Source organism: Mytilus trossulus, chromosome 1, assembly GCF_036588685.1.
Source record: "Mytilus trossulus isolate FHL-02 chromosome 1, PNRI_Mtr1.1.1.hap1, whole genome shotgun sequence".
Classification (NCBI taxonomy): Eukaryota; Metazoa; Mollusca; class Bivalvia; order Mytilida; family Mytilidae; genus Mytilus; species Mytilus trossulus.
Genome location: NC_086373.1, coordinates 89,064,539 through 89,169,851, shown reverse-complemented (window position 1 = coordinate 89,169,851; position 105,313 = coordinate 89,064,539). Strand labels below are relative to the sequence as shown.

The following is a 105,313-nucleotide window of genomic DNA, read 5'->3' as shown; positions in this document are numbered from 1 at the left end:
TTCGAAATTTGTGTTATACAATTAATTGAACATCAGAATATCTGTTAAAATTTAATGAATGGGCGAAGTCATGTGTATCAATATTTTTGATACATTAATCATGAAGTTATATCACGGTAGATCTTTTGTTGAATAAGTTGCTAGGGTGGGGTTATTTACTATTTACAGATTTTTGTTCCACTTCGCTAACTACAGACTTTAAATCGTGGTAACACGTTTTAAACCTTTCTATTAATGTAATGGTTTTTTTTTACGAAGTTTGAATTGTAAGCCGATAGTATGATATCAGGCCATATGTTCTATATATGGCTCGTTTTTTCAATTCCTTTTGTGAACTTTAAAAAGTCACGCACACAATTAATAGATTTCAGCTTTTTACTGTAAGGGCTCCTGAATGTGCAAACTTTCACTGTATTGTTATTTTGTATATATTGTTTGATGAATATAAAAAAACGATCTAGAAAAAAAGTGATCTTAAGTTGGATTTAATATCAAAGAAGTTCTTTTTTATTTCGAGTTAGACTTAAAAAGGTTCACTGGGGTAAAGCTGATGACCGTAACTGCATTCACGGTCATCCCAAGATGTCGGATGAAAAATTAGGTCAGTATTTTTATTGTCTGTTAAGGTGTTTCTACATCATTTTCCTTACAAAGCATACTTTGATACGATGTAAATTTATAAAAGATTCACACGGAAGTCACAAATCTCTACCGTGGAACGTGTATAAAACGGGAATTTGGGTTTGAAAAAATCGCTAGGATGACCGTAAATCGTAATCGAGATGACCGTAACAGGATTAGCGATTCATAACAAGGCTGACCGTAATTGGTTAAAAGATGACCGTAAATTGTTAAGGATGACCGTCAATTCTAAGAAATATTCATATTTGTATTCATAACTGTTAGTCGAGTTTGTCTCAATAGGGGTTCGTTAAGCGGTTATAATTATGTTTTATCAATTTCTTTTCAACTATTTGCCGTATTTAGAGTTTATGACAATGATAGTAAATTGCATATTTCTCGTAAATAATTAAATATTTAAGGAATGACTGTAATATTTTTTCTGTCTATGAAGAAATAAGATAAAAAAAAAAAAGTTGGTGCACACTGAATAACGCGCGTAGCGGGTAATTTAACAGTGTGCATCACATTTTTTATGTTATTTGGAATAGACAGACAAAATATTACAGTCATTTCTTATAATTTAATTTTAAATTCCATTTTAAACCATGAAAAAACGTTGATAGCGTCACGGTAACATGATTAAATTATGTCTATGGGCTCATATCAAAATAACGTCAGCCAATCAGAAGACGCGTTATATCTAAAATTTAATTATTTATTGATAACAATGTTAAAATTTGAATACAAATCAAATATTTTATTTTTCCAATCAGGGTCCCAAAGCGGGCATTTATACAATTACCAATAATGAAAGTACATGTATATGCAACAAACATTGAAAATTATATAACGTGACAGATATTATAATAGACAAATGACAATAAATTTGTTCATCTGTATAGGAGACACAAATTCAAGGGACGGTGCTGTAGGATATACTGTTGATTGCGATAGGCAATAACAGCAATCCTCCTCGTGACAGAAGCAGATGAACAAAAATAAATAGAGAAACTGAATCCTGTCACTTAACAAATATTTTTTTTAAATAACAACAATAACAAATTTTGCGAAACATGGAATATAAATCTGCTATTTGCAGTGTTTAACCAGGCATATACACAACTCTTTTCATACAGTTGAGTTCTCACAAGACAGCAACCGTAGCAATTTCTCTTGAGAATTTAGGTTAATGAAATTGAAACTCCAAATTTCACTTCCATATAGAGGAATAAGCTTAATAGCATGCTCAAAAACATGCATACAGTTCTAGTTTTTAAGGATTTAGAGATAATATGCCTATTAATATTTACATGGTCTAGAGATTTTTCCAAATAGTTGGGAAGGTCATTGATGAAAATCTTAAACAGGTTAGGACTTATGTTATCTCCTTGTATAACTCCAAACTGTGTAGGGAAAAATATAATACAAATTGACAGCGATGCGACGAAAAGTTGAAGTAAAAACATTGATTAAGCATAAGATTATCCAGCGGAATCAGATTAAAATCTTAACATCTGCCTTGAAATATACAAACAGTCCATTGACAACACCGGATCGATCCGATGGAACTGCAAAATTTATTCGGCATTCAGATGGTTTGACTGAGATTAAACATTCCGTAACAAATGAAAAGCAATAGTTCATAAATATAAAAAAAGATGTGGTATAATTGCCAATTAGACAACTCTGCAAAAGACAATTCTCCACTGGAGACCAAAATGACACAGAAATCAATAGCTATAGGTCACCGGACGGTCTTCAACAATGAGCAAAGTACATACCGCATAGTCAGTATAAAAGGCCCCCTAAATAACAATGTAAAATAAATTCAAACGAGAAAACTAACGACCTAATAAATTTCTTTTTTAATTCCGTTGGACACTCTTCTTGGACATAATCGCCACTGACTTTAAAATTGGAGGAGCATCTTTTGAATGCTATAGTTAGTTCTTCTAAATTTATAATTTGGTTTTCACTTGTATAATTTAGATTTTTACAGTACTATATACATTGTACATCAGATAGATTTAGAAATGTAAAAAATGTTGAACAATCCAACCCCCTTGTATATTTAAAAGGTGCCCTCCAATAATATCTATGCAACACTATAGTGCAAAGCAGGTGCAACATATATACACCTGTTTCCTTTGGTTATAAGTTACAGGCAGGTTAACATGTTTACATAGTAAGCACATTGTCTACAAAATAGCTCATGTTCAAAGCTAGCAAGATTCCTCTTTCATTCGGTTACGATTTAATACAGTTGGTGAACAATGTATTTGAAGCAAGTCTTATTTTCTTCTACCTATAGGATAATGCAGTCTTATAAATACGTTTTATACCAACACAATTAATTATTTGATACAAAAAAGGTAATACAAATACGGATATCTGTTAGAATCGATGGTCATCCTTTATAAATTACGGTCATCCTTTACAAATTACGGTCATCTTTTTACCAATCACGGTCATCCTGGTTTTATGTTACGGTCATCTTGAAAATATTTTACCTACGATTTACGGTCATCTTAGCGATTTTTTCAAATCCAATTTACTGTTTCATACACATTTCTCGGTAGTAATATGTGATTTCCGTGTGATTCTTTTATACATTTACATCTTACCAATGTATGCTTTGTAAAGAAAATGCTTTAGAAACACTTAAACAGACAATACAAATACTGACCTAATTTTTCATCCGACATCTTGGGATGACCGTGAATGCAGTTACGGTCATCAGCTTTACCCCAGTGAAGGTTTACACAATGCGTCTTATATGATTTTATTGGTTGAACAAAGGCATGAAAATTCGAAATTATAAATATCAGTTACACTATTTGAAATATACGTGCAGTATGTTTGGTATTATATTTTTTTGTTTTAAAGATGTTTAAGTGACTAAGCACTAACATATCATTCAGCCATACATAAAAAGTGAGTATCTGATAATACAATTAAGCATTAGCATTTCCTTAACATTTATTTTTAACAGCTAAGTGATGTATTTATTGTCCACTGTATATTATTCTGAAAAACTTTGATGCTAGAAATGTACACAGAAACACAGAGAATCACATCATAATAATAAAATACACGTGATATATTTTATGAGGAATCAGCCGAATAAATCAGAGAAGAAAATGATGTCACAGATCGAAGATATTACTGTGTGTTTTGATTTCATAACATATTGTCTGGATATACAAATATAGAGATCCATGTGCAACGCCACGTTATCTAGAATGTTCAACTCAACTAGAATCGATATGTCTTATCCAAGTACGCTGATCTGGACACGGTCTAAACTGGTTCCCGATCGCAATATTCAGTATATTACACATATACCAATATATGAGAGAGTATGGCTATTAGCTTATACCTGGAACGTAGTACCGGGAACCAGGATAGACACGGTCCTGTTCGTTGTTTTAGATTTGTCTATGTTCGTCTATTTTTGTCTAGTTTGCTTAGTTTTCACATATTAGTTTTTGATTAGGTCGGTTCATGGGGAACCACAAGTGGTAGGTCAACGATATTTGGTATGCAGTTGTATAAGAATTGGCACATCTCATTACTATGGAGATTATTTGGCCCCGCCCCCTCAGTTATTGTCTATTGACTTTGAGACTTTTGCTTAATATTCATTTATTAGTTTTTGATTAGGTCAGTTTATGGGGAACCACTAGTGGTGAGTAAATTATAATTGACATGTGGTTGAATACGCATTGCATATCTCATTTCCATGGATATTATTTTGCGCTGTCCCCTCAGTCATGGTCTATATTGACTATGACACTGTTGCTTAGTTTTCATGTAAAAGTTTGTGATTAGGTCGGTTTATGGGGAACCAATAGTGGTATATCATGATATTTGGTATGCAGTTGTATTAGCATTGGCAAATTTCATTACCATAGAGATTATTTACCCCCTACCTCCAGCTATGGTTTATTGCCTTTTAAATTTTGCTAGGTTGCTGTTGTCTGATCTATGGTCGGGTTGTTGTCGCTTTGACACATTCACCATTTCCTTTCTCAATTTTATTACATGTATTTATTTGTGTTTCGGTTTGTTTAAAGGGAACTACTTATGATAAGTCAATGGTATTTGTTACCGTTGTATTAGCATTGGCAAATTTCATTACCATAGAGATTATTTGCCCCCTACCTCCAGCTATGGTTTATTGAATTTGAAATTTTGCTAGGTTTACATGTATTAATTTTTGTTTCGGTTTGTATACATGTAACTACTTATGATAAGTCAATGGTATTTGGTACCGTTGTATTGGCATTGGCACATCTCATTTTCATGAAGGTTGTTTCATGACATATCTCTGTGAAAACAGTTTATTACTACTGAGTCAGATGCTGCTTGTTTTTGTTGCCTGTTGTACAGAACTCCCCCAAACTGTAATACAGTACAAAATAACTTTATGTGTTCCATAACTTGCTATTTTAATTTTTCATTCATATTTTCTTTTGCGACATTTTCGTGAGACTTAAACGTTTTATTCAATTTTAAAACCATCGTCTTTATATATGATTTTCTTGAATAAAAATAACATGAACAAAGCAATTTGATATACTAGTATATAGTTTGACAATTCGCTTCTTGATAAGAAAACATGGTAACCGTTATATTTACGTTAACTACATTTAATAGCTAGTTGTCAGTTTGGTTGACAAGACACAACAATAAAGAACCAAATTAAATTTGTGTGTCATTTTGGGGATTTTTCTTTAAAGAAACGAATTAGTAAAACAAAGAAAACCTAATGTTTGTAAGCACGTTGGCAACACAACAGTTGCCATTAGATTCTAATTTACAATGAATTACTATTTCCGAAATTTATAATTTTTACAAGGCCATCTTTAGTCAATAAGGCGTTTTTCAAGTAGAGTAAGTATGACATACATGTATATATTTTCCTGGTGGTTGTGTCTGTTATACAGTTTTTGCATGAAGAGATATGTTAACATTGTACGAAATCAATTACATGTGATTATAAAAAAATCGTCAATTTGTATTTGCCTAGCATGCAATGCAATATCAAATGTTGATTCATTCGTTCAGTGTCGACTAGCACATATTTCAATAGACGAAACCGAATTTACAATTAAAATCAAATGTGATCAATTTATATATTATGTCAGACATGAACGGAATAGATTAACTAATTAATACTCATCTTTATTATATTAAATTAACCATTACTTTTAATCAAATTATTTTAAAATGAAGTTGTCTTCGTTCTTACATCGAGCTTCTGTCATACGTTTTGGCTTTGTATTTGCGTTGAATTATTTTATACAAATTCATTTTCTTATACGTTTGAGACACGTGTGTGAATATTTAACTATCCCCAATTAAAAGCAAACTAGCTCCACTTTTTCAACTTGTAATTAGATCTTTTTAAATGGATTTTAATCTGAATGGTGTGTATTTTAAACCTTTATACACTGGTCTTTCAAGGTACATAGACTGTGTGTATTTTAAAACCTTCCACGCACTGGTCTTTCAAAGTACCTAGACAATGTCATTATACTAGGTAGTCAATCAATATTTCCATTATAATTTAATGACAACTATTGATTCAAAGAAACTTGTTGGCATTATTTTAAGCTCTATTTCACGATTTCAATTATTATTCTACCTTTAAGATGGATTTAAACAAACGATTTTCTATTTGTCTGAACATGCTAGGCCTGTTTAAAGACACGTTCATGCGTTAAACAATAGGTTATATCTACAATTCTGAAAAAAAATAACTGTAAAATCCAGAGAAATTAATATATAGAGTAAATCTACTTCCCTTTAAAATCATGCTTAAATTGTTGTTAAATCTTCTTTTGTAGACAAAATTCATGAAGGAATTAAAGTGAAGCTTGAATGCAGGAAGATGTGGGCTACTAAATGTGAAAGATTGAGCTTGTTTCAAAACCGTCTTATTATTTTAATAGTTATTGCCTTCATAATAATGCATTTGATGTTTTATCTAACCGATGAAAAGCTCAAAACTCCAGAAAGAAAAAGCTGGGAAAAAGTACAATACGACAAAAAGTTTGTCTTGGTTACTGGCGGTGCAGGGTTCGTTGGACATCACGTGATAATGCGGTTGAAACAAGACAATATTAATGTCATTGGAACAGACAATTTCAATGACTACTACAACGTTTCTCTTAAATATTTACGCTCAAATATATCCGGTGTTGTCCAGCATGTCGATGTCTGTGACTTGAAAAAGATGACAGAAATTATTTCTGATAAAAAGATAACTCATGTGATACATTTAGCAGCTCAAGCTGGAGTGCGTTACTCATTAACAAATCCACAAGCTTATGTCAAGTCAAACGTAGAATGTTTTGTGCAGTTACTAGAAACATTGAAAAACACTGGTATCCCGCTTATATATGCATCTTCGTCTTCGGTTTATGGAAAAAACACTAACATACCATTTTCAGAGGACCATCCCGTTGTACAGCCAGCGTCGTTGTACGCAGCCACCAAACGCGAGAACGAGCTACTTGCCCATGTTTATTGGAATTTGTACAAACAACGCTCAGTTGGATTACGTTTCTTTACGGTTTATGGACCATTAGGAAGGCCAGATATGGCATATTTCTCATTCGCAAAGAATATTTTAAAGGGTCTACCCATTCCAGTTTTTAACTTTGGAAAGTTATCCCGAGATTTCACTTATATTGATGACATTGTTAACGGTATTATAAAGTGTATAGATGTAAAATATGATTATGAAATTCTGAATTTGGGAAGAGGAGAACCCCAGAGTTTAATGCAGTTTATAAAAACTATTGAAGACATTGCTGGGAAAAAGGCCGTTTTAGATTTTAAAGAAATGGTGAAAGGAGATGTGTTAGTTACTTACGCAGACGTTTCTAAAGCCAAAACTTCTATAGGATATAACCCGAATGTATCATTAAAAGATGGTTTGACACGCTTTATTTCATGGTATAAGTTGTATTCGAACCAACCCAAATGACGATTACAATAGGAAAATTGTAAATTCAAGTAAAATTTCATGGGAAAGAAATTGTAATATCATATAAATATGTATGAAACTACTTTACGTGGTTCTGTTACATTAAAATAAACAAATAAAACAAGCTTTTCGTTGAAGTATGTTTTGTCGAGACTGCGATTTTTATTTTGCAGAAAGCTCTACTGGTATTCCAGCAGCGAAATCGGTGGCACCAGCTAACTCCTCTAAAGCTTAATACTTCAGAAAGAAGACCGTGTGATCCTTCCTACTTTGTATTATAGATGCCTTATGTTACAAGTTTCCCTCTGTCATATGTTTATTGTCCTTAACCTCATTTTCATAATTGACTATTTAAAAAAAAAGAGTTCAAATTCATAGTATTCTTAGTTCTCTCTAAAAAGAGTAAAAGCTATATTTGGTATGTGCGTGCCTTGGAAAATCTTCATGTCCATCAGCCAGATTTTACTTGACCTCGACCTTATTTCATGGATCGGTAATTGATGTTAAGTTTTCGTGGTCAAGTCCATTTCTCGTATACTATAAGCAATATGTTTACTTTATTTGGCGTATGGAATGATTGTGAGGTGTATATATGTCCAACTGGCAGGTATCACCAAACCTTGACCTCATTATCATGGTTCACCTGTTATATATAGTTACGTTTTTGTTGGTTTGTCAGTAATACTGTATTTGGTGTATGGATTTTTTGTAAGGTGCACATATCCAACTGGTAGGTGTCAACTAACATTGACCTCAATTTCATGGATTAATGGTTATAGCTAAGTATTTGTGTTTTGGTCTGGGTTTTTTTATTACTGTATGCAATGTCTTTACTTCAATCGGTGTATGGGGGTTAAGGTCATCTGACCTTAACCTCATTTTTGTCGAGTCTCCGATTTTTGTCTCAAAAGCGAGACATGGAGTTCCTATATTTCGTCGTCGTCGTCATCGGTGTCCACAAATATTTACTCTGTGGTTAAAGTTTTTGAAACTACCAAACTTAGACAGAAGCTTGTTTATGATCTAAGATTAAATTTTATGAAAAAGATTCCTGATAATCCATATTTTACTTGCAAATGGACTTTTTCTGCCAATTAACATAGCATTCACTATGTGGATAAAGTTTTTAAAGAAATTATATTTTAAAAGTAGCCTGAATTTGTACCATAATTAAAGAGAAACTTGCTTATAATAAAGTTAATATCTAGAAGGAAGTTTGAAAAATGTATTTCCTATTTTTTTTCGAATACATTTATAACTTATAAATGGACTTAGTTTTCTCTCAGTTAACATTACATACAGTCTGCAGTTATAGTTAAAGTTGAAGTAAAGCATATTTAAAACTATCATCATAAAATCATTGGTTAGTATAGAAGGCATTCTAGTGCGATATTAATAAATACCTTAACATAATTATACCAGTGTGGTCTTTTGGGGCATTGTATCGATTTGTTTATCACACTCAAGACATATTAAATAATTGATCCACGCCGTTGCACCCATTTTTTTTTGTATTCGAACGAAACCAAATATCAATTTAAACAGGAAAATTGTAATTTGAAGTTAAATTTCATGGGAAAGAAAGTATAATTTAAAATTGTTACACTCTAAAGACTTGATTTTCTACGTCTACAAAAAACAATAATCCCTACATTTCAAACACCCACAATACAGACTTATTATTTTTACTTATTGAAAAATTGTGATGAGGACGCTTCAGAATCGTGTTAAATTAAACTCAAAATATGGTTGTTTAATTTTATGATTTCTTGATGATTTTCCTTCAAGATAATGCCCTTTTTGTCGAGCCTGTGACTTTTGTCGCAGAAAGCTCAACATAGGGATAGTCATCCGACGGCGGGGGCGGCGTCGTTAGCTAACTTCATAAGAACTGTATATTAATTTAGAGGGTTGGAGAACTGGATGCTTCATACTATGTATATAGATGCCTCATGTTACGAAGTTTCCGTCAGTCACATGTCCAATATCCTTGACCTCATTTTCATGGTTTATTGACTACTTGAAAAAAAGTTAAGATTGTAAAGTTAAATTCTCTCTTAGCAATAGGATAACTATATTTGGTGCGTACTTTGCAAGGTCCTCATGCCCGTCAGACAGTTGACTTTGACCTCATTTCATGGATCAATGAATAAGGTTAAGTTTTGGTAGTCAAGTCCTTATTTCAGATACTATAAGCAACAGGTCTAGTATATTCGGTGTATGTAAGGACTGTAAGGTGTACATGTCCAACTAGCAGGTGTCTTTATATAAGTCATTGTCAACCTTGGCTTCGCCGCGGTTGACAATGTTTTCTCGGGGTACCAATCTGCTCTATCACCCTCTCAGCTATGCGTTGTTTAATTTATTATACTGAATGTCCTATCATTATTGGCTTTTACAGATTATTATTTTAAAAGTATTTTCTATGACGTCACGTTCATAACAACGTTACGGGTATTAGAAGAAGAAAAAAGTCAAGCAAGATGTTTTATTTTATCTATTTTAACAGTCGATAATTAAATCTGAGCCAAAACGTAGAACTTTAGCATTGTATTTAATTCCTTGGTGTAAATTCAATTCATTGTTCTTTGAATTATCGATTTCTGATTGGTCCAGATGAGAGGGTAACATTAAAAAAAAATGTCACCGTTCAGCCATGTAATAGAGTAAATTGACACCCTCGTCTTAGCCAATCAAAATATAGCATTTTAACGTGAAGTTTAATAAATGACCTTGACCTCATTTTCATGGTTCAGTTGTTATACTAGTAGTATAGTTTTTGTGTTTTGGTCTATTTTTCTTATACTGTATGCAATAGGTCTACTATATTTAGTGTATGGTATGATCATTTTCATGGTTCAGTTGTCAAAGTTAAGTTTTTGAGGTTGTTGTTTTTCTCTCTAATACTATATGCAATAGGTGAACTATATTTGGTGTATGGAAATATTTTATAATCTATATGTTAGTCGCGCAGGTTTTGACCTTGACCTCATTTTCTCGTTACATTTTTCAGTGTTAAATTTACGTTTATTGGTCTGTTTGTCTTTAACTATAATCAATATGTCAACTATTATATTTGGTGTATGGTAGAATTGTTAGCTGCACATGTCTGCCTGGCATGGTTCATCTGACCTTGACCTCATTTTCATGGTTCATTAGTTAATTTTTAGTTTTTTTTGTTAATGTTTATGTGACAGTTGTAATACCATTAACGGAAAAAAAAATTCTGCACCAGATGTGCATTTCGATAATACATGTCTATAAAGCTTTATATGTAGGACTATCAACATAATATGAACGATTAATTATTAAATAAGGCGAGACATTTTAGCGTGTGCACTCTTGTTTGATTTTTGAAATCGTATACCCTTCATGTCACACCGTGATTTATTTTTTTGACACAGAACCAATGAAAATGCATATTTCAAAGTTCTCGTCTGGACTTCTTACGAAAACCACAATTTATACAGGGATAAAATGTCTTATGGTTTATTTATTGTTTGAAAATAGAGTTTCATAGTTGCGAACACTCTTCAGTGCTTTGAGTTTTTACAGTAGTATTGTTTTTTTTATTATTGGGTTTCGTTTATTTCCGACGGCTTTTTTATTTTTTTATTTTAGCTACACCACTGTTTCAGACAAGTAGAGGGTTGAGCACTCACACACGTGTTATCTTACCACATTCTTTACTCAGGAGCTCTTTCAATTCAGTGGTTGTTGTTAGTTGCTGTCTTTCATAACATTGTCAACTAGATTTCACTTCAAAGACATAGAATGGTTAAATTGAGCTGTTTTCATGTTTAATGTGGGTTTTATCTTCATATGCAGAAATATAACCAAGGATTGATATAGCACCATATATAACATAAATAATATTTATACACACATTTGTACAAATAATGAAGAAGAAAAATTATCCAACAATTCCAAAGGTATCTTTTTTAACTGAGTGTAAGCACCAACAATAAAATGTGGTAATATTTCATTAAGTTCATATGATAATAACGTTATTATGATTCATAAAGGTTTAGTATTACAATGTACACGCTTAAAACGAAACAGCCGCTTATAAATACTCATTATATATACTATAATTCTCATTCATTTGTTCATTTAAAAACGGGTATTAGGTTACCATTTAAATCTTTTAAATAACCATATAACTATTTTAAGTGTGGCAATAATGGACGAGTGTAGTCAAAGAGTGTTAAATTATATTGAATCGGTTACACATAAATGCACACAGACCGATGTGTAGTCGACTATAGCTGTATAGGTGCCACAGGTGTATTTACCCGTATGTCGTGGTATGTCTCGTATAAATCTCTTTTTAAAACTGGTTTTAATTTTGAAAACGTGATTTATTTAAATCTAGTCATTAAGTGTGTAACAGGTAATCTCAAGTACTATGTCACTAAAAAAAAAGAGTCTACATGTCAATTTAGTCGGTGTACAACAGTTTTATGATTGAAAATTGATAGATTTCAATCATTTAGGAAGAGTATATCAGAAATTTGATTTAATCTCAAATCTAATTACAAGTTATGACACCATGCACTGGTGGTAAGCGGATGGTCGTAACTAAAAAGTTACGACCATCCAGAGATGGGAGACAACTCTAGGGATAAATGTTGCTTTTCCAATTCTCGTGCAGTAAAAGGTTCATTTGGGCCAAACCGCTTGTCTCATACATACTATTAGGCAGTTCGGTGATATTGAAACTAATTTTGATGCAATGAAACATTCCAATTTTCGTAAAATAGTCATTCAAAAATTCGAGCATGATGGTCGTAACTATAAAAACAAAAATATTGAGGATGGTCGTAACTTAAGTTAATGATGGTCGTAACTCTGATTTGAATAAGACCGAATAAGGCAAGTAAAGAGTTGTAAACGTGTCTTGTATTATCATCTTCGCTAGCCAAGGGTTACGATCCACTCCCGCTCTCTAAGGTTACGATCCACTCCCGCTCTCTTCACCCTTGGCAGATTGAGCGAACATTTGTGATAAAAATGTTGCGCCATCTATCGGAAGATAAAAATCACGCCCATTTCGAATACATTATTCCTGACCAATGGTAGCACTTGAACTCTTCAATTTGGAGGTAAAAACACGGTAGCGTCTAGATTCTACACACTTGGTAAGGCCGGAAATGAAAATATACGTCAACATTCGTGCATTTGTGCATGAAACATACACCGGAACTTCTGTTGGTTGATTAAAAACATTCAAATTGTCACTAAATATAGTCGTATGTTTAGGGATGTAAAGACTTGTTGGACAATAAACACGTGGTAATTGTTTACAAACACTTTATACATTTTCACGTGATCTTGTTAAAGGCGCTTTTTGATTGGATGCAGCGAGTTTTGACTGCAACCAATAAAAATCCTTACCTTGTGTCTCCGAAATTTTATCTCAATCCGCCAAGGGTGAAGAGAGCGGGAGTGGATCGTAACCCTTGGCTAGCGAAGATGTGTATTATATGCATATATAATTTGATGTATTTCTGAAGATTTTTTTTTTTTTAATTTTTACATATAACGTAAATAAAGCAATTTCAATCCGTGTAACGCTTGTTATGATATTGTAATGCTTATGAGCTAGTACCAGAAGCATATAAACAGAAATTTAGATCATATAAAATGTTTGATTCACAAACCTATGTGGAATTTGCTCGAGAAAAAGAAGATCTATTTGATAAATGTCTTACGTCAAAGAAAACAGATAACAATTTTGATAACCTAAGGCAATTGATGTTATCAAAAGAGTTCAAACAATGTGTTCATTTGGACTTAAAAAAACATTTAGACGACAAAACTGTTGAGTCAATACATGATGCAGCTGTTATTTCAGATAATTATACTCTTTCACATAAAAGAAGTTTCAAGGGTCAAAATGTTAATACTTCCAGTGGAAATTACAAAAATCAAAGCACTGAACGTACTGATAGTAAGCCTGTTGCACAGAATAAGAGTCAGTCCAGTTATAATATGTCTGGTCCAAAATTTGATACTTTTGAGAAGAAGTCACTGATTTGTGCTTATTGTAAGAAGAATGGTCACCTGATGGCTGATTGTTTTAGACTCCAAAAGAAGAATGAACGAGATAATAAGCCGAAGACCAGTGCATGTACGACACCTTACATTTCCAGTGCGTTGGAATGTCCTGCGAGTCAGGCTTTTAAGTCCAGTTTTTGTGATAACATGGAGGAATATAAACCCCTCATGTCTGATGGGTTTGTTTCTATTGTTGATGATACCACTCTTCAGCCTATTAAGATTTTACGGGACACTGGAGCTTCTCAGTCTTTATTGTTAGAAGGTGTGTTGCCTTTGTCCGAGAAGACTTCTGTTGGTGCCTCCGTTTTGTTACAAGGTGTAGAGTTGGGTTGTATAGATGTTCCTCTCCATCGTATTTATCTGAAGTCAGATTTGATAACTGGACCAGTGGTTGTAGGTGTTCGTCCTAATCTCCCTGTTGAGGGTGTTACATTATTGCTAGGAAATGATCTAGCTAGGAACAAAGTGGTTGCTGAACCAATTGTTACCAGTGAACCGGTGGGGGATGTTAAATCACCTGAAGATGATGCTGAATTGTATCCAGCTTGTGTTGTTACTAGGGCGATGGTTAGAAAACAACAAAATGAGAATTTGCAAGAAGACAAATTTGATTACATGGACCTTTCTGACACTTTTATAGCTGACATTGAAGGTCCTGGTAGCTCAGAAAAGGCCATTACAAAACCACCTAGTGTTTACAAGAATGTTATTATGCCATGGCCAGACGTTAACAGCCATTCATTAGACCGAGAAAATTTATCTGAAGAACAACATAAAGACCCTGAGGTTCTTCAGCTCAGCCAGAGAGCTCAACCACAGGAGGAAGCAGACAAAGTGGCCGAATGCTATTACCATCAGGACGGCATTTTAATGAGAAAGTGGAGGCCTCCTGATGCTACCCCAGAGGAGGAATGGAGAGTGGTGTACCAAGTGGTGGTGCCTAAAGTTTATAGGCAAGAAATTATTGGTCTTGGCCATGACACCCCCTTGGCTGGACACTTAGGTATAAGGAAGACTTGCCTAAAAATATTTCAACATTTCTACTGGCCCAGACTTAGAAACGATGTTGCAGAATACTGCAAATCATGCCATATATGCCAGGTTGTTGGTAAGCCTAACCAGAAAATACCACCAGCACCTTTTCTGCCTATTCCAGCCTTTGACGAAACTTTCAGCAGAGTTCTAATTGACTGCGTTGGACCTTTACCAAAGACTAAGACTGGAAATGCGTATTTATTGACGATCGTGTGTACATCTGCTCGTTTTCCTGAAGCTATTCCGCTCAGAAATATCAAGACACTGACTATCGTCAAAGCTTTGATCAAATTTTTCACATTAGTAGGACTTCCTAAGTCTATACAGTCCGACCAGGGATCAAATTTCATGTCAGGTTTATTTCAACAAGTCGTGTACCAGTTAGAGATTGCTCAATACAGATCAAGTGCTTATCATCCAGAATCTCAAGGTGCCTTAGAACGTTTTCATCAAACATTGAAGAACATGATTAGAACTTTTTGTCTTCAATTTGACAGAGACTTGGATGATGGAGTTCACTTGCTTGACAATGATATTATTGAGCCGAGTAACAGTGAATGGAGCTCTCCTTGTCTCCTTGTGCCAAAACCAGATAAAACCTTTCGTTTCGTGACTGATTTCAGAAAAGTAAATTCAGTCTCAAAATCTGATTCCTATCCGATTCCAAGGATAGACGATTGTATTGACAATATTGGTCAACCAAAATTTGTGAGCAAATTTGATTTATTGAAAGGTTATCGGCAAGTTCCATTGACACAGAGAGCTCGTGAAATATCAGCTTTTGTTACACCAGATGGCTTATTTCAATATACTGTAATGCCGTTTGGCATCAAAAGTGCTCCAGCTACATTTCAAAGAATGATCAATAATGTTATTAAAGATTTAGAGTGTTGTTATGCTTATATTGATGATCTAATTGTATGTAGTGATAGCTGGGAACAGCATTTAACACATTTGAATGATACTTTTGATAGATTGTCAAAATCAAATTTGACTGTTAATCTTGGTAAAAGTGAATTTTGTCAGGCCACTGTTGATTATTTAGGGCATACAGTTGGCCAAGGTCAAGTAAAACCTATAATGGCTAAAGTGGAAGCTATTTCCAAATTTCCTCCTCCTACAAATAGAAAACAACTTATGAGATATTTAGGCATGATTGGATTTTACAGGAAATTTTGTTCAAATTTTGCTACTGTTGTTCAACCATTGACTCATCTTTTACGAAAAGACTCTTAATTTATCTGGAGTGAAAATTGTCAAAACGCTTTTGAAAATAGCAAATCACTTTTAATTAATAGTCCAGTTCTGATTACTCCAGACTTTGAAAAACAATTTAAACTTGCCGTTGATGCAAGCGATGTAGGAATAGGAGCTGTTTTATATCAAGAGACAGATTATTATGTTGAAAAACCTATATCATGTTTTTCTAAGAAATTAGATAAACATCAGAAAAATTATTCAACTATTGAAAAAGAGTGTTTTGCAATGTTGTCAGCACTTCAACATTTTGATGTATATTTGAATCCCACTGTATATCCTATTCTTGTTTATACTGATCATAATCCTCTCACCTTCATGCATAAAATGAGAAACAAGAATCAGAGGTTGACTAGGTGGAGTTTATTGTTACAGGAATATGATGTAATTGTAAAACATATTAAGGGTAAAGATAATGTAATAGCTGATGCTTTATCTAGAGCTTATTAAATCACTTTGTATATATTATGTATTTTTGTTCATATTATTCATGATAAGTTTTTGTTACACTAAAACTTCTTTTAAGGGGGGAGGTGTTATGATATTGTAATGATTATGTTTATTTATGTTGGCCTAATATGTGTTGAATGACCTGATAGTTGTTTACCAAATAATCTTATAACTGTGCAGTTTAGGAATCACTGGAACAATCACAGAATGATTGGAACTTTCTAGAATGATCCTTATAAAAGATGCGTAATTTAAACTTCTACGTTTTTCCAGAAACTTCCGTTGTAACTTTCTAGGATTTTCCACAATGTTCCATTATAGAGTGTTCTAGAATTTTCCATGACAACACTATATATATATACAGACACTAAAGTTAAACTCTCATAATTAAACTTGGACATAGACATTAATAGACATTAGTATTCATAGCATTTGGATTGACACTTTTATTCTACAAACAACATCATACTGGATTGTGACCTTAATAGTGAACATAATATTCAGATTGGATTCCGAAAGATTTCCGGATACAGATACAGATAAAAGAGTGGACTCATATTTTGACAGTTAAGTTAACAGTAATATTTGTAAAATACTTCTTGTAAACTTTTGTATAATAAATATTGTTAAATTTTAGTATTGATTTGTGTCTTTTGTTGGCTACAATTTAAAGGCGATTTCTGGCCGTAACACGCTTATCAATTAAAACTTTTAAAAAGTTATCAAATATTAATTTTGGGGGAAGTTTGATTAAAGTTTGATCTAAAATTCTTTTTTAAATGTTTTTGGCCGAACAAGGCAAGTCAAGAGCTTTTAACGTGTCTCTTATGTATTTGTGAGGTTGTTTACACCAAACTAATAAAAACTAAAAGGGATGAAGAGAGGGGACCTGTAAAGTGCGAAACGGAAGAAAATTGGAACGAATCGAACGACACAACACAAAATGAAATGAGCAGTCATATATACTGAAAATATAATGTATAAAATCAACCAAGAGGCAAATAGTTGAATTAATGTAAGCGGTTAAGTTCATGAACAATGTAAGTTCTCAAAAGTGGAGAGAATTCATTTTAAAAAAAGAAACACAACTCTGATTATGATAATTCTTAGAAATCAAAAGCACGAAATGCATCAAATCATTTTTTATTTACAAAATGAATGATTTTAAGGAAAGGCATTTTTAATAAATTGGACACCACTGAAATAACAGTATCATGTTTGTCTTCTTCTTTAGATCTTGCATCTATTGAACAGATAAACGTTTTAAAACTTTTTGAGGATGTACCTACTAGTTATTTTTTTTTGAATCTACAATTTAAGATAGATACATTAAGTCGAAAGAGCATTTATTTAGTAAGGAGTCAAAATAAACTAACAATATTGAAAGGATATGAAGGTCGTTATCAAGACTAAACCATACCCGAGAATTCGCAGGTCCGTACCTCAGATAAAGAACATGCGCGTTATTTTTAGCCTGGATTTTTATAAGTCATATTGTTGTTTGGTGAAATCAAGCTGATAATAAGGTGCACAGTTATGTCCAATGACGAAGTCCATGAGTAGCTTGTAGCCATTCATACAATATACACATATAACATACACATATAATTTTTAACCTGCATACCGGGGTTTGTATGTGATAGTTGCCGCAGTGCATAAAGTTCTTCCTAAGTCCTTGTAATATTATCCTCGCTACAAGCTAAAACCTGGCCTCAAACTAGTATCTTATTTTACCCTTAGATTCGGCGCGTGTAGCAGTGTAAAATATATATCAACAATATTCCTATTTTTGAGGTTTATACAATTTTCAATGCGACACCATGGATTGAATTTTCATTCCGTACCAGTACATAGAACTAACATGAATGATATAGCGCAATATATAATCGTCATGTAATCGATAAAAAATAAAGACAACACGTTAAAAAATCTTGGGTTCAGTTTATTATCGTAGTAGTAACGAAACGGCTACGTATCTGCTATCAATATCTATGTAGCAACTAGTCTATAACTACGCATTCAATAGTGAACATCTACGTAGCACTAAGTAACTGCTACGATATTGAACTCAACCCAGGACTCCGAAGTGGATTTAATTTCCTCATGAACTACCAAAAGCCGAATACTTGAAGGCCAATAGTTTATATATATAAGAACTGCAAAAGCTGATTAAAAATCAAAGATTATTGTTCAGAATTGTACGTTTAATAACTTCATCTGCCGACATGATTGCAGAAAAAAAGTCGTAAATAAAAACAACAACACGTGCATTTAATAATGTTATGCCTTAACGTACAGTAAAAATACATTAATACTCAACCCTAACATACTTTATGTCTTAATGCGAGTTTATTAGTTTTCACTGTAGCTCCTAAATGACGAGCGTTTGAAATACATCAGAACTGTGTATGCTTGATAATTACTAGTATCTAGCTTAATTTCTGCGTACCATTATCAGAGTAACAAATAAAATTGTTTGAAGCAAATCATATATGACATCTGTTTATTACTTTTACTTTCAAAATACATTAATAAAAGTTTGTCTAAATACTCGAGTTACGGTCATCTTTCAAAGTTACGACCATCATCCAAAATACTATAGTTGAATTTACGACCATCACACATTTAAAGTTACGACCATCATGCTCAAATTTTTTAATGACTATTTTACGAAATTTGGAATGATTTTATCAATCAAATTTGGTTGCAATATCAACGCACTCATGATAAATGTATATGGGACAAGCGGTGACCATGGTGTCAATACCAATACTAAAACAAGTTGCTTTTAAAAAAAAAAAAAAAAGAAAAAAAGGAAAGCAATCGTGATCCGTTCAATATTTGAACAATCAATTTGCCTTACAGTTATGATACTAAACATTTTGATTATTGCTGTTTATACATATTTCAAAGTCGATCAAAGTTATGGTACATACAGAGGAAAGTATGACATGAACACGCTTACTTTGGTATTTTTTTAGTTGTTATTTCTCATATTTGAACATTTCTTTGACTTACTATCTATGTTATCTACGGTATGTCATTGTAAAGTGTTGCAGCAGTTGCAACCAAAAATAGAGATTTCCCCCTCACTTCAGAATTGTATTCTAGTACATACAATAGACTCTGATGCATGGTTTTTCATTGTTAATTGTGTTTGGTTGTAAACTGGATTTCAGTAACTTAGAGTTCTTCTCTCAAATCGTACTTTCGTGTTGATTTAACCAGTTGACCTGTTGACACAATTTGTAATGCATTAATATTATATATTGTTTACTTATTTTCTCAGTTATATCCCACCTCACTATTTTTAATATGTACCACCTTTGATAAGTACTTAGTATGGAGATACATTTTCACTTCTATACTCGTTCTCTGAACAACACACTTGTTAACTTTGTAAAATATTTACCCGTGTTCGTTGTTATTTTCGACGCCATTTTGTCTTATTGACACTCTTCCTACACCTTTTTTTATTATTTCAAAAGAGGGAAGAAAGATACTAAAGGGACAGTCAAACTCATAAATTCAAAATAAACTGACAACGCCATGGCTAAAAATGAAAAAGACAAACAGACAAACAGACAAACAGACTTACAAAAGTACACATGACACAACATAGAAAACTAAAGAATAAACAACACGAACCCTACCAAAAACTAGGGGTGATATCAGGTGCAACCTGTAACGTCTTCATTACATAGACATAGTAAAATTGAGAATGGAAATGGGGAATGTGTCAAAGAGACAACAAACCGACCATAAAAAAAACAACAGCAGAAGGTCACCAACAGGTCTTCAATGTAGCGAGAAATTTTCGCACCCGGATGCGTCCTTCAGCTGGCCCCTAAACAAACATATACTAGTTCAATGAAAATGAACGCCATACTAGTTTCCAAATTGTACACAAGAAACTAAAATTAACAAATACAAGACTAACAAAGTCCAGAGGCTCCGAACTTGGGACAGGCGCAAAAATGCGGCGGGGTTAAACATGTTTATGAGATCTCAATTACCCCCTATACCTCTAGCCAATGTAGAAAAGTAAATGCATAACAATACGCACATTTAAAATTCAATTCAAGAGAAGTCCGAGTCTGATGACAGAAGATGTAACCAAAGAAAATAAACAAAAAGACAATAATGCATAAATAACAACAGACTACTAGCAGTAACTGACATGCCAGCTCCAGACTTCAATTAAACTGATTGAAAGATTATGATTTCATCATATGAATATCAGGCACAATCCTTCCCGTTAGGGGTTTAGTATCATACCATCATAACATATATGAGAAGAACATAACCCGTGTCATGAATGAATGCCAACAACTGGTTTTTGAATAAATGTGTTTAGTTCCGATGCAAAGACCCTATAAGTGAATCAATATTAACGCCAAAATAAGCAATCTTTAATGACCTGACAACAGTATCGTAACTATATCCCTTCTTGATAAGTCTATTTAAAGGTTTTGTTAGTTTCTGAAGTGAATACTGACATTTTTGTGCTTTATAAAGAATATTTCCATAAAAAAATGGATGTGAAATACCTGAACGTATAAGAAGTCTGCATGTTGAGCTATAATTACGAATGATGTCCTTATACCGATGATAAAATTTAGTAAATGTTTTGACTAGTTTGTAATATCGAAAACCCTGGTGTAATAATTTTTCAGTAATACATAAATTTCTCTCGTTAAAATCTAAAACATTGTTACATACACGAGCGAATCGTACAAGTTGAGATATATTAACACCGTAAGATGGTGACAATGGAACGTCCGTTTCGCGTTGGAATTCCGATAACCTGACCATATACGGAATCTCCAAAGCGAACACAAATGTTATCTAGTAAAAAAATCAAGGGCATATATAAGCATGTTTAATTGACATATTTTTTTTGTTTATAGCTACTAAAAATGACCTAAAAGAGTTTGAACATATATATTCACATTCTGACTTTTTAAATGCCCATTTAATTAGGTGTGTGATTTTTTTCTTAATGAGAATGTGAGGCAATGTGGTATACAGGGTAGAAAAATCAAAACTTTGAACTGATTCAAAACCACCAATATAAACGAGTTCTTGACACTCCAAAATTAATTAATTCCACTATTTTCGAAAGCCTTATTTGACCAATTTATAATTAGGTTTTTGATTGTACCAAGTGTACTGGTAAGAAGAATAGATAATTTAGTAGTGGAACAATGACTTGAAGACGGCCTCTATATTTTAATATTGTATTTAGATAAAGGCGAAGATCAAACTTTTTCGTTCAGTGTATGTTTACTTGTTTTTGTTTTTTTGTTGTTGTTTTTTTTTACCTCAGGAATAGATTGCCTTAGCTGACTTTGGTAAAACTTTTAGGAATTTATGTTCGTACTTTATTTGGCCTTTTTTTTTTTTTTTTAGATTCGAGCGTTACTGATGAGTCTGTTAAAGACGAAACGCGCATCTAGCGTAATTAAAAAAAATAATCCTGGTATCTTTCATGAAATTATTTAAACCCGTTGCATGTTTATGCCCCTGTCCTAAGTGATGAGCCTATTGTTCAGTGGCTTTCACTTGTTGGTGTGGTTTGTATGTGTTCATTTCTTCTCGGTTTTTTTTTTTTATAGATTATACCGTTGTTTTTTCCTGTTTTCCAAATTATTCGATACAAGTTATTTGTAAGCCCTTGAAAGCTTACTATTCGGTGTGAGCCAAGGCTTCGTGTTGAAGACCCTACTTTGACGAATGGTTGTTAACTTTCTATCCTTTGAGATGGAGAGTTGTCTCATTTGTCACTCGTACCACATCTTATTCAAAATGACATGTCAGTGAATTCACACTATTTAACGTTATTATGAATTTGTTCTACAGAGGAAATAACTTACAAAAAATGTAAAAAGACAAGAAGACTAAACGTAAAAAAAGACGTCTATTCAGGATTAACATGCACAATTAAAACATACCAGATATGATAACATATTGCATTGAGTATAAAGTAAAATCACAAAAATACTGAACTCAGAGGAAAATCAATTTGGAAAGTCCATAATCACATGGCAAAATCAAAAAACAAAACGCTTCAAAAACGAATGGACAAGAACTGTCATATTCCTGACTTGGTACAGGCATTTTCAAATGTAGAAAATGGTGGATTAAACCTGGTTCTATAGCGCTAACCCTCTCACTTTAATAACAGTCTCATCAAATTCCGTTACATTTACATGATGCGTTAAATAAACAGTCTTATCGACTTTTAATGACAAGCTTCTATGAATTGTAATTCTAGCTATTGTTTTTAAAACGGCAATCAATATAACGTTTCCCGTATGAAATATTAATATCCTCTAAAATATCATGAAAGTCGATAAAATCAGATAAACAGCATTGCTATATACATCTTGTGTGACCCCACTCCCCCTCTGTGTCATCGAACACAACATATTTTAAGTACTTGCCCGTTCAATATTTACGATGGTTGCAATTGAAATAAAATGCAGAGCATGGGTGTGTTCTAAATCATGTAAACATTTTTGAGAAGAATGTTATTACCAAAAAGTAGTCGGTAATCTTTCAAATGACAAATAAAGGCAACAGTAGTATACCGTTGTTCGAAGTAATAAATCGTGTGAGAGAAAACAAATACGGGTTACAAACTAAAACTAAAGTAAACACTTCAACCGTAAAAGGAAAACAACGAAATAACAGAAACAAGACACCATTTGTAATGCATTACTGTAATTCATTATTTAATTATTTTCTGTTATATCCCACTTCGCTATTTTTAATATGTATAAGTATTTAGTATGGAGATACATTTTCACTTTTATACTCGTTCTCTGAACAACACACTTGTTATCTTTGTAAAATATTTTCCTGTGTTCGTTGTTGTTTTCAGCGCCATTTTGTCTTATTGACACTCTTCTTACACTTTTTTTTTTATTACTTCAACCTGTAGCGTCTTTATTACACAAGCCCCTATGTTTTATTATTATATTTAGATTGTGTCGAAGATCAAACTTATTCGTTCAGTGTATGTTTACTTGTTTTTGTTTTGTTTTGTTTTGTTTTGTTTTTGTTTTTTACCTCAGGAATAGATTGCCTATCTGAGTTTTGCAAAAATTTTAGGAATTTTGGTTCCCAATGCTCTTCAACTTCGTACTTTATTTGGCCCTTTTTCGGATTTGAGTGTCACTAATGAGTTTTTTGTAGACGAAATGCGCATCTTGCGAAAATACAAAATTTAATCCAGGTATCTATGATGAGATTATTTAACCCGCTGCATGTTTATGTCCCTGTCCTACGTGATGAGTCTATTTTTTAGTGGCTTTCGCTTGTTGTTGTGGTTTGTAAATGCCCATTGCTTCTCGTTTTTAAACGCGCGTCTGACGTATACTAGTATATAAAATTTAGTCCTGGTATCTATGATGAGTTTATTTATTTAGATTAGAATTATGCTTTTTTCTGCTTTCCATATTGTTTGATACTAGTCATTTGTTAGCCCTTTATAGCTTACTGTTCGGTTTGAGCCAAAGGCTCCGTGTTGAATACCATACTTTGACCAATGATTGTTAACATTTCATCTTTTGAGATGGTTAGTTGTCTCATTGTCACTCATACCACATCTGTTTATTCAAAATAACATGTCAGTAAATTCACAATATTTCACTTAATTATGAAATCGCTGTACAGAGGGAATTTCTCACAAAACGTAAAAAGAAAAGAAGACTAAACTTAAAGAGACGTCTTTTCGGGATAAACATGCAAAATTAAAACATACCAGATATAAAAACATATTTCATTGTGTATACTATAGACTTTTAATGATAAGCTGATATGACTTGAAATTCTAGCTATTGTTTTTAAAACGGCAATCAATATAACGTTTCCCGTATGAAATTTTAATATCCTCTAAAATATCATGAAAGTCCATAAAACCAGATAAACAACATTGCTATATAAATCTTAAGTGACACATTCCCGTGTCATCTAACGCAACAGATGTTTAGTACGTGACCATTAGATAATTACGGTGGTTGCAATAGCATAAATGCAGAGCATAGGTGTGTTCCTAAATCATGTAAACATTTTTTTGAGAAGAATGTTATTACCAAAAAAAAGTCGGTAATCTTTCCAATGACAAATAAAGGCAACTGTAGTATACCGTTGTTCGAAGCCATAAATCGTGTGAGAGAAAACAAATACGGGTTACAAACTAAAACTAACACATCAACCGTAAGAGGAAAACAACGTAATAACAGAAACAAGACGTGTAACAACAAAAAGACGACAATGCATCACACACAGAAAAGAACTAAAAGATAACAACTGCCATTTTCTGACTTAGAATAGGACATTTTAAGAAAGAAAAAACGGTGGAATGAACTTGGTTTTGCGGCTAGCCAAACCTCTCGCTTTTATGAAAATGTTCAAAATAACACTAAAATGACAACATTACATTACATGACTACAGTACAAATGAATGCAAGAACATTCAGGACAGACAAACACACAACAAACATTGCAATATGACATTGCGACATGCTAATAGTTATCAAAGGTATACCAGGCTTAAAATTTTATACAACATACGTGCGTTTTGTCTGCATAAGCTCAACAGTGACGCCCATATCACAATAGTAAAAAAAGCCAAACACACCAAGTTGAAGAGCATTGATGACCCAATATTTTAAAAAAAAGTGGTGCCAAATACGGATAAGGGATTTTTTGCCTGGGATAAGAAAACAATCCTTAGAAATAAGAATAATTCTTACTTTTGCAAACAGTAATTTTTTAAAAATGACCATATAATTGATGTTCATGTAAACACCGAAGTGGTGACTTACAACAAAATAAAAACAAACTCGGAAAACAAAAATGGAAAAAGTGAAGGTGACCTCGCAGCAGAAGATAACAAATCTGTCAATTTTCCTCCGCCACACAGTTTATCTATAGCAGAAAAAAGGCTGCAAACATGGACGCAGTTGCACATATATTGCAAGAACATAGAATCGAATGTATGATTTGGCAATCAGAAAAAAGATGAAATAACACAAATCAACAAATAAAGAAAATCAAAACCAAATAGAGCACTTGGCATTTCTAGCTCAAACTCTGAATAACAAAATGATAAAGTTACATAATTTATATTTTCTGCCTCTGGTGGGCCCAACCAAGATTTATGTGGTTGATCATTCAATATGTTTTGACATTTTGATACGGTTCTTTTATTTTTCAGTCAGTATAGGTGTCGGTGTCGTTTTAAAAGAGCGACGAAATAAAGACACTAGAGGGATATTTAAATAACTAGAGAGACGGTCAAACTAATAAATCAAAAATAAACTGACAGCTCCATGGCTAAATAAGAAAAAGATCAGCAGACAAACAATAATACACAAAACACAACATAGAAACCTAAAATTTAAACAACACAAACCTTTCCAAACCTGATGGTACTCCAGAAGGATAAGCATATCCTGCTTAATTTGTGGTACCCGTCGTATTGCTTGTATTAGTACAAACCTTGTTATAAGTCTTAATAGGTTTGTCACATTTGTTGGAGGGGTGGGATTTTATGAACAACATAAGTTACATTTCCGCTATCATCTGTGAAACAGATATTCCATAACGGTAATTAAACTCCTGATGGCGTCCGTCAAATGTTCGAAAGATGATGATTTCAGCTTCACCTTTAAGAACTCTTATGGAATCTTAATAGGAAATACAAGCCTAGGAATATTCCATTGATTGGGAGATAAGTACTTCGTATGCAGGCGATGCTGGAATGTTGCTACATAGAAATGAAACGTTACATGTTTGGAAGCTAAAATTATCTCTTTTGTCGTTAAATTTTGTTTTCAACCGACACTCATTGTTAATTTCTAGATATAAGTCAAGTTAAGAGGCATATTCAAATGTATCTGTTGTATCCTTTATCTCAAGTTCGATGGCAAAGATGTGTTCAACATCTTTACATTATTTAGTGGGACACATCATTATATAGTGGAACGAAAAGTTTAAGGATACTGCTATCTTTTTTTTTCTTTCCTCTTAAGACGTTCCTGTATGAAGTAAGCCTCATAAGAATTAAGGAACAAGTATGCAAGAAGAGGTGCACAATTTATTCCAATTGTTTGATAAACAACACGTTCTCAACTGTGTTTAATGACTTTTATACTTGGATCAAAAGTCTGCAATATATATATGTAGACTCTATTTGTTCACCACTGTTTACTCTAAGATATGCATGAATGATTTGACATGGTTAACCCTATACATTATTTCATATATTCATCATCAATATCGACTATCATTAAACAGTAGGGTATTTATGAAATGGTTTAGGTTTCATTGATTATTTACCTTGAATATTATATTTTAGATAAAAAATTCAAAATTTTGAAATGATTTTAAAAACTTAACACAAGCTAATAGTGTTCTGAGTTTTACCTACATACAGAAAATTTATGAACATTTTACTTTCGTCTGTGTCGTTTAATCTTGTATAATTGAAAAGATAAAGCGTTCAAATCCCAGATTTATCGTGTATTTTCAACTATGTGTGTCTTTTTAGTTTTGTTTATTTGTTCTTTTGTTATCTTGTTGGTATTTTTTTCATTATATATGTCATCTTTGTTCCTTATCTTAAAAAATAGAAAAAGGAGTTAACATACACCACAGTTCATGCTTTTTATCATGACATATAGAAACAAGATATTTTAAAAGCGGTTTAAAAATTACTGAAGGTTCATTGTTATAAATATCCTACAAATCAGAATCTAAATAACAATCGCGAAAATTTTATGATGTAGCAGTCTTATATTCTCTTTTCAATGCTCTTAACCCATCATTGTGTTGTTAATTTTCTTTTTCTTTTTTTTTTCTTTACAAACAATGATCAAAACCCGATTGTCAATGTCATGTGAAGACTATAATAGTTGAGCAAACATCTACATATTTTACCAATTCAACTCTGTTTAACACCTGTATTAAATATAATTCATGACGTTTGAACAATTGCTGTATGATATATTTGTTTGTAAAGTGTTTTAAAAGATAGTGTGTATTATTTTTCCTTTGATCATTTTGTTTGCTCTCCTTTCATTTATGTTTTTATTAATCTCCCGTCGCGATATCACGATTTTTTGCTTGCCAAATGTATACATACAGACACTAATATTATCTTTTAAAACACTTCAGTCAACATCGACAATCGTTATGGATTTTATCCTAAAAGACACTTTAAATGAAAGAGAGACTTAAGAACTCAAATAATGTTTCCTTGTGTTTTCTAATTCTAATCAACATTTTAAATTTTTGAACACATTTTTTCTATAAATAATAGATTGAACAAACTGACTATCAATTTGCATATGCTATATGAATATAAAAAGAACTAAATATTTTTTTAATATGGACTTTGCCTTAAAAGCTAAGGTTGTATGTCCAACTTGTTTTTAATATAGCTATGAATGTTTCAAAGAAATGAAAACTACGCCCATTTAATCGCTTTCTTCAGAATCGTTTTTCCTATATTATATGGAAAACATTTGGTTACCTTGCGCTGCTGGAAGTTCACAATTGGGAAGTTAAAATCATTTTTTGCCGTTAAGCTTTGTTTTTAACCGACTCTTTTTGTCGAGTTCTAGATATAAGTCAATATTTGAAGCATATTAAACTATATCTGTTGTATCCTTTATCTCAAACTCGATGACATTGATGCGTTCTACATGGTTACAAAATTTCAAATTATTCAATGAGAGTAAATCATCTATATAGAGAAAATAAAAGTTTAAGGATACTGCAAACTTTTTTCTTCCTTTCTAAGACGTTCCCGTATGAATCAGCCTCAATAGAATAAAAGAATGAAGTCGGCAAGAAGAGATGACAGTTTATCCCAATGGGAATACCGATTGTTTGATAAAAAAAAAACTCGTTATCCAAATGTAACATATATGTTTGCAGTTTTAGAGATTTTTTTGTTAGAAGCAGAGTTTGTTTAAACGACTTTTCAAAAATGTCTTGTAGTGATTAACGAATTTTATACTTGCAATATTTGTGTGTCTTTTTAGTTTTGTTCACTTGACGTTGTTCTGTTGCTTTGTCATGGTATGTTTCTATTATATATCTAATCTTTGTTCTTTATCTTAAAAACAAAAAGTTAACATATATATCACAGATCATGCCTTTTATCATTACATTTAGAAACGAAATATTTTAAAAGCGGATAAAACACTAATGAATGTTTATCGTGATAAATATCGTAAACATAATAACCTAAATAGTAATCGTAAAACGTTTCCATTTCAACAATGCAGCATTAAAAAATTAATTACGAATATAACAATGTTTGACACAATAGAGATTTAAGCATTAATTTTTATGAAGTAGCAGCCCTATTATCTTTTCAACATTCGTCAAAAACTCATTTCTTGATTAAACTCCACCAGAAACGACCATAGCCGAATATTTAATTTATAGATGCATTACAAGCGAAACAGTTATAGAGTTATTTGAAAAAAAGGACCTAAAAAAAAATACCATTATCTTTTTAACTTAAAGTCATCTTTACATGAGGAAGTTTACACCTTTGTTTTTTTGTAATTTCTTATTTTATAAACAGACGTGGTCTCTTATAAAACTGTTTCGTTTCGACAACTACCTAAATATTAACATTATTTTCAGATGAGGAGCGCCATATCTTCTCGTTGGTATTGGTACATTGTATAGCATAAATACTACTTAAAGGGCATATGCTTTGAAATTGTTATTCTACCTTCAATCTCTGAATTCTATTTACTAAAATATTCCTCATTTTATCTGTTTCAACGGATAACATCAATATAAATAATCTGTGGTAGTTTTCCTATCTGAATTAAAAGTTTATGATAAACCAGGTATGTATTCGCCATGTATTCAAATCTGTTTACTCGACGTTACGCTTAGATGATTTTACTTGATTCCGTATAAAGTATCATTAGTCGTTATTTAACAGGAAACTGCCAAAGCAAATGTTTTGGTGTGCATGATTACATTTGACTAGAATGTGTTATACTGTAGAGGCGTATCAAATCCATGCTTTGTCGGAGATTATTTATTTATCTCTACTGCATGATTTTGTTATGTGAACAATGCTATTTCGGAATATTTGTTTTTAGATTCGAGCGTCACTGATGAGTCTGCTGAAGACGAAACGCGAGTCTGGCGTAAATTTTATCGTGGTATCTATGATGAATTTATTTCAAAATGTAAAAGCTAGAAATAATTAAGCAACAAACGGTGTTCAGTCTTTTACTAAACTAAACAGAAATTATTAATCATCATTTTCTTTTCTGTCGTTTTAGCACATATGATTGAAAATAAGCAGACGAAGTCCCGATTTCAACACTGAATAATTCTAAGTAAGTTTCATATAAACTTAACGTATTGTGTTTGTTCAGTTGTTGTGTTGTTAACTCATTAGTGATTTGCCAGTACAATATAGTCAAAAAGTTTAAGTATACAAAACAAGGTAAGTTTGATATTCATAATAACTTTTAAAAAATCATATTTGAACAATATTTGCCTGATTAACAACATTCTGGAAAACGTTTGAATCTCATTATTGCGCCTTTTAAAAAGGACGCCCTATACAGTTACCGGGGAGGTTACGACGTCGCTAACGAATAATGTTACTTTTTTGCGATCACAAACTGTAAACGAGGGACAAAAGATGCTAGAGAGAGAGAGTCAAACTAATAAATAGAACATAAACTGACACCGCCATGGCTAAACATTAAAAGACAAAAATACAAATAATAGTACAGAAGACACAATATAGAAAACTAAAGACTAGGCAACACGAACCCTACAAAAAAACTGGGGTTTATCGCAGGTGCTCCGGAAGGGTTAGCAGATCCTGCTCCAAATTCAAAGTATTGGGAGATAATGCATTTTTTTGATTGATTGATTCAATACCTAGAAAAAGAGTCATTGGGATTTCTCTGTAAAATTTTGCATGATTATGTATGAAAATTATTTGTACCAATTTTAATGAACACACCACAAATATAGATTTTTAAATATCATAAATATGCAGCAAAAAGTTAAGTCTCCTTTTCCAAATCATAAACATGTAATAAACATTATTATTATTTCTAAAGACCAAAGCGTTAAACAAGTTTAAGGCATACCTATGTAAAGACGATATTCAAAATGTTTTTACAAAAATCCGTGATCTTCTTTTGAAACAAACAAAGTATGTTCTTAGGAAAGAAATGTCCAAAAATCCGAAACGTTGAGTAAATGTTTAGCGTTTCGGTCTCATTTATAATTACAAGAAGCACATAAAGGTGAATTTTTAAATCTAACGGTTGACCGTTTTGTTATGCCTGCTGATTTTGATTAAATTTTTAGTAATTTAGAGTATAAAGATATTTAACAAATCTAGTTTACAGATCGTAAGCTGGGGTTTGGTACATTTGTGAGAAATGATAAGTTTGTGTTCAGATTCCGTAAGCTGACTTCATGCGAAAAGCTATAGATGGTTGTATTTGTGTTGTTACAACACATCTACTTTTTATTTTACTTGATACCCTATTCAATGATAGACACCAATTGTCCAGTTCTTTTTACTCTGTGGTGCGGTTGAACGATTTTACGTGATGCCCTATACAATGATATACACATATTGTCCACTACTGTTTACTCTGTGATACGGTTGACCGATTTTACGTGATGCCCTATACAATGATATACACATATTGTCCAAGACTGTTTACTCTGTGATACGGTTTGACGATTTTACGTGATACCCTATACAATGATATACACCAATTGTCCACTACTGTTTACTCTGTGATACGGTTGAACGATTTTACGTGATGCCTTATATGATATTCGTTATGTTCATTATTAATATTGGTAATTATTATACAGAAAAGAAGACAACTAATAATTACCATGTTTTGGTTTTGTTGATAGTATTTACGTGATGTTAGTGATCAAGGCGTATTCAACCCAAGCAATGTCGTAGATTGTGCCCCTTCCGGATATCACCCCAAGATTTTGGTTCGTGTTGATTAGTCTTATGTTTTCTTTGTTGTGTTTTGCGTACTATTATTTGTCAATGCAATTAATCTTGAAAATTTTCAACCAATGATGTTTAATGGACCTATACATTTTATATTCTTCTGACGGAACAAATATATGTTGACACTCTCACTAAACAACTTACATTTGGTAACAATGATAAAAGATACCACAGATACACAGATTAATTTCAATACAAATGCATTTATGGATCTAGCTCAGTTGCATTGTCTATGCATCCATATGTTGTGTTTGGTATGCTGTTATATTTGAAGTCATTATTTATCCTTTGAATATTCATTTAGATAATAATATTGTCATTTCGAATTAATAAATAAACACGCATTTAAGTGAATGCAACATAAGGAGCAATTGATAAAGAGTTGTAAGCAAACAATTAACATATCTTGAAGACAATTACATAAAAAAAAAACACACACACTAACCAAAGCTTTTTGATTTAATATAAAACACTCAAAATACTCGTCCAAAACGTTTGTTTTTTTTGTCGTTTACGCGAGAATCTCTGAAATATAAAAACTGGCATATTTGTATCAAATAAATAACAGTTTTTTAATTCTTCTTTTCTCTATAGTACCATGTATTTTTTTCAATATGAGAAAGGATATTATCAGCCTTCTCTATTTATTTTAGAAAACATTTAAATGCAAAACATCTGCTATCAGTCAAAAGACTGCAGCGAAATAAAAAATGATATGAAGACAAAAATGAGTCTGAATAAACAAATCCGATTACGTTTGTATAGCCATACCACCTATATATAACAAATAGTTTTAACTTTAATGCTAATTTGAACATTCTTATATATACCAAATATTTGAATAAAAAAACAAAAACAAAATTTCTTAACGGACACGTTAAAAATTTGATGATCACTAAAGTAAGGCATATTTTAACAAGAAAACCATTTGCAGTGGAATGATTGCTGATATGTCAAATCAAATGTTTTTCATACATGTCAGTTTCTTTTTGATACATCAACCTTCATCATATGAATCTCGTAGCAAACAGAGTGTTGAGTTAGATTGTGGTCAAACAAATTTCTCCAAAAAGGATTTCTATGGTACCAATAAATCCGAAATCCTATATCATATAATGATTTTAATTGCAATAGAAAGGACACAGCAGGAGTCGCATGAAATTCAATAAGTAGCATTGTTACATCTTCAAAATATCCTTGCTTGATCATAACTGGCATACTGACCCATTCAGAGCCTTCAATATCCATTTTAATAATATGCATTATACTCTGAAATAGATAACAAAAGATGTTAAAAAGCGACAAATGCCAAAACAAATTATCCAGAAAAATGTAAATGCAAATATTGGGACTTCAACAATAGAAAATAGTCCATGTTATGTCAAGCGTTTAATTGCATGTGAATCAATTCAACTGAGCTATCAAAGATAGCCATTAATGCCAAATCATCCTATATGAGAATCATACCGTATGATAACGGCGAGCCATTGAGAAAGTTCCTGACAATTGGACAGGCATTTCAACATGTGGTAAGAGTTTGCTTTTTTAGCTCACCTGGCCCCTTTGGGCCAGGTGAGCTTTTCTCATCACTTGGCGTCCGGCGTCCGTCGTCCGGCGTCCGTCGTCGTCCGGCGTTAGCTTTTACAAAAATCTTCTCCTCTGAAACTACTGGGCCAAATCAAACCAAACTTGGCCACAATCATCATTGGGGTATCTAGTTTAGAAAATGTGTGGCGTGACCCGGTCATCCAACCAAGATGGCCGCCACGGCTAAAAATAGAACATAGGGGTAAAATGCAGTTTTTGGCTTATAACTCAAAAACCAAAGCATTTAGAGGAAATCTGACAGGATAAAAATGTTTATCAGGTCAAGATCTATCTGCCCTGAAATTTTCAGATGAATCGGTTAACCTGTTGTTGGGTTGCTGCCCCTGAATTGGTAATTTTGAGGAAATTTTGCTGTTTTTGGTTATTATCTTGAATATTATTATAGATAGAGATAAACTGTAAACAGTAATAATGTTCAGCAAAGTTAGATTTACAAATAAGTCAACATCACCGAAATGGTCAGTTGACCCCTTTAGGAGTTATTGCCCTTTATAGTCAATGTTTAACCATTTTTCATAAATCTAAGTAATCTTTTACAAAAATCTTCTCCTCTGAAACTACTGAGCCAAATTAATCCAAACTTGGCCACAATCATCTTTGGGGTATTTAGTTTAAAAAATGTGTGGCGTGACCCAGTCAACCAACCAAGATGGCCGCCACGGCTAAAAATAGAACATAGGGGTAAAATGCAGTTTTTGGCTTATAACTCAAAAACCAAAGCATTTTGAGAAAATTTGACATGGGATAAAAATGTTTATCAGGTCAATATCTATCTGTCCTGAAATTTTCAGATGAATTGGACAATCGGTTGTTGGCTTGCTGCCCTCCAATTGGTAATTTTTAAAGAAATTTTGCCGTTTTTGGTTATTATCTTGAATACTATTATAGATAGAGATAAACTGTAAACAGCAATAATGTTCAGCAAAGTAAGATCTACAAATAAGTCAACATGACCTAAATGGTCAATTGACCCCTTAAGGAGTTATTGCCCTTTATAGTCAATTTTTAACAATTTTCATTAATTCGGTAAATTTATGTAAATTTTTACCAAATATTTTTCTCTGTTACTAATGGGCAAGGTTCATTATAGATATAATTGTAAGAAGCAAGAACGTTCAGTAAAGTAAGAACTTCAAACACATCACCATCACCAAAATACAATTTTGTCATGAATCCATTTGTGTCCTTTGTTTAATATGCACATAGACCAAGGTGAGCGACACAGGCTCTTTAGAGCCTCTAGTTTAATAATTCTATAATACGCAGAACGGGTTGTCGGATTCAACTGAAAAACTCAGGGCAGATAGATCTTCACCTGATAAACAATTTTACCCCGGTCATATTTGCTCTTAATGCTTTGGTTTTTGAGTTATAAGCCAAAAACTGCATATTACCCCTATGTTCTATTTTTAGTCATGGCGGCCATCTTGGTTGGTTGGCCGGGTCACGCCACACATTTTTTAAATTAGATAACCCAATGATGATTGTGGCCAAGTTTGGTTTAGTTTGGCCCTGTAGTTTCAGAAGAGAAGATTTTTGTAAAAGTTAACGACGACGGACGACGGATGCCAAGTGATGGGAAAAGCTCACTTGGCCCTTTGGGCCGGGTGAGCTAAAAATGAAATATGATGAAAAAAAAATGAAAAAAAACCCATCGCTGATGAATTATTCACTTGCAAGTAAATAATTAGTGTTCTTTGAATCCATATTCATGTGACCTTTAATCAAACCTGTCTCAAATCAGGAGCCTGTAATTCAGTGATTGTCGTTTGTTGATGTGTTACATATTTGTTTTCTATCATATTTTATTTTTAATACATAAGCAGTTAGTTTTCTCTTTTGAATTGTTTTACATTTGTCATTTTGGGGCCTTTTATAGCTGATTATACGATATATGCTTTGCTCATTGTTGACGGCAAACGTTGACCTACCATTGTTAATTTCCGTGTCATTTGATCTATTGTGGAGAGGTGTCTCATTAGTAATCATACAATAATTTTTTTTTATATATAGATCAGTGAAAATGGAAATACTAAACTCTGAAACTAATATGAATTAAAATTTATATTCATATAAGGCTGAAAGAGGGACGAAAGATACTAAAGGGACAGTCAAACTTATAAATCGAAATTAACCGACAATGCCTGGCTAAAAATGAAAAAGATAATTAGACAAACATAAGAACACATGACACAATATGACACAACATAAAAATCATACAAAGCTATTAAAGGCCAGAGGCTTCTGACAGGCGCCAAATTTATGCGGAGTTCAAATGTTTTGTGAGTTTTAAACCCCCATACTTCTAGGCAATGTAGATAGCTAATGTAAAACCTTTTCCGATAAAGATAATTTGAGCAGTCTATATATCGGGAAACTTTGATCATCCATTCCTCGACTTTATGTAACAAATGTCAGTTAAAATATGCCATTTATCTGCAAAATATGCTGTTTGACATTTTATTAATACACATGTGCTACCAGAATATGTATAAAATTATCGCAACTTTCTTATTGTTAAGGAGGTACCGAAACACGCAGCCATCACATTTATGTGCCTCCAAATCAATCTTTGTAATCATGTTTTATAACCAGATAAAATAAGCAGTGTCTATGTGCACAAATATAGTACAGAAGAAAAATGTCTTTTAATTCCAGTATATTTGTGAACCATTTAATACCAGGATATTTGTGAATCATTCAGTTTCAAATGTTAAGAACTTTAAAAAAGAAAACGAAGGTCCGAGACATGTTCGATAATTTTATTGTAAAAATGTAAATATAACTTTCTTCTCAATTCCTTCGCAAAGTACTATTTTGATAAAAAAAATAAAAAATAAAAATGTATTCATCATAATCTGTTCCTATTAGTATGACACAAGTCTTTAGGTAAGTCGAGTAGACTTTTTTTTCAATGTTTTTCATGAATTAAATTAAACAAAACAATTGTAATGAAACAAAAAAGAAGTCAAATTGCATGTATGTGTTGGTAAAACAATATTTAGAACCTTTTGTTTACCAATTAGCATTTTGTTATCACTTTACAAAACTCAGAATTTTTGCTTCATTAAGAGATGAAAATGACACAATGTCTATTCAGTAAAAGGGAATGTATAAATTCTTCGTGAGCTGTATGACAAACAGAGACTCCGAAATTATGGTGTGCTGTCGGATCTGTTACTTCTAAATGAGAATCGTGGTGACGATTGAATAAGGCAACAGTAGTAAACCGCTGTTAAAAAGACATAAATCGACTAAGAGAAAATAAATTCGGACAGCATCTAAACCCAAGAGAATCACATCTACTTAAAGAGGAATACAACGGAACAACAGGAACACTGAAGTAAAACAAAAAACACAAATGAAAGTACATATAAACTAATTATTTCTGGCTAGCAAAACCTCCAGCTTATACAGCTATGTTTAGATACTGTGTAATTGACTACTTTACGTGACAGGAATACAGTACAAATGAATTTAAGATGTTCCATGACAAAAAAAGACATTCATAAATAACATAATAGTCGATTTCGACATGTAAACCACAGAATAACAAGAAATAATTTCATCTATATTATCAGGTACCAATGTTGAATGATTATATAAATATATACGGTAAATGTCGAACTTTTTTTAACTTCATAACAATAACATTTGATGATCAACAAAATATAGAGATAGAATATTTTCTTATTATATAAGTTACTATTAATATAATAGAAAATTTATGAAAAAAAGAAAACTTGAGATGCAGAAAAAAAAAATTATCAACAAAAAATGGATTACCATATTGATCGCTTTATTTTGTTTTAGAATACTAAATACTTTTCTAACCCAGTTTATCTCTTATCTGTTTATTTTAAAACCTTGGGGATTTGCTTGTACTTAATGCTCTAAACGTTTAATTTTACGCTTCTTACTTATTGTTCGAGCGTACCTGAAGAGCCATCTGCAGACGACTCGTCCAGCGTACACAATTTTTAGCCTGGTATCTTTTATGAATTGATATAAGACTAGAGTTCCTCGACATTTTCCGTGTTAATATATAAAAAGGAGGAATCAGGAGTATAAGACTAGCATTCTGGCTTTCGCTAGGTTTTTCTAAAAATAAAAACGATAATAATTGTACAGGACCCTTTTTTTTACATCGCATGATTTACCAAATAGATTTTTTTATAAAAAAAATATATATATTACCATGAAAAATGTTATTTAAAATTAAAAAGAATAACATTAATAAAAACATTTCAGCTACATGCCAGTCTATTCATTTGAATTCGACTCATGCATTCCTGTTGTTTAGATGTGCTGTAGAACACCTTACATATTGGAATGATTCTTTTTATGTCAATCAAATATTCGTTATCCATGCCAGTATGATTTTACACATCAACTTTCATCATATGAACTTCGTAGCAAGCAGAATGTTGAGTATGATTGTGAACAAACAAATTTTTCCAAAATGGATTTCTGTGGTACCAAAAAATCCTAAATCCTATATCATATAATGCTTTCAATTGCGAAAGATAGGACACAGCAGGATACGCATGGAATTCAATAAGAAACTGTTTTACATCTTTGAAATATCCTTGCTTGATCATAACTGGCATACTGACCCATTCAGATTTTTCAATGTCCATTTTAATAATATTCATTTTTCTCTGAAATAGACATAGTTATTACTAAAATAGATAAAGTTACACGTAAATGAAAAAAACAATCAAAGGACAATCAAATATTTATCAGAAACTTCTAATAAAAATCTACACCAATTTTTCGTATATGGAAACACGTAAATGATAAAATTAGCCACTGGTGATCTTCCCGAATAAGGGACTGGCAGTTGAACTTCTGTATGGATAAGAAGCTGAAGTACAAATAAAATTGTTTAAAAAGGAATCCACCGAAATGACAAGGTCAGTATGACAATTATGCAGTGAGTACAAGCAAATTGTTTGCTGAAACTTATATTGCGACAATCTTGGAGGCCAATAATATCAAATGTTTTAGAGCATATAATCCACCATGGAATGAATAACTATTTTAAACGGTAGTTAATAATTTTCATATAAGAAAGATGCAATGTTTAGTCAAAGAACAAAAACAAACAGCCATTTAACTGACTCCGTATTATGAATCGCTTTACTAGCTGGATTACTGGTTTTATTGCCAAAACTTGAAATGTTTGCAAACAAACAATCACACTTTGAAGAGCACAATTCCTAGTAAATGATCTTCGGAATTTTGTGAGACATAAAAGTATATATGAAATTGGCAATTGGTTAAATCAAATATCTTTCACCACAAAATTAGTTTTAAGTATTCCTTAGTAAGATTATGCCTATCAGTACAAAACTTATACTTACATTTTCATGACCAAGAGCTTTACTTATATTTTGGAATGTAGACATCTTAAATTTGTTACGTCTTGTATATTCAACTTCTCCAATACCAACATCGTGGAACCAAGCTTTTTCAGATCTTCTCCTTGATTTCATTTTCATGCTTAAATACAAACGAAGTGCGATGCATATGAAAAAAGGAATATATAAAAAAATCAAATTGTATTGAAAGCTTTCGTCTCTTACTTGTTTACAAGTGGACTGATTTATTGGAACACTGGACTGGGTAATTTTCATTTTAAAATTTCTTACTTAAAAAGTTGAAAATTTGCCGTCTTATATATGACTATGCTTATTCTACCATGACCAATCCATATACACTTAAAACTGAAAATGTATTATGGAAATGAGGTCATTTTAATAGTTCTAAACATACAGTTTTTCTACAACTATCAACTTTCAGGATCTCATAACCCCTCGAGATCAGGTCAAAAATACCTAATAGGAAGGTACGAACCTTCCAAATATAGTTATCATATTACTCATAATAAGAGAGACATTAATAAGACAATAATCTTATCTTTTTACAATAGTCACTGAACCATGAAAAGGGAGTAACGGACAATGGACAGAAACTTCACAACATAAGACATTCCTTCGTATTTTTTATGGACGCCATCACGAGTTGGTTGACCGTTATGGAATAACCGTTTCACAAATGATATCGGATATGCTCCTTACGTCGTAACTACAAACCCCTTCCCTTTTATGAATGTGACCTACCGAATAAGACTATTTACCGGATTTGTTATTATATTAGCAACACGACGGGGACCACATGTGGAGCAGGATCTGCCTATCTTTCCAGAGCATTCTCCCTAGTTTTTGGTGAGGTTCGTGTTGTTTTTCTTTAGTTTTCTGTGTTTTTTAGTCATGGCGTTGTTAGTTTATTTTCGATTAATGAGTTTGACTGTCTCGCATCTTTCGTCTGTCTTTTATATACAAAGCATGAAGCATCCAAATCTTATACCTTTTGAAAAAATTAGAATTCAAACAATGAATTGCATGTAACATATTTTTCTCCGTATGTCTACCTTATGTAACCGATCCTGGTTGTCAAGTCACTATTATATCTATGTTGATCTTCAATTGATTTCGTCTAAGAAATCGCATAATTCTATAACTATTTAACTAAGTCGCAACAGGTTTCAAAAATAATTAACATTAAATCGTTAATATACATACGTTGGATCGAAACCATGAACTTCACAACCATATATCTTCGTCATGTCATCATCAAAAACGAAATCATTTCCAATCCTAAAATAGTAAGAAATTATTTCCAATCCTGAAATAGTAAGAAATCATTTCCAATCCTGAAATAGTAAGGAAGAAATCACTTCCAATTCTAAAATAGTAAGAAATGCATTATTGTGTATCATACCTGCCATATATTTCATTTTTTTAGTCGTTGATTTTTCTACATAATTTGATTGTTTTAGATATTAGACTTCTTAAATGATTATGTCCGTGTCTGTACTTGAAGCACAAACTTGAGTGCCATACGAGCTAGGGCATGATTATAGTTATCAAAGGTACCAGGATTATAATTTAGTACGCCAGACGCGCGTTTCGTCTATATAAGACTTTCAGTGACGTTCATATCAAAATAGTTATAAACCAAACAAATACAAAGTTGAAGAGCACTGGGGATCCAAAATTCCAAAATGTTGTGCCAAATACGGCTTAGGTAATCGATGCATGGGATTAGAAAATCCTTAGTTTTTCGAAAAATTCAAAGTTTTGTAAACAGGAAATTTATAAATATGACCACATAATTGATATGCATGTCAACACCGAAGTGCTGACTACTGGGCTGCTGATACCCTCGAGGAAGAAACGTCCACCAGCAGAGGCATCGACCCAGTGAAAGTGAAAGCTATTAGACCAGATGCATGCAAACACCTTAAATTTGTGAAATATTTAGAAGCATTGTATTGCGTTAATTTATACAAGATAAATGTCAGAAATAGTTTTCGGTACCTTAAAACGTAATAGTTGAAATACCTAATACAAAACAAGTTTGCTATCATTTCTTGGTCATGTATACAAAAGCTCTGCTGTGTTTCGGTCCTGTCCCAAGTCAGGAATATAGCCATTATTATATTATAGTTTGTTTCTGTGTGCGGTTCATTTGAACGTTGTGCTGATGTTGTGTCGTTTTTCTCTTATATTTGAGTGTGAATTCACATTACTATAAGACGTGTCACGGTACTTTTCTGTCCCAAAGTAATGTATTTTCTAATGCTTAGTTCATTTCTGTGTGTGCTACATTTTATTATTGTGTCGTTGTTCTCCTCTTATATTTGATACGTTTCCCTCAGTTTGTTACCGGATATTTTTTTTATCGATTTATGAGTTTCGAACAGCGGTATACTACTGTTGCCTTTATTTAATGAAAATTATCAAATTAAACACACCTACTCAAAGACATATAGCTCTACTGTGTTGCCTCGGTTTATATAAAAACCAAATTAAACATACTCACCCAAAGTCATATACAAGACAATTTACAGGTGGTCTATATTTAGCATCATGACAAACGTTCCATCCACCATCTTTAAGTATTCCAGGTCGTATTACTTGGGTACAGTGAATCTGGAGTGATGTTAAGTATCTAATACACAAAATAAATTGGATTATATATCAGATGAAAATTTAAAAAGGAAGAAAAATATTTAATTTCAGTTTAATTAAACATTAAAATAATTATTGATAAGAATGTATTTAAGGCAATGTTGCTTTAATGAAATAGTTCTTTAATGTTGATTAACAAAATTTAATCTTATATCAGAAAATGAATCATGATTTTTTAACACGGAGTGTTCGAGAGCTAACATTTGCTCAGTTCAACTAAAAAAATCCTTACAGGGCATAAATAGACCAGCATGCAAACCTACGCCTGATGTCAATTACGTAGGTTCAGGAGCAAGTGATATCATCAATGTGCTAGTGTAAAGTTATGTACGGCTTGAAATTAGGTCTGTGAATCAGTAATATACAAAAAAGAAGGGAAAATATGCTTTACTCATAGTGCCATTTCCCCATTCTGAAAAGCTCTGTCCCAGATTTGCAAAACCTCGCGGCGACAAAGGTTTGACAAAGTTATTAAAGTTTTATTATCAATAACACAGACTATACCTACATGTTGATATGAAATGCGTCAACCACGAGGTGATAATTCCTTGGTACCAATGTAAGAATCTATATACTTATATTACCAGAACTGGTATCATCAAAACTATCGTGCCATTTATTAGAAACAATAAGGAGAACATGTGAAGAAATACGAAATTTGTATTACCTTGTGTATAAGTCCGTTATTGTAGCATTATCATATGTATTTAGTGTAGACTCATCTGGAATTGTTAAATGTGTATCATCCATCTGCAAACATTCCATCAAAATAAAAAAATATCAATTATTTAATAACCAAATTATTGCATTACTGGATTAATGATAATTGTAACAATAGATTTCAAATAAGCAAACAGCAACTACTTTAGACCAGAAATAAACTCTGCAAGTCCAGACTGACTTCATTCATTGCTTGTATAAGAAATTAAAACGAAAATGCACAATGGTATAATTGTCAGCATCATATTTAACTGATCATTCTCGGGTCATTAAATGTTTTCCTAAGAGAGTTGCAGTCGTATATTTTACAATATGGAAACTAAATGTTGAAATGCATTGAGGATTTTAAATTTCTAGAAGTTTTTCCATATACACTTAAAGTAATATGCTAGTATTCCTGAGGTAGAAAGTCCTTATCATTTCGAAAACTAAAATTTTAAGTTATAAACTGTAAAAGTGTTTTGAAATACGTTGTAATGTTAAGAAGGATTTATTATTAAATGCTACTTGTATATTGTTGTTGTCAATTATTTACTTGTATGCTACATTTTTGTGGTTCGATAATATTGTAAGGTTGCTGCCCTATCGATGTATATTCCAGTTCTTGTGTCACTCAAACATATTAGAGATTTTGTAATGCAACCAAAGGGTCTTATTCGATTTATTTCTGTCAGCGATAGAGCACTGCCTTGATTTTATTTTCATCTTATTAAAAATCTATAATCAAATCTTATTCACCTCATTCTAAAGGTAGTATTATTTTGAAACGAACCTTTTTCGAGGAATCTCTGCAGTCCTTGTGCATCTAAAACATATAAATGAGCAATCTGAAGAGACAATTCAGCTCACATTATAATCAATGAAACTTAACTTTTTTACGATCTTGAAAATTTTTGTTTATTCGTATTTACATTTGTGTGTGTATCTAACCACCTAAATATATAACTAAACAAAAAGATGTAAAAACTAAAGATATTCCTTCTTTAAAATATCTTTATGACTGACTGCATAATTTATTTGCACCGATTGGTTTCTGATTATGAAGTTTGTTTTCAACAGTTGAAATTACAGAAATGGAACACCTTGAATTTCTGATTAAATGAATTGACAAGAGTTACTCTCCTCCACAAATAAAACTTTATTTTCAAAATTGTTTCACTTGTCTCGATTTGTTGTGTTTGTCATTTATTTCTTCAATAAAGATATCATTTAAACATGGTCGGTTATACTTCCAGATATCTTTTTTTAATTTTGTCGGTTATTATTTAATTCAAATGTCTTATTAACAAAAAATGTCGGTAATACGTTTGGATATCATGCTGCTATTGTCGGTTATATTTTAGAAATCTTTTTAATTAATTACATTGTTGGTGATAGTTTCAGATTTCCTTTGGACTTTTACAGTTGTTATCTTGACGTTACAAGTTCCTTAAAAACAAATTAAAGAATGTAAACGTTAATTTCTGCACACGATTTTTTTTATTTCGAATCAAACGTAACGTATTAAGTACTGTGGTAAATGTTTTATTGAACGGTAAATGGTTATATAATCGTACTATTCTCGGATTTTCATTAATTTGATATCTGTGAAATAAAATCTTACAAAATGTAAATAAAGACATCCAGTTAGAAGTCCCCGGGCACAACCCCATTCTTCTCTTGACCAAAATAATCTAAATCCTTCTTCGTAAATTGACCTGTAATGGCGTAAGGCGGATTTATAGTCTATGCTCCCTCCTGACATGTAGTTCGTCCGTATTAACACTTGTTGAAATTTTTCTAAAACAGCGGACTTTAAAACTGTATCCATGATTTGTTTCGTTATACCACCAGCATCGATAATAAGTACATCTTCTGTTCCCTAAAAGAAGTAAAATATCAACATAAACGATCATAATCAATACTTCAAAGATCATGATAAAGTTCCAAATGACGAAATATGGTAAATTTTAACATGAAGAACCACCGTTATGATAAAAGGAAGGAAGAGGATATTTTTAACATCAAAACCCATTATTATAATTAACATTAAAATTCTGATAATGTTCAAATGAATTCATGTGAAAATTATCAACATTATATATTCTGATATTTTTTAAAGGAAGGAATATGATAATGATTAATTTTAACAGTACTGGATTTTCATATTATCCAGCGCTGGACTTTGAAACCCACAATTGTATGAGATCAACAGCATAGACCGTGCAAGACAAACCATAAGAGAGTGAATAACACTTACTGTACGAGACTGCAAGAAACAAAATTGTGGAAGACTTTATGAGAATGAGACCAATTATATGAGAAAGCATGCGTCCAAATGTATGATAATGTTTGCGACTTATGAGATAACCTGTGTAAGGCTTTTCATACCGCTTTATCAGATCAACTATATGAGACTGTATCGAATTATATATGACTGAAAGAGACTAACTATATGAAACTGTAAAGATTAAATGCATAGCACTGTTTGAGACCAACTGTATGATGCATTGTGAGACGTCCTTAGACCTAATAAGACCAATAGCGCTCTGTAGATTTACACTTAACCGATTGTCTTTTATTGATATGAAATATATATTTTTGGGCGGATGCTAATTTTTCCTAAGAACTATCTAAGTATAGCTATCAAATCCAACCCTTAAAATAACAACACTTTTATTGCCTTACTTTTAATTTGGCACAAAATTCTTGAATATTGAAAGAAAGTAATAATACAGATTAGTTTATTAGTGTTCTCTTTATTAAAAGGTTTAAAGTTGCATTTGAACCTAGAATTTCTAACTGCGATAACATCCTTTCATATTCAGGAAAACTTACATCACAATAAGATTTCATGTAAAATTCTTACCGTTTTAGTTTTGATTTTATCGAGAAGTTTAGTCAAATCTGTCTCGGTCTGTGTGTTTTGTCCTGTTGATCCATTGACTTTTTTTGAAACTACTAACTGTTTACTAAGAGACCAACCGGTCTTTTGTCTGAAAACAAACCATATAAATTTTGGAAAATGATCACAACCAAACTCGTTCAATCAGTAACATAATTCAAGAAAAAAAAACTTTTAATTTTCAAATTAACAATCAAGAAAATAGAGACATTTTCTCCGCAAGAAACCTCTAATTGTAAACAATTTTACTTCGTTTTTTTTTGTTTTTTTTATGTTGCCTTTTAACTGTTATGATTTGAATGCCATATAAAACCATTACTATGTTTTAAAAAAAAGTGTGAATTACTTTTTGACTATTTGATAAATCATGCATTACTAAATTGATAAATGTCTGTACATACTTTATACTGAAGCGTTCTACATTGGAATTAAGCTTCAGTTTCACACTCTTCTCATTTACCGCATCGTTGACTGAACTGCAACAAAAAGGTTTTTTTTAAAAGCTATTCACAACAGTAGCGATCAAATTTTGAAACATAAGATAATACTTTGGCAAATCCATTTTGGTCGAGCTTTCGACTTTAGTCATAAAAGCGAGACAAAGCGCTTCTACATTCCGTCGTCGGCGTCGTCGTAGTTGGCGGTGGCCACAAATATTCACTCTGTGGTTAAAGTTTTAAAATTTGAATAACTTCCATAAAATTATCCTGGATTTATAACAAACTTAGACATAAACTTCTTTATGATCATAAGATAGTATCCAGAAGATATTTTTTTTGTTAAAAAAGAAATCCATTTTTTTCATTATTTTACCTAAAAAGTACTTAGTTATTGTGCCATGAAAAAAAATATTCACTCTGTGTTTAAAGTTTTTAAAATTTAAATAACTTTCTTTAACTATCCTGGATATTTACCAAGCTGGGACAGAGGCTTTTTTAATAATCAAAAGCTATTATCTAGAATATATAGTTATCAAAGGTACCAGGATTATAATTTAGTACGCCAGACGCGCGTTTGTCTACATTAGACTCATCAGTGACGCTCATATCAAAATATTTATAAAGCCAAACACGTACAAAGTTGAAGAGCATTGAGGATCCAAAATTCCAAAAAGTTGTGCCAAATACGGCTAAGGTAATCTATGCCTGGGATAAGAAAATCCTTAGTTTTTCGAAAAATTCAATGTTTTCTAACAGGAAATTTATTTAAATGCCCACATTGTTAATATTCATGTCAAAACCGAAGTGCTGCAATTAACAGCTAAAGTAGGCGAAACACCGGATTCCAAAGAACCCTAACGAATTTTTATGAACATAGTTTTATAACCTACATTCTTTAACCTGCAGCATATGACATATAAGTTCAGAGTATTTAAAAAAAACTGATTTAACAGCAAGCTGATAATCATACCATTACTTTAAATTGCATCAGGTACAAACATTAGCTCAGAAATGATAAGTTTCAATCCCCTGCATGTCGGATCGTAGATATTCAGATCTTTATAGCCTCATATTTTACCCCTTTAACTAACATTCTTGTGTTGGTTGGGTTTTTTATACAAAAGATTGATTATGAGTGACATTAATAGCATAACAGATTATTTCTGTTGGTAATTTAACGTATTTTGAGGGTGTTTTAAAAAGAGGCATAAATTGAGGTTAAATCTCTTCACTTGGCCTGCTTGGTTTGGCTTAAAAAAAGCTATTCTGTGCATATACTTCTGTTGCCCTGTTGATTTCCTGAATAAGGAGAGATATAAGAAGGTGGCTATGAGTACCAGTGAGACAATTCTCCATCCAAGTCAAACTTGGTTAAAGTTAACCAATATAGGTCAAAGTAAGGTCTTCAACACGGAGCCTTGGTTCACACCGAACAGCAAGCTATAAAGGGCCCAAAAAATACTAGGATAAAACTATTCAACAGGAAAACCAACGGTCTAATCTATATAAAAAATCAAGAAAACGATAAACACTGAACACCAGGTTACTAACTTAGGACAGATGCAAACAAATGCAGCGGGTTCAAATGTTTCAATAGGTATCAACCTTCACCCTTACCTGAAACAATAGTGTAACATCACAACATAGAAAGACACAATATAAAATAGCAATTGAAATGGCTTACTCAATCAAGAGACATATTAATACAAACAACTTAACTACAGTAAACAAAAAATTTGATCTAAGACACAATGCAAATACAAAATCTATAAAATTATGGGTAGGATGTTAAACAATATCAGAAACACAATTATAATCTTGGACAAAACGCATCCAAATGAAATAAAGTACACAAGTAAATTAATACAATTCTGCTGTAAGGTATACAGTAAAGGAATACTGAAATATTTAAAAAAAAAAACATAATTAGGTTGTTCATCACAAGAAACCAAGGGGAAACTTTATAGTCTTACCAAACACAAAGCTGGTACACGTATATATTGAAAATAGATAGCCGAGATATAACCCACAATAAGTAAACATTAAATAAGAAAAAAGTATTACACACTGTATTAACAGGTCAAATTAACACGAAAGTAATATTTGAGGGAACCCTGAAAGCTGAATCCGATTAATAATGAAAAAATCATGCATCTGAGACTAAAATTAACTGATAAACATCATACGGATTTAGTTTATTAACGTCATGGACAGTCAAAGAAGACATATAAACAGAGCGGAATTGTAGGATTGTCATTCAGACAAATACCCGCTGAAGACCAAAGTACAAGGATGTAAACAACTACAGAACACCGTACATGGATTATTTTATAAGTTTATAGTATAAAGTTTTTTATTTATTTTCCTATTCCTTTCCTTACCTGATAGCATATATCATTGTATTTGCATTGGGTGTGTAGCATCCACTTTGACAAAAAGTCCATCCATCCTTAACACTTCCGTGACGGCTGTGCATTGGACAGTATGTCTGCAGTGTGCTCCCATATCTATAATTGAACAATAACGCAAATGAAGATCATGAAAATATGGTTAAAATATAAGTTGAAAGTAGTTGAACTTATTTTTGGAAACACTTAACATAATAACATGTATTGTCCAAAAAATGAATTCATGGTCATATTTTTATAAGCAGTTGAAAATTCTGTATACAAATTAAGGTTTTTCATGTTGATACACTTTTTGAAAAGCTGACCAAATCATTCTGATCTAATTTGATTCAAATAAATATGATATACATGTTGGGAGACAATACGCATTTGTAGTCTCTGCAAACGGCAGTATCCTATATAACAAATATCCTTGATAACCATTCCTTGTTGCATGGTAACCAATTTAAATCGGTACAGTCCGACTCTGTTAGGAATCATCAACATATGTTATTTACCTATACACATCAACAACATACTGAATTGATGGAAAGGTTTCTAAACAGTATTGAATGTTACTGCAATATAACTGTCTGAACAGTACCGGAATTAAAGTGGGTAAGATTGAAAATTAACCAGAAGATTGAAAATTAACTAGAAGATTGAACATGACTGATTTTTTTTTCAGACTTTATAGATGATGTGAAGATCAAAATGACCGTTTATAACAAATTAATCTACATCTATGGAGTATCAGTGTCGTTTGCATTTTAACAACATCCTGTAATAAAGACAAATGAGACTAAACTTAGTTGGTTGATTGATCGGTGTTTTATGCAACTTTCAGCACCGTGGTTGTTTCGCAGCAGAACATTTGTATTGGTGGATGATGCCGGAGTGTCCGTAGAGAACCACCGACCTTCGTTACGAAAACGGACAATTCTGGTCATTTCAGATTTGACGATGCAACATGCGGAACTCGAACTCACAACTTCATCGTTCACAAGCTATCGATACAGTAGCTGAGCTATGTTTTTCTATTAGCTGAACTACTTAGACCATTTGTTTATTGAGGCACGAATTATTTATATTTGATTTGATGATAATGTTGCATTTCTTAGTAGGGTATAGGACCATAAACCGCTATAGAGTTTACTCTTATTGAGTTTTACGAACAAGGTTTTGAACGTAATACATTGTCTACTACTTAAATTTATATTAACCTTATTTACATAATTGCTTAACGGAATGTATATTTTTAAGAGCATAAGTTTAATCATTATAATGTTATGCTAATATAATTTGGTTAAATTCTTTCACAAACCTTTTATATAAACATGCGATAACATTGTTTGGTAGTGTAGAAAACAGTTCCTCTGATGGGATAATGAATTGTCCTTTGTTGTCTAGATATGATTCTACCTATAAGAAAAAACAATTTATTCTTACAAATAGTCTTTCTGACTAGCACAATATGCCATTAATTCACGGCATGCTGACTAAAGTTGATTCAATCATCTATTGTCGATGAATTAAGTAAGTTTTAACGGAGACGTTAGTAAAATATATAAAGTGATCTCATTTAAACACATTTTATTTGCTATTACATGTATAAAAAAAGTATCAGACACTTTTTATCACAATCTAGGTCTTAGTTAGTCATTTATTATCACGTTTGCAATTTGCCCTTTTTCTGATTTAAAAACCCTTCCTCTATTTTATCACAAGGAGACTGGTACTGGTTGCCGAGAGGGAATGTTATTTCATCTGAAAAACTAAACTTCACCTCAATTGTTTAAATAAAGCTGATTCAGAGTGCTCGTTCTTTCTTTTGTTTTTGTAGTTTCTATGTTTCAAAGCATTTTTTCTATCCTGAGTTTCTACAAATTCATTGCCTCTTTTTTTTGTATAGTAACCTATTGGCGAAAGCTTAACGAATTCAAAGACCAAAACCACTATTGCCATTTTTTTAAAATTGCATTTAATCATTTGTATAGTGTGTGATCAGTATGTTCTATGTATATTTTTATTATCAAACTGAGCTTTATCTCGAACAATAAAAGGGTGCGAGAACATAAAATTTGCAATGTTTCTTCTGGATCAAATCTTATGCTTATAGTCGCTAGTTTGTGCAGCAGCGGATCTTTAATAGACCAAGTTGTCAAAACAAAAACAAAACAAAAAAACAGTTTGACAAATTCGGAATATCTGTTAGATAAGTGAGGGTTATACATCAAATAACAAAGTAATACCCTATGTACGAAAAAATAAGTGAATATCTTCGTCTCCATTGTTTTTTCTCTGACAGAATAAATGTGAGGGTTGTGATTTCCAAGATTTAAAAACGTGTTGTTTAATTCAGACACATTTTCATATTATTGTCTCAAGTTAAGGACCTCTTCAGCGGTTGTTATTTTTAGTATGCTTGGGTTTTTTTGTTGGTTTTTGTTGGTATTTTTTTTGTTGTTTATGGTGTAGTTACTTTGAGAATTTTTAAATGGTATTTTTTTGTGTTTTGTGTTGCTATTTGATTAGCATACACTCTCAATGTTTCTTCAGTCCTTGATATTAACTGAGTATCTCTTTTTAAATTGATGACAATATACTAATTAATAGTGCTCTTACTGTAGCTAGACAATGTTTATCTCCTTTTAATGGATATGTACGAACTTCATTCAGCTTTGCTCCTGGTACATCGTTTTTTATAACAAATAAGTTGGATGTCTACAATACAAGAATATAACAAAATATTATATCATTTTATTTAAATGATAAATGAAGAAAAGCTAAGAAAGTAAACGTTTTCTGTTTACTTTCTATAATTTAACGAAAAGTTTTTTATGACATGACGATAACGACCAAAACATAAATCTTGAGATCTTGAACAGGAAAATAAGGTTAGAGCTAAATGGGCAATTTCAGATTGACAAATATCTCTCAAATTAACTATCCAATCGTGTTGACATTATTAGCATGTGTCATTACTGTGGAACATATTCTAAAACTAAAGACTTGACCTATCCACTGTATGATGTCAAGGTCATGTATCCAGCATTTCAGAGGAACAATTACAACTAACTAACAATCAATTCACTTTACAAGTATATGAAGACTACCATGTGAAATTATCGTGTAATATACTTTATCATAAAACACATAACAAGTGATGTGTGAGGATGGGATAACGACGATTTCTTAACTAAGTTTCTTAAAAACAGCAACCATATGATTATTTTCCAATTTGGTGTAACATTCAAGGAAGATATTTTATTTTGTGATCGATGGGGCTAACGAAAAGAAATACATAATGTTTGCATGCCTCCACTTTAGTACAGACTTAAACAATAAAAAAAAAATACTTTACATTTCCTGTAAAAGTAATTGTGATCTTGTATTTTAAGAACTAATATAATTTCTTTAAAATATACATACACTAGCTGTTTCGTCTTTCTTGTTGCCAAAATCGATTGGGAAATATATGGCAGCTAGAAGTGCAGCAGATACAACGCAAAAAAGGGTGAATAAGGAAAGGCACGGCCGTCTTGCCATTTCTCTACAAAGTATAAGCATTGAAATATAATTAATAAGTAGTATTGCAACATCTCTAAAAGTATAATCAGATCTAATTATTTGGAACTGCTTAAGCTACGGACAGAAATAGAAATAGCTTAATAATGATATACATTTTATATCATCAAGTATCTCAAGAAAGAAGCTATTGTAGTAGAATGCACTGGAGGAAAACCAATAAAACATATATCTAGAATAATTTTTATAACGGCGTCGTCAACCGCAATACTTATGTTGGTAATAATGCTGAATCATTTACCTTTAACTTGTTTGTCATTGGCTATCGATAACAGTGATTCAGACGTTTAGCCCCACAGTTTTTAATATCTTAAACAGGAACGATATGGCAAGTGATATAACAGACGATCGTTAATATGACCAGGTCAATTGAAAACCTTAGCGCGCCAAGAAATGGTCTTGTCCACGCTGTTTTGAAAATGATTCCATATCCTCACTTAAAAGAATTGTTTTTAATAAGGATGCATATCCATATCCTTGTTTAAGGGAGATAAGATAAGGTTACATTTATCTATACATTTCCTTGCTTAAACGATTTAAGAAATATATGATGTCTCATATCTTCGTTTGAATAAGAAAAGAACAATATTATGTTTTATCATCGCATAAACAGAAGAATGAATAAAAGGATGTCTATCAATCATATCCTTGCTAATGCAGAAAAATAAAAATAGTAGAAATCCATAAGGGAGGTATGATTACCATTGCGACAACTATCCAGCAAAGTTCAAATAAATTGGATGTGAAGAATTATAGGTAACCTTGCTTTAACGGGAGAAGAAACATATGATGTCTATCCATATCTTTGCCTAAACGGAAAAATTTAACAGAATCATATTCAAAAGAGTGTAGCTCTGGCCATAGATTTACGATCTTAAATATTCTGGGGCAGATTCTGTGAACGTATGTCTGTAACGACCGATGCTCACTATGTACTTGTTAAAGACACTTACACTGTGGGGTAACAAAAGGTTCTCACCACCTACATAAAGTAATTAGAAAAAAACTAATCAGGAATAACACGATGCTTTGTTTTATATCAGTAATATAAATCAAAACATAAAGTTATTCCTGATAAATTTTTCGATTTATTTTCATGTTAAATGTGTTAAGAACCTTTGGTGACCGACCCCACAGTTTGAATACTATAATAAGTAAGTAGTGAGCAGTTGTCGTTACAAACACACGTTCACCTAATCTTTCCCAGTCAATGGGATAATCTAATTTCGTCAACCAATGACCACAGGTACACTGTCTTTAATATGACTCTATGATGTCAAACCATATCCCCGCTTTAATTTTCATTTGAAATAATAAGATCGTCGATGATGCACAAACTGCTACAAAACCAACTAGCTCTGTCAAGTTTACGAGCTTGACATGGACTAACTTCATGCCATTCCGCATCACTTCTAGTATGAGCCTTCCTCCAAATTGAATTGAAGACTTTCCATGACGTTAAAACACTAAATCCCTTGGATAAGTTTTGGTTGATTGGTTATCGTTTGTTGATGTGGTTCATAAGTGTTATCGTTTCTGGTTTTTATATAGATTAGACCTTTCCCTTTTGAATTGTTTTACACAGTAATTTTTGGGCCCTTTATATGTTTCTGTTTGGTATGAGCCAAATATCCGTGTTTATGTTTATGTAAATATCCAAATTTTATACCGTATAGAGGGTAATTGTTCGAGGGTGTAAAAATTGAATAAGGTATACGAAATATTTTGGCGGTTATTATTTTGGCAGATTCAAAACTTTTATCAATACCTTTGCAAGTGCCGTTTTGAATTGGCGGAATTTAGTTTGACGATTTTTTACTGTATCCGCGAAAATAGCGAAAATGTGTACCCCGTGAACATAACCCCCTATACGCTAGTAGTAAAATTTGTTGATGAGACAGTAGGTAAACAGAACACAATATAAATGAATATCAAATAACTAACCAAAAAAGATTAAGGTTTGTGAACCAAGTGCTACCTATACTGATTTGGTCTTACAGTATGAAAACTACCTTGAATAAAACAGTGGCCATCTTAATGGTGTGAAAATTGCTTGACGCCTATTTTGATGCAAAACCCCTAAGACATGGTCCAATGACTTTAAATAAATTAGCAATTTTCAATGCTAAGTTTTATGATTAAGATAAGAATTGATAGGAACTACTTACAATATAGAACGATAGTTTCTATAAAGTTAAATTGTTGTCTGTATATCTCGGTTTGTCGACCATTTTAGGGCCATGTTCACTAGATTATGGTCCAGCGACTTTGACTTAATTGTCTCTTTTTCATAATTGTATGCAGACAGGTGAGAAATTCTTTTGTGTCAATCTTTTTTTTTTTGGTCATTGTATGGTGCTCATTTTTTTAATTTTCTGTATAGTGCCTGGTGGACTGATATTTGTGTTTTTGTTAATATTCTTCTGTCGATATTGGTTATTTTATCGACCTGACTTTTTTTAGGCCCGAGTGCATAAATGTATATACATCAAATAAACCAAATAAACTCATCATGGAAACCAGGATTGTTGTTTGTTTTGTTTACGCTAGACGCGCTTTTTATCTACAGTGACGTTCGAATCAAAAGAATATTATAAAGACCAAATAAAGTACGAAGTTGAAGACCATTGTGGATAAAAAAAAAATCACAATGGTTTTTAAAAAAAAGTTTTGCTAAATACAGCAGAGGTAATCTATTCCTGAGGTAGAAAAGCCTTCTTATTTATTTTTTTTTTAAGTTTTGTTTAAAGTTAATTGACAATTAGGACTATATCAATGATAAGTCATATCAACAAAAAAGTGCTGACAACTTGGCTGGTGATACACTCGGGGTATTAAAACTCCACCAGCTGTTGCATCGACCGAGTGGTTGTAAATAAAGTAAAACTCATCAAAGATACCAGGATCTAAACATCGAGTTAAACGCCACATGAGGGGTTTGGACATGTTTTACAAGGATGTGGCAGTTTTGAAAAATAACGATCAAGGTAAGAAAACGTGTGACATTTCTTTTTTGAGAATTGTACGCATCAAATAATATATTGCACAGAGGACCCGAACCATAATCTATTTTACAGAATCAGACATGATCAGTGCTTCGCGTTTTCAGACACCTCCTCACAGATTTTCATGTTGACGATTGAAATTCCATATGAAAGTTTAAGGTCTGAAGATAAAAGAAACTACTTTTGTTCCCGTAGGATTTATGTAGATGAATACCTATTACAGCTTTTCAACAAAATGTCAGTTTCTTAGTGAAAATCTATTATTTGTAAACTATATTTTCATCGAAATGGTATGTGTTGCTCGTGAATTTTTGTCTCGAGCCAGTGGAGGGTGTGAGGCATTTATTAATAAAACAAGGGTAGATTTGCCTATAGTTCAAACAATACCTCATTTATGGGGATTCATTACAAAGATTTTATTAGCTAATATTTTATTGTTTTTAAGATATGTGCAAGAATATGTTAGGAATCGAGAAAAGCTCTTAAGGTATTTTGTATTTTATCTGAACATAATTTGTTTTCCTTTTCAGTTACTATCATGATAAGGAAGAAGTAACGACTATGTCTTAATGCACCAATAAATGAAGCAAATTCACCTGGCAGACCTCCGTGAAAGATTTGCCTGGAACCACCAACACCTTAACCTCGTCGTACTGTCACCTCAACAGTTTCTTCTATAAACCACACGTGCACACCACTAAAATGACTTGCATTGTACTCCAAAACAATGAAAAGAAAGTTAATTTTCTTACGTTGGTCGCCTTTTATCCGCTTCAAATCCGCCACCTTGTGTCAAACATATCCATCACCTCGTATGTTGCGTTCTATATCAGTTAATTTGTATAAATTTATGTACTCATGCATATATATTAATAAACTAAATGTATCTCCAAACCAAAAATTCTGAAGTACAAGTTGGAAAGCTTTATTTATGAACGAATATTTGTATACAGAAAAAATAAGCTCTTTTCAGCTCTAAATCGTCTTATAACAAACACAACATTGTTGATTAGCATATTAAAAACAAGGCAAACACACAACACACACAATGGCTACATAATCAAAGCAAATAATTACATTAAGCATACATAATAAATTATATGATATAAATGACATGAAAGGTTCGTTATGTCATACTACAGTTATCAAAACAGACACTAGTATCCAATTAAAGCACAATAAGCAGCAAAGCACTCTAAACAAAAGCATTAATTATTTGTAGGCATTGCATTGGCATGAACAACCATTATCGGTAACAGTAAGTTTAGCAAATTAGTTTAAATAGTTTTCTGCTCTATGGTAGTTCATTCCGCACTGATGCAAATGTAGCGAAAAAAATTATGTTCTTACCTGAGTCTGTTCAACTGTATTCATATATCTGTAGGAATATTTGTGATTATTAATATCATTTAAATCATGTTAACATGATGGAGTCTTTTTGTGTTTAATCCCCAGTTTTTGGTATGGTTTGTGTTGTCTAGTTTTCCGTTTTCTATGTTGTGTCTTGTATACCATCAACTTTTTATTTGTCTTTCTTCTTTTTAACCATGGCATTGTCAGTTTATTTTCGATCTATGAGCTTGACTGTCCCTTTGGTATCCATCACTCTCTTTTCTTAGAGTTTCTATACCTATTGCTCGTAAATTTTTGACATTAAGAGATGGAAGGTGTGTTTTGTGTAAATAATCTTCATATTAGCTAGCATAATCCTTATCAACAAATATCAAGGCTTTCTCTAGGAATTTTTATATAACCTGTGTGTTTTTCACTTCAAAATGTCAGGTGAAATAATTAAGATTGGACAAAATCAAAGAACCATTAATGTTAAACGACCATGTCTATTCAGGAACATTCAGCTAACAAGAGGCTTTCTTCCAAATCTCAGATATGTTTTTATCAAAATTTAAAATATTTTATTCTGTTTCCTTTAAGGTTTAAAACAATGTCATTAATACAATGGTTTTCATCGATTGCCATTGCTTCCTGTAAAAGCTTTCATGAAAAGGTCTTAAAACCAGTCCATCATTGTGATACTGTCACTTTCTTAATTTGTTTTATAAGATTCTGCATATTAAAATCAGCATATGATAACGTGTTGTATTTTTAATACAAATTTACCACTAATTATAAACAAAAATTAAAATGTGTTTGTATATATGTTTAAAAAAAAACTCTTGACTAACGAGACCATCATACTGATTCACCTTATACCAATCCTCTACAGAAATTTATCCACATAAATATCTAGAGGTACATGCATATACATATACATGTCTTGTGTTTGTGTGTTCCACATCATATACATAAAATAAATAAATGAATGAATGTATCAATACAGTACATACATCATATATGGTTAATGCATCAGTCATCATTTATTATTAAAACTAAGAAATCTTGTGTTATTATTCTAAATGGGCACTTGTTGTCAAAAACAATTCACCTATTTGACAAAATTCTCATATTTGATTTATAACACACTAAAACGTATTTTCAAAATATATATAGTCAACCAGAAACAGTTTTCGCTACCTCGACTTGGTAATATGTATCTGCATTTCGTGTATGTTTTAGTCTATTGATGCCATTTAGTTTTAACCTTAATAAAAATGAGTGTTTGTGGATCAAATCATTAATGGTTGACCCTATAGTTTCACACTCACTGTTTCTTTTCGGGTTCATACTTGAAAAACCTAAATACATGCATAATACATATCTATCGAAAGGTTTAAATTAACAATCAAATGAATACGGATTCAATGAAGTGGAATTATTCACTTGATAGTGAATAATTCATCAGCGATTTTCTAGCTTATTTTGTCAAAATTGAACCTAATTTGCTGATAAAAGCGAATTAGTATTACACTTTTGCATTTGCATTAGGTATTAAAAAAAGTGAAATAATATTTCGTGTTTTTTTTTCTCTAATTTCTGGAAGCTCCTAAATAATCCCCCTTTTAGTGTCAGTTTTAATGTTCATGTTGACCCTTTACCAAAAACGGCTGCATTTTCAGCGCAAACTGTACTATGAGTACAGAAAAACCTGTTTATCTTGAAAAGTTTTCGGGCATAGCATGCTCTCGGTAAACGAAATTGATATACATTTAATGATGAAGAAATTTAATTAAAAACTTAACTATATTTTGCTGTGAACTTGGCACAAGAGGATAAAATTAACAAACAGTTGGGTTTCATTTGATATGGTCTACCTAGTAACACAGTTTAAAATTAAGATAAAGTTTGCCTTCAGGTATTTGTTGTTCCTCTTTTGTCTATGTTAATCAATACAGTTCACTTCAATTATTACCTGTTTTAAAGTTCTTAAACCTCTTTCCCCACTTTTTTTTTATTTTGGTACCTTTGTAGTGACAAAAAGTACTGCACAGCAGTCTGTTACATTCAGTCAAGTTATTAAACTTTTAAAACATAAAAATGCATTTGAATGTTATTAATGTAGATCATGCTTTGCCTTAAAAAAAGGCATTTCAGATGCATAGGATTGGCAGTACTCAGATTTCATTTTTTAGATGAAAGCCATTTTAGCATAAGGGGCAACACAAACTTTAATATAACTGTATTTGGATAACACCTATATGCTCGTCTCAATAAAGTATTGAATTGAGAGACTGATTATAATTGATACTGGTCAAAAGAGAATGTGAATTTTACCAGGACATTGTAATTGCTCTTTTCTTGGAAGATTGTGTCACACACTTGCAAAAAATTACCTTTTTTACCACACAAAAGCCATTGACAAATTAAGTAGTTTTTGAAACCATGCTATTTATTCAGAAAACAGACAAACATGTGCAAATGGAAAAGTTTTGCACATGGAATAAACTAAATAGGTAAGATTTTGATACACTCTATTTTTTTTAAAAATTATAAGTTTTCTTTGTGTGTTTAGTGTCATTCTTTTTGATCCCACAGAACATTGTGTCAATAATACATTGAGAAGGACTAATGAGATGTTTCCCTCTTCTATAAACTGCAAAGAATTGTATTGCCCAATCTGGACAATAGAGGAAAAAATAAACTATATAGTGGAACATATAAAATCAGGTGGTTTCATTTACAATCTACTACAGACTTGAAAAAATCATCTCAAACTGAAATTATTTTTTTGAAAAATAAAATAAATTTAAATCGTATTGATCTATTTGCAGTCATGCCTTAATCTTTGTAGGTGCAACATTTTTCTATACCCAAGGGTTAATTTTGTGGTATAAACATTACCGTTTTTATCAATGTCTTCCGATGAACCTAAAATGCTATATAATAAAATAATAAATCTGGAAAAAAAAATGTATTCACACACACATTTTGATATAAACCTACTCTTTTTTAAGTGTTGTTGAGTGAATAGATTGGAATATCATACTTATTTTGTCACTTTAGCCTCTACATTAAAATGTTAAAGGTTATACAGTTCATCATGTTTATGTTTGTAATGCATGAACTGTTTTGATTTGTAAATAGAAGTATTAGACCGTAGACGCTTTTAAGAGTCCTTTTAATAAATATCTTGAAATTTAATACAAATCATTAATTTTGTCAACGCCCAAGACACATCACGACGGTCTATCTTACCCTATATATATACTAACGCCATATCGTTATTGTACAAAATCGATAAAACTGTCACCTAACCTTAGGGTGAGACTGTTTCTGAATTAGATGTAGTATGCATGTTTCTATTATTGGTCGAGGTTCAGCACAAAACGAAAAGGTTTATAAAAAATGTATATAACTGTTTCTATGAAGCCCCTGATTAAGGTAGGACGAAAGCGGTGCTTACTCGACGTTTGATATTGTCTATGATAGATGTTATTGATTCAATGGTAGCATGGCAGCCAACACCACGAACCAAGTTGTACTCTGTCTGATAGATACCAAAGTATAAAGACATGTGTCATTGCTGTGTATTACTAATGTTTCACAATCATGGTGTTCAATGTGTGTATTACTCACTTTTAAGTTTTAGTTTAATCCGCGTTTTCTGTGTTGAATAAACACACAAATATCACAGTATTTGTTGAAAAATCAACCACTCGTAAAATATATGTATCATGAACGTAAATCAGGTAGATTCTTGTTAAATCCTGTCGGCCAATGAAATAATTCGATTTTGTACTGAAAACTAAAGATCAAGTTCTTATGAAAGGATTATCCATTGACTATGCTATACTGTGTGCACACAAGTTAATTGTTTTAAGAGTAAGAAATTATATATGTATATGTAAAATTAGATATAAAATCTCTAATATATTATATTGACAAACTGCATCATTAATTATTTTCTTATTTTATCTATAGTTGAAATAAAAGTATTTGTTGAACGTCTAGCTTTATATAGTTTAAACCACAAGCAAAAATGGACAAGATTTTTCAACTGATTTTTATAGTACGTTCTTATGTTGTACTGTTATACCACTGTCCCAGGTTAGGGGGGAGGGTTTGGATCCCGCTAACATCTTTAACCCCGACACATTATTTATGTATGTGCCTGTCCCAAGTCAGGAGCCTGCAATTCAGTGGTTGTCGTTTGTTTATGTGTTACATATTTGTTTTTCGTTCATTTTTTTACACAAATAAGGTCGTCAGTTTTCTCGTTTGAATTGTTTTACATTGTCTCATCGGGGCCTTTTATATCTGACTAGCGGTATGGGCTTTGCTCATTGTTGAAGGCCGTATTGTGACCTATTGTTGTTAATGTTTGTGTCATTTTAGTCTTTTGTGGATAGTTGTCTCACTGGCAATCGTACCACATCTTCTTTTTTATAAGACTAATTATTTTGGTTTTATTGGTATTAGTTCATAAATATTGTATACAATACATTTTATTAAAGAGAGGCGTTTACAAGAGATATAAGAAGAATAAACGAATGGAAAACAACTATCCTATTCCTGGCATTTCCTTATGTAAAAAACCGTTGATTAAACATAGTTGTATAGCTACCGAAACCTCTCACTTGTATGACAGTCGCATACAGTTCCATTATATTTAAATGTCAACATTGAAAGTGAAACACGGATGAACCATTTGATTGACTGGTTCGATCCACACAGCATACTTAAATGAAAAAGAGGGATAAATGATGAAACATTTATTCATCCATTACATCGCATCACAAATTAGCAGCCACTTGTGGATTTATATCAATGCTTTCGATTTTCCATGTTCGCATATGGTTACTGGACGAGTTTAACGGCTATAGACTAACACATCACAACGAACGACAGTGCTCTTAAATTTGAAATAAGATTGGACTGAAGGCTAACCGACAATAAGGCACTTTAACATTTGTACTTGAAAATAAACTGGTCTACCAAAAACTAAGTTGTGTTACTACTTTTATCATTTGTAATTTTTAAAGTCCTTTAAACACGCAAAGCAATGAATGTGTTTTTTGTGCTTTTTTTGTAAATGTTTGTTTGTTTTGAGAATGTAACGCAGTGTTGACTGCTGTACCCATATTGTGACTTTTTTCCTATTATATGTCTGTTTTGTTCACGCATCGTTTTAAATATAACGGAATTTGATTCGACTGTTATTTATGTGAGAGGTTTAGCGCGATAAAACTAGGTTCAATCCAGTTTATGTATTTGAAAATGCATGTACCATGTCAGGAATGTGACAGTTGTTGTCCATTCTGATTTTGCCATTTGATTAGGGACTTTGCGTTTTTAATTTTCCTCGTAGTTCAGCATTTTTGTGAATTTTTTTTCATAATACAGCTTTTTAAACACAGATATTTAAGCAAGTAATGAATTATGCCAGCTGAAGAATAAAGTTAAAGTTTTTCAAACACCGAATGTGTCTTTTTTGTTCCTAGAGGAACTGTTTAATAATCAGAAACAACTTAGTGTACTACCAGTTCTCGAGTTCATTTTGATCCATCATTATATTTCTTTGTCGGGTTTATAGTTTTTACTTGTCCTGTCGCTCATTTGTCATGTTGTTTTCTGATTTCCTAGAATTCTGTTTCTGGTTACAAGTTGTATCTTCATCTATCTTCGAAAAAAAACTTAGATTTACACGGATGTTTTCACACTGAAAAATACGTTAAACTATACAACGCTGTTTTTTTTAATTCTAAAATAAATCATCGGATTTTGAAAGGATTAATGTTGCTCAACTGTAATATTGTTCACTACAGTTTGTCTTTTCGTTATCTATCTTTTGGAATGATTCCCAAGTTTTTATTCAACCAATGGTTTTTGATTTTATGGAGTTTAAAAAGAGAGTAGATAATAAGGAGGGAATCCCAAAATCATAAATTGCATTATAGTAATAAACTATAAATTCTTTCGACTATGTTTTAGGTTTTAATATTCGATTTGTTGAGATATACACGAGATGTTGGACCAAAAGGGACTTAAAATGATGGCCAAATCTATCTTTGTTCATTTTATATTGTCTGGTGTTTCTAGGTTTCCGCAACATCATGAATGAAGTACAATGACTAAGAGGCATAAGCGATTTACATTTCAAAATAAACAGCCTTTTTCTATTTATGTAATATATAATTCATGTGTCAAGTGTTATTAAAATAGCTTTAGGGACATTTTGTTTTCATCATTTCATTGATATGAATTACAACCATGTTGGATTTTCTCACAATTTCACATATACACGTTTTGAAATCAATTTTATGGTTTAATTGACTACTATGGAATATTTGTATCCCGAATGAAGATGGACGTTTTCACATTGTCGTACTCACTATCCTGTCTTCATATCTTTGATGCTATTACATCACTATAAGCGAGATCGAATTGTCTGTTACAATGAGCGATACTACCAGCATTGAAAGTGAAACCATCAGCCCATTTTGTTAGTAATGGAATCGGTTTACCAAAATAATGGCAAAAGAAACGACTTGTGTTAAAAGTGTATCGAATTGGTAATGTTTTAAAAACTACGATTTTTCTTATCACAGGCATAGATTACCCTAGCCGTATTTGGCACAACTTTTTAAATTTTGGATCCTCAATGCTCTTCATCTTTGTACTTGTTTGGCTTTATAAATATTTTGATATGATCGTCACTGATGAGTCTTGTGTAGACGAAATGAGCGACTGGCGTACTAAATTATAATCCTGGTACCTTTGATCACTATTGCAAATAGACTATTAGACATAGTTTTCATTTGACATAACAGAACATTTCGACTGTCATTTAAAGTGTTAAAAGAGTTTCAAATAAGATATTGAAAGGTATCGTTCAGTAGATTCATACAACATACCAAAATATTAACTTTGTAAAAAATGGGCGGAGAAACAATAGTACATATTCATTAAGAACTATCTATAAAACATGTCTTTAACAAATAAACAAATATTGAAGAGATTGGTAAACATTTCCAGGGGGATATTCAGACATTATAACATTTTCTTTAAATGAGTCAACCCATAAGACATGTTTATTAAACATGATACATCGTTCTGAATAACAACAAACACGGTTCCAATATTACATCGGAGTGGGGAAGACTAGTTGCAGTAACAGCCGATGCCACTATAAAGTCTATAGTTCATATATACAATAATCATTTCATTAGTCGAGTCAATCATGCTTACATGAGACCAAAATACTGTTCATGTATTTGATTTTGGTGGTCATATAGATTAAGTCGATAACAAATGATATAATTCATTTCGCATCACACATGTTTCTCTAACAACATACACAGAATGCGCATGACTAAAACGTTGGGAAAGTCAGAAAATAAAACCACAGATTACGTAAAAGCACCAAGGTAAAATCCTTTTTTTTTTATTTTAATAATTTTTGAAATTATTAACGAAAGCACATTCTATGGTATTTTGTAAGTTTAAGTTTATGATAGACTGGCAGGGCAAATGAAATTTCACTTAACATACTAAATTGTCCTCTTCAAATATTGCCTTTGAAACATGTAAACCTTTTCCCTTTGATAAAGTGATATTGAATTCTGCTACGTCCACACATAACTTTTTGCGATTACACACACGCTTTGGTTTTATGATCAAATCTTTTCTATGTGAAGAACAGCCATAACATGAATCAACCTCTCCAAGATGCTTATCACCTGCAAAATACATCTGAGTTACGAGACTTTTATGTCCATTCTTGCCGTTTATTTTAAAATGGAGATGAGCTGGTCTAAAATCATTTGCATTTGCACTTGTTGTATATTTTCCAGGATAAATTGTTTTAAGTTTATATATTCCATATTTGTTTGTTCTAACAAATCCTCTACAATTTGTTTCATTTTTATATTTCCCCTCGTGGTTTGCTTGCCACATTTCGACTTTCACTCTACGTAAAGGAGTTTTGCAGTCCTGTGCAAAAATTATTCCGACCACATGAAGAGGTACATTTTTCTTGGCGCCGGTTTCTTTTTTGTATTGACATAATAGTCTCTGTCTTGGTGGATCTGGATAATAGAATGGCCCTAGAATATCAGAACTTGTTGGTTTACATTTCTTTTCTGAGGACTCATTCATGAAAAAGAGTAATAAAGTTAAAAGCAAAAAACACTTCTCCATACCTGAATTCTATCTGAACTGAAAAGTTGATATTTGATTTAAATGCATCCATGTAATATGATTTACATATGGGAATTTTCATCTGTAAGGCCACACAATTATAAATGATTATGAACGTGTGGGCTGATATATACATGTATTTATATTAAAAAAGTGCAATTTGTGCGATGTTTTTTCCGCAATACTTGTCATTAATAGTCAGTAGTTGTTGTTAAATCTATATTTAACATTTAATTGCTTCTCTGTTGTTTTATTCAACGTAAGAAGTAAAAAAGCACATGGCGATAAAAGATAATTGTTTGATAGTCTATGAAATTTACTTCAACATTAAGAACGTGATTTTAACATGTTATTTGGTATATCAATTGAATTAGCTTTTTATTTTCTTGCTTTACTAGCTTTTTATTTTCTTTCTTTACTATTATAGAAAAGGCATTTGATTTATTTTTCACAAGGAATGTTGAGATATCTTCAGCGATTTTGTTTCATTTAAATAGTTGCTCTGAAAATAATATATATATGAATATTTTGAAAAGTAATAATAGTATCGGACAGGTGCAGATTGTATGTCATTTGTCAAAGAGAACGCTAAACTTCAAAAAGTAATGATATCAAGTATATATACAGGTTAGATATTAAAAATTTAAACCCCATTTAATCCTACAATAACAACTTCTTATACTAGCCCATGTCAAGTATATACCACAATTTTGATATTGAAAGTAACAAAACAACTAATGCCAAATCTCACTATTAAAATACCTAAGAAAGAATTCCTGACTTGATAATAACAAATTTTCTTGAACACTCTACTAAAGACATTTTATGACGCATGTTTTAATTAAAGGCAACAGTAATATACCGCTGTTCAAAAGTCATAAATCGATTGAGTGAAAACACATTAGCTATAAGAAAAAACAACGAAACAACAGAAACACAAAAACAACAAACGACAACTCATACAGAAACGAACTATAAGATAACAACTGCCATTTTCCTGACTTGGTACTGAACATTTTTTTTAAAAGATGTGTTAAACCTGGTTTTGTGGCTAGCCAAACCTCGTTCGTTTATGTCAATATAAAATATAACACTAAAATGACTTCATTACATGACAGGAATACAATACAAATAAAGAACGTACAGGACAGATAAATACACTAAAAACATCAGTTACAAAAAAAAGAAAAACCAATGCAACACTGACTTGGCCTTGTTTAATTCCATTTACAAAGCGGAAAAATGTGTTTCGTAGTGTGTAACAATTATGCATGTTAAAGTAAATATGAATGAGCAACAATAACAGAATTAAAAAAACACGTGTTTGCCATTTATTCAGATAAAACACTATTATAATTATAAAATACTTTTAAAGCTATTGCGCTCGGGATTGATTCTTAAGTCTCAAGTTATTACATTCAAATTATGTGCATTTTCCCAAAACATCTGATACATCAGATGTTAATATATTTATGTAAAGTCTCAGAGTTGAACAAAAACAATTTTCTATGCGTTATTATAAGATTTATAAGCAAAAATGTATCTTAACACAATGTGTCTAATGCTGGACCTGATAGCCATCCCACCGTACCCGAGTTTTGTGAATTTCAGGTTGCTACGGTTTGTTTTTCTGCGTAGAATTGTTGACTATTCTTCTTTCTTTTTTTCTTTGCTTGGTTTTGTTTGTATTACTCTTTTGTTAAACATGGCTTTATTAATTCACCTTTGACTTTGTTATATTATAGTTCGTTATTATCGATTTATGAATTTCGATACTGTTGCCTTTATTGAATAATCTCTTTGTATTGCGTCTCTTTTTGACATATCCAAATACAACTTTTTGTATCTACATAAACATTCTTATCTATAATGATTTCTGAAAGCAAGTGTTTGTATTTCTTCGAACAAGTATAAATTTAAGTATGTCGACTTTTTGTATTTATTGGATGATCAAATTATGTTCTTATTGATCGTGGGAAAAGAGAGACTTGGCCTTGCAGTAGTGCAATTTCATACCGTTTTGATCGTGTAAAATATCCTGACCCACAAAATGTTTTAAATACTCATTAAGGTATGCACAAATTGAGGTAAAAGAACGACCATTTAGCTTCCAAGTGAGGGAGTTATAGGGTTTTTTTTCCTTAAAAATATTCTGATACTAAGTACTCAAATTGATGACAAAAATAATCTGTTCAAGCAGAGGAAAACAACAAATATTTCTGAATCCAAATGTTCCTCATTCCTTATAGTGTTAAATTAATGCCTCAAAATAGTTTGATTGATAGCGTTGAAAAAATAAATAAAATTGTTTTGACTGAGACAAAAAACTATAATCCCCTCCTTTAGACAGTAAATGGTTGCTCCCTAAATGAAAGAATTTTTTTAGAGTGTGAAGGAATATACTTTTGTTCTCCCAAATATGGAAATGAGTACAAGTACCGCAGCGGTGAATAATTTCTTTGACTCCTCTTTCACCAAAAACACCCCAATTACTGACTCTTTTCATCAGATAAAGTTGACAGTTATGGTGTATCACAGATGACAACAAATCTATGACGATTATCGTAGCAACATTACATATATGTTTTCCTTGATTGTGATATCACCAAATGAGACTTCTGCTTACCCTTTCGGAGAACCTGTGTTCACCACCAGTTTTTGGTAGGGTTCGTGTTGCTCAGTTTACAGTTTTCTATGTTTTGTCTTGTGTAATATTTTTTGTCTGTTTGTATTTTTTTTTATTTTTAGACACGGCGTTGTCAGTTTGTTTTATATCTGAGTTAGACAATCTCATTTGGTATCTTTCGCCTCTCTTTTATTAACGAATGTGTACTTACCATGAGTAAAACGACGGAACCACGTGTTAAACAGGATATGATAACTGTTCCATTGCACCTTAGATTTTGTTGTTCAGTCTTAAGTTTTGTATAATCATTTGTATACTATTGTTCTTTGGTCGTTTTTCGTTTTTGCCATCGTTTTGTTATAAGTTTAATGTATTACCTCGATGAATTATTTGTTCGCTAATGAACATCTACGAAAGGCTTTCGCAAATCGAATAAGATCACTTTACAATTAATTGAGTACCACACTAAGGCTGATAGCAAGACTATATTTTTTGTTCATAATATTTTCCTGCATCATAGACCAATACCTGGACAGTTGTCTTATGTATCATTATCCTAAAACAATAAACACAAGTCATGATTGCAGTTTCGAAATGGATTCGTATTCAATTCATAGCATATGCAAACAAAGGTATTTTAATCTACCAGTATATCAGCAACATTATGTTTGTTTTAGGTTTGTCAATAATAAAACATGATCTGACAATATAATTTGTAATTGTGTCTATAATTGTATATACTCCTTCACTTATGTTAAAGGGAATGGCAGTAGATTCAACGTGCACACACTTAAAATCGCATTATATTTAGATTGATACGAAGCACATAGCATGTGACCACACACAATAAGTATTAGATTCAGAACAAAGGTAACAAAAAACCAGGCTTGTAACAACCGATACTGTAAAGTTTTCTCTATGAGTTGTCAGTCCAATTTCTCAGACCATAGTGATAGTTTCATATAAGAAACAAATATTTCCTTTCATTTCTCCAGTTAAAATGCAAATAAAGTTAAAAGACAATATTAAAAAAACCGGTATATTTTGGTGTTGTTATGTTAGTTTCATTACCTGAAGAATTAAGAACTGTTCCCATCTTTGTCATTTAGTCAAAGTAGTGTCGCCTCTTTGGCAATTCTACCACTCATTATACTACATTTAAAAAAAAATGTTTATACAATTTAAAGATTGAATAAAAATTTCATTATGAAGGAGTAAATAAAAAGAACCAGAAAAAAACGCGTACTTTGTTTCTTTGATGTGCCGTTCATGTCATTCCAGAGCTACAACGAGTTGGTTAACCATTTTGGAATATCACAGATGATATCGGCTTTGACCTACCAAATAAGTCTTATTAGAGGGTTTGTATTAACATGAGCAACACGGCGGGTGCCAGGATCTACTTATCATTCTGGAGCACCTGCGGTTCGGATTGCTTACACTTTATTTTTCTATCTTGTTTTTTTGTGTACTATTGTTTGTCTGCTCGTCATTTGCTTTTTTAGCCACGACAGTTTATTTTCGATTTTTGAGTTTACAACGAATATAGAGTAAACAACTGATCCGTTACATAGACACACCAAATGATTGACAACGGCGACCTTATTTGATGATATTTATCTGATATTCTAAAATGATCATTATTTATCAATTTTCGTCCAATAAACTGTATTGTTGGTAAACGTGTGAAGTTGAAAAAGAACCATTTTAACGACTTTTCAGACATATTGCTATGACAATAATTAGAAAAGATCATGATAATGCATTGTGATTTAAAATATTATCATTTATGGAAACTGACCTGTATTCAATTTTTACAAATATATCCAATGGTCAAGTGTCATATACTCTAAGTCATAGAGATGGTTTTCGTTTCTGTTTACTGAAGTATACGCTTGATCGACTAAACGTTAACTGCTATTTATTATATGCATTATGTAATGAATGGTTAATCCTATCGATTTTGTCAGACGTTAGGCGAACACGTTTTGAAGAAAAATGATTCAAATATATTCCATAGTTATATAGTTAATGAATTTTAAATTTACAAATTGAACAAAACATTGCAATTTTTAGTTTACTAGTGAACCATATTTATAAAAAAAAGTTATTTTCATATGTCATTTCTTAATTTATATTATAACGTATTTTTTTAATTAACAGATGACTATTTACTTTTTATCTGTTTATACAAAATGTTCGTTTGCACGACCTAAGTACACACTCCAATAAACGTTCTTTTCATATACATGTAATAAAAATATATCTAACATCACTTAAAATAAATGATGTTTCGTTATAAAACAAAATGACAATAACAATCAAAACCAAGGAGTAAACAAAGACTCATAAAACCAAAAGACATTTACATCAACCGTTATAAATAATAAATAAGAAACAACACGAACTCAACTAAAAACCGGGATTGAAATCAGATGCTTCGCTATTTTGACGATTTCTTGAAATATGCATTGAAAGCGAAATTTGTGCATTCCGACAGTAGTTTTTTATAACAATTGCTACACAATAATTACTTTTTGTATAGTAATGGTATTACAACGACGAACTAGTTTAGTAAACGAAAAAAATAATGTGCACGTTGTGATAGATATTTCATTATCTGGTTCGACACTTTTTAAACCAATGTTATGTGTAAGTTCTGTTTTGAAAACCGTACGGTGTCTTTATCGTTAACAAAAGAGGGCGAAAAATACAAGAGGGACATTTAATCGCATATATCGAAAACAAACTGACATCGCCATGGCTAAAAAAAAAAAGGCAAACAATCAAATAATAGTACACACGACACAACAAAGAAAACTAAAGACTAAGAAACACGAACCCAACATAACACTGGGGGTGAATTCTGGTGCTCCGGAAGGCTAAGCAGATCCTACATGCTCTACATGTTGCACTTCGGTACTGGCATGAAATACGGATTTTTTGTGTTATTTAAAATTTGCTGTTACAAAGTATTAGAAATTATTATAAATTAAGGACTGTATCTCCCTCGTGCAAAGCTCTCATTCCTTTCAAGAATTTGGCTATATTTTTTGGACCTTTTGGATTATAGCTCTTCATCTTTTATATAAGCTTTGGATTTCAAATATTTTGGCCACGAGCATCACTGAAGAGACATATATTGTCGAAATGCGCATCTGGTGCAAGAAAATTGGTACCGTTAATTTTATTACTACCACTGGGTCGATGCCTCTGCTGGTGGACTATTAGTCCCCGAGGGTATCACCAGCCCAGTAGCCAGTACTTCGGTACTGGCATGAAATACGGATGTTTTGTGTTATTTAATATTTGCTGTTACAAAGTATTAGAAATTATTATAAATTAAGGAATGTATCTCCCTCGCGCAAAGCTCTCATTCCTTTCAAGAATTTGGCTATATTTTTTTGGACCTTTTGGATTATAGCTCTTCATCTTTTATATAAGCTTTGGATTTCAAATATTTTGGCCACGAGCATCACTAAAGAGACATATATTGTCGAAATGCGCATCTGGTGCAAGAAAATTGGTACCGTTAATTTTATTGCACCCGTCGTGTTGCTCATGTTATTGTAAACAGTCGTATTCGGTAGGGCACAGTCATGACCAGGGAATGGGATTGTAGTAACGACATAGGGAACATATCCGATATCATATGAATACCGAACTCCAAGGAAATGGAATGGACCAATGGATCCTTTTTGTTTCAAGACAAAACCAAAAGCTCAAACACATCAAACGAATGGAAACCAATGTCATAAACCTCGTTATTCTCTTTCTCTCTCTTATATTTTTTTAAATATGATATAGGGCATGTTTTGGAAACATCTTTTTCATTCATCCGTTGTTGTTCTTTCCATTCATATAAAGAAAAAATAACTCTGTAATAAGCAATATTTCTCCTACCTTGCTTTGAGGATTTTGATGAAGTTCAAATTATAAAAGTTTAAAGATTGATCATGAATGATTTCTTTCTTCATAAAACACATATTAAAATATGTTTAAAATTAGTAAGCAATTAAACTTTACCATAAAATACCTGCTTTTACTATTGTTAAGAGATATTCGTATCATTAGAAACCCTGCGAAAAATATGAAAATAAAAGTGAGAAAATCGCCAAAAGTCACTATCTGATCAACACCAGAGAGCTTAGTGCACACTAAATATCTAAGTTTTGATGACATATAATCATTTAAACAAAAGGGATAAATTCAACCACAATTTTCATTTTCACAATCATTTAAATATTTTAGAATGAAAATAACTTCATTTTAACCATATATTTATTATCAATGTGCATGTACTATCTGTAATATGCAACTGCTTGACAGATGATCAACTCTAAGTAACGCTCTGTTGTTCTGAATGACTTGAATTAAAATATTATGTGGCACATTTACATTGAAATTTTAATGCAAAACCATGGCCACTTAAATTTCAAACAAGAGTGGTTCATATGCCTTAATATTTCAGTTTCAAATAAGCAAATTTATATCTAACATGCAGCTGAAGTGAACATTAATATAAAATCTGATGCGTTTGGTAAAATGTTTCCTACTTTTAAAACGGTTGTTGGTGTTGATGGTTGACTTTTTGTTGTGACACCTACACAATAATTCCATTCTCGATACATATAAATATAACTAATTTATACATTGTTGAAGGGCTTTGCTAGTTTTCCTGCCGAAGGTCGGTGGTACCATGTTCACTCCGTGGGCAACCATTACTATAAAATGATCGCCGCAAATTACGTGTGAAGCAATAGTGTTGACAATTATGGTAAACGCCAAGAATCAATTAATCATCTTTATATTTCAATGTACTAATATGTTTACTATTCAGGAAGTGTAAGTATTGTTATTGCAAATTGCCACAATTTCTAAATCAAATATTAATGTAAGTAAATATAATGGCAAGATGTCTCACTTCAATAACAAGGAATTACGTTGTTTTATAGGATTGAATACTTCAGATAGTTTTTTAAGTAGCTTTTCGGATATATTGTTTGCATAGCAAATAATCAAATAATCAAGAACTAAAGTTTAATTTAACAGATCTGCAGAATAATTTTTTAACAATATCCGCTGGTAATTTTTTATACTATTTGCCATACAGCTATTTTTCGATATTGTTTACTGTACGTTACGATTGAATCACTTTATACTATAGGTTTACTATAGAGCATGCATATTAAGTACTCTGCTTTATAATTTGAAATGCAAACATGCGAAATTCTTTATTTTGCTGGGAAAAAAATGCATCTTAAAATAAATATATTATATTATATTATAGTTTTTGAAAATTTCTAGTGTCTTTTAGTTTTTAATTATCAGTTTAAGATATGAAATATCTTGGTTACAATTATTATCATAGTTATTACCTCTATTGTTATTGTTCTTCATAGAACTACATTTATGATCCATCAAGCCACATTTCTATATATATTTTAAAATAAATTTCACTTTTTATATGTTGAAGTAATGTTGACTCTTTACACATACCCTATTGTTAAATATCATAAAATTATCTCTTCACTTTTTATGTCAAAACACAAATGTTTCACAATAGTAGTATATATCGTTCAGTTTTGGCCCCTGCCTCCACCAAAACCCCAGTACCACCGACCTTCGCACCCATATATGGACATGACCCGCCCACAATATTATATATAGCCCTAATGACGTAACTGGAAGAAAGGAAAATGAATCACGACAAATGCATGTTTACCATATTTAAATATACCAATATGACTTAGAATTATGCCATTTTCATGAGTTTACCCAAATGCCCGCCCACAGCCTCATGACGTGTTCGCATTATAGGAACGTTCATTAAGCAAGAGCGTATCCCTCATTGTAGATTATTCAATTCAAAAAATCCAAAAATTTAAAAATTCAAATAAAAAAATGTGCAAAACTGTGACATATCGGGATAAGATGCATTTTCGACTGTTTATTTTTATTATTATTTAAAATGAATTACATTGATTTTCCAGCTAAATAAAAACCGATAATTTCACAGGTGAAATAAACGTGGTTATTTCACTCTCTGACGTCATACAACAATAGGCGTTATCAAGGGATCAAACAATTGTGAATGCGTAGAAAAAAAGATATAGTTCCTTATATGTTTTCTATTAATTTCTTTTAAAAAAATTTGCCAATGAAATAAAAGGAGTAACTAATTAAAGAAATCAAATATCGAAACATATTCAACTCGTGACCAAACAACACTTGATAATTAACTCATGTGCGAGAATTAACAAGTTTTTCGGTCACTCCTTGAATATGTTTCTTTGTTAAATTCTTCGATTATTTATTCTATAATTAATTTTAATGAAAAGTCAAAGACGATTGGGTTTTTAATTTGATTGATATACCGCAATAAATGCTGCTTTTCCTAAAATCCAGAAACTTTGTTTGATAAATAATTATTTTCAAATAATTGTTATACATAATAACTATGTTTACTTTTTATCGTAGATTTTATATTTCGTTTCTGTTAACTGTACGTTTCGCTTGGATAATTATACATCAAATTAAATGTAATACCATAGATTGTCTTGCATTTGACAAACTATATGAGAGCGATTTTTATTGTACGTTACGCTTGAACAATAACATATTATTTTGAATAAGTAAAGGTAACAGCAGTATACCGCGATGTTTATTGTACGTTACGCTTGAACAATAACATATAAGTTTGAATAAGTAAAGGCAACAGCAGTATACCGCGATGTTTATTGTACGTTACGCTTGAACAATAACATATTAGTTTGAATAAGTAAAGGCAACAGCAGTATACCGCTATTCGAAATTCGTCATCTAAGATGATCCCGGGGACACCTGATAAAATCGGTGTTGTTGTGTCCTTCACAACATCCGATTGACACTTGTTTATCCTGGGCGGAATGTCATCAAGTATAATATTGTTTATTCTGCTAGTTTTCATGCTGTCAGGCTACCGGACTGATGGAATCCTGTTATTCCATTTATCGTATGCTCATTCTTTAGCACTTTCAGGATTTTGAAATTCAATATGAGATGCAAACAAGAAAAATTCTTCATTCTGTGCTGATACCATATCCTTAAAAGCAATCGAAATATAAATGCTAAGAATTTTTTCAAGTTTATAAGTTAAGCGAAATCACTGCAGTAGCGAATCAACGATTTCGTTGTTATTATTTTTCAAGATGCAAAATATCTTGTTTTTAAATAGTTTTAATTATCTAGTTTTTTTATGATAAAATTTATAATAATGGTAAAATTAAATTATATATGCATAGAAACTAAATATTCATTTGTACATACATCCATAAATGATCTTTTTCAATAAAACAAAATATTTTGAAGGTGAAATGATTGTTGTTTCCTTATAAAAACACGCACTGGGGATTCATTATTATTCGTTGGATACCAATTTCGTGGGTTTCGTGGTTACAGATGAACCGAGAACTCAAATATTCAACGAATAACATATTTTCAATAGGCTCAGTATACAAATTGGAAAAACCACGAAATCATATGTCAACGAATATGCAAGCTTTCGCCAATCCACGAAAATTGATACCCACGAAAATAAACGAATCCACAGTACATCGTATTAAACAAAAATGGGCATAGAAAGTACAATATTGCGTGACAGCTGGCTGTAGCATTTCATAAGGTGTATTTGACTTTTCGTAGAGAAATTACCATTCCTACGAATGGTGACTTATTTTTAGAAAACATTACAATATGTGTGTGATGTCATGTCAGTTTAATAATGTGTCTCCAAAACTTAAACATTCGTACTGACATAATATAATATGAGTATTGCTCAATTTGAAGGCCGTGTGATGTTTTATAATTGTTCACATCTTTGGAAGATGGACAGTCGTCTAAATGGCAACCATATGTCATTATTTATATATTGAGAATTGATTTGTATAATCTTAACAGAATAAAATTCATAATTTTACACACAAAAATTTAATAAGGGTTTCAATCATGAGAAGAAGTATTTAAAACTATGTACTGCAGTGTGGTGATAAGTCGTCAATGTCATACAGCAGCATAATTATTATCGAAGGTACCAGGATTATAATTTAATACGACTATATATAATTTGACACGCGTTTCGTCTACATATGACTTATCAGTGACGCTCAGATCAAAATAGTTATAAAACAAAACAAATGCAAAGTTGAAGATCATTAATCACCCAAAGTTCCAAAAAGTTGTGCTAAATGCGGCTAAGGTAATTTATGCCTGGCATAGGAAAATCCTTAGTTTTTAGAAAAATACAAAGTTTTGTAAACAGGAAATGTATAAAATAAAGGCAACAGTATACCGCTGTTCGAAATTCATAAATCGATCTAGAAATAATCAGGGTTACAAACAAAAACTGAAGTAATCACATTAAATATAATAGGAAAACTACGACACAACAGAAACACAACACTAAAAGTGTAACAAACACAGAAACGAACTATAATATAGCAATGGCCATTTTCCTGACGTGGTACATGACATTTTAAGAAAATAATGATGGGTTGAAAAAGCCAAACCTCCCGCTTTTGTGTCAATGTTAAATATAATATTAAGATGACAACATAACATGACAGGACTACAATATAAATAAATTGGAGAACTAATAGGACAGAGAAACACACAAACAACAGCTATCAAACGGTACTATAGGTTTCCAACTTATTACGCCAGACGCGCGTTTCGTCTACACAAGACTTATTAGTGACGCTCAGATAAAAAGTTCGAAAGCCAAATCAAGTACAATGTTGAAAATTGAAGACCAAAAGTTCCAAAAAGTAGTGTCTAATACGGCAAGGTTATCTGCCTGGGATAAGATCATCCTTAACATTTAAAATAATTATACTTTTGCAAACAATAAATTTATAAAAATTACCATATAACTGATATTCATGTCAGCCCCGAAATGCTGACTACTGACTACTGGGGTGGTGATATTCTCGGGGAAGAAACGTCCCCCAGCAGTAACATTGACCCAGTGTTGTTTATAGTTACCAAAGGTAACAGGATTATAATTTAATACGACTCGCGTTTCGTCTACACTAAACTCATCAGTGACACTCAGATCAAACTAGTTATAAAGCCATACAAATACAAAGTTGAAGATCATTAATGACCCAAAATTCCAAAAAATTGTGCCAAATACGTCTACGGTAATCAATACTTGAGACAAACTCAAATTTCGGCTCTCCCTTGACACCATTCGCAAGTACGGTCTTAAAGAAACGATGATAGTCCGTCGGAAGGGGACGATAAATGGCTGACCCGTGTTAAGAGAGAGCCATATCTCTTGCACGTTAAAGACATCCTTGTAGATTTCGAAAAAGAGTAGGCTAAGGACGCTACAAGGCAGCACTCGCACCCGCAAAGTGGAAAGGGATTTGTATAAGTTGCAAAACTTGTTTCCCAATCCACTATAAATAAATATGTTTAAACTAATACTTGAGACAAGAACATCCTTAGTTTTGGAAAAATACAAAGTTTTGTAAACAGGATTTTTTTTTAAATTACTACATGTATATAACATAACTGGCGAAAAAATTGTTTCAAGTAGTTATTTATGGCGTTCATTGTCAATGAACTAGTATATATTAGTTTAGGGGCCAGCTGAAGGACGACTCCGGGTGCGGGAATTCTCGTTACATTGAAGATCTGTTGGTGACCTTCTGCTGTTGTTTTTTCTATGGTCGGGTTGTCGTCTCTTTGATACATTCCCCATTTTCATTCTCAATTTTATTTAAAAAATATAAAACAACATGTTTAAAAATTGCTTGCGCCCGAAGTGCTTTTCTGAATTTAACTTCATCAGGAACGCTCAAAGCCAAAACCTTTGAAATCTGAAGATGTATAAGTACCGAAACCGTTGAAGAGCTTCTTGTCAAAAATACCTAACATAAATAGCCAAATTAATCTAAAGCCAATATAAAAAAGAAGATGTGGTTAGATTGCCAATGAGACAACTATCCACAAAAGACCAAAATGACAGACATTAACAACAATATAGGTCACCGTACGGCCTTCAACAATGAGCAAAGCTCATACCGCATAGCCAGCTATAAAAGGCCCCGATAAGACAATGTAAAACAATTCAAACGAACGGCCGTATTTATGTACTAAAAAAAATGAACGAAAAACAAATATGTAACACATAAACAAACGACAACCACTGAGTTACTGGCTCCTGACTTGGGACAGGCACATACATAAATAATGTGGCGGGGTTAAGAGTAAAAACACAAAAATACTGAACTCCGAGGAAAATTCAAAAATGAAAGTCCAAAATCAAAAGTCCAAACACATCAAACGAATGAATTACAACTGTCATTTTCCTGACTTGGTACAGGCATTTTCTTATGTAGAAAATGGGGTTAAGTTTGTCTGAGGGAGTTGAAACATTAGTTACTTAATAATTTCAAACTTTGTAAACGGACAACTTAAGTAAAGTTTTTTAAATCATGTCAGCACCGAAGTATTGACTACTGAGCTGATGATACCCTCGCGGACTGATAGTCCATCAACCATTTGCATGTTCAAATTTCTTAATTCAAATCAAAAGATAAAAATTAAGGTAAAAAACGTATAACATCGTCCAGCACTGTGGGATACCCGATGTGACTGGTTTTTTTTAAGATCACATCATTTTTAGTTCTGTTTGAAAGAAAGGATTCGATCCAATAAATGCTTTGATCTGATTTGCCAAAGAATTTTATTTCATATAGTAATCTTTTGTGTGGTACCTTTTCAACAGCTTTAACAAAATCTATGATTATGAGATCTGGTCATTGTGTTTTGATAATTCATGAATCAGTGAGGTGACTCACATGATCGTTTTATCCTAAATCCATGTTGTAATTCATATCATTTGTTATTGATTTCAAGATGGTGCATAATGCAGCTTGAAAAGATGTGTTCGAGTAATTTGTAAGCTAGGCATTTTAAGGTAATATGCCTGTAGTAACATCGGTTATGTTTATCTCCTTTTTTTCGAATACAGGTGTGACGTTTGTCCGATTCCAGTCAAATGGTACTGTTCATGCTTCTAATGATCTGGTGAATATTAAGATGGGGATGTTTGTACATATTTCATTGTTTTCGTTTCGTTTCGTTTCGTTTGAGTACTCCGCTTGCGATGATATCAGGACCAATAGCTTTATTAGGTTTTATGTTTTTATTAAGTTTATAAACACCATCCCTAGATATTGTTATGGTTGTTATGGTTGTCATTTTGGAATGAATACTATGACCTTTGTCTGGAATGTTAAGACTTGTTTCAGATGTAAAATTTGACTGAAATTGTTTGTTCGCTTTCTCCGCTGGATTTGAGTGCAGTGTACCTTCACTTCTTTGAGGCGCTATACCGGTGTCAGAGTTTAATCTATTTGGCTTTTAATGCAGCTTTTGATGTGTATTTTTAAAGCATGTTTTCTATCCATTGCCAGTAAGAGTTTCTCGGTTTTTTTAAGAACTTGGTTTTAATTTCTTGACATTGGTTTTTTGTATTTCGGATTTCCTTTTACTTTTTAGTAAAGTTTGTTTCTCTTGTTGATCAGCTTTTTTAGTTGGTTATTTACCCAAGGTAGTTTTGATTTAGTACTAATGCTTTTTGTTGGAATATTCTTAACAATCTACTTTTTTATTTTTGTCTTGAAAGTATTTCAAAGTTCAGCGACACTCATTTTATTTTGCCTTTTATTTTTATCTTGTTTTTAGCTGTTTGTATTTTTCAGTGAGGTCTCTTTCTATTCGGTCCTAATTTGCCTGTTTGTAGTTTCTCGGCAAAAATTCGATTTCATTTGCTTGTCCTTTATCTGTTTTGAATGGTGAAACCTAAGTATTTGGCTACCTGTTTTTTTTCCCAATTTGTGACAATGGAGATGATAGGATGTTTGAAATGGTGCAAACAGGCGAACTATAGCATTTAAAAAATCTTCTTGCAAGACATTGATGTCTGTTTTGAATTTGATGCATTGAATTTATGCTTTTATGAAATGATATGAGCAAATAAGCCCTAATACGGATAAATCAGCATGTGCAATACTAAAAACGTTCCACTGTCGATATACATCAAGATTTATATTATAGTATTAATGTATGGACTTTTTCATATTGGCCCTGTAACATCCCCGAGGTGTTAATAGTGGCCAAGGATGGTTGTAATGGCCCTGAGGCAACGCCGAGGGCCATTACAACTGTCCGAGGCCATTATTAATATCAAGGGCATGTTACAGGGCCAATATGAAAAAGTCCATATATTGATACTTTTATTAACCAACTATAAAGGCAACTTCATTCAAGAACAGTCTTCGAGTCTCGGATCCAAAATTATACAGCTATCCACAAACTACAACAGGACCAATACAGAAAAGCCCGTTTCATAACATTTTTATTAAATGGTTTTAATTCTTCCATTAAGGATGTATTCTTCTGACTTTTCAGTCTCGTTCAGTCTCTTTGAAATCTCGTTCTTGAATTATTTCCAAAACATGTGATACAAGTGAAAAATATCAATGAATTTTAAAAATATTATAATCAAACATGAATCTGTGAAACAATTGTGTATGTACAATGGATGGTTTTTGAGTAATCCAGTTTCAAATTTTACGACCAATCAAGTCAGTATTTTTAACCAAAATTTTGAGAAAATGGGTGAGGGATACAAAAAATGATTTTACAAGAATCATGTACATCCCATATAATTTTGGTCTTTGTAATTTCTTAGACATATATTTTTTCAATCGTTTATAAAAAAAAAAGTTGAAATAATATGCATTTTGTTCTTAAAATTGAGAAAAATTATAAAAATACAAAATTGACAGCATGTAAATTTTACACAAAAAAACATCAAAATATGATAAAACTTTCTTATATTAACACCTACCTATAGTTTTTGTAAGTAAAAATTATTCAGATTAGACCACTTCATCTTTATAGAAAGTATGAAAAAAAGTTTAATTGTGGAACTGTGATTTTTTTCACAGAAATAGCCGAAAAATAGGTAAAAATCGATGAAAAATGAGAAAATTATCAAAATTCGGCATTTTCAAAGGGCCGTAGCAAAATAAGAAGTGCACCACCATATGATTTTCTCTTCATCAATTATTTTGTTACAGTCTTATAAACCCAAAAATCAGGTTAGAAAAAAAAGTTTAATTCTAGAAATTTTTGGCTCCTCAGAGGTGTACATCCTTAAACAAAGAGTAAGAAACTTACCGTGAAGAAGATACATGTACAGGAAATTATTTCATAGCTGAACTTCAACTTGTCTTTTCGCATTCAATTTCCCATAGAATTTTGGTCAACATTGTGACGCTCAGATGTAATTTCTGATTTCTCATCCAAGTACTTAATCTTATGCTATTAAAATTCATTTCATCTAGCAAATAAAAAGTAGCTGGGAAGAATAAATCAGACAGTTTAACTATTCTAAAGTCTGCATTGGAACGGAAATGAAACAGCGATAATGATCGAAAGTCGTACTCGAAAAAATATTTCCGTTTCAAGTCGTTACAAAACAATGTCAGTGAACATCATTTAAACTTGTTTTTATGATATTAAGTTTAAAAAAAAATAAAAAAACGTCACACTTTTTTAAAGAAATAAACGACATTTTGATTTAATCGATGTCCCGTTTCATCTGTTCGTAATGCATGACTGTGATTTCGTAATGCACGGGTGTGATTTCGTAATGCATGACCCGGATTTCGTAATGCATGACTGATATTTCGTAATGACTGGCTGTAGCAATTTCTCCGTTCATAATGACCAGCTGTCGAAATTGTCCTTTTATAAAGCATGGGCATTTCTATACATATTGTAGTAAGTTGGTTAATAACACTATAGAACAAAGGGGTTGTAAATAACTTTCGTTGTGGTATATTACCAGACAACTTGTAAGTTGGTTATAGGTCATTATGGTTTGATTCTACCAAAGAACAATCAGACGATGTACAAAATAGTCTTAATCTTACAATTGCTTAAAAATTAGAGGTATTTTCACTTTTAATTAAAATATTTTTTGACATTGAATATTTTTTTTTGAGCAACAAGGGTTTGCAAAATATTATTATATATCTACATACTCACAGGCAATCGCATGACAGATTCATATTGAAGAGTAAGTAGAGACAGATGGTGTGAATCACCGTCCTCCGAACGTCATGAACAGAGACATATAATATACAAGTCTGTCCTGACCTTGCAAAATTTATACATGATTTATACACAGGCAGTCTTCACGCTGAGTGGCAGCCCAGGCTAGTAGAATTGTTCTCGGGCCTGTAAAAATCATATCTACAGGCCAACAGAATCTAACTAAAAAAAATTAAAAATTGAGCTCTGGGCCTGTAGATTTAATACCTCATCGTGAAGACTGCACAGGGGTTTGTTAAGTCCAACTAATTATGACATCTGGGGGTTTGTTAAGTCCAAATAATTATGACATCTGGCAAGTCTATTTTCTGGGACGCCTTCCTACCTAATTATTTGGACTAGGGTTTATTACAATTGCCGATAACTATCCATACGTACCCCTGAAAAAACAGTTAGGGGTTCGTATGGATAGTAAACACTGCAATTGTAACAAACCCCTGTGATTTATATGAATTTTAGTCAATTTTGCACCCTGTTTAAAAGTCGGCACCTGGTATAGTCCAACCCGCACTTGGTTAATTTGGCACTTGAAATGGTCGATTCGCCACCCATGTTACTGTTAGATTTGTTTAATCTACATTTTTTAACAGTAGCCTAATTTTAGCAAAAACAGTAAAAATAAGGAATGGGTTAATTGTCCCGAAATTTTTCAGTATTTACACAAAAACAGTTAAATAAGGAAGGGGTTGTCCAAAAATATATTCACTTAGGCCACGGTTTTTTAATTTGTTGGTTTACAGTTTTTTTCCCATAAATAAGTCGGGTCGGTTGGTCAGGAAAAAAATAAAAATCTTTCTAAACAGGAAATTTATGCAAAATAAATATATAATTACACCTTACTAACAAAATGTTTGTCTTATTTGCTGTTTTGTCATCATTTCTTATCATTTAGTTCAATGATATATTATTAATCAGTGATCATGAACATTGCATGACATCATTTTTGCATTTTATAAAAAAAGAAAATTTTGATTATTTTTCAGGGTTATTGCATTGATAAGGGTCGGCGGGAATGAAAAAGCATGAAAAGACAATTTTATTTTTATTCTAAAAATCGGCAAAATCAGGTCGGCGGATCCCTAAACCAACAAATAAAAAAAACGTGGCCTTAATTCTATTCACATTTTTTGGAGTTGATATATATATTTTGTTCTCTCAACCAAATGTGTATTTTTAATTATATATGTGTCAGAGGTATCAGATATTTTTTTATGCAGTTTTTAACAGTTGAGCATTGAGCAGGATTATTGGTTTAATTTAATGCTGTTTAAACTTTACTGTAAAAAACATCTTAAATTGCTAATTAATTTGCATGAAAGTTCAAATTATTGAAAGCAGAGGCGGATTTAGGAGGGGCCAGGGATCCCCCCCCCCTTTTTGGGAAAAAATTTGTTTGCTTATATAAGGAATCACTGAAACGTGACTGGAGCCAGCCCCCTCTTAGGTCAGTCAGTGGTCCCCCTCTTATGAACATTTCTGGATCCGCCACTGGAAAAGGACTCTTAGTTTTCATTTTATTGCTTCTAATTGTCTCATTGTTACATTTTTTTGTAAATAACAGCTTGTGTAAGGGCTTCATTGTTTCTTATGAAGTTTTTGAAGAATAAAAAATCAATAACTTCCTGTAGGGGAAATTCCCCCCAACAAGTTTGAAACCTGGGAAATTTTTAAAAAGATCTTAAGTCATCATGTCAGAGTCTATACAGAGTTATTCATGTAAGTATGGTAATTTATGTGTTGAAAAGAAATAGGCATTACGTATTATATTTAAGGGCATATTTTTGTTTACTATTTTTAGCTCACCTGGCCCGAAGGGCCAAGTGAGCTTTTCTCATCACTTGGCTTCCGTGTTTCGTCAGTCATCCAGCGTCGTTAACTTTTACAAAAAACTTCTTCTCTGAAACTGCTGGGCCAAATTTAACCAAACATTGCCATAATCATTATTAGGGTATCTAGTTTAAAAATTGTGTCCGGTGACCCGCCCGACCAACCAAGATGGCCGCCATGGCTAAAAAAAGAACATAGGGGTAAAATGCAGTGTTTGGTTTATAACTCAAAAACCAAAGCATTTAGAGCAAATCTGACAGTTATTAAATTGTTCATCAGGTCAAGATCTATCTGCCCTGTAATTTTAAGATGAATCGGACAACCCGTTGTTGGGTTGCTGCCCCTGAATTGGTAATTTTAAGGAAATTTTGCTGTTTTTGGTTATTATCTTGAATATTATTATAGATAGAGATAAACTGTAAACTGCAATAATGTTCAGCAAAGTAAGATTTACAAATAAGTCAACATGACCGAAATGGTCATTTGACCACTTTAGGAGTTATTGCCCTTTATAGTAAATTTTTAACCATTTTTCGTAAATCTTAGTAATCTTTTACAAAAATCTTCTCCTCTGAAACAGCTGGGCCAAATTAAACCAAACTTGGCCACAACTATCATTTAAATCTAGTTTAAAAAATGTGTGGTGTGACCAGGCCAACCAACCAAGATGGCCGCCACAGCTAAAAATAGAACATAGTTGTAAAATGCAGTTTTTGGCTTATAACTCAAAAACCAAAGCATGTAGAGCAAATCTGACAGTTATTAAATTGTTCTCATCAGGTCAACATCTATCTTCCCTGAATTTTTCAGATGAATCGGACAACCTGTTGTTGGGTTGCTGCCCCTGAATTGGTAATTTTAAGGAAATTTTGCTGTTTTTGGTTATTATCTTGAATATTATTATAGAAAAAGATAAACTGTAAACAGCAATAATGTCCAGCAAAGTAGGATTTAAAAATAAGTCAACACACCCGAAATGGTCAGTTGACCCCTTTAGGAGTTATTGCCCTTTATAGTAAATTTTTTACAATTTTTCGTAAATCTTAGTAATGTTTTACAAAAATCTTCTTCTCTGATACTACGTGGCCAAATTGAACCAAACTTGGCCACAATCATCATGTGGTATCTAGTTTAGAAAATGTGTGGCGTGACCCGGCCAACCAATTAAGATAGCCGCCACAGCTAAAAATAGAACATAGGGGTAAAATTCAGTTTTTGGCTTATAACTCAAAAACCAAAGCATTTAAAGCAAATCAGACATGAAAGTAAAATTGTTTATCAGGTCAAAATTTATCTGCCCTGAAATTTTCAGATTAATTGGACAACCCGTTGTTGGGTTGCTGCCCCTGAATTTGTAATTTTATGGAAATTTTGCTGCTTTTAGTTATTATCTTGAATATAATTATAGATAGAGATAAACTTTTAATTACAATAAATGTTGGCAAAGTAAGATCTATAAATAAGTCAACATGACCGAAATTGTCAGTTGACCCCTTAAGGAGTTATTGCCCTTTATAGTCAAGTTTTAACCATTTTTTCGTAAATCTTGGTAATCTTTTACAAAAATCTTCTCTGAAACTACTGGGCCAAGTTAATTTATAGATAGAGATAATTGTAAGCAGCTAGAATGTTCAGTAAATTAAGATGTACAAACACATCACCATCAGCAAAACACAATTTTGTCATGAATCCATCTGCGTCCTTTGTTTAATATTCACATAGACCAAGGTGAGTGACACAGGCTCTTTAGAGCCTTTAGTTACTGATTTGTCTAAATATAATTACAAAATATGAAAAAAAGCAAGTGTCCCCATTAACACTACTGAAAATATTATGATAGCTGAAATGCGTACACATAATATTTTGGACACATACCACGTGTAGTGGTGCAATGTCAATTACCATGATGTGGAACATAGGCAAAATTCTCTAAGTATATAGGGTGCTATAAACAGTCTGGTATAAAGAAAAAACCAGGGGTAATATTCCCCGACTAAAAATAACCATGGAGGGATTCACCCCTGTTTCTTTACTTAATTTGTGAAAGAGTATCATGTTTTTTGTATTTGATTGTACAAAATAGTTAATTAGCTTTTGAATTAAAACAGGTTGAATGATTGAAATAATTTTAAAAAATAATTTTAAATATACATGTTTTGAGGGGAGACAACACTGAAGGCATTGAAAACTTATTTGCAGCCACTGTAGCTCTTTTCGGAGCAGGAGACCATACCCTAAAACAAGATTTTTTTTGAAAGGCCAGGTAAAAACCTATAAACTTCATACAGTTTTGATATTGAAAAATGTGCACTTGTCATGTCTTTATGGGTATGAACATGACCTGATTTCAGGTTTTTTATGTTCAAATTAAGCATTTTTTTCCCTTTGTTCTTTGGATGGCAGTTTTTAAATAAGATAAAAGTACACTTTATATTTTTTTCATTATTAACTAGAGAATATTTTGCTTTCAGTGATATCTAGTTTTATACAAGTATCTTTATTAACCCATCCACCACTAAGGGTCACTTATGCATGGTCCCTCAAATTATGACATCATAGAAAAAAACTGTTGATTGCACCCATATAAACAGTAATAATGTGAATCCAATATATATCAATACAGTGTTGATTTTTATTTATTTCATTCTGCATATTACGAATATTATGTGTTTACCCGTCTTATTTTCACTCCAGTTGCACCCATCTTTACTAGGTCAAAAACTGAAAAACTACCTCCTCGAAGCCTGGTTTTGAAGTCAATCTATTTCTCTCTCTATTTACAGAATGCATACATGTTTAGGACTTTTTGCAAGAGCAAATGGAATGAAATCAAAACTACCTAAAATCATTACCAAAATGAAATTGCAACAATGTCTCGTAGACCAGTCGCTATTTAACAATGAAACTGTTTGCTGTTTATTCAAGAAATTATTATGTTTACCAAAACATGTACAATGTATATGTATCAATACTATGAAAACAATTTTAAATTAATTTGGTGGACATAAAAGCGAAATTAATACATTGCAATGTATTAAAAAAAAATATCCCTGTGTTGACTGTTTGATAAATTTTGGGTTTAATCAATTTAAGGTTCTTCTATGGTCAATAAAAGATAGCACTGTACAATATATATATTGGATTGACTTGGTACAGACATTTTCACAGACAAATAAAGCATCGATCTCTAAACATTGGCAAACTGTGTGCATAACAATCTTAGCACTCAGCAAAGCAATCTATTATGTTTTGCCTAATAATAAGTGCCTGTTTTTTTCTCCCCTTCTTATTCCCTGTTTTTGTGTCCCCTTGTAAGTGCCTGTTTTTGTCTCCCCTTCTGAGACCCTGTTTTTTGTCTCCCCTTACTAAGTCCCTGTTGTTGTCTCCCCTACTTAGACTGTTTTTGTGTCCCCTTCTTTGACACTGTTTTTGTGTCCAATTTTAAGTTCCTGTTTTTGTCTCCTCTTCTAAGTCTGTTTGTTTGTCTTTCCTTCTATGTCCCTGTTTTTGTCTCCCCTTGTTAGTCCCTGTTTTTTTGTCCCCTTGTAAGTTCCTGTGTTTGTCTCCCCTCCTCATTCCCTGTTTTTGTGCCCCCTTGTAAGTTCCTGTGTTTGTCTCCCCTCCTCATTCCCTGTTTTTGTGCCCCCTTGTAAGTTCCTGTTTTTTGACTCCTGTTCTAAGTCCCTGTTTTTGTCCCCCCTTGTTAGTCCCTGTTTTTGTTTCCCCTTCTAAGTCCCTGTTTTTGTCTCCCCTTTTAAGGTCCTTTTATTGCCATATCTTCTTTTACAGAGGAGTCCTTGTTTTTGCCTTTTCTTCCTATTGCAGGGTAGTCTATTTTTTGCAATCTCTTCCTATTCAAAGAAGTTCCAGTTTTTGCCATTTCTTCTTATAACAGAGTAGGTCCTGTTTTTGTCATCTCTTCCTACTACAGAGTATGTCCTGTTTTTGCCAACTCTTTCTATTATAGTAGTCTGTGTTTGCCATCCCTTCTTAAAACATAGAAAACCTGTTTTTTGCCATTCCTTCTGATAACGGATTTGTCCATGTTTTGCCATCTCTGCATATTTCAAAGTAGTCCCTAGTTTTGCCATTTTTTTGTTTTACAGAGTAGTTAGCACTAATAATTAGTAATTATAAATTTACACAGCTTTGCATGTCATGCTAGAATTAAACTTTATAACTTTGAGGTTAAACCAGAAAATATATGATAATTTTGATTGTTAAAATGTTTTTTTAGATAATGTGCCAAACATTATAGTATTGTACAAGAAACTGAAACTTGTGTTAATCCACAGTCTTTCCCCTTGTACAGTGTACTCTCATAATTGGCAATTTGGTGCTTGATAGATAGAAAAGGTTGTTTAGGATTTTTTGTTAACACTAGCACATCATAGAAAAAGAAGTGATAAATCTATGTTTGAAATTATGTAACAGTAAACTCTACATTAGTTTGACGGTTGCATGTCTTCTTTTTTTTAGTAAATTAAATTACTGTTAATGAAAGTTATCACTGTAACTGATGAATAAGGGAGTTTTCACTTGAATTTTAGGGGGGCTAGGATGAAAAATTCTGTCCTGTAGTTTTAATTTTCTTTAGTTTTTCCTGGTCTTATTTTTTTTTTTGGCATAAATTATCATCCTGCCCTTTTTTTACTCAAAACACATACCCTGCCTTTTTTCTAACATCTAGCCCCCCTAAAAATCAAATGGTAGCTCACTAAGATAAGGCTTCTTTGTTGTATATTTTTAATGAAAAAACAAACCTAGAAAATTTCTTGTCCCTGATCATGATGATATTACTAAACAGTGTAAAAAAAGAAGACAAAATGCCATAATTATTAATATATATAATCAGAGACATATAATACGTATTATATGTCTCTGATAACATGTAATGCGTGCCAATGACTGAATGAGACAATTTTTCATCCAAGTCAGGTCAAAGTACGGTTTTTAACACGGATCATTGGCTCATACCGAACAGCATGCTATAAAGGGCCCCAAAAATTACTATCTAGATTAAAACCAAATAATCTTGAAAACGGGATAAAAAAATTAAAAACGAGAAAACATGGATTACTTCCCCTGATATTTCATGTTGAATGTAATTAAGTTTTTTTCGTCAATCAATATAATATAAAACAAATGGTAGAAATATTATGTTGAAATACACAATATTACTTTGTCTTGATTAATTAAATAATGCATATATACTTTAAATCAATGAAAATTTGGAGTGCATTTCTTCTTTTTACACCGTACGGAATTTAAAGAAATAATAAAATGAGTCAGTTTTTCAATCTATATGCTGCCTCTTTGACATATTCCCCACAAGTTAATTGAATTAACGGTCGGGATATATTTGACATTAATCTCAGAACCAGACTGAGTATATAATAACATAATTTAGTAAACATAGGAATGAAGGATTGGGTGACTGTGTTAGATTTAAATGGAAGTATCACTACACTATTAATACTTTGTCATGTTTAGGCTGAGTGTAGCAAATTAATTCAGAAATGACTAATATTTTTTCTGTCTATGCAGAAATAACATAAAAAATTTGGTTCACACTAAATAACGTGCGTGGCGGGTTATTTAACAGTGTGCACCACATTTTTTATGTTATTTCGAATAGACAGAAAAAATATTACAGTCATTTCTTATAATTTAATTCTAAATTCCATTTTAAACTGTAGAAAACCATGAAAAAACGTTGATGACGTCACTGTCACATGACTTAATTATGTCTATGGGCTCATAAGGGAATAACGTCAGCCAATCAGAAGACACGTTACATCCATAATTAAATTATTTCATGATAAATATATTTTCTTTTCAACTTAATAAAAAAATTTAAAAATTTAGGGGAAGATGACCCACTCCCATTTTAAACAATTCAAATAGTGGGCTAATTTGAAGCAATGCTGCTGGATTTAATCATGATTTTTTTTTGTGCTTAATTTGCATTACAAAGAAGATAGCACATTTTCAATAAAATACTGTGCAGCGCACGCAACACTATCTATACAAAACAAATTTACATTTACATTTACATTAAAAAAATAATATATAGAATAACCATAGATTTATTAAAAAATTCAAGCACAAGAGATAATGCAAATTCCATAATTAAAAGTAGTTGACCTCATTTTCTTGGATCAAGTTTTTATTTAGGACTATCAACATAATATCAATGGTTAGTAAAGAAGGTGAGGCATTTCAGTGTGTGCACTCTTGTTTACCTTATTTCCTTTAAAAAGTCAAATCAATAAAATTAAAAATTGAATACTAGTAACAGGAATAATGTATCTATTAATCCATGAATTTAAAAATTCAAAAATTCAAAAAAAATAAAAAAAATCTAAAAAAAAAATCTGATAATTAATCATGCTTTATGCACATTCATGAATTAATGTGTTATGTGGTAATTTGTGATTTTTTTCTCTATATTTGAAGTCTTGTTTTAATTATTCTATCATTGCAATGTTAAGAAATAAAAAAAAGTTTATCAATAAATAAGTTTTTTATCAACCTGAATACAGTCTATTAAAAAGATGCAATAACAGTTTGTTAATATATATATATACTTTCAGGTTTTGAAAAGACCTGCCTGTGTCAAATTTCTGCAAAAAGGAAATCAGAATGTTATGCAATAAAGTCAAAATGGAAGTAAATCCTAATTTTACCAGTCAGCACCTGATATATAAACAGACAAAGCATTTATTTCATATACCAAGATTTACACCAGATAAAGAAATGCTGTCTAAAATATTAAAAAATCAAAATAAGAAAGGCAATGTATTTGAGGGATTATATGAAGCATTAAGAAAAGTGCAAACATTCCAGTTGATTCCAGTTATTCATGCTACAAACTTAACAAAAAGTCAGATTGAGGAAGTGAAAAAAATAGCTAGTCAATATGAAGTTACTGACAGTGAAATTGATAACTTTATATCGGAAGAATCAGGAAAAGATAGACTCCGAAGGATGTTTAAGAAAAAGTGAGTATTTGTTGAGAATGTCATGAGTTCGTAATGTACGGGTGCTCATGTAGTGATGTACACATTTTATATTGATATGCTTCCTTTTAATCATTGTTAAAGAAATATTTTTGTTTTGTTAAAAGGTGTCTCACATGATTGGTAAATAAGGTATAATATTATAAAATGTATATCAGGTTTTGAGAATTATTTAAAGGTAATAGGATAAAGGCTAAATGACCACTATATTCTCAAACCAGTTAAATTTACCTCATTGAAAACTGCTCAGAAGTTAAAAAAAATACCATCTGTCAGATTTGAATCCCTTCAATTTATACACAATATTTATATGTCACACTATTTTTGTTGACTATGCACTGGCAGACAATATACAATATGTCATACTATTTTTGCTGACAAAGCACTGGCAGACAATAAACAATACATGGACTACCTTTTAAAACAGGTTTTTTGGTCTTTTTCTGAAATAATTGTAATGCATGTAAACATGTATATATATTCTAAGAGTTTGAGGATTTTTAAGACACTTGCTTATTAATATAATGATCTGATATTCTACAGTTGGTACTATATTAACAAAGCTATGAACTCTGCTCAATGAGTCTACTATATGAAATATTTGTCTATAACATATTTGTTTTCCAGTGAATTGAAAGAAAGATCAGATGAATTGGTATTTATTTGGGATAATACAGTAAAAATGACTGCAATCGCATACTTTGGAATGTTCTTATTAAAACTTATGAATGAGAAGAGAGAATTTATAAGGAAAAGCAAGAGCGCTGTATACTTTTCTGGCTTCTCAGCAGGAGTAAGTAGGACTAGACTTATGAGCCAATAAATGATTTGTTAATCTGATCAACTTATTGTGCCCGATTAGGGGCAGGGAAGGTAATAAAGAAAGAAGAAAATTTAAATAGCTTTTTTTCTAGGATATAAGCAGTGTTTTGTTGTTCAAACTTAAAATCAATTATCTGAGCAAATGCAGCATGTTTAATGACTTATTTCTGGATATGCATGAAAGAAATTTACCACTGGATGTTAAGCAAGAAAAAAATCAATCAATAAATCCAGTGGACACATGTTCTTGACATCAATTCCATTTAGCACTTGCAGGATAAGCCATACAGCAGACATTAAATGTAGAGTATCAACTTGTGTTTATGATTTATAAAGTGATCAGAAAGCTGTTTTAAGATGCTGTGGATTATTTAGCATACAAAGCATGTTGTGTTATATACAAGTGTCAAGGTTTCTCTTAAACAAAGCTCTAGTTAAGGTCTTGTTGAACAAAAACATTATGTCTGCCTTGAAGTAAAGGAAAAAAATAAAGAAACTGAAGAAGGCCAGTTGCACAAACTTCTTGAATAATGGTTTATTACTACAATTATGTAATATATGTTCCCTATTGGAAATTTTAAAACAAAAACACTTTATGAAGTTCATCTGTGAATGTTGTAATAAATAATGCTATTATAAGTACCCGTGGAAACACATATTTGGTATGCTTTATTCTGTCCAGTGGTAGATCCAACGGGGAGGTATTTATTTTGACGATCAATGCATTTAAATGGGGACATATAGTTGGCACATCCCTGCTATCCTTTTATCCTGGGTCAGAGATGGGTCCGATTACTTTCAATGTAATTGATTAAATTACAATTACTTTGTCATCTGTACAATTAAATTAAATTGACGATTACATCATTTCTGAAAGTGTCTGATTAAATTAATGATTACATTGGCAAAGTAATCATGATTACAATGAACAAAAAAGATAAATAATTTGAATGAATAAAAGTTTAATATAACAATAGCATTTTTAGAAAGGATTATGTTTGATGCATTATAAAATGATAACTTTAAACTTCCATCTATTTAATAAACCATGATTCAAGTTCACTACATACATACATGAACATTGTGTCACTGGTTTGACCCATTACACTTTATCATCATTAATCTGAATTATTTTGACTTAAATTGAATAAATATAAAGATTTTTAAAGAGTTTGCTGTTTGTCCTCTAACCTTTTCCAGACTGTATATGTAATTCAAGGTGTAGTTTATTGAAGTTCAAATATGGATGATATAAAGTTACCAGTAAAAAATCTATGTAAAATTATAGAATTGTTTAATCAAATTATAAACAAAATGCAAGTACTAAAAATCAATGCGTTTTACATGTCCAGTCCAAATACTTACAAAATTTTGCTTACTTTAAACAAGATTTTTTTTAACTTTTAATTTAATAAGAGACATTTTGAATGTCTGATTGGTCTTTTATCATATACATTGTCCTACAGCTGGTGTCTTCCTCGAATGCCAACATTTTATATGTTACCTATTCCTTGAATGCCAACAAAAATATTTCAATAGATGTTTATATAATAACAATAGGTGTTTTATAAGTGTTTAACTGTAAAAACAATGAGTGAACTTGATGAAAATGCTACATTTTAAGAAAAATAGCAATTTTAAGGGTTTGGATTATTTTGAATTTAAAGATAGAAGGAAAAAGTAAACATATTTTCTACTATTATTTATAAAAAAAAAATGGGGGGAATGAAAATATTTATTAACATAAGACATATTTAGATGAACTATATGAATATTTTAATTGATAAATTAACTAAACTTTAAAAATCATCAAAAATAATTGAGTAAATTTAATAACTTCCAAGCTGACACTCTACAAAGTTTACAAAATTTGGAAAAAATCCATAAAATAGGGTAACAAGAATTTAGATTAAAGAGGCATGATTTTTATCAGTTGTAAGTGGCTTTGAACTAGCTGTCAGCAACTGCAAGTTTCCTCAGAGGCTGTACTTAAGTGTCTTTTTGTTGTTGGGATATACAAGTACCTGACCACGTCCATTTTGTGTAGTGTCTCTATTTGCATCCATCTGATGAGATAAGACGTTTTCAACTGATTTTTATAGTTAGTTTGACTATTTGGTGTGAGCTTTGCTCATTGTTGAAGACTGTACGGTGAACTATGGTTGTTAATTTCTGTGTTAGTTGGTCTCTTGTGGAGAGTTGTCTCAATGTCAATCATACCACATCTTCTTATTTATAATTGGGATTGTGAATGCCAGTTGATAAACCCCTTACCAATATCATTTCATGAACACTTGCAAACAAGGGTGTAGCATTATCACCAAGAAAAATATCCAGTCCAAAGAGGCTGCTGTATTAATTTGTGTTCACTGGAATTTCTGACAATAATAAATATGCACATTTTAACTTTTTGATGTAACACTTTTCAAAGTATCATTTTAAGAGAATCCATATTTGTCCAAGCACAGATAAGGGGAAAAAATTCAACAACGTGACCAACATGACCTAGATTTTACCTATCTGTTTAATTAGTATGATTGTTTTGATAAGCATGCACTTTTGTTGTGACAACTACTTGCACCTATTCCTCGAACGCCAACATTATTTTACAGGTAAATTGTCTGTAGATCAAAGGATGTTGGCATTCAAGGAATAAACCCTACAGCTTTACTCAATTGGTAATTGCAATAAAAACAAACCTTAATTGGTTATCTGGGTTGGGAACTCCTCTTTTTGAAATAGCTGGAACTGTCCCTACTGTCATGAACAAATACTGTAATTTTTCTTCTAGTTGATATTTCTTCTGAAATATTTCTTCTGATTGAAAGTTTATAAAGGAATTTCTATTTAATGACTTCATTTTATATGATGTGATCCTTAAAGGACAAGGAAATGATCTTATATCTTATATCTAACTATAGCTATAGTTGCTCACTTTTATTTGTAGAGGCAAATGAGAGATACAGTGATTACAAGATCAGTATTATTTGGTGGAGCTTGGGCTGCAAGGTGTGGACTTCTAGCAGGCAGTGTATTGTAAGTATTAAAAAAAGATATTCTCTACCAAAAATGTCACTTTTGCACACAAAAAATATAAACCAAACCAAAAAACTTTGATGGTCTCTAGTGAGAGGTTGAATCACAAAGAAAATACTGTTTCAGTGACTTGGGTTCAATTCTATGTCTTAAATGTAAATCACAAAACTAAGTTAAAACTTCTATCATATAAACTTCATTAAGGACCAAAATATTAATCTGCCTCCAACAGAAAATGTAAACCATATATACAGAAATGCACTCTTTATTGACATAAGTATTATATCACAGTTAGGTTTCGTGAAACTATCTCATATAGAATGATAACACTTTAAGATGTTGTAATATAACTGTAATGTTCTTTGGGTTTGCCACTCTCTCTGATTTTAGAGTGATCAGGTGCTCAGAACTAGTTTATCTATGTACATGTCAGATGTCACACCGTGCTGTTCTAACCAAAGAACCAGTGGTCTATAGATTTTTATTCTCTTTTTGTTGACATTTAATTAACTGACTCTTCAATATCTGAACTTATATATAAGGCAATTAAAAAGATTATGTTTGTTTGCCCTAACCCTACCTACCCCAAAACAAATAGCTACCTACTCAAAATCTATTATTGTCCTGATCACAGTGTGGGAACGGAACTGTACGGTTTTCTAATATTTTGGTCATTCGGGAGACTGTCAAGCGGTGCTCCGACATTCGAAAAATAACAAGTTGCTTGATGGAAACTTTGACGAACTCTCATGTTCCTATATAACGTTTCTGCTTCAAGTTTTGATAGCTAAAACATTCTTTATGTAAATATGAACCAATAAAATAATAAGAAAGATATATGCATCAAAACGTTTTCCTTAGAATGGTGGAGCTCCGTGTAAAACGATCAAAATTGTCACACAACAGCGATCAAAAATGTCAAATAAACATCGAAAAATCATTGTTTGCCACCTTGATTTTCACATGTACCTTTTCTAATATATAGTCTTACCTGTCTGAAAGTTTCAAAGCCATTGTCCCAGTAGAAATCCAAATTTGACTGTACAATCGCTCGCAAGTTGACTGTAATATCACTCGGAGCCTTCCTGTAAATCACTTGGAGCTTTCCTGTAGAATTGCTTGGCCAAATTTATTAAATACATTGCATATGCATTGCATTGGTTGCTTATTGCTGTCCTATTTGTTCATCTATGGTATTTGAAGTGAAAATAAGCACAAAACCAGTTATTTTGACAATAAAGATTCTATCAAGGAACCCTTTTAAGGTGACTATATCAGAGACAACAACAAAACGTGTACACTACACATAAAAAAGAAGATGTGGTATGATTGCCAAAGAGACAACTTTCCACAAGAGACCAAAATGACACAGAAATTACCAACTATAGGTCACCGTACGGTCGTCAACAATGAATAAAGCCCATCATACCGCATAGTCATCTTTAAAATGTCCCGAAATAACAATGGAAAACGACTTCGGAAAACTAACGGCTTATTTATGTACAAAAAATGAACGAAAAACAAATATGTAACACATAAACAAACAACCACTAAATAAGTATACAAGACAAAAAGAAAAGGACAGTACAAAATATGATAAGAATCTAATCTTTAATAAAAATGAAAATAATCCTCGTACAAAATAAATATCTATATATACTGAAAAGATTCTCTGGAAAGTTAATTGGCATATTTTGAATTTTACTTAATATATTATTCACCAGTATATATAATAAACCACCAAAAATAATGAATACATATTTGAACAATACAACAAAGAATTTTTCAGCACAGGATCGGGATATTGTAACTTGATATGTACCATAGTTTGTTTGAAAAAGTGTGAGGGAATCGACACATACACCACAGTTCCATATCGACCCTCTGATTGGTTTACCAGAAGCTTAGATTGAAAATGGTCATGTGGTGTATGTTAGATACCTCACACTTTTAGCAAGAAACTACATTGTAACACATTTTCTTTCCTGTGATATCAATTGAGAACTTTGACACATGTCATTTACCAAATAAAAAAGTGATTGGCTATATGTGTAGATACACCATAGGATGAACTAAATTTCAAAGCAAAGCTTTATCGTGAAATTTAGCCTCTCTTATGGGGTATCTACACATACCCAACACTTTTTAATTTGGTATAACAAGGAATTCGAATGTGGAATTGTGGTAGCTAACCACTGACCCAAGAAAAGACACGTATATGTCAATAAACATGATATTAAAATAGAAGATGTGGTATAATTACAAATGAGATGTCTGTTTATTACAAGCTATACATGTAGCTACTGGTAGAAAAAGCTCCAGTAAAATTAAATTTTATCAAGGATGGGAGAGGACTTGTTATCTGAAAGACAGAGAAAACACAAAATTCTTCAACATTTTTTTTTATATCAATGTCACGATTCAGGAACTTTTAAATATTCCCAACTATAGCATCCGACAAACGAACGAAACAGTTGTTTTTATTTAGGGAAAACAACATTTTATCAAACCACATTTATATTTTCAACATAAAAATAAGGACATGTGATATGATTGTCAAAGTTAAAAAAATAAATGGATTTAAGCAATTATAGTCGGCTATAAAAGGTCCCGAAAAGAAAAAAAAGAATCAATACCTTTCGAATTTAACTGACGGCCTAATTCATAATAAAACAATTTACGAAAAACATATATGACAGACACGAACCAACGACAACCACTGAACTACGAGCTCTTGACTTAAAACAGGTACATAAAGAATTTGGCAAGGGTAAAAATGTTTGAATGCGCTCATTTCTCCCCAAAACTATCACAGCACAAGACCAAACTATAAAAATCAGATGAATAATCTGATCATCATACTATCATTGACGATATCAGACCTGGTGGGGATCCCGCCTTTCTACAAAGGGGGATCCAAACCACGGAACACCATAAAATTTCGAAAAAAAATAGGCTTCAGCCACCGAAAACTCCCTCTCCCCGCATACCAGATCCGCTAATTCAGGCTGCAGCCATTCAAATAAAACGTTCAAAAATCATTAACACTTTTGAGTGTGTAATTGAGGTTAAAACAAAAATCGATAACAATACCAAAAATCGTAACAGAAAAAGGAGAGAAAATTAATACCAGACATATATTGTAATGGATTGCAGTAGTATAAATAAATATTTAGATGACAAAAGTATTATGGAAAACATAAACTGATCATGAATGTGGCTGCTGAAGTTTAGCATTATCTACTTAAGAGTTGTAATTAGGCATATGCCACTAGAAACTATTACAGCAAAATGCATTGACTATCTTGCTTGCTAGCTGGACCGTGAAGTCATAAGAAGGTTAAGTAGGTTACCACCCTTTCGGAGTAGTCTGTAGAGTAGAGTTGGCCAAACGATGAAAAGAAACGCTCCGAGTGATTGTACAGGAAGGCTCCGAGTGATATTACAGTCAACTTGCGAGCGATTGTACAGTCAATAAAAATATCCGACATGGAGAAAATGAATATATTTGGATTTCTACTGGGACAATGGCTTTGAAACTTTCAGACAGGTAAGACTATATATTAGAAAAGGTACATGTGAAAATCCAGGTAGCAAACAATGATCTTTCTATGTTTATTTGACATTTTTGATCGCTGTTGTGTGACAATTTTGATCGTTTTACACGGAGCTCCGCCATTCTAAGGAAAACGTTTCGATGCATATATCTTTTTTATTATTTTATTGGTTCATATTTACATAAAGAATGTTTTAGCTATCAAAACTTGAAGCAGAAACGTTATATAGGAACATAAAGAGTTCGTCAAAGTTTCTATCAAGCAAATTGTTATTTTTCGAATGTCGGAGCACCGCTTGACAGTCTCCCGAATGACCAAATTATTAGAAAACCGTACAGTTCCGTTCCCACACTGTGCTGATGTGAAAAAGTTTTTTTTTTAATCAGATAGGCATGGAGATTAAAACACTTTGACACTTTAATTTCTATTTGTTGAAGGGGAAAAAAAAGAAAATGACTACTCACTTACCACTACATGTATTTCAACCTTTGGAAAAGGTTTGGACAAACTAAACTGTATTTCAGTGTGGCTTAACCAGTAGTCTTTTGATCAAAACTTTTTACATTTCAAATTCATTGAAACTGAACATATATTTTGTAGGGTTACACATAATTTCTAGTAAGAAACTCATTAAATTGAAATGTTGAATATAAAGTCAAAGTAAATGAGTGAACGGTGAAAAATAATGTTATTCCAATTCTTGAACCAGTGCATACAAACATCATAAACTATAGTCTTCTGTGCACGATTTTATCAATTTTTTTCGCATAAATTTCGTATAATCGTCATTTTTTTTTTCAATCGGTCAGTGTTGTTGTGAAAATATTGCAGGTATTTAATGTTTTGTGTTTTGAAGCCAAAGTTTAATGATTGTCAACAATCAACAGAAAAGCATGGATATTGAGCGCAAGTTTTTAAACCATGTACAATCAGATAATAGTTTATTTTAAGGACATCCATGCGTATTGCAATCACCAGATTTTTTTTCGAGATGGGTCACACTGAGGTCACTTTGCATAAGGAAAATATGTCAGGGAATTGCTTCCTGGAAATTTTAATAAAGTAAATTACTTCTAATTATGAACTAATTAAGGAATTTTCTTCAGAAAAAAAGTATATGTACATAAGTTTTATAATGAAAACTATCCATTGAGTTATAAAAAAACATATGCATTATTTTTATGATTTGAGGTTTCTATTGACCTTAAACATTAAGTTTTTTTCCAATAAGTTTACTGTATTTTTGATTTTAGAGGTTGTTAGTCCTGCAAAGTCAAAGTTATGATTTATGTTGTGTTTTTTCAGAGCAGTGTCACAAAGTATAGCAGTTTATAGAAATAAAACATCTGTATTGGAATATGTTATTGGTACAGGTAAATATAAAAAGCTATGGAAATAATTCAGTGTTATTAGTACATATTAATTTGTATGGGTATATTTCATTGGTATAGGTACATTTTATTCTGCATGGGCATATGTCACTGATACAGGTAAATTAACATCTGTATGGGAATATGTCATTGGTACATGTAAATATAAATCTGTATGAGAATATGTCATTGGTACATGTAAATATAAATCTGTATGAGAATATGTCATTGGTACAGGTAAATATAAATCTGTATGAGAATATGTCATTGGTACAGGTAAATATAAATCTGTATGAGAATATGTCATTGGTACATGTAAATATAAATCTGTATGGAAATATGTCATTGGTACAGGTAAATATAGATCTGTATGAGAATATGTCATTGATACAGGTAAATATAAATCTGTATGGAAATATGTCATTGGTTCAAGTAAATAGTAATCTGTTTTGAAATATGTATTTGTTAGAGATACATCAAACAATTCTGTATAGGAATATGTCATTGGTACATATATTAATGCTATCTTGTAGTGGAGACAGTAAAACAACGATTTGCGACCGTCAAATCAAAATTGATGATGGCAACCTTTCAACTACAGTACTGTTATTCCGATTCTAATGCATTTTAAAAAGAAACAATACGATAAAACTTGGAAATTTTTTAAAATTTGACAAATAAAACAAAATTTGCGAAACTTCATGAATGATTTTGGCGCAAAGACGTCATGGGTCAACGTGACATCATACAAAATGAAAACTTTCAAACTGGAGGTAATTAAATTACCTGTACGCTTCAAACCCTTATTTGACAACCCTTCAACTACAGTACTGTCATTCGATTCTAATGCATTTCAAAAAGAAATAATACGATAAAACTTGGAAAAATGTTTAAATTTGACAAATAAAACGAAATCCGTGAAACTTCATGAATGATTTTGGCGCAAAGACGTCATGGGTCAACGTGACATCATACAAATGAAAACTTCCAAAATGTACGCTTCAAATTCAGATAAAATAACTTTAAAACGGTGAATTCGAGGTAGGTGTTGTTTTATTTTGGATTACATAGTAGTAATCGAACATTTGTTGATTCAATCATTTCAAAATTGTTGTCCCTCCTTAGTTACCCCTGGTCAACTGTGGATTTGACGGCAACTTTTAGCCAATGAAAAAATTTGTTACATACAAATTGCATTAGAATTTCATATAACTGACTTTTGACTGCAGGTTCTACAATTATTTGACAGCTTACCTATTCTGTGGTAGGATATCCTGGTAATCAGTCAATTATGAGTAACCAACAGAAGTAAAATCAAATATATGATCAGTGCAATTTGGAGGGAAATTTCCATTTTTCATTAATTTAGTCATGTATTGAAAGCATTTAACAAGTTATACCAATTAAAATCTTTTTACTTATTAACATTGCTCATGCTTGACCGAGTACCAGGATGTCCTACCACAGAAAAGGTAACCTGTTGAAAAAATGTTTATTCCGGAGTCGGTTATGAACATGGACTATTTTGGCAAGCTGTTATCTGATGCATTTAATTACAGGTGTGGGCTGTAGTCTCAGTAGATTTATGCATGGCCCAGAAGGAATGGTTGGAGGATTTCTTATAGGAAGTGTCATTGGGTAAGAAAATTACACTTTTTTACCCCTTTGACAAATATTAAATTTATAAGGCATTACTTTGGTAACATCAAGAAGAGTTTAATTATTGAAGAAATTGTAAAATCTACACTTACTTTTGACAGTGCTCAGCATCAATCATCTGTATATTCTGCACTTTTTAATAATCTTTAGAAAACTGAATGAAGTAAATTTGTAAGGATTGTTTAACAAGGTCTTATCTGTGGTTGTATAATTCTAATTCCTTACGAATAATGACCTGTTTGCATATTCTAATCATTGATTGGCTGGATTTGAAAATTGAAATTATTAATTGATAAATATATGTTCTTGTTTTCAAAATTCCAATAGGGAACATACTTTATATAATTGTATGAATAAACCAATGTTTTGAGACGTTTCAGTTCTTTATTTTTCCTCTCAACTACATGGCTGACATTTACATTTGTATTTCCTTTTCAATCAGCTTAGATAGGGATTTGAGTATTGATGTTGTTCTATATTCATTCTCCAGGAGCCTACAGTTCAACATATCTTATTCTGTAGTTTAGCATTTTCTGAAACTGAGGAAGGATAAGCACTGCTAAATTAGTGACACCAGTTACTATACCTGTGTTAAAACCTGATGATAATTCATAGCTGGTAATAAGTGTTCATGTCAGAGAAGATCAAATATGTATGATTATGCTACATTCTGTTTACTAGTTAAAAAAGGAGAACACAATCTTGTAACAAAGGGCACAGAATGTGAAATAGATAGACACTGGTACAAATATTGTGTATGATTCTTATACTTTTATCCCAAAGAGGAATATACTATCACATTTAAAAACAAAAAAACAAACTAAAACAGGAGGGTTTTTTTTATGTTTCAATTAAAATAAACACATTGTCTTCTTTATATCATGTGTCTGAATTATTGTTTTAGGTTGTGTATAGGTATTCCTGTGGTGATGTTAATGAAAAGTATAAACAAAACACAAGAGGATAGACACAAAGATCAAATTAGAGAACTGTTGCGATACCAAAAGTATGTATATAATGTCAAGTATTGTAAATTATGATTGTCTCCCCTTTGAAGAAAGGGGACATTGTGTTTCTGTAGTGTTTCTTCTTCTTCTCCTGTTTTTTATTTTGTTCTACTGGCACTTATCATACAACTTTTTAAATTATATGATTTTTGGCATGAAGGTGTATTGCCATAATACTGTGTGTCATATATCATCATGACCTTGACCTTTGACATGACTTAAAGTGTCTTGAGTTGTTTTTTTCTTTGACATATGCACCTTTGAAATTGGGACATGGGTGCAGCACCTCAACACAATGTATCTTATACAATGAAAGATGACCTCTGACATTGACGATATCTTTTCATTGCAGTTATACGGTTTGGCCCAAGGGTCATGTCCACACAATTATAAAATCAAATATCTCTAAAATAAATTCAGACCCCCACTATTAAACCTGTGATATAAACTGAATTATTTATTGCTTTGACAAGACTCTTCAAGTTCTTTATAGAATTTATACTGGGGGGACATAAACCCCACACCTGCAAAACATTAGTTGTTAAGTATTTTGAAAAAACAGTTCATATCCCAACCCTAAACCACATATATTGTTAATAGTAATGTCTACCCTTTTCAGTACACTATAGATTTTTGTGACAAGGGTCATGCCCAATGCCTTATATTGTTCATTGTTGAATGTATCAAACAAAATTTTAAAAAAATGTCCATGATTAAGATTGAGAGGTCCTGCTACACCCTCTCATATCATAAAATATTAGATATATTGATAGCCAAGATTCCTAACCATTAGGTAAAATTATAGTTTTAGTCTTCTGTATAGTTCTACCTATTTATTCATTGAGAATCTGAAAAGTTTATATTTGAGTGAATTTTTCAAACATTGAATGGGCAATTATTTGGTGAGATGGTTAAGTGATGCATTGACAATTATTTCGGCTTTTTAAACATTTTTATTTACTTGATTACAATAATATATATGTCTGTATTTTTTCATTTCAGAAAAATTCAGGGAGAAATAAAGAAACCATTGACAACTATATCAGAAGAAATAAAGCCAAAACAAGAAGTTACTTCTAAACCTGAAGATACAAAGCCAAAACAAGAAGTTACCTCTAAATCAGAAAAAACAAAACTAAAACAAGAAGCTTCTTCAATAAAAGAAGAAACAAAACCAAAACAAGAAGCAATATGCAAGTGAACTAGATGTATATATTTGGGACTTTTTAATAGTCAAAAGCATACCCTTGGGTTATGAACTTTGACAGAAAGCTTTTTAGCATGGACAACATTTGACTGTGATAGAAAGCAAAATTAAAAGGTTGAAATTTATTTTGATTTGATTTTTGTCATAAATTTCCAATGTTAAGAATTTTCCATTAATTTTCAATGTGTCTATAGTAAAACTCAAATGCTGCTTTAATAATGCTTGAGTCAGCTCTGTTTATCTTTAGACAAATTCTACCATTATAAGATTACCTTTCTTAGTAACTTCACTTGATGTCCTTTTTCTGTTATACTGAAAATTTCTTCTCTTGAATGGCTCTAGAAATAATTCATACAAAACAAGGCAAAAAATATTATAAAGCAGTTTGTTACTTTAAATTAAATGCATATTTGAATAGATGGCTCCTTGTTGTCAAGTCTGTGACTTTTGTGGCAGACATCTTGACATAGGGTTAGTAATCAACCAGCCGACATTGGCTAACCTCTGAAAAACTTAATATTTCAGAAGGTCATAGACCTAGATCCTTTATACTTTGTATTTAGATGCCTTATGTTACGAAATTTCCATCTTTCATGTGTCCATTGTCCTTGACCTCCATGGTTCAGTAACTACTTGAAAAAGTGTGAACATTTTTAGTTTTCTTAATTTCTCTCTTATTATGAGTAATATGATAACAATTTTGGTATGTGTGTACCTTGAAATGTCCTCATGCTTGTCAGACAGTTTTCACTTGGAATCAACCTCATTTCATGGATCAGTGAACAAGGTTAAGTTTTTGTGGTTAAGGACATATCTCAGTCCTATAAGCAATAGGTCTACTATATTTGGTGTATAAAATGTTGTAAGGTGTACATGTCCAACTGGCAGGAGTCATCTGACCTTGACCTCATTTTCATGGCTCAGTAGTTATAGTCAAGGTTTTGTAGTTTGGTCTGTTTTTCTAATACTGTATGCAATAGGTCTAATATATTTTGTATAATGAAAGATTGTAAGGTGTACATGTCCATCTGGCAGGTGACATCTGACCTTAACCACATTTTCATGGTTCAGTGGTTAATGTTAGGTTTTTGTGTTTTGGTCTGTTTTTCTTATACTGTATGAAATAGGCCAACTATATATGGTGTTTGAGAATATTTTTCAATGTACATGTCAGTTTGGCATGTTTTATTTGACTGTGACCTCATTTTTACGGTTCATTGGTCAATGTTTAATTTTTGTTTTTGGTCATTTTTTTCTAATACTAACCACCTTGGTTGTATTGTATTGGTAATTGTAGGGTGTATATGTTTGTCTTGCAATTATTGTCTGACCATGACATCATTATCATGGTTCATTGGTCAATCATCCTTTTTCCTGGTTTGGTTTGTTAATTAGATACTACATGTAAAGGGTCAACTGTAAAAGTATGTTATAATTTTAAGGTAAAGATGTCTGTCTGGCATGGTTCATCTGACTTTGGCTTCATTTAAATAGTTAATTGATCAATGGCAAGTTTTCCTGATTGAGTTTGATTCTTCAATGTGCAATAGGTCAACTATATTTAAATAGATATAAGAAGATGTGGTATTGGTGCCAATGAGACAACTCAAGATCCAAGTCACAAATTGTTAAAGAAAAATCATTATAGGTCAAAGTACAGACTTTAACATGTGAGCCATGGCTTACATCGAACAGCAAGCTATAAAGAGCCCTAAAAATTACAAGTGTAAAACCATTCAAAAGGAAAAACCCAACAGTCGTATCTATATAAAAAAAACGAAAATCACCTATGAATCACATCAACAAACAGTCAAGTATATTTGGTGTAATATGGAATGATTGTAAGGTGTTATTGGTTTATCCGACCTTGACCTCATTTTCTTGGTTCATGTTAAATTGATGTGATAGTCATGATAGTTGTTGAAAAGTTTTATATTTAGGACTAAGTAAAAAAGGCAAAACATTTCAGCATGTGCATTCTTGTTTTGTTTGTACAAAAGTTTTTTAGGTATTCAGCCATTTTTTGCCGTAATCAAATGTTTATGAAAAAAAATAGTGAAATTAATCATTACTAACTCTACTTGGAACACATGTTATAATTTTTAAGCTTGAATATGATGCATTAAATCATAGAACAATAAGAGAGTGGAACACCTTGCCCAACTGTAAGGTCTCTGCCCCGAGTCCTGAATCTTTCAAGGCTCAGCTCCGTCAGTAATTAAATTGACAGGTTTTTATTTGCACTTGTATATAAAATTCACCTAGTTTTTGTTTTTGTTAAATTTAAAAATTTTATACATGCGCGCACTCCATAAATGTGGCAGAATAGTCAACCAGTTGACGGTGGCCGCTTACTGGAAGAAGAAGAAGAAGAAGATTTGAAATCTTCTTAGAAACAATTATATGAAATGTATATATCTGAAGTACCCGTATGGAGTTACTTTTCTGAAGTTTATGTTTGCTCTGCACAAAACATCAAAAGTCTTTCAAGTAATAATGAGGTCAGTTTATAATGGTCCTCACTCCTGACACCATAATACTGTGCATCTATGTGGGAAATAAATTACATTGGGACATTGCAACCTGTGTTAGGTAGTAAAACAAGGGTGGACAAGCTGAATTATTAAGCCTTTCCTACTGATCAAGATTAATTCATGTTGAAAGTCTTCAAAATGAAGGCATTGAAGTAGAACGTTTAACAAGTATTAGGTACATTATCAATGTTCGATGAAAATGAGATCAAGGTCAGAAGAACACTACCAGACAATCGTGTACACCCTACATTAAACTTGGTTGATTATTGCTAATAGTGATTAGTCTTTGAAAAGTAAATGTCAATGAACCATGAAAATGAGGTCAGGGTAATATGAAAATGAGGTCAGGGTAATATGAAACCTGTAAGAGAGACAATAACACTGTAAATAATTTCATACATCAAAGTTGAGCTTTTACTAAAAGTATCAAAGATATGGAAGACACAGATTAATCAAAACCACCTAAGATTGACAAATGGACCATACAAATAGTATGTGCTGCTGACAGCTATATTATAAATTGATGTTATCCTCTGAAGGTCATTATTTTCTAATGGCACTATGGCTTCCTCCACCAATAAAAAATAATCATCACAAAATAACCAATAGTGCTGAAAGTGGTGTTACACACATACAGTTCTCAAACAATCATATATTGATAGTGTGACCTTTGTGAAAGGTCATTTAGTAAATTTTATATGGTTATATGTAGAAGCCATATAATGTTTGGTTGCTGTCATTTAGCCATTTTCAGACACAGTAGTGCCTAAATACTCATGCAA

The 105,313-nt window shown here is 31.9% G+C and overlaps 4 protein-coding genes across 7 annotated transcripts; 2 read left to right on the top strand and 2 right to left on the bottom strand.

The window, feature by feature from the left end:
* The first annotated feature begins 6,147 nt into the window (after positions 1-6,147).
* Positions 6,148-7,745, top strand: LOC134689399 (uncharacterized 37.6 kDa protein in cld 5'region-like). Its single transcript, XM_063549517.1, has 2 exons — positions 6,148-6,169; positions 6,477-7,745. Exon 2 carries the CDS (start codon positions 6,521-6,523, stop codon positions 7,619-7,621), a length of 1,101 nt encoding a protein of 366 aa, XP_063405587.1. The 5' UTR covers positions 6,148-6,169; positions 6,477-6,520; the 3' UTR covers positions 7,622-7,745.
* Positions 7,746-31,982: 24,237 nt separating this feature from the next.
* Positions 31,983-59,250, bottom strand: LOC134689523 (uncharacterized). Of its 2 annotated transcripts, none has more exons than XM_063549527.1 (15): positions 59,127-59,250; positions 55,506-55,533; positions 50,995-51,115; positions 50,188-50,286; positions 48,887-48,984; positions 47,557-47,682; positions 45,137-45,211; positions 44,700-44,826; positions 43,455-43,712; positions 42,624-42,656; positions 41,799-41,881; positions 40,983-41,111; positions 39,680-39,754; positions 38,459-38,597; positions 31,983-32,753 (listed from the first exon to the last, which is right to left on the bottom strand). In XM_063549527.1, exons 3-15 carry the CDS (start codon positions 51,109-51,111, stop codon positions 32,463-32,465), a joined length of 1,650 nt encoding a protein of 549 aa, XP_063405597.1. In that variant the 5' UTR covers positions 51,112-51,115; positions 55,506-55,533; positions 59,127-59,250; the 3' UTR covers positions 31,983-32,462. The 2 variants fall into 2 exon arrangements, with proteins under 2 accessions (XP_063405597.1, XP_063405598.1); XM_063549528.1 differs by lacking the exon at positions 31,983-32,753 and adding an exon at positions 36,008-37,753.
* Positions 59,251-62,627: 3,377 nt separating this feature from the next.
* LOC134711056 (protocatechuate 3,4-dioxygenase beta chain-like) lies at positions 62,628-68,213 on the bottom strand. Of its 2 annotated transcripts, XR_010106137.1 has the most exons (4): positions 68,117-68,213; positions 67,387-67,467; positions 66,527-66,871; positions 62,628-63,595 (listed from the first exon to the last, which is right to left on the bottom strand). XR_010106137.1 is itself a non-coding variant. In XM_063571489.1 (3 exons), exons 2-3 carry the CDS (start codon positions 66,721-66,723, stop codon positions 63,033-63,035), a joined length of 594 nt encoding a protein of 197 aa, XP_063427559.1. In that variant the 5' UTR covers positions 66,724-66,871; positions 68,117-68,203; the 3' UTR covers positions 62,629-63,032. The 2 variants fall into 2 exon arrangements, 1 of the variants encoding a protein (XP_063427559.1); XM_063571489.1 differs by lacking the exon at positions 67,387-67,467 and having other exon boundaries at positions 62,629-63,595; positions 66,693-66,871; positions 68,117-68,203.
* A 12,134-nt stretch (positions 68,214-80,347) lies between these two features.
* On the top strand, positions 80,348-102,122 carry LOC134689327 (uncharacterized). 2 transcript variants are annotated; one of them, XM_063549510.1, is made up of 8 exons: positions 80,348-80,455; positions 88,914-89,321; positions 89,967-90,132; positions 93,109-93,197; positions 98,060-98,127; positions 99,684-99,762; positions 100,688-100,789; positions 101,793-102,122. In XM_063549510.1, exons 2-8 carry the CDS (start codon positions 88,963-88,965, stop codon positions 101,989-101,991), a joined length of 1,062 nt encoding a protein of 353 aa, XP_063405580.1. In that variant the 5' UTR covers positions 80,348-80,455; positions 88,914-88,962; the 3' UTR covers positions 101,992-102,122. The 2 variants fall into 2 exon arrangements, with proteins under 2 accessions (XP_063405580.1, XP_063405581.1); XM_063549511.1 differs by lacking the exon at positions 80,348-80,455 and adding an exon at positions 87,688-87,706.
* Positions 102,123-105,313: the final 3,191 nt, after the last annotated feature.

Excerpts from the sequence above, each read along its gene's own strand:
- LOC134689399 (XM_063549517.1), top strand. The coding sequence starts at position 6,521 with ATGTGGGCTACTAAATGTGAAAGATTGAGCTTGTTTCAAAACCGTCTT.
- LOC134689523 (XM_063549527.1), bottom strand. The coding sequence starts at position 51,111 with ATGGCAAGACGGCCGTGCCTTTCCTTATTCACCCTTTTTTGCGTTGTA. Across the intron at positions 43,713-44,699 it reads ATAAAATCAAAACTAAAACG|GGAACAGAAGATGTACTTAT; the intron begins GTAAGAATTTTA and ends TACTTCTTTTAG. Across the intron at positions 41,112-41,798 it reads ATAACGGACTTATACACAAG|ATACTTAACATCACTCCAGA; the intron begins GTAATACAAATT and ends TTTGTGTATTAG.
- LOC134711056 (XM_063571489.1), bottom strand. The coding sequence starts at position 66,723 with ATGTTCATTAGCGAACAAATAATTCATCGAG. Across the intron at positions 63,596-66,692 it reads CGAACAAATAATTCATCGAG|GGCCATTCTATTATCCAGAT; the intron begins GTAATACATTAA and ends CTGATATTCTAG.
- LOC134689327 (XM_063549510.1), top strand. The coding sequence starts at position 88,963 with ATGTTATGCAATAAAGTCAAAATGGAAGTAAATCCTAATTTTACCAGT. Across the intron at positions 90,133-93,108 it reads TTTCTGGCTTCTCAGCAGGA|AGGCAAATGAGAGATACAGT; the intron begins GTAAGTAGGACT and ends TTTTATTTGTAG. Across the intron at positions 98,128-99,683 it reads GGAATATGTTATTGGTACAG|GTGTGGGCTGTAGTCTCAGT; the intron begins GTAAATATAAAA and ends ATTTAATTACAG.